Source organism: Mchenga conophoros, linkage group LG9 (genome assembly GCF_057382185.1).
Source record: "Mchenga conophoros isolate Kocher_MC1m ecotype Shallow Benthic linkage group LG9, M_conophoros_male_GT1.1, whole genome shotgun sequence".
In the NCBI taxonomy this organism is placed as follows: Eukaryota; Metazoa; Chordata; class Actinopteri; order Cichliformes; family Cichlidae; genus Mchenga; species Mchenga conophoros.
Window position 1 is genome coordinate 11,559,023 of NC_140534.1, and position 144,179 is coordinate 11,703,201.

The following is a 144,179-nucleotide window of genomic DNA, read 5'->3' on the forward strand; positions in this document are numbered from 1 at the left end:
GTCTAGCCTTATCAGATCCAAAAATAATTTTTTAAGTACTGTTTAAAGTTAGTCTTCAAGGACAATTTAAAGTGGGAACCCCAAGGTTAGGTGCAGTAAGAGCCTACTACATTTTACAATATTTAGACCCTTGTTACATTTGCCATTACTGGAAGTGGAAATTGGCAAATGTTACTAAAGAACATGATGCACTTAAATTCAAACTCATGACTGTTTCTAGAAGTAAGACGTGCTACATCTGAGCACTAACATTTGCACCAATTTCACTGTCACTTAGCGAGTAGTTTGCAAGTATTTACCCTCTGTGCCAACTACTGGTCACTATGACAACCCTACTATCATCCCTGTATATGACTGTTAGCATCCTCCAGCAGCCACTCACCATCTGATCATGAAATATAAATGTTATTATTTTTTCTGGTATGTTTTTCCAACATTTTTCCATGGTGAGGTTGCTAGCCCCACGCCCAATCCTCCTTTCTCATCCTGGACTTGGAACCAGGCAATGGCGGTATGGGAGTGTACATCAGTGAAAACATTCTAGATTAAAGGTATGGATGTCCTGTGTCCATTTTTTGGTAAACTGGATAAATATAATGTATAGATGTGCTGTCTGTACTTCACAGATTAAAAGGTAATTTGAAAGTTCTTAGATAATGGCAATGAAGTCACAGCCCCAACTTGCGTTGAAACATTAAGTCCACACACAGCGTGCAGTGTGTGCTATCCCATGCTTTGATTTTCACAGCCCTCCTCCACACCTTCTCTTTCTGTCTCTCTCTCACTCTCTCTTCTATCTCCATGTCCCTTTCACTGGGGTTTATGCTTTTATCAGTTTAGACTGCCAGGATTCAAAGCCAAAAAAATCATTGTCCTCCCAACTGACTCACTGCCAAATCTACTGACCACCCTACGACTAAATAGTTGATCTCATTCATAGATATCCATCAGGTTATGGTTTTTGAGTCAACTGGTGAAGCATGCTGCACACATGCACATATTTCATATGTCTTAATACAGATCGCTGGAGCCCTATCATTTCTTGGTGGTGTGAAGCTGACTGCATGACTACATTTATTATGCAAATATCCAGTCTGTTTTAGCGATGGCAATGTGTGGGCTGTAATCGGGTTATTTTTATACCAAGCTGACCCATTTCTACTGTTTGCCTGTGTCCAAAGTTTAAATAAGCCAGTGCCCAGCTCTGATGGAGCCACATGGCACGGATAGTAACATCACGGCTGGGTTAATGGAGATCAGCTGTCTGCCTTATGTCAAAACTTCCTAGAAGGAGGTGCAATCACATCATTGATGGGCTACGACTGGAGCCAAGGACCCAGATGTACTGCTTTCCTGTGTCATTTGCTCTTGAATGTCGATCTAGGCCATAATTTGCAATGGTAAAATTAGAGGTTTGGTGAGCATAATGTGCAATGTTCTGTGCAACTTCCTATGTAGGCATGCTGCCTACGTTTGTCTCACCAGAAATTTCTAACTGTATCTTTTTTTCACGGGGGTGGGGGAATTATTGCTCATAAAACTAAGCTTTCAAGTAAATTAAGGCTCTTTGTGGATTTTGAAATATCTATTTATCTATCTATCTATCTATCTATCTATCTATCTATCTATCTATCTATCTATCTATCTATCTATCTATCTATCTATCTATCTATCTATCTATCTATCTATATATATACACACACATATACACTAGGGGTGCAACGATACACAAAATTCACGGTTTGGTTCAGTTCGATACTTTGGTGTCACGGTTCAATATTTTTTCGATACAAAAAAATGTTCATGCCTTTTTAATTTGTCATTTATTAAAATTATAAATATATATATTGACTCAAAAGTACAGTTTTTAAATTTAATGTTGCTGAAACAAGAAAATAATGAAAAAAATAAATCTATCTGATCGAGAAATCACTCATCTCTGGAAAAGAGAGTTTAATTTCGTTTAGCGTTGAGGCAGTTGCCATGTTGCAACGAGCTCTCACTTGCGCTGCGCTTAGTGGATCTGCGCTCGACAGTGCAGCCTAGGCGGAGTAGTCGAACGCAGATCCACTGAGCGCTCAACACAGACAGCATCGTCAGAAGAAAAGTTGATCAAATAAATTTAAAATTTTGTATTGTTCGATATATATGCATACCGAACCGAAAACACTGTATCGAACGGTTCAATACCGATACGAGTATTGTTGCACCCCATATCTCTGCTAATTAATGCTAAGTAACAGCCTAATAAAATACAAGCCTTTCACTCAAAACTGAGTTTATAAAAAAATCACCATACACTTGTTATGCTTCATTGTGCTTAGGCCTCAGTCATGACATCAGAATCAGAATACTTTATTGATCCCTAGGGGAAATAATTTCAGTCAGGAACCCCCTGGAAACTTCCAGTCTCTAGGGAAAAATAAATGTTCCCGATGGAACTGGGTCGTGGTCGCTGGAATTTGTTGGCAGTCGCTGAATGCAATCAGTTGGTTGTGGGTGTTGCACCAAAAACCTGTTTATGATTGCTTTGGCCACTGGAAAATTGCAACATTTGACCATGGTTTACATGGAAGATGCTGATTTGTCTACGAACACTTTCTAGCTAATCACCAAGTACGAGCATCCTAGAATATTTCCTTTGATTGTTGGGTTTTCGCTGGGCTTTACATAAAGGTGACAAAACCAATGTACAGTTAACATGCATTTATTCACACACCTGCCACAACTATAAGGCAACACAGCAGCTTAGACAAAAACAGCAGCTGTATTTTATGGTTGTAATGTGAGATGCATGAGATACTCTAAGATTAAATGAAGTAATGCTGACATTTGTTTATGAGTCGGATCAGTTTTCATTCAAAAGAAAAGTAACTGTGAGAAACACCCCAAAATGATTCTGGGTTCAGACACTAGTAAATTGGTCCAACTGTGAAATAGACTGTTGTTGGAACACATGAGTTATTTCTCACTGGAGAAGTTTTCCTTCTACTTGGCTTCAGTACCATATGATAACATAGTAATCAATTTGAGAACTTGTTGAAGAGTCGAGTCCACGCTGTGCTAGGCTGACCCAGAGTTTCATCTGGAGAGGGGATAGGAGCCAGTGTGATCCCACCCAACATCAGGAAGCACATCACAAATTAAACATGTCATGAATCCCAACAAAGTGAGGGAAATACCTGTTTCAAATTACATTTTGCTGATGAACTGTGGTCTATTTAACGTCTTGGCCAATTATCCAATGTGGAAGTGTAATGGGATTACTTATCCCCAAAGGAGATTAGAAACTCTTTAATTACCAACTACTGCTCTCTCTTCATCATATCTCTTTAAAAATTATTATTATTGTTATTTTGTTCCTTGAAAAAGGGAGACAGACGGGCAGCTTTAAATTCATGCTGCCAGGAGATCCAGGAGGTCTGACTGGGAGCAGATGCAGCAGTTATGAGACATAGTCGTGTTTGCATAGGGAGGCTTTGAGGAGCCTGGCAGGGCTTTGCGCTGGTGGGAGGACCAGTTGGAAAGGGCCAGAACCTTTCAAATAGGGTATTCAGGATTATTGAGTGAGAGAGGAAGTCATTAAGGAGTGGAGAGGAAGAGAGACGTGAGTGCGAAAGAGTTAGCCAAAAGAGAGAGGAAGTGTGGATGAGCGAATGATTTCAACCATCCAACAAACTTCTAGATGAGCACAAGGAGGACAAAGAAAAGACTTCATATTTTTAACACGGTAAAAATCATTGTAAATTTGCATCGTTACAAAGTGAGCATGAAATGAGGAAGTTATTTAACTCCCACAAAGAATGAGTGACAGAGCAGTTCAGCAGGGTTGTGCTTGTGCAGTTTATTCAGCATCGACTATCACATGCAATAAAAATTACACGTCTTCACTGATTACACGAGTGGTTTTGAGTTGTGGAACATACAGTCAATATATTCTAGGAAAAACATGTATTCATACTGTTAGTAAATGACACCACAATGGCCAACGAGAGAAGTTGTTTTTGTGCTAATAACTGCACAGTGGATTTATGAATGGAAAATGTTCAAATTGAGTTCAGTTGAACTCATAATTTGCCATTCATCTTTAGCAATTTTGTCACAGCCCTGGATTTTCAAAAAGAGGTGGATCCTATATGAACAGAAAAAGATAAACACATGTCTGCTACCCAAGAAAGGACCCAGATACTGTGGAAAGTCACTGAGTTCAAGTTCCACTGTCTGTGCTCTAAAGATCGCTTGTATTAGTTTAAAGCCTCGGTAAAAGAAGCCTCGACTGGTTACTTTGCAGACATAATCTCTTCCTCAAAAATGAATCCCAAGAACGCCTTTGTTATTATCAACAACTGCATTTTGACACCTCTTTCTTCTTTACTGTATTTTTCTGTCAGAGGCAGTGATTACTGCCTTCATTACTAAATGAAGTTAAATGAAGTTAACCTCTAGCCCACTGAATGCAATACCATATTATACTATAACTATAACTATACGTATACTATAGTAGTAACTATGGTTTTTGGTGATGCCAGGGTGTGCTGTGATCTTATTCTAGAGAGGTTTTTACCAAACAACAAACTGAAAAAAAGAAAAAGAATATGGGAAGGAATAAAATAACGACACGTTTAAGTCAGAGTTTGGGAGGTCGTCTTCTGAGGGTTTGCAAGATAGATCATCACCTTAATTAATTTCATTGACTGAGGTTTCTTCTTTTGTTCTGTAGGGTTTTCATCAGATTCCTCTCCGCTGTCCTGTGGTGTCCAACAAGGCTCAGTTCTTGGGCCTTTGCTGTCCTGTATATGTCATGATAAAAAGAAGGCACATCTTCTGTCAGTTCTAAGGTTTCTAACATTGTTGTGGATTAATTTTTAGCCCACTCTACAGCTTTGGTTTGGTTTGCAGGACATTATTTTTGCACAGTTCTAACAAGGTCCTTCCACAGCATTTAAGTCAGAATGAGGTCTGGATTTTGACTGGGCCTTTGCAACAACTTCATCCTTTTTTTTTGGGTAATTCTGTTTTATCTTTGCTGATGATCATTTTCCAGTTGCACCTTCAAGTTTGGACAAAGCTTTAACTGTCAGATTTAGCTAGGATGTTGGCTCTACATTCGACTTTATAATACTGTGGTGAACAGAGGAGCCTCTGGAGTGAGAACGGGCTGTCTGAGGAGTTCATGGCTGACTCAATAACTGCAAGGTGCCTAGGTGGCCTTTTTCTGTTGCCTTTGAAGTACTCATTATCAAAAATTTAGATAGATATTTAGCTTTATTTTTCATCAAAGTCATTGCAGCTTATCTCCTATCTTGGCTTCTAGAATGCCTTAATTTTATGATTTACCATTTTTTATGGCCTACCGCTGAAAAGACGGAGGTTCAGATGAACATAACAAACCTCAGAAAACTGAGACTAGAGCTTTAAATGTGCAGCTAAAGATGCTCGTGTATGCCTTCATATTGTTGTTTATCAACAATCGTAGTATGCTTTTACTCTCTTAGGCAGTCTTGTGGGTTATTTTAAATACTTCCTCACGTTCAGGATCCAGTTTAATATTTTTATTCATGCACACAGAGCATTGTAGTATTGTCTTTTACCCTCAGACAAATATGCTAAATTTGCTGTTTGTCCCACACACCTGCTAAAAGACTTGGTTTCATGGATTCTTTTAAATGGAAGATAAAAACATATCTGTTTAGACATGGGACAGCCTGGTGGCATAGTGGTTGATACTGTTAGTACTGCCTTAAAGCGAGAAGGTTCTGGGTTAGAATCCACTCTGTCTTTTGTGTGGCGTTCTGGTGTCCTTCCACAGTCCAAACACATGAATTAAGTGGGGTTAGGTTAACTGCTGATTCTAAATTGGCCCTGAATGGTTGTTTGTCTCTCTGTGTTAGTCCTGTGACAGATTAGCGACCTATCCACTTTGTAACCCGCCTCTCACCCTGTGACAACTGGGCTACACTCCAGTCCCCTCATCACACTGAATTGGATAAATGGAAGAAAATGGATGGATGGATGTTTAGACACGTGTGGCAGATTTGTTTTTTTGGGGTTTTTTTTCCATGTATTTATGTACTTTGTGTACTGTTTTGAAATAAAATGTTACATTTAAGTGTTTTTCAATGCATATTTTTTCATCTCTGGATTGATTTTTATTACATTTTATGCTTTGTAATCACACTGTGACATCTGGCCAAATGTGCTCTACATAATTATGATTACATAAATATATTATGTTATCTTTATCTAAATAGGAGCTATACTTTTTATGATTTTATGCGACCTGTAGAGACTTTAAGTACTCTGAGTCAGCTCGTCTTTTTTTTAACATTCTCTTTTTTATTGCCACTAGCTAATTCTTCCTGGAATTTGTGAGTCACATTAGGCATCTACCATAACTGTGCATCTAATTTTATCTTTACCTGGTAATTTCACTGCTTTCCAGGAAGCTGCTTTTTTTTAAATTTCATAATATACATGCATGCTTTCATGATGTTTCTACAAGTTATTAAACAAGACGTCTGTCTGTAAATTAATAATCGTCATCTCTAAAGTTTGCAAATTAAAGCTTGTTACATTAATTTTAAAATACTCTACTGGGTGTCTACATTCTCATCACTGACGAGGCATCCTAACCACTTCAGAACAGAGCTGTGCAAAAGAAGAATCAATAATTCATGAGTCCGAGCTTCACCTTGTTAGACACACAATAAATTTTACCCTTTCCTATGAGCTGACACAGTGCTCCAAAGTGTTTGTCATTTCCTGTCCAGATACAATAAACTTACATCTGCAAACTATAATTAATACTTCCTCCATGAAGTGTAATAAGCAAGATGATGTTTTTTTTTAAGAGTTAGCGTGACATGATGCCCTGCAGAACTCACGTGGATCACACGGGGTTCAAGCCAAACTGTGCCTGTTCTGACGCTCCTAGTGTTTTTCAAAACTTTAAATGGAGTTTTATCCATTTAGTGTGAGAATTTGTCCCAGGATAAAGCTGGAGTGTGTGTGCAAAGTCAACTCTCATTAATAGCCTAATAGTGTGGCTCACCTACCTTTTGCTGTGGCACACATGCTGCTTGTTCCTCGTCCCCTGGTGTTAGTTTAAGTAGAAAATCATTGACCTGGGTCATTATGCCTGCCCCTTCTTTATTATACGAGGAGATTAAACAGAGGCTCTTTAATGTGACACTTTTTGTGTATTAGTGAGGACCCAAGTGCCATTGCAAAGGCAATATAACTCTGTTTACCAATAATAAATGACACAGATTTGTCACAGTCTTTTATTAATGCAAAGATGAGACTTTGATGAAAGGTTTCTTTGTAAAAGGAGCGCTCTTAAACCGTGAACACATCACTTTCTCTACGGTGACAACACTCCTGATGGCATCATTACCTTATACTGGAAGCCAAGTTGACACACAGGAGATATCGGAGTAGGATTACACACCCACACTGAGGGTGGTGGTTGAACACTGAGCCTGTCATCGCCCTCTATTGGCAAAGGAGGGTTTAAAACATGGATACAGAAATCCCATACGCATGGGCACAGGAGCACATTACATGTAGCTTGGCTGTGGCTGATAGAAATCATAAAAATAAGAATGTAAATCTAAATATACATAGCAGTATAGGGAGAAGGTATTAAAAACGATATAAAAACCATGTAAACATTTTATTATTTTTAAAATATATTTAACTTGCACTTTTATGCTACTCAGTTTAATATTTACATAATAAAAGCTTATGGGGCATTTATGAACAGTCACAATTTTCTACTCGTCTCAAGTTATGAAATAAAGTTGGTTATATTAGCACAATAATAAGCTGTCCCTGCTTGTTGCCATGTGAAAAATGCCATGGAGCCAAATACGGAAGCCTGCGTGTTTATTTACCCAAAGAGAAGAACAATAGCAGAATACGCTGAGTGGGAAAATAGCGCTTCTTACGTTTGTGTCAAACTGCACTGGCAGGATGAGGACTGTTATGTTTTTATCTGGGATTTTGATGAGGATGGGGATGGGAGGGGGCGCTCGTGCCAGTGTGCACATGCGCATTCGGTGGGAAACACGATTGAAAACGGGCAGCTATGCCGCGCGGTGCAGAAAACGGGCTGGACGCGTCCGCTTGGAACAACGGCCGGTGTACCGGAGGACTGACCCGGGGACTGTGGGACCAGGAGGCGCCTGAGAGGCGTTAACAGCGATTCTTTCCCCGGGGATAACCTCCTCCCGAAACCGCGGCGAAAGCAGCGGGTGCAAGGGCTCGACGAATCCGCTCCTTCGCCCATTTCACTCCCCCGTCCTCTGCTTTCGGCACCGCAAGAGAGACAGCGAGACATCAGCGATGTTGCTGCCAAATGTGTAGGATTTATTCCCGCTGCCCATTTCTCTGTGTCGCCTGTAAATAAAACTGAGCGCAGACAATAAGCTCCAACAGCGGGTGTCACTATGGTTTTATTGGCGCTCCGCAGTAGGAGATGTCTTAATAGCTGCTGTATGGGGACGTTATGCTTGCAGTTGTTGCTGTGGATTTTATGTGCCGTGAACGGAGAGGAGCAGTCTTTCAGTGTAGAGGTAAGAGGACTGATTTGTTGACATCCAAGAGATTTTCCCGCACAACAACAGCTTCACGGTTTTTGTTAAATTAAACTGTGTTATTTTTATCCTCATTTAAAAGAATGATAATAATAATAAAGTGTTAGAGTTGCCCTGTAACTCCAGTCCCTTGTGCTGATGTTTCACCGACCACAACAACAGAGCCTTTGTGAGATGCCCAGCTGGGTTGTAGTTCTACCCAGTTCGTTAGCCGCTTTTAGACAGTTTCCCAAGGAATGTGCATTTCTGAATGGAAGTGCAGGTATTGTTAGAGGGTTTCAAAGCTTTATTTCCCTCCCCAGCTTGTGCTTGTTTGTGTTCTCAGAGTGCTGAAACATTGAATTTTGGATTGAAACAAAATGTGGGCTACCTTAATGTAAAAAAACACAAAAAAAACCACACACAAACAAAATAACATTTCCACTCTTATCTAGGTATGTAAACAATGCATAACCCTATGATTTTAAAAACTGAGCCAGCATGAGCAACGATGTCAGAAGTCAATGGGCAGACATTCAGAGTGGGTATGTGCGAGATTATTGTGTTTTAGTGGTTTTACTGCATTCGCATACCCCGTGTCTGCAAAAACAAACAAAAAAACAAACAAACTCAGGTCTAAGGCTTCACTCTGCAGGAAGGAGATCTTATGGGGTCACAGAGAACAATGTGGGCAGCCAGATGAGAATTTAACAAAGCAGGGAAGGTTCCTTCACAAAGGCAGCTTGTATTCTGAAACGACCGCCCGGCTTAATGGGTAGTTGAACGTCTTCAGGCTACAAGTGTTGTGCCAATGAACTCTGAGACTCAGACTTTTAAAAAGAATCTCTCCAACTTCTGCTAGTGTTTCTTTCAAGATGGTGTGCAACTTAATCTGTGGCTTTTGCCGTGCACGTCTGCCCCTTTTACATCCAGAGAAGGCTGTGACACTGCGCTCAGCAGCCCCTTTCCTGTCTGTCTCTCTCACACATGCACACACATGCAAACAGGAGCCGCTGCACAGGATCATCCTGGCATGTGTACTGACAGTGACTCGAGTCCCACATCCACATTTCCACATGATTTGCAAGCTGGGCATGCCAGAGGCAGAGAGGCAGCACTGACCTGATCTCTGGTAAAAAAATAAAAATAATAATAATAACCCGTGCTGCTCGGTACCATTTAACCTGGTGAAAAACGCATTATTAGCGTTAACATCATCGTTCTCTCGCAGAGCGTTCCCTTCTCCCACGTCGTCCACCTCCACTTGAATCTTATTATCCACCTCCAGCCCTTGCATCTGTTGTTTCTTTGTGTCACTGAATTGTGAATGTGCTCAGCGGTCGTGGCTCTCTTTTTCTTTTTTGTCTTTTTTCAAAGTCTCTCAACTTTAATAAGTCATTCTCAGGAAGCCAAATGGTCTGGAGCTGATTAACTTTGACAACCTACAAATAAATGCAACAGCACCAGTGTGCATATTAATGCAAAGTACCTCAAGATGAGCCCCTGCTGTGCCTGTCAGGTAAAGATGCCAGCGAACTCACAAGCGTGCTTACAGTAGTTTGATATCTATGATTTCTGTGTTTTCATGCACGTGTGGAGGACTGAAAAAGCCTCCACACGTTCTCATTCATTTGCTAGTGAAAAGTGGGCTTTCTGCTGTAATGCGAGACATTTTCTGGTCCCTAATTTAGCTGTCGTCTTTGTCACAAATGAGACGAGAGAGGCGTCGAGGCTGCCGAAAGTTGCACTCTGCTATGCACAACAACAAGAAGTTTGATTTAAGCATCAGGTGGGCTTTAAACTGACAAGTTGCTTCAATTGGGAATGCCCGGCATGGGAGAAAAGAGCAATGAATGAGGCTTAAAGAAAAACCCCCAAAAGAAAGTGTTTAATTTGATCCTAAGGGGTATTCAAAGAAAAGCAAAGTCACAGTAAAGCACATGCTGTGCAGTCCCACTCCAGGCTGGTAGAATTTGGCTGCAGTTTCGCAATCTTTCTAAACAGTTTCTGTTTGGAGACTGTGCTGCTTTCACTGGAGCCACTCGCTCAGCTGTTAGGGCTGTGTTTACTCCTACACCAAGTGTTCTAGAGAGTAGACACAGATGAGTATTTCCTCTAATTAACAGGTGTGGTTTGAGGTGGGAGGTCATCCTGAGCCTGCCCTGTGATTACTGGTCAGACTGCGGTCTTTTAGAAAACCTCACCCTTTTGGATGGAGCCTTTGCTGCCGACCTTCCTGGATTTGTCTTCACAGACAAAGTGGCTGTAATGCTGTCATTCCCCCACTTGTTTCTCCTGTTTCCTCTTGCTTTGGATGACATTTTCACAGGAAGGACAGCCTGTCACTCGGTGATAAGAGTAATTAATAGGAACGTGTAACACACTTCAGCACTATACATGGCTACTGCAGAAAGATTTCTGAAAGCTCTTCAGCTTTCGTCCATTCGATTGTCTCCCCTGAAGTAATTCTCTCTGCAAATTGGACAGCGCCATTAACAATGGCTCAGGCTCGACTTAATTTTGTTTATCTCCTTGTGAGTATTATTTTCTGTTTCAGTCCAGATTGATTTTACATGGATGAGCCAACGTTTTTTGTGCGACAGCCAATAAAGTAAGTGCTTTCTCTGCGAGGCATCATGCTGTAGGTGGGCCTTGCAGGCAGTTGATTTATCTCAGGTTATTTTTATCATTAGCTCTTACATAATTCAGAGTAATTAAAACAGAGAGATTTCCCCCCTATCCCTGTTTGACAATATCAGACAGTTAGAGGGAGAAATGTAACTTAATATTTTATAAGCGTTTTCTCCACTTAGTGTCACAAATGCAGAGACATGCCGAGCTGTGCTCGGCCACGCTCCAAGTTTGTCTGAAGTAGAGATGCACAGATCGATGGGCCAGTCGGCTGTTTTCAGCTGATTGGCCATGATGGATGACTGGCTGATCAGCCTCTGGTGTGTCTGATTTCATGCTGATCTTCTAACACACATACCAAAATGTAACTACACTGGAGATACTCATTTCAAGGAAATGTATGATTCCATTTTACACTGTTATACTTCCAAGATCACCTCCTACCCTTAAACCCCCCTTAAATGACTATGTATAGTTGTGGTACTCTTGTCTTCTGCTAGCTGTACCTGACACAGTTTGGCCTTGAAATAATTTTCCTTCCTTTTCTTTCCTAAAGTTGAAAGTAGCTGTCTGTATAGTCTCACAGATGTTTCATCAATCTGTCACTTCGCAGTTAATCGTGTATTCTTCTTCTGTTCTGTTGTTTAATAGTGGTCGGTAAATAAAGCCTCTATATGCTTTACCACTACCTTTTAGTGGCAGTGCTTAGCATGCTACCAGGTAAAGTAAATGTATATCATTTAAACAAAAAATAGTTGCATAAAGTAGCTAGTTTTCTTACAACTCGATGCTTATTCAGATAATCAAAAATCATCTTAGCTAGGGATACACCAATACCGATACTGGTATCGGGTATCGGGGCCGATACTGTAAAATGTGTGTGTACTCATACTCGTAAAAGTTAACCGATACCATGAACCGATACTAACTTATTTCGTTAATCAGAGGGTGGCTTGTCATTTTTGTTGTAGTTTTTTAGATTGGCCACTAGGGGGACATCCTGCGTTAAACAGGCACAGGGTTAGACGAGTCAGACTGGCAGCTCCAGATAAAAAAAGAGAAACTGGAGGCTGCTGTAGCTAGGCTAAACAAAATGTCAGCAGTGTGGACTGGGAACAGCCAACTTTAACTCAGGTTTTGGAAAAGCGATGAAAAATGTCAAGAGAAAATCCACGGGCAGTTAAAATAACAGAGGCTCTGACTCATTTTATCGCTCTGGATGACCAGCCAATGCCAGTCGTGGAAAACATAGGATTCTTCTCAGCATACCCGAGCTGCGATATGAAATTCCCAGCCGCCCACACATCAGGGAGATAATGGTGCCAAAACTTTCTAAAGAGGTAAAGACAAGCAGTGTGTGCGCGATGTCAGTCCTCGGTTTAACGGCAGAGTGGACTGATGATCCACGGGCAGATGGGGAGTTCGTCAATGCCAAATACTTTCGTTATTTTGTTTGTTTGTTTACAATATGGACACTCTGCAACAACTTTAAAGTTTATTTTATTCTCAAACCTAATTTGTATTTATTTTATTCCAAACAGAAGTGTTTATTTATTATTCCGAAAGCTCGAGACAGTGCCAATAGTTCAGTGATATTTTGTTAAATTTCAATTTGGAGACTCTGCAATAATTTAACAGAAGTGCTTATTTGTCACTTGAAATTTTTTTGTGGTCATTTTTATTAATATATTATTTATCGGCAGAGAATAAAATAAAACCTGTCTTCCAATTCATTGCATTTGTGTGTGTGTGTGTGTGTGTGTGTGGTAGAAGTATCGGTTTTTGTACTCTGTATTGGCAAGTACTCAGATCCAAGTATCGGTATCGTATTGGTTTGAAAAAATTGGTATCGTTGCATCCCTAATGTTAGCAACATGGCATGCAAGCCCCTGAGCCAACTTTAACATGGTATGCTGGAAGATATATCCATGACACAAAGTGCAGTATCTAAAAGGACTTTGTCTGGGTTCCTTATAATGCTAATGCTAACGTTGAAGCCAGAAGTTTGCCAGTGTAGCATGTGTTGATTCCTAATTTTCTTTGCTAATCTACATATTTTTGTTATTTAACCACTGTGAGATTAATAATCTGTTTAGTTTCACAGTACATTTTCAGTTGAATTATACTGTACAATAAAGCTGTAATATGGAGCACTACAAATAGTCACTCATTTATTATGTACATAACATAAGTTTCCACTGGAGAAGCCTTACAAAGATGATTATGTGTCCTGTCAGTTACAGGAAGAAAAGCAGAATTTTGCCGAAACACTGGAACAACTTTAAGAGAAAAGTGTGTCTGAAACATTTCCTAAGTGTTTGTTTTTCCTCTGGAATTTGAATACTTTGAATATGTTTATATGAATATAAATATGTTATTATGTTATAAAAACATGACCATATACATTTCCATCTGTGTCCAAAGATGGCCGAATCACTCAAAATGTTAATTGTATTGCTTGCAGGTATTTCTGTGTTCTGTGATTTACATTTGAGATTCTCTTGGAGCACAACAACACCGATGTGCACCCACTAAAGCCTCGTGAGCGTCACGCTGCCTTGGTTACACTCAGTGTTTCACTGGGAGGCATCAGGTGCAGAGCTGCGCTCTGAGTGTTTGAAGTGTTTGAATCATGCCACTGTGCAACTAGAGACAAAGACAAGTTGCTTAGTCAAAGATAATCTACTGTAAAACAAAGACAGCGCAAAGTTGTACTCCCATCTGTTAACACATCCTTTCTCAGATGGATGAATGAATTAATAAAAGGTGGTTTGGCTAGACTCTGCTGACTGTCGGCTGTGATTATTAACTCCAACCAAGAGTTCTGTCAGCTCGCTCTGTTTGCTCACCTGTTAGTGAGGAATCGTGAAAGAGCCGATCATCATCAATCATAAGGCAGAACCGAACTTTGATCTTTTGTTGCACAGTAATGGACCGGCCATAAGTGTAAAACAGAAGCATACACTTTACATCTTTGTAACAAATATAAACGCTTGTTAGCTTAGCATAATTGAAAAATGAAGATGGCTTGCTTTGTTCTGTCCAAAACTATAAATGCATCAATCAGCATCAATAAACATCTGTATTTACATGTATATTAATTATCCTACAAACTTGAACTGGAATGTATTGTTATACCTAGAGCTGGGCGATATAAGATTTTTTCATATTACGATATGTTTTTTTCATTTCAGGCGATAACGATATCTATCACGATATGAGCCAAATAACTATATTTGTAAGATTTAAATGTGCCGTTGCTCACAAGTAAAATGTGAAATAATCAGCAGCTTGTTTTTATTTAAATATTTATTTCCCATAATAAGTTCAACAGGGTAGATGTACTTAAGGAACATGAGACTTTTTCAGATAAATAAAGGCAAATATTGCAAACTACACAAAAGGCAGCCGCTAAAGCGTTTAAGTTTCAAAATAGAACAAATGAAACAGACTAAATTGTCAATTCCACTTAGAAACAAAATATTAATTCTAAAAATAAATCTTAGTTCGTTTTACAGAAGAACAGACAAAATTGACTAACTTTTGTCAATATCAAATAAACTGAGAACTAAAAGGAAATTCTCAATCTCTCCTTGTTGTATAGCTGAGCTTTTCAAACAGTTTTAACAGTTACTTTAGTCTGACAAAAGCCGAATGACGAATTAGCGCTTCCAGTCAGAGACTGAGGCTACGTCCACACGTACACGGGTATTTTTGAAAACGGAGATTTTCCGTTTTAAAAAATAATCCCGTCCACACATAAAGGCAGAAATGAAGGAAAACGCTGCTATGAACATGCCAAAGCAGCAGGTGGCGCTAGATTCCTAACCGTGTAGAAATGTTGGCCAATCAGAAGTCTAGAAGCCTCGGTGGGAAAAAGTAAACAAAGCTGGGGCATAGAAGCAGAACCGAGTCGTATGTGTGGAGGGACAGTAACTGTGTGTATATGTAAGCATTTAAACACTGCAGAGAGTAGAATTAACAGTAACAGTATTGTAGAAATTCATTTCACTGAAACAATAACGTGGCGCACAGTGTGACGTCAAAAAATGCGCACACCTTTGACGCTGCGTTTTCTCCGTTTTTCTGGTCCACACGTAAATGCAAAAACTGAGTTTTCAAAAATCTTCGTTTTCAGTGACCAAAAACGCCGTTTACGTGTGGACGAAAGGTGCAAACGCATAGAAAAATCTGCGTTTTCAAAAATACCCGGGTACGTGTGGACGTAGCGCATGCACCAGTTTATTGTATTTCCAGACTTGCTTTCGGCACAATTTACAGTGCACGCTACTCTGTTTTTTGTCAGACTTGAAATAGCCGAAATACCTTCACACTACGGAACTTCTATGGCTCTTCCGTTCGACAATCTCTCCGGCGTTGGAACCATCATCTGTTTTCTCTTCGGTCACGCTCGGTTGATTTTTCTAGTCGGCGCACTCATTTCCTCCATTACCCGGGCGGTACGGTGCTTCCCAAACAAATACACATGTGCGGCTTGGCACTTGTGCTGTACGTAACAAGTCACGTGACGTGACGCTGCGGCTGTGATTGGTTCGGCTCTGCGCTACGTAATTTGGATTGGCTGTTCTTTTTTTTTTTTAAGTGGACAAGAGCGGCGAGGTCTATCGCGATAGTTTAATTTTTCTATGGAGAAAAAGTTATATCGCGATACATATCGTTATCGTTCTATCGCCCAGCTCTAGTTATACCTATGCAGTGATTAAATTTTTTTTAATACCAACTTGCTAGTTTAACATTTAACTACATGGCTGTTCTGAATCAGCTTCAAATTCAGGTCAGACTACATGAATTGAGCCTGATTATGACCTGCAACAAACAAAGTAGGGTGTTGCTTTGCATCAGGAATGAAAGTGCAACTTGATCATTTTGTATTTCATAGTGTGTCACAGCAACTGAAAGTCAGAGCTGCAATCAGAGGAAGTAGCTTCTTACAAGTTTTCAGAGTCTTCGATGGCAGTTCCTTCAAGTCTGTGACTGAACTGACCGATGTGGTGATTGGCATTGGTGTTGGAGCTGAAATTGAGCACATCCAGTGTCACTTTGTTTTCTGCAAATCTCTAGCTAGAGTCTCCTTCCTGATGACCATCGCACGTGTCCTCAAAGACAGCGCGCACAGAAGGTCACAGAAAGGAAAGATTTTCAGATACACATCCCCCCCCCCCTAATTATAAAGGGCAAAAATGTTGTGCAGTCTGGGCTAGGCATTATGCTAATCAAAGCTTATTGTCTTCTGTATTTAGCGTAATTTTTAAATGGTCACAAAACAAGAATGGGATGAGAAGTTCTCATCCAACTGTGGCAACAAAATCATGCTTGACAAACTATCCCTTGAGTAAGTTTACAATAATTAAATAAACTATTACTGTGTTATATTCTTTACATAGCTATGTAGGCAGTGTAGCTGCTTTCAGCACTGGGCTAAAGCCAAGCTCAAGTGCTGCCCAGTGCAAACTACTCAGTGCTGTTGTCACTGTGTGAGGAATGGGAGAGCTTCATCCCCACATCTCAGCTCATGTTACCAGTTGGCATGCTCAGCCCCTGAGTGGCATCTGAATAATGGAAAACAATTGATGCGAACGTGTGTGGATGACACACCATGTGCCTGTGTGTCCTGCAGGTCATAGAGAGAATTTATGTTTTAATATAACACCATACACTAGAAAACAGTGTTAACAGACCTCATTTGCTATTTTTGGTGATAATCGTTCACTGTGTGTTTTTTTTTTTTTTCTTTTTTTATTTCCCAGAAATTGCTTGGCACTCAAACAGTGCTTAGTACTTTGGTGTGTTTTTCCTTGAATTTACAGTTAATGAAGACTGAATGTTTCTATACTTTCCCTGCGCCACGGTGGTTATCAGCACTGATATTAACAACTTAACTACACAGTTCTCCAAAATAGCCCCCAATTGAAAATGCATCACGTCCTTTTGCGGCACAGGCTTCGTGTTCCATCAGTGACTGGGCTGGCTATTCCTTAACAATTTATCTTTAACAAAGTCAATATTAAATTGTTGCTTTTGTTTCCCTGCAGCCGTATTTTCCTCCTACATACAGTACACTTAGTGTGCATGAGCTCACCTCCTGTGTCTGAGTGCACGCAGGCATATTTATGAGTGTATTTATATTGGTGCGCTTCGCCCTCGTTTCTCACTGAGGAATCATATGGATTACACACACACACACACACACACACACACACACACACACACACACACACACACACACACACACACACACACACACACACACACACACACCATTTCTTGACGTCATTTGGCTTTGGTAAGAGAGCAGATTTGTGAGCCACTGGGGTGTCTGTGTCAGTCTGTTCACCCAATCCTGGAGAAATACAACAACACCTGCACAGACGTAAATGATTCATAATCATGCACACGTACACAAGCAGACACACACACACACGCACGCACACCTGACTTTCTCTGAGCAGCCACTTGTTATTATATTTTGTTCAGAATTTTTCCCTGCATGTCAGTCTCCTTCTTTCTAAGACACGTCTTTGGTCACAGCTTACTGAGCTGTTAAATCTTTAATGTCACTAACAACAGCAACATTAGATGATGCCAATGGGGCATCACGTGTAAGTCTGTCAATTAGGCTTTTGACAAACGCTCAGGGGTGTGTTGGGGTGTGTGTGTACATATAAACGTACGCATAGTTTTGTGAGTCATGACAACTGTTTCAATCTGTTCCTGCGTGCATGTAATCACATTTCACTGTGTTTAAATTAGCGATTGGGCTTCATCGCAGAAATTAATGTACTTTGAAACCTGAATATCAAACAGCCTCATGGAGGTTTTTGTCTTTTAGGATTGATGTCATACTGCAGCTCCTGTCACATGCCATAATCTTGATGTTTCTTGCTGTCATTTTTCATTATCTTAAGTCATTAAAATACTTTGACAAGCTCCCAAAAGATTATCCACTTAAAGCCCGCTGTTCTGATCAGTATGTATGATCAGACTCTGACATTTTTCCATGACATTTTTGTGACATTTCATCCTAATGGGGCCACTGAGAGGGTGGACATGGCATGCATAAAGCCATTGTGTGTTTGTGTGCGTGTGTGTGTAGGCACTAGGGGCTAAATGTGCTGCAGCGCCCTGCTAAGCCTCTGCAGTCATCGCATCGCATTGGGGTCATGAGGTGCAGACGATGGTTTTGGTTTCATTAAAAGTCAGGTTGATTCTTTTTTCCCTCGTTTAAATTTTACAGTATGAATTTCAGTACGGCACTTTGAATCATGTGGGTATGTGGTTATTTGTGTGGGCAGGAAAAGGCTGCGGTTGCCTTGACGACCCTGGCATACTCGCAGTGGTCCGGCATGTAACCGATGAATAATTCAGGGCGGTCAGAGGTGGCAGGCTTCCCCAGAAGGCTGGGATCTTGTTCCCACAAGTCACCTGTGCTGAGAGATGATCACTTCTAGCAGCTCTGCTCCAACTTGCAGCACAGATTGAGCCACTTCATACCATCATCACTGGGTATACTCACAGGACATTTTGATGTAATGTCTCTACTCTGCTAAATGTTTATTAATGAATCAAGTGGCTGGATGTGCTCAACAGTAATGCTTGGGCACAGGCTTTCTTAACAGTTGCAGCTGAAATCATTTTTAAAAAAGTACATTCATTCTCCTTTTTAAAGTGTAGAGTAATTGGTCAGCGTGTTATTTGTAGTGTAGAAAAGGCTCTGGGCAAGGTCTTCCAATACTGTTTTTCTGTCCTAGCAGGGAGCTAATTGTATTCTGTCAGCATGCCGGGGTGTAAATCATTCACATTAGACGAGCAGAATAGAAAATAGAAGGGCTTTCAGTGTCTGAGGCCACAACTGACAGGTGCTGCCCTTTAACAGGTTGTATTTCTGTCTCGGCAACAATTTAACTGACACACAGAGTTCCATTCTGCTAATGCAGCTACCTATTTGTGAAAAGGCGGGTTGGCCATTTCTTGACAGCTAGATCTCAGTTTGATCACAGTTTCGACATGTGGACCTCCTGAATAATTAAAGACTAGTTCAGCCACCAGAAAAATTGTTTAATTATAAAATCTAATTTAAAAATAGCACTACCACATTTTAAAAAGTATCTTCAAGCTGAGGCATACTCTGTGTCTATCCATGGGCCAGACAGAGGTGAAGGCTTTTAAGTTCTGTTCACACAGACTGGTTGGAGACTAGCTGACGACCACTGGTTGCAACAAGAGAAAAATGAATATTCTCTCACTAGTTGCAAATGGTTCATGGCAGCTGCTGTGAATTTGACTGCTAGAGCCTCGATTATGCAGGCCTAGAGATTGGTCAGCAATGCTATGGTAACCACCTGTCGCTAGGAAAAAAAAAGTGACTGATTGACAAGTGGTTGGTGAAGGTTGCTGCCAGCCGCTAGCAGGAAATTAGTGGCAAAGCGATATTGGGTGTAATACCTAAATTCTCCTTACAGTTTCTTTGACTGTTAGCAGGTGGCTACGATTGCCATTTCTTTGCATAGAAGACTGCAGACTGAAAACTATAACCCCAAACTGGAAACCGAGACCACTTGTCTTCAAAGTAAAAGTTGCACTTTTTGAAATGTGTTGATTGTGTTGATGTGTTGACCTCCAGAGTAAAGTTGTGCCTCAGAGATCTGAGGCACAACTTTACTCTGGAGGTAGATATTCTCCATTGGCAGGAGGGTGCAGACCGGTCTCTAGGCCTGTGTAATGAAGGCTAAACACATAATCAGAGAACAGTAGTTATATCCAGTAACAGCTGTTTTCCACGAGTAACTTTTAGTAACCATTTCTCTGCAACTCTCACTCCCATGTGGACACACTTGATGAGCACAATCACTCAGCTAAATTCTAATGCGCTTGTGCACTTTATTAATGCTTAATAACAACATTTTCACAGCTACTGATCATAAAATAAAATTACTAAATGTTTCTTCGTGGTATGTTCTAGATGGATGTCATGCTTGTATCACCAAATAGTAAAAGTAAGTGACCAAGGAAATGCGTTACTTAGCCTACAGAAAAAAAGATAAAATTAATATAAGTGATGTCCCACCGCATTGTAAGAAATGCTCAGCACTTTCTTGCTTCGATTAACATATTCTGGCTCTATCACTGTCTGTATATAATAGAATATCATTTCTTATAAATCTCCAGCAACAGCATGTGCACTCAGCCTGACAAAGCTCAATTAAAATATGATGAACAGTTGATCTCTTCTGTTCCATCATGCCTGTGAAATTTCTCACAAGCTTGTAAACAAACTCTCTGGCGTTCGCTGAGGGTCTGTTACAAGCCTGCTCCAAGTAGGAGTGTAATTCAGAGATTTGCAGACAGGCTGAGAAAATGTTGCTGTCCCTTTATCACAGGGACTAAGGTTGAGAAGCAGAAAAACCTACAGAAAGTTAGAATACCATGAAATCCACGTGGGCCATATCTGTAAATTGTTCATGAGACAAAATCAACAACAACAAAAACAATTGTATTGCACACTAACTGTAGCTATTCTACAGCCCTCATCCTCTGACTGAAGCTCACAGTGAACAGCTAATGCAAATGTGGTCTCCAACATAGGTCACATGCCGTCTCTGTAACCTGAGGGGACCAAGCCCCTATCAGTTGATCAGTCACAAATGCCAACATCAGCAGCTGCTGTGTGATGGCGGTGTGTTGCCATGACGACCGGGCTTCCTGAGCCACATCTCATCCATAATGGAGTGATCCCGTCGCCTTACAAGGTGGCCTTTTGATGGCACCCATCGGCTAATTAGCCCGCCTTCTGCTCGTTAAGTCACAGGCCAAGTCAGCTCGTTGGAAGGTGGTCTGATGAGACGAAGTTCACCTCAGTTCAGCACTCGTGTCGAACATCTGGATGTCTGAACCTCTCCTGAATGCTGCCCAAATTCACCTGAGATGGCTTTACTAATGATAATACAAGTTTTAGTCTCTGTTTGAGACAATTCTCTAACTGAAAAGTGTAGTTGAAAGTAGTTGAATGAGAGGCGTAGAGAAACAGGTAAAGGTGTAAAATGGGACAGAAGAGGCTTTTTAGGGCAACTTTGAGGATGGAAATTTGAAACCGTGAGATGTGTGTGTGTGTGTGTGTGGATTTCTTTTCCTCATAATGTGACAAGGGTGAAAAAGAAATGCACTTACCGTGAAGAAGTGTGCAGGCAGGTTAGGGGAGGCCAGGTTCTTCTCACATCTGAAGCATGAGAGAAATCTACTTCAAAGTAAAGTGAAATCAAGTGTGGAGAACCCAAAAATAGACACTGATGCATTTCAGAGATTTTAGCCTCTGTCAGGGCACTGCTGGTTGACTCCTTATCCTTCCACTTCAAGAGGGACTTGATTTGTGAAGAAGTTTAACCTCATTATAGCGCTTTTGCTGCCTTCTGCTTTCAGGGTGCGCTCAGTTAGAGCGGCACGATTAATCGTTAGAAAATCGCGATCTCAATTCATACTTATGTCCGATCTCATTTCCAAATGACAACGATTTAAAAAAAAGAAAGAAAAAAGACGATGACAATTGTACCACATTTTGATCTGGGACGTAATCTGCATGAAAACAAGCGCTCACAAATGACAAGGGCGGAGCCTTATACCACGTGATAAAGAAGCTGGCTGCTAAAATTGGCAGGGAAAAAAACAACGGAGAGCACGTCAGGGATGACGAGAAAGTGACAGGAGAAAATCCGTCCGGTCAACCACCCAAACATCAATAACGGGAACCGTATACAGCGCTTCCCTATGCACGTCGAACTTCCGCAGGCACAAAGAAATTACGGAGGCTATCACTTATCACCTGACTAAAGATATGGCTCCCATCAACACTGCAAAATGAAGGATTTAGGAAAATGATCAATACCCTAGACAAACGCTACACAGTGCCGTCCCGCAACTATTTTTCTATTGTTGCGCCACCTGCTCTATACACGCAGTGTCGAGCAACGATGGAGACGGAATTTCAAGCAGTTCAACATTTTGCGGCAACAACAAAATGTGAGACATTTGTTGTTTTTATGTTTATTTATTGTTTTTATGTTTAGTTTCAACTGTTACGAAGTTGATGTGCAGTTAATAAGTGCAATAAATATTTATACTGGAAAAGAAAATCGTGAGAGAATCGTGATCTCAATTCTAAGGCAAAAAATCGTGATTCTCATTTTATGCAAAATCGTGCAGCCCTACGCTCAGTACTTAAAGAACAATGCTTGGCTGGTTTGGAGTGAGTGCTCAAATTGATCGACCAGGTATGATGATTAATTCCAGTTAGTTTGTGGTGAAAACTGTGAAATTATCACCACAGTGCACCTCTTGAGCTTTGTAACTTGGAGCTGTCACAGCTGGGGCACGAGTGTACGATCGTGCCGGTTTTACATTGTACATACCGGTACATTGGCACCTTAAAGCTGCCAAATCAAACATGCCGAGCTAGCCGTGACGGTGTCCCCTTGTTAAGGGGAGCAGCCATAAGTGGCTTGTTTGCTAAAAGTATCATCTTTTGCCAGGATAAACTTGACTCTGATCAGTCACGAGGTCCAGTCCAATAACCTAAATTAGCTGATTAGCACAGAGTTGTAATAGAGGTGGTAATTAGCTGTACACACCACTTTAAACAGTTTAGTTTAAGACATTTTAACATAGGGATCTAATATGAGAATTGACTTTGTGTTTACGCCCCCTTTGCGCTGATTCTAAAACTGTTAGTTTGATCTCTCTCCAAACAATATTGACCGAACTAGCAGCAAAAGAAGATCCAAACTAAGCTTCACATAAACATTGTCATGGACTCCCTCTTACTTTTGCTGTTTTGCTTCCACCACAATAAAATCACACTTCATGCACAGCTCTCTCTCTCTTTCTCAGTGTACTTCAAGAACAGTTTCCCGTCTATCCCCGAAATATGTTTTCTGCATTATTCGCTTGCTTGTTACACACAAGACTACCGTTGTTTACAGCGCTGTCGGCCAATGTTTTTTTTTTCCTTTTACTTACTTCCGAAATGAAAACCTAATTTCTGCCGTTCAATAAACTTCTGAACAAATTTAAACTTTTTAAAATTATACAAAATGCAAAACGCTTAGCCGTGTCTCTAATAAAACCTCTGTAACTTCAGAGGTAATGTTCATAAGTTGATTAATGATTTTCTTTCGTTTTTGATGTACTGCAGAATATTTTTATAAAATTCCAGGCCAGGAAAATCACCATGTTTTTCTGTGATTTATCTTCAGCTACTTTGACACAAAGGCATCTGCTGTGATGCTCACACCTTTGATAAAGTCTCGAAAGTGTCAGCTTCCTTTTTGTAGATACAAAAATATGTAAATGTCCTGATCTGAATTATAATATTTCTGACTGTCTGAGGCAAAATTTCCCAGATTCAAATCGAATTGAATCAAATCGAATCGTGGATCGAATCGATTCAGGATCTCGTGAATCTGAATCGAATTGATTCTAGAAATCAGTGACGATACCCAGCCCTACTCCTGAGCTCAGAAGGTAGGGCATGTCAGCTCCTGATCGGAAAGTTGGTGGTCTGATTCCTGGCTCCCCAAGTCTGCATGCCTGGGAAGTTACTAACCCCAAGTTTCTAACCGATGCATCCATTGGATGTGAATGTGTGTGAATGGCAGATAGAAAGCACTTAAAGCATAGAAGAAAGTGCTTGTGTGAATGGGTGAGTGTGGCATGTTGGAGAGTAGGAAAGCTCTATATAAGAATCAATCCATTTACCATTTACTCTCTTTTGGAGACGGCAACAACAGACCTCTAGGGGAACTGGGCTCCTTTTCTTTTTATTAGCTATTTGGACATTTTTAGTCGTAAAAGATATCTTGCTTTGTGCAAAAAATAACAAAAAAATCCAAGTTGAAAGGTGTATTTATCACAATTCAGAACTGTTCCATCAGTGCTCCAAATATTTCTTTGGATTCTTTGTAGCTGCCCTTTCTTGAGCTCCCTTTGCAAACACTAAAAGCGTATGAAGTAAAAAGTGTTGATGCTTTGATCTGGGAGCTGAATTACTGATGTGTTCATGGTTTTACCATCTCCTGCTCATTTGTCCTGGGCTCTATTTCTATCTGCAATCCCTGTGACTACAGAAAGTACGGTTACTGTTCTGTGTCCCTGTTATTACACTGACAAGAAATCCAAATTGCAACTTTATTGAACCAAACCATCTACGTTCACAAGCTCCCTCGTTATCCATTTTGCAGAGAGCAGGACGGGGAAGAATTTCTGTCTTATTGAATAAAGGATGCTGTCGAAGTGGAGCCTCCTGCTCTCAGGAACCCTTGCATCGGCAGAACCCCGGGAACCATAGATCACAAAGGGAAAGAGTAAATCGATGAGGATGAGAAGTGGGCAGCAGCAGAGAGGGAGGATAATGAAAGAAAACAGAAAGAGATAAGGACAGATGGGAGAGTGAAATGTAGAAAAAGTAAAGTGCTCGGCACTGATTCAGCAGAACACGTCTTTAGATCTTCAGTTTTTTCTCTCTCTGACCATCGTGAAGGTTGTAAAAGTCAACTCTGAATGAACGAATGGACATAATACTCACGGTTTATTATAGCTTCAAATTCTGCAATATTGGAAATACTGGAAATAATTTATACTTGTGCTTCCTCCATCTTTAACCTCTCTCCCAACGGAGTCACATAAAGTTTGGCACGATGACGGAATTAAAGATCAAAGCCTTGGATTGAATCTTTGAACGTGTGCAGTTTTAATAAATGTGAGCCTTGAGCTCGTGCTTCTCTTTGATTCCTGCGTTGCAGTGTGTGGATTTTGGTCCTGAAACTGCAACTGTCGCAACTTTTTTTGTTTGACTGTGGAAGTTTCTGGTTTTCCGCGTGAACGACGACACGAGGAAATGCGAGCAAAAGCGGCGGTTTGAGGAAAAGCTTTGAAGTAATCTGAGCTTTTTTTTAAAAACTACAACAAACACAGTTTGGAGTGTTTTTAGCTTAATGAATGAGACTCTATGAAAACCATCCTGGTGATGTCAAAGCGACATATCAAGAGTATAAGTTCTAAAAAGAAGTGAGGCTGCGTTTTGAAGCGGATGTCCAGAGATTAGAGGAAGTGGACATGAACCAATAGCCCTTATTTTGGTTATTCTGCCAAACGTTGCAGTAGCAGAGACACAATGACCGAAATGACTCAGCTGACTGTTTTTGCTGTCAATGCGGAAATTTTCATTGCTGCTATATTCATCCTTTTGTGCTGTCGTGCTGTTTCCCCACGGTGGTGTACATAAAGAACCGGTATGACAGCTACACCCTCCACATCCTGCCACCATGTTTCATTCTCATATGGGACGTCGAACAACCCTTCACCCCTCCTGCGCGCTCGAACTGGCACCATCCAATATCCCCTCAATGTTTGAGTGGTAGACAGCGACAGCCGCAATAACTCAAAGCACAAACACATCACTTAGTTCTTGCATCCCAAAAAAAAAGCGAGTTTTCTTTGCAGCCTTTAATTTACATAATCGTCACGTAGCTCTGTAAACATCGATGACATCCGCACACCAAGTGTTGGTCACAAATTGACAGTTTCTTTAAGTTCATGAACATCTCAGTTTCAGAAGTAAATATTTCCTCTGGGAAAACGAATACACTGGCCTCCCTAGCCTCTTTTTATCTCAGGAGGAAATATATGCCCAAAATTTTTCAAAACCCATCCAGCCAATTGAAGCTGGCGTCGAATTAAAATATCTCTCTGCTGATGAAATCAGGTTTTACAGTAGTCTCTTAGAACTGCAGAAGAAAAAGAAAAAGCGTTCTGCTACAAATATGCAGTGCCACGTCTGAACTTGTGTGCTTTTCATCTGTATCGTCTATTTTTTCCCTTTCCTCTCTCCCTTTTCCCTCTGAAAGCACTAGGGCAGTGGTTATAGGACAGAGCCAAAGTTTGGTTACCAAAGGGAAAAAAAAAAAAGAGGAGATGAGAGGGAGGCATAGAGATGATTACAGGACAAGAAGAATTAAAGCAGACATTGGAAGGAAAAGAGAGTGCCATGAGGTGGAGAAGATGTGGGCATAGAAAGAGAAGAGAAGAGAAGATCTTACAGTGTTTGGTACTCGTGAAGTCTGCTGGGAAACGCAATGGAGTAACTGTAACAAGTGGCTTGATGTGTAGTCAGATTTGCAGATTTATTTATTCATTTATTTTAACTAAAGTTGAATCTAGTAAATCTGACACACATTGTAATGTTATCACCCACCCACTCACAGCGAGAGGGGGACGAGGAGAGTGCGGCTGCAGGATGGGCACGAAAAGCACCAAAGCGTGCAGTAAAGAAAGGGAAGAAAGAAAATACACAAAGAGAGGTTTGGGGTTTACAGGCAGGTACTTGGAAGTGTGAATCATGACACAGGTGTAACATTTTGGCATCTGCCAAAGTGATGAGAGTGGAGTTTGATACTGTAAGTCATTGATGCAGAGTTTGAGTCTCTTCATGAAGGTCTCAGTAGATGTGCCAGTCACAACACAAACTACAGAGAGAAAGTCTTGCTTATTCTAGAGTTAAGACTTCAATGAGAAGCCGCTTTTTTAAATGTTATTTATATTCCAATGTAATATAGACATATTAGTAACTGGGTTTGTCATTGGCACTGTTAATATTTTCCTTTCATCAAACAATTTCAGGGTAGAGAAAGTAGAAAGTTTAGAAATGCTGTTTTGCTGGCTAGTTCTGATCTTACTGAAAGAATGTGTCTTTATCTCAAGTGTAATAACAATGTATGAAGTTACTTTAATAATTAAATAGAAAACATAATTTCCACATATTTTGTCAATATAATTCTTAGCTTTATTCTCATAAATTACTAAAGGAAAAGTCTGGGATTCAGAATAACTGGCTGTGTGGAAAGAAAAGAAAGTTATTTTTCCAGGTCACCTTTTTATGAAAGAACTTAATCCTGTGTTGCGAGAAACAATATGGTATATATAGTAAGGCTGGTAATTAAGTTGGCAGCAGTTAGCTTAGCTTAGCATAAAGACTAGCAGGTTTAGAAGTCTGGCTTTGCCTGAAAGGATCAAGCTGCCTTAAAACAAAGCAGGTTATATATAAAATGTTAAAGAGTGAGCTTTAGGCAGGCTGGTGGACATGTATTGTTAAATACAGCAGGGCTCCAACCAGCTCATTAGAAATGAAAAAACAATAAAGAAATCACTTAAAAATTGGCTGAAAGTTCAGTACAGATCTCCTGTCTCCACAAACATATCAGAATCATAATCAGCATACTTTATTATTCTATAAGAAAATTATGTGGGTTAGAGTTGCTCATATATTAAAGAGATGTAGCTGCCCTGTTACACTGGCATGCACCACCCTTTAGCTTCGCCCTTGCTTTGGACTGGAGTGGGCATTAATTTTCCCAAAAGGTGGGACTGTTTGGAGGGCCACACTGATAAGCTAATATAAGTTAATTATTATTTATTGGTGCAGCCACTCACAGCAGTCCCAATTTCTCATGTGGCCCTTTGGGATAATTAATTGCCCACCCCTAGAGTCTGGACAAACATGGGCATTATCTGGATCTGAAGTCAAGCTAGGCTAATCACCCTTCAGTTGCACAATCACCTAATGGAGAAGCTTTATGTAGTTCTTTAAAAGAAATGTATTTCAATGATCTTGCTCGTTCTTCCTGCTCATAAGATGCTTTGTTAATTACCAGTAGGAATCCCCATGTTTGCATGAACTATTTATGAAATCACTCACATTCTCAGCTAGGATCTGCTTTGTGCAGTTGCCACCACACTTACCCACAATGCTCAGGCACCTGGGCATCCTCCCGGTGTCATGACTTTTTTATTTAGTGTCCTCATTTGCACATTAGCTGAGTGACATGTTCAGTTCTTCTCACCTTCTGAACAGTCATACATATCAGCTTGTTTGCACCGCTGCTACAAACAGCATATACAATAAGTTTCAAAAGAGCTCATTGTTACTGCTTGGATGTGGAGCGCAGTCACCGTAAACGAAGCTATAGACTCGCATTTCTTGCTTTTTATTGCATTCTCCTCTCGCTCTCGCACTCTGGGCTTTCCTCCCTGTTTAGTAAATTTCATTCTCAGTGTGTATGCTATCCTGAGCAGCGGGCCTGAAGCAGCTTGAAAACACTGTGCACGAGAACGGCGCTCAGGTTTCACAGCACAGAGTTGCTGAAAGAGAAATAAGAAGGTCTGAGGCAAACACGCGGCAGTTCTGAGTTCACTGGATATTTGAGATTCCGGGCCAACGTTGTGTTGTTTCACTTTCCCCGCTCTTCAAGCAAAACAATTTAACCCTCGTTTTGCTGTTGGCTTTGTGTTCCGATATGCAGCAGTTAGCTAATCCCACATTTGGCATTTTTACGATGAGGACTGAGTGTATACAGAGAGGCTGAGACTATCCAAATCCCTAAAGCCTCTTCTGTGGGGACGCCCGGCCGATTCCTGCTTCTCCTGCTTGGTCCAAAGATCTGAGCAATGATTCCCTCTGGCTGGATTTTATAGGGACACTCAAAGCTTTATTACACCAAAGCCCTTTCCAGACAAGTAAAATGACATGATAACGGATGACATTCTGCACTATAGACTGGTATGGAGATTTCTCTCTCTCTCTACTTATGCCCTTTTACAAATGTCTTTTCAGATGTGTCCTTAGACCGGTTACTAGCTGATCTTTGCTCTGTGTAGCTTAATGCGGAGTTTTATCTTGATGACATTTAAATGTTGTTCTAGGTCGTATGGAGTGTGCTTTCTGCTTAAAATGCTTCTCATGCACAGGAAAAAAAACAAACTACACCATAAATTTACTTGTAGGAACTCTGGACTCGCACTTCAGCACTAGCAGCTCTGCGCTGCTCAGCTGGACAGGGTGCGGGTGAAGTGTCTTGCCACAGCGGAGGCGGTTAATGAGCTTTATAGCTGTTGGAAGAGCCAAGCTGGATATTTCCCCACCTTTTCAAACTTTATACTCAAGCTAAGCTGCCTCCTGTCTTCAAATGTCTATTTATGATTTTGAGATCATGTTTAGCTCCTGTCCAAAAATCAGTCTTTGCAGATTATTCCTTGGAGTTTACAGTGATGTCTAACCTTTTTCCTCCTTGTTTCCTTGTTTATAGGCATGGCTCCAGAGGTATGGCTACCTCCCTCCTGCAGACCCCAGAATGTCAGTGCTGCGTTCTGCCCGAGTCATGCAGTCTGCTATCGCTGCCATGCAGCGCCGCTACGGCCTAAATGTCACAGGCACGCTGGACAGCAACACTATAGAGTGAGTCACACACACCTTTAAAAATACCCTTAAAGACACCACAGTATGAATTATGCACAAGGTTCACGATGGGTTTATTCCCAAAATAAGAAAACACGGGTAAGAATACAACAGGAAGCGGCTGAGTGTGAAATTACAGCTACAGAGAAACCGTGGTGTTTGCTTTGGTCATTTTTTGTATTCGCCTGAATACAAGTAATTACTTGGGATATGTTGAATTGCTCATGTGGCTTTTAAAAAGAGAGAGATGTGGATCTCAGATTGATTTTTATGATTTGATGAACAGTCTCAGACTAAAAATCTAAATTCGCTGAGGGCCTCGGGCATACTGTAGGTAGATGTTTTATTAATTTGAGGAGGGAAAACACACTGCGAACTGTGTTGCTTGTGTTTCTTTTTTGTAGGACTCACAGTTCAAGTGAACTAGACATTTTCAAAAATGGAGGTACAGGCTGTTTGTGTTTCTTTTCGCCCCGTCTTACATTTTTAAGGCGACCAGAGTCGTTTTGCCAGACGCAAAGTTGGCGTAACGTAGGTTAAGTGGGGCTTATTAATGTGATCAAAGAGGGTTTTTGCAAGAGTACACCTCCGATGTCAGATCAAAGACTTCACAATGTTTTAGTATTAATAGACAGTGGAAGAAACAGAAGAGCTGCGACTCTGGTTGGCTTTGTCCTCATTTGAACAGTCCAACCTCAGCCCAGCAGCTACAAGCAATCAAGCAGGTCATGTTGGTTTGGATTTTCTTTCTTTTTAATGGAAAGACTCATTGTTATATTATATTTTGTCTGCACACAGGAGTGTAGTGGAGTGAAAACCCACCTGGGGCTCTCATAAGTCTTTAAAGAGATGTTTTTAAATTATTCATCTGTATGAGAGCGGCAGTGGCACGAGGACACAGATCATCTGTGTTTTTAAAGCAGCCCTGGATTTACCCGGGTTTAACCTCGCCGCATTATACCTGCAAATCACTAAAACAGTGCTCGCTGACATTTGTGCGCACCAACAGCGAAATACCATCCATGCCACACGCAGCAAAAGAGCTCACATTGGTCACTGAACTGTGATGTGGCGATGTGGTGGCCAGCTATGTGAATGCAGACTAACAGCTATCCAACCGCTGGGCTGAAACAGAGTGAAATGTGATGAGCTAACAGTGCCTGTTTCTTTTTCCCCCCTTCTGCTTCTCTCGATTAATGTAGGGATAACACGATAAGGTGAGGCACCTTTTTTTTGTACATTTAAATACATGTAGTTTTACACTGTGTGGGTGTTACGATGAAGTACGTGTGTTCTGTTATCAACACGTTGTCATCTTTGCATTTCGTTTACATATAAATGTTCAAAAATTACATCATATTGAATTATTTTGCACATCTGTTCTGTGTGACACTGGCTCAGAGTTGGCTCCTGTGAGCCAGTGACATCACTGTGTCAGGGTGGGGGAGGTAATGTGCTGCTGCCGATATAACTTTTTTCCTCCCCGCCTCTCTCCACAGGTGGATGAAGAAGCCCCGATGCGGGGTTCCTGACCAAATAGGGGGTGTGTCCAGATTAAGTGTCAGGAAACGACGGTACGCCCTCACGGGACAGAAGTGGCAACACAAACATATCACATACAGGTGGGTGGATTCAGCTTTTCTTTTGTTTTCAAGGCATTTCAGTGCTACCTAGCACTACAGCATGTTCAGAAAACCCCAGAAACACACCCCAAACTGCGAGGAGACCCCAATCACCCGAGCAGCCATGTGGGAGACATAGAGATAGGAAGAAAGAATACTTTTTTCTTCAGTAGCTCCTTTATTTCCGAGTCGTTTGAGCTTTTGACCTGTCCCTGCCTGTAAGCTTTATAGCAGGGCTGTCAAACATAAGACCTGTGGGCCAGAATCATTCTAGCAAAGACTCCAATCCAGCCCATAAGATTTTCCCTCTGCTAAAGACTTCCCACATGCCCATTCATGGTACATCAATGTAATTAAGTGACAGATTATTAACTGACAGATGTTTTTTCACTAACTACCAAAGAAATTTCTGTGTTTTGGGTTTTTGTTTTGTTTTTCTTTTAGAAAAGCCTACAGAAAAAAAGGGGACATTTTCTTTGGATTAACCAAAATCTGTGTAATAATTACAGGACAGTCTGGGCAATGAGCTGCCAGATCCTTCTTACACATTCATTTCTTGCAGTTAAAGCCCAAAGAGTCACGCTGACAGATGTCTTACCCCTACTCTAGCAGCTTCTTTATCATGTGCAAAAACTGTTTCTTGTATTGAGACAGGCTGTATGTGGCCAACCAAGTAAAATCACTTTGACATCCCTGATTTCACTTCCTCATTTCCACTGAAAGAAGCACAATATTTGAACTTGCGTAATGGACGCGAACCTACAAAAGCAAAGGTCAAGTAAAGTTCCACGTCACTCAGAGCCTTAAACATCACATTAACAGCAGCACAGGCCGTGTCCATCAAACCTCTCACTGCCGGAGCCGTCTCGCTCCTGACAGAACATGTAGCACAAATGTACGCGCACTGGTGACCTCACCGATTTCATAATTCACCAGCGCCTTTTCTGACATCCCGCTACATGAGTAATAATGTACAGGACAGCTTTCTGTGGTTATATAATTTTTCTCTGCTAAGATGTAGTGAGTAGCCCAGATTCTGTAATATTTCATGTGTGTTATACTGTTGCTTGCCTCAGCTTCGTGTTTTATGGACAATCCTCAAGTGCTGTTCTTGTTTTTTCAGTTATTATTCTGGATTTTTAAAAATGTTTTGCATAAGCGGTAATTCCTGCTAAATATAATGTATGGCTCAGTGGCCTCGAATAACCTTTTCTTTTTTTGAGATTGAGTTGAAATTGAGCACGTGGTTCATTTGCAGCACCACTGATAAGAAACCAAACCAATGAGGCGGATCGATGCAGAGTGGAGGAGGAGAAGGGTGGAAATGAGGAGAGAGGAAAGAGAAGAGAACAGGAGAAGCAGATTCAGAGAGAAAGACATGAGCTGAGAGGAGGAGGAGGAAACCCTGGTGGAAGGCAGAGGGTACTCTCTGACAGATTAGGGTTATGTAAATGAATGGGAGCATTTTGAGTGTGTGTATTTGTGTGTGCATATATATTTATATATATGTGTGTGTGTGTGTGTGTGTGCGTGTGTGTGTGTGTGATGTGTACATAGATGTGGCCTCTAGTCAGTTGTCAGATGTGCCTTCAGCTGCTCCTTTTATGTCAGATTGCAATGGAGGTAGTTGGAGAATGCAATCGTCTAACGACTCTTTTAATCTGCTTAAATGTTCTTTATGTAGTGTTAGAACGGGTCACCTCATTTAAATCTGATTCAAGTATCAAAATCTTGTCAGTAATTTAAGAAATGCTGCTATGCATTCGTGTCAGAATAAGAAGCAACATCTTTCCTTCTCAGTTTGAAGAAAAAACGTTTTCAAGTATAACTGAGGTTCACCGATGGACGGTGGTAAACATAAAATTGTGCTAACTGCAAGGGAACTTGTAAGGTTAGGTGCTGAAAGCTATGAGTCACAGTGACGGTAACGGTTATCCAAAGCACCTTATGCCCATAAATTATTAGGATGCTGACTTTTAGGAATATTGTACCTCAGTCATAAAACATGTTCTCAGAGTTCTCAAGAGTCGCAGATCTTTAAAATTCAAATCAAAGTTGAAGTAAACACAAAAATTAGCCAGTAGACTTAAACTGTTTTTATGTTTCGTATGACGATGGTAAAGAAAGTAAAAGCATACATGAAAATGTGATTAGCATTAGCTAGCTAGAACACTTCTGAGTGTTTGATACAGAGGTTTTGTCTATATATATAAAATGCTGGAATAAACATTTCCCCACTTATAAAACATAATATAACATAATATGTTATAACCTCGAATCTTTTTGCGAATCTTTACCATTCTTCTCTGCACGCCTTCCAGAGCTTTGTCAAGTTGGGCCAGTATTCGCACAGTATTTATACTTCCTGAAATATTTGATAGGTTCAAGCCAGAGCTGTGACTTGGCCACTTTATGTTTATGTTAACCGTTGGCCCAAAGATATTATGCAGTGCCATCTGACTGTGGTAATGCCTGGAAGTGTTAAAGCTGAATATGAAATTGGGTCATCTAACAGCTGTCAAAGGCTGCACATGTGCCGTCATTGTTAATTACCCAATGATTTGTTGAGTAAAAAGAAATGTAAAATTAGACTGACTAACAAGGAAGTTAGTAAGAACATCCCTAGTCACTAAGCCCCTTAGTCAATGTCTTGACTGTGTGTTGAGGGTCATTGCCTTGATGGAAGAACTTTCTGCTCAGTCTAAGATCATGAGTGCTCAGGTGACATGACATAATGAATTTTAAAAACACACACCCAACAACATGATGCTGCCACCGCCGTGCTGCACTGCACGGATGGTACTGTGCAGAGGATGAGCGCTGGCTTAATTCATCATATATAATATCAAACTTAAAACTGCATCTAAACCATTCAATCCCAGATCAGGTGCTCTTGTTGCACACAGTCACTGGACTCCCAGGTGTCTTTTGCGAAAGGAACAGGCGCTACCTCAAAACAAACACTATCTCTACAGACACTACAGTTAAACTGTAGCAATCTAACTAAAAAGTGGATATCTTGTTCTTGTTTCTCCCCGAAGAACCTCTGCCTTTCTGTTACAGGCTTCAAGCATTTAAAATAGTCCTGAAAAAAATAACACTGACATTTGGAAAGTATAACAAATGCATGCAAGCCCCAGGTGTGTGCTGGTCTCGGTGTAGCCACATACAGTACTTTCTGTGGGGAGGCACTAATTAGCTTTGGCATCCCTACTGTTTTCCCTGCATGCAGGTACTATTACAGCACATGAGTTGCATTCGGAGTCATTATCACCTCGCAGTATGGAGTTTAATATGTGGTGTGGCCTCAGAGCAGGCAGGGATTATTTCCATTTGTTATTGTGCAGCTTCGCCCTGCATGTGTTACCCTCTTTATCTGGCTTGTCCTTAAAATAGGACACACATACAGAGGGTTGGGTCACAGGCTCGTATGAAAACCATCTTTTTTTTATTCCTTGAGTGGCCTCAGTTGTTGATAAGGCCTTTCAGAGAGAACAGGACAAGGGCATGTATTCACACAGAACCCTGGTGGTGCTACAGTGTTTATGTGTTACTTTTAATAACAGGGAAGACGTTTGTACCTTTGTGACTCTCTCTGGGTCAGCTGATATTGATTCAAAAGACGGACTGTTTCCCTGTCTTTATCACGTTTGTACTTCAGTCTGCTTTACATAAGCCCTTTAAAAGACAAAGTGGCTATTCATGATGCCACTTTAAGTGGTCTCAATTAGGTAGGAATAGTTAGCTAATGCCACTTCTAGATGATGTTCAAGATTATCTCTGGAATTTAAGGCTTTGTCAGCTCCCAGGTTAAGATAACAGCATTTAGTACCTGCACTTTAAACTGTAGAACAGTTCAAAATTTACACAGTTTTAAGCTCAACTTAATATTAGTATATACTCAATACTTGAAATGTGCAATTCACTTGTATTTTTATTTTTTATTCCTATTTATTCTATTTATCCCCTTTGTATATTTTATTTATATTTGTCTCTGTATTTATATATGTGTGTGTGTGTGTGTATATATATATATATATAACAGTTCTGTAACTGTAACTTCGGTCGTTGCTGTGCTTTTTTTGGAAGTCGAATTTCCCAGAGGAACCCACCCGAGGGATTAATAAAGTTCTATCTTATCTTATCTTATCTTATCTTATCTTATATCAGCTTCAAAGACATTATTGTATATCTTTGAAGCTCATATCATTAAGAAATGGGGGGGGAAAGAAATCCAGCAGAGGCCTGAGAGATGCATCAGTGAAGCCTCATCAGGAATGGTCTCAGTGGAACGTGGCTGTCAAGAAGCCATTCTTAAAGAAGATTACACAAGAACTGCACTGAAAATCAGTCGGGTTGTGATGCTGCCTCGCTTTTCGCTTTTTAGCCAAGATATTGAGCATAGGGGGAGAAAAGTGTATCGCGTTCCACAGTCAACTTTTTGACCAGTGTGACTGCATCGTCTGGACGCTTGTAGAGTTTTGTGGCTGTACTCGACAGTGTGAGACGCGACAGTTGATGTGAAAATAACAAACAGAATGGCGGTATTATCAGTTAAAGATATATTAGAGACTTGTATTTTGAAGAGCTACTGGGAAGCTGAAAGGAGGTTGAATGTTCTTTTTTTTCCTTTTTTAGGTGGACAAAAACACTGCTCTGGCTGCTGATTCTTCTCAGTCTCGGTTCAGTGCATGCACCAGCTGCTGTTTGCCTGACAGTGGAGGTCTAAATGTAGGCTAACAGGAAGGATGCTAGGATATCAAAAATAAGACATAGCTCTAAAAAAAAGAATTAAAAGCATCCCTGCTTCTTCGTCTTTTATCATGACGTATGTTCTGTTACTTTCTTACTTTCGCTCTGTGTGTGTGTGTGTGTGTGTGTGTGTGTGTGTGTGTGTCTGCAGGCCTCAGTTCTGAAATCATTATCAGAAAGAGAAAGTTTTACAAGACTTTTGAGAGTGCAATTAAAGCGAACACGTCTCTGGCAGAGTGGTGGTCGGCCGCCTGCGAGTCAGTCTTGAAGCGGCCGACAGAGAAAGAAAAGCAGATTGTGTTTTGCTATAAGTGATTAAGAGCAATTCAAAGGAATGTAGCAGGTGATTCAATAGCAGAGTATTTATAATTCACGACCAGCCTTTGTGCTTCCCTCTTCACCAAATGTGATTCAATAATGAATCGGAGCTTACGTGTGGTATCAATTTGCAGTGTATATAAATGTGCCTCGCAGTGGTAAAATGGTAAATGGTAAATGGCCTGCATTTGTATAGTGCTTTTCTAGTCCCTAAGGACCCCAAAGCGCTTCACACTACATTCAGTCATTCACCCATTCACACACACACTGGCGATGGCAGCTACATTGTAGCCACAGCTGCCCTGGGGCGCACTGACAGAGGCGAGGCTGCCGGACACTGGCGCCACCGGGCCCTCTGACCACCACCAGTAGGCAAACATGGGGTTAGTATCTTGCCCAAGGATATTTGGCATGCAGCCAGGAGGCAGCCTGGGATCGAACCACCGACCTTCTGATTAGTGGCTGACCTGCTCTGCCACCTAAGCTACAGCCACCCCATGGTAGACAAAGGCGTTCTGATAATATTTATTCCTATTATGGAAAACGACAGCGCTGACAGCCAAACACAGAAACTGTGAAGAACTCAAACAAAAACGGGAACAAAGGTGACGAGGTGATGGAGGGTACACAAATGAGACGGGGTGGATGCGAGGCGATAACAGGGAAGTTTCGAATAAACCTGAAGCAGTTGAACAAGAAAACAAAGAAACTGACGCGGAGCTGTTTTGACTCCCACTTTTTTTACGCACTTAAATTAAACATCATCGTTCCTCCCAAATCAGACACAGCAGCAGAAGAACACACAGAGCGGCTTGTGTTTACAAGTGTCTTAAGTTGACTGATGTAAGCTACACCTATCTGTCTATCCCTGGAGACGAACCAGATTTTAATAGAGCGTGACACTGAGATATTGTCAGACTAGAATAAAGCGGAGAGAGGTTTTTCCTGATTGCCCGAACCAGACTGTGGCTCTCAGCAGGCAGTGGACTGTTGATAATCCTTAATTAGAAAATAAATTCCAGAGGCAGGAAATTGTCCCATCCTCTCCACACCTGCACCGACTCAAAGCCGGCGGGGGAGGACTCAGCTGTTTTCTCTCACAAATCGCTCCATTTAGCTCTCTGTTGGCGAGCAGGACGAGCGTGAAATGGCAGCGTGCAGGGAAAAGCGGTGATAGTTGGGTTTTTTCCTCTTCTTGTTTGGCGTAGTGAGATCACATAGATTGACATGCAGCGATGTTTGCCTCTTTCAGCCGTTGTGCTTGAACTCACTGTCAGTTTCTGCCTTGCCATGTCTCAGATTCACAGGACTTTATTTTCGTCCCTGATTTGATTCTGTTCTTTAATTTTGTCTTTTTTCTTTTTCCTCTGAGTGGTCATCCAGCACAATAAGCCACTCTTCAGTGTGTTTATTTTACCCAGTGCTGTGAGCTCCTTATTAGACCAATTTACAGTGGATTTGCTCATCTTGACAGCTGAAAGAGAAATCCAGATTTGAGGCTTGATGATAAAAAGAAAATGATCTGGCCTGCGTGCATTTCTCCAGTCTAACTTCTTTACCCCCTGTCTTTTATCTCACATCTCTGCAGCATAAAGAACGTGACACCCAAAGTGGGTGCTGAGGAGACCCACGACGCCATTCGGCGAGCCTTCGACGTGTGGCAAAGCGTGACGCCACTGCGCTTTGAGGCTGTGCCCTACAGTGAGCTGGAGAGGAGCAAGAAAGACGTGGACATCACCATCATCTTTGCTTCAGGTTTCCACGGAGACAGCTCACCCTTCGATGGCGAGGGGGGCTTCCTGGCCCATGCCTACTTTCCAGGGCCGGGAATAGGAGGCGACACACACTTTGACTCAGACGAGCCTTGGACGCTGGGCAACCCCAACCACGATGGTAAGGATGGTAAATACACTGTTGACCTTCATGGTTTCATCAGCTTGTCGCAAAAATACAACAAAACCAGACGTCAGTCATAAAACAGTGGCTTTTATTGAGTATTTACAACAAAATAGTCCCAGCAGCTCGACCAGAAGCCAAACTGCTGACCTTACGCATAATAAGCTCCTGCTGCTAATTCGTTTTCTGCAGAGACATGGCAGCCAATAAGGTTTAAAACGAGTTTAATTCACACACAGAATGTCCATAAAACACAAACTCGTCACACTGTTAATTAGTCCTTGGCTGTGCGTTCATTTTTAGTTAACGTTAAACAATGTGTAATGCTCAGAAGTTGCTATCGATTTCAGGTAACCTGCAATGACGTTAAACACACATCCTTACTGTGGAGTATTCTGCCCTTTTTTTTTCACTCGCCTGTTTTATTTCACCAAAAGTGGACAGAAATGATCGACACAGGATATCGTGATCCCTGAGGTGCGACACAGGATTTCCCGCAGCCTCGCATCCAAAACAGTAAAACAGGAAATTGTTTTCCAACCTGTCAATGTGGCTTTACAGATATAGTTACAGGTTTAATACTTTTATCACATTTACTACATATTTACTGTGGTAATTGTAAAGGTAAAAGTGTATTTTATGTTCAGTACGTCTGCACGGAGCCATGCGTCGTGATGCTGTTGGTTTTGCGGGGTCAGGTCACTACTCATTCCTTGCTCTGCTGTGATTTACAACTGTGATTTGCTGAGGCTTGTTGCTTCATCTCGCTTTCTCAAAGCAAATACCACCCTCATTGAACAACAGTAATCATATCCCCTCTCACTCTGCGCCGATCTCAAGCCCGTGCCCTTGCTGAGTACCTGCCCTTGGAGCCTTGCAGCCCGCCTTTAGCGGGGTCTGCATGCCATGTGTTCTGCATGGTGCAGTCTGAGCAGGCGCGTTGCCGTCCAAGTCGTTGTGCTGATATGCAACAGGTCTCCACTTGTGTTTTTTGTGTATTAGTGGCAGACAGTCCTAGGTGAAACTCTGAACTCTGTGCACCCTTAAGCGAGAGTCAATGAAGAGGGAGAGAGGGTGGAAAGAAAGGTCTGCAAAGATGATCCAATCACAATAAGATTTGTCCGAGTTTGCAAAAGATGGACGTACCTCTGCTTGAATCCCTCATTAAATTCTAGGAGCTGATCCGCCCTGCTGTCAGCGAGTCATGAGCCAAAAAACAATAGCAGTGGTAACCGATGCAGCGCCAAGGATGAGGGACACAGGGACACTTAAGAATGAGGGACACAGATGAAAAAAAAATATAGATACATAAAAACAGATGAGATTCCTAGCGGGAAGGCAGCGGAGATAACAGCAAGCAAAAGAGAGGATAACAGAGAGAAACACAGTGTCATTAGACAAATATTGGAAGTTCAAGCGCTCATAAGAGAGACAGAAGGAGAGGGAAAGACTGAATGAGCAGCGTAGTGAGGAGTAAAGAAAACATTTGAAGAGGAAAGGCAAGAGAGGGAGACGAGTGGGAGCTGGTGAACACTACTTTGGAAATCAGAGTAAGTAACTTGCTGTTGAAGACAGAATTTTAAGTTGGAGCGGAGGGGCATTGGCAGGTTCAGACAGAACAGAGTGAACAGCTTTTCTTTAAGCTTTGATCGATCAGTGTGACTCTCTATTTAGGATAACGATAACCTCTAGTAACCGTCGACAATGCTGGTTGTTCATTCTGCTCCACTCTTTGACATGATACATATGTATTAACACGCACATGAGCACACGCGAAGGTAAAGACCCGCACGTTACCCACGCACTCACGCGCACGCTGACAAGCAGCTGTCACTGAAGGCCACGATTCTAGCAGACACGTTCTGTTCCTCCCCTCAGTGCAGTATTAATACAGCCCTGCTGTGGCCCACACTTCTGTGAAAACATCCCATAATGCAGGCACTTCTATTACGCTCTCTCCAGCTTTTTTTTTTCTTTTTCAAATGGGAGTGTTTACTGGCTGAGTCCTGACTGCTCGCCGTGGCGGGGGCTGCCCTTATTCCTGTATGACGGCTGGCGTTACATTTAGATGAGTTTTGAAGAAGCACACAGCTCAAAGCTTTTTTCTTTCTTATCCTGAAATGTAACAATCCCTATGCCAAAAACTATTGCAAATATCAGGCTCTGTATCGCTCTGCCAGATTGTTTTTCTCGTCTTGGCACGGTCGCGAGGCTTTGAGCCATAGTGTAGCTTTTGGCAGACGAACACTTAAAAACTGTAAGATAATAGTACCGCAAGCAATAACGCTACAACTTCAGTACTAATAATTAAACATAGTCCTGTTTCATTGCACCGCGTACTGTTGCAGCCAGTGTAGCTGTGATCAGATTAATGTATCATGACACAATCTCTGCAGTATTGCTTCAGTTAGTGGTGTTTTTATTTCATCTCGTAAACACATAAAGTCTGAACTCTTTTGTTCTGGCCATTTATTTGCTCAGCTTCCCAGAGATGAAAACAAAAAAAAAGAAAAAGTAAAAGAGAGCATGTACTGTATTTTAAGGCATTTACAGTTACTCCCGTGTTTTTGCATCCTTATACAGTAGATGGATGGTAATGGATTATAAAGTGTCACGTAAGTGCAAGGTCCTTGCTGTCAAATAAAGGCAAAGAAATGATAAAATGTGTTTGTGCTAACAGCTCAATGAGACTGAAAGCTCCTCAGATGCCAGAAAAACTGCACAGAGGTTCTAATAATGGAGACTAGAGAGACGAGGCTCTGTGGAGAGTTGTCATAATCTTGCTTTTACATGGATTTTATTGGCCAGTGCAGTACATTTCTGAGCTTTCTGCACTGGCACTGCTGCTGTGTCGATATTCCTCCTCAAACAATAGGCAGACAGGTGGTCTTACGCTGAAGTGATGCTTCCTAGATTATGACTAATGTGTAAAATGGAAACGATGCAATGCATTTACAAAGAAATATCTCCAGAAGCATTTTTTTTTCATGTCATGTCATCGTAAGTCAGCCTGTTGGCTGACTTACGATTTAAGATGCGAAACTCAGCTCGCTTTTGTTTATCTGGAATCGGCGGCAGTAAAATCACGCACGCAGATGTTCATTTTAATCTAGATGTTGTGGCAGCGGGGATGGATAATTCCATATATTTCCAGTGCATGCTATTTCAAGGATTTGTAATCCATCTCTGATTCATCCCACACTTTGTAAGAACAGCTGGGAATGATGTAATGTTTGCTCAGACCAGCACATGATTTTTAGCTTTTCAGTTCCTTTTTTCATCCTATTTTCTTTCTTTCAGTCTCCTCTCCCTCCTTCTTTGTTGTGTTTCAAAGTTACAATCCCACACAGGCACACAGCAGAGATGAGCTGCTGTCTGGTAAGCTGTCATACCTAATCCTCCCCCTGCACTGTTGTCGAGAGAAAAGAAAAATATCAGTCATCAGGGCGACTGTTGCCAGCGTCACACCGTCAGTGTTATTGTTGTTGTTTTGGACAATGGTGTCACAGATGCACGCTGAAGGATTAATCCCTGTTTGCGCTGAGACAAACACTTGCATACATGTGTGTTTAAGTACTCACATGTACAGTTCCACTCACACTCCAGCACAGGTGTTGATGGAAAAGTTTCATTCAGTGTGATTTTTAGCACATGTTGGAGAGTGATTTATTCAAGACTAGACACTGATTGGTTGCTGTCTGACAACCACTGGTTGCTAGGAAAAATTGGTATTCCCTACCCAGTAGGCGCGTGTTTGCTGGAGGTCACTTTCTGTTGCTACTGAGGTATGTGGTGCAACACCGAAAACCTCCTTGTGATTGCTTTGGTCTCAAGCACACTTGCCAACTTTTTGCTAAGTGGTAGAGAAACTGCAAAAAATGTGATGCAAACTGGAAACAGAGACCATTTGCTTTCAATGTAAAAGCTGTGCCTTTGAGGGATGTTGGTTAAATCATTAAGACACAACTTTAAAGGCGAACAACTGCATCCCTACCGCTCCGTGGTTATAGCAAGGGTTAGAGTTATCAGTCATAGCATATACATTTTATGTGCCGACTTGTCACTAAGTCTTTGTAAAGTATTTTGTGTTTGGACATTGGTTGTTGTTTTTGTGATCAAGAAATGTGTTCAAGTTTAGCTAGCGTTAGGCTACCATGACCAAGAGTTCTTACAATAATCTGATGATCAAATTTGTGTTATAAGTACTACACCATAAATGCTTTGGTCTATATATTAGTATATGGTCTATATGGTAGAGTGCCATAACAACAGTTCAGTGTAATCTTTGAGGGAGTCTTGATATACAGTAGCTAACATGCAGCTGTTATGTGTGTTTGATTTTGGTACATTTATCACAAAGGAGAGAAGGTGGCGACTCTAAATTAAAACACACTAGAAAAGCTACAACCACGGCAGTTGCGCTGCTTAAGAAAGGAGGAGCCAAACGGTGGAAATTACTGATGCAGTTACACGGTGGCAAAATGAGGGCTTTAAGCAGCTGGATAAAGAGCTCGAGACAACATACAACATCCCTGATTTGCTTACATTTATTAATGTTTCTGCCTGAAAGCTGCAATCCCTGCTAAATATTGTATTTTATTTTTCTACATCATCATAAATGTCAGTACCACAAATTTCCTTTGATGCTGGATCACCCATTCCTGCTTTATAGTATTAGCATGGCCGCAACATTTTTATAGTGTTATGTTTGTAACTTCACGCTGACCTGTGTCGACTGATGAAAGAGTTCTTGCAAGACTTAAATGAATTTGTTTCCCTTTTTAATTTTTCATCCTTATAAAGGTGCTATGTCACAACACATGAATTGTTAGCATACAGATATTTGGAAATTAGACTGTGTTTGCTTGTAGCGGGATTCATGTCATTGATTCAACTCTGGAGAAGTTACTCTCATCCGGCCGGTGTTATCGCTTTTTTGCTTCACCCTAAACCCTCTCCTCTTCCTTGCAGCGAGCAGACTCAGACACAGATCATATCGCACCTTTACGTGCAGGGTGTCGTGCCTTAAAAGAGCGCGTGAAGGTTGTTTGACACGGCGCTTTGGTGAGATCGCTTTCCTAGAAGCCTGTGTTTAAAGGGCGTGTCTGCCTCTTGTGCTGCTTTCAAACAAACATTGCTTGATTTCTTTAAACAACTCTGGTTAAAACACCTTAACAATCACCTCTAACAGGGACAAACGGTAAATTGGACATATGCAGCCTGATGATTTGTGTATGATTTGATTAGTGTATCCATCCTGGAGTGCGGCTAGCAATGCTGTTATGTAATTTTACCTTAAAGTGGGATACTGGAGATCTCTTTCTCTCAATTGGTGTTGTTACTATCTCTGCTCTGCTTTGCAAAAACCCCGTGGCCAAAAACAGAGAGAAGTGCTCCTGGAGTTCCTGCAGCTGCTGTACACTCCCCAAATGCCTGGCTTAAGAGCCCGATGGATGGATGAATGGCTGTAAGAGATCGATAGATGCAGGGATAGATGGAGGCATAAGAGAACGGGCTAAAGATGTCATAGGGTACAATCGAAAGGAGAGCGGAGGGTGGATGTGAAAATTATGCCGGGAGGATAAGAGGATTGCGTGAGACATCATGGAAAAATAAATAAATAAATAAATAAATAAAAAAAAGGGGGGGGGGGGGGGGGGAGTGCTGGAGGGCAAAGAGGAGAAGATTGGAGGGATTTGGTATGAACACATGATAAGGAGTAAAGAACTAGAACTGGAGATGGAGATGATTAGATTGTCTCTTCAGCAGATCTCAACATGCCGTGACCACATTTGCAAAAGTTGTTTTATTTACTTATTTATTTATTTTTTGACAGTTTTTCCATTTGTGCACCAGGAAAAAAGAAAGATGAGGCAAATAAGCATCAACACTCATCTGTGCTTTATCACGAGGTCATCGTCGTGGGCTGAGGCCGCTGTGTTTTCCTTTGTGGAAAAACCAAAAGCGATTGATGCAGGAACAGATAAGATGTATTCCATTTAGACTTTAAGTCGCAGAGAGGCTGACTGGATTTGAGGGGAAAAAACCAACAAAAAAACCAGCCTGGCACTAAAGAAACATTTCATCACCTTCACTGCATACCATGACTGTACACAAACACCCAGTTTCACCCGAGGGTGACTTATAAGGCCTGGTATGTCTTCAAGGACCTCCAGCCTTCGCTAATATCAGGGGAAACTATGTAACAACACAGCATGAAGGCTAGACCTACACACAGGAAATGAGAGATTCCAGCGCATTATTATGTTCTTCACCCTTACCCCCCAAAAATGAACCGGAGGTTAGAAAAACACACCCTGGCCAAGGAAAAATACACCAAGAATTTACATTTCCAGGTAGGAGGATTAGAAAATTTGGGGTGTTAGTGGGGCACTTGATAACTGAGTGAAGGTTGGTTGATGGAGTGGACGTCGGGATCGACACATTTGATTGATGGTCTTGGAAGAAAGCTCAGATCCCCGATGACATTCGCCAAAACAGTTTATCATCGACGTCTGGTCCTTGTTATCCAGTGGTGCATTCAAAGCAGATGCCATTTTGGGTTTTTTTTATTTGTTGTTGTTGTTGTTTTTACCAGCTGACGATGAAAGGCGATAGATTTTTAGGCGTCTCCACGGCAGGCAGAGCTGGCATTGTTATGTGCAGCAGCCCCTGTTGAGTCAGGGTACCGTAACGAATGAGAAAACAGAAGAATACACACACACACATAGAAAAAAAAAAGAGATGTTAGAGCAGGTAGAGTACAAGAGAGAGAAAAGGAAGAGTAGTTTAGGAACTGAAGAACATATGGTGTCCTTGCAGGTTTATTTTTAGGCTACTCCTACTGGGTGATGAGGAGGAAGCGGTGCGCTCTGTCTTTTCCACCCCGTTTCTCTTGTTCTCCTGTTCCTCGCTTTCATTCTTGCACTGGCTCTGTCCATTAGGTTCAGTGGGTTTGGCTGGCGTAGCACTTGATGTGTTTCCAAAGCACTGTTATAAAGCTGTTAAAATAGTAATGGCTACAATACAAATCAATCCAACAACAAAAATAAAAAGCAGTTATGATTCAGATATATGGGTGATTGCGTATCCCGAAGCCAGAACCCGAGGAACCCAGTTTATTTGCTTGATTGACTCGCTGATATTTCCTTCTGGCTGTGGCGGCAGAAACATGCTTAATGGGCAGCACTTGCCGGGATTGAAGAGTCATTTTGCCTCGTTGTCCAGACATTAAAATGACAATATATATTTTTCCAAATGGGGAAGTTCTCTGCATGTTGTTTGGACAACGTTTTGGGAAGGTTGGCCTGTCTGCTGTCAGGCTACGGTCTTTCAGTCTGTACGCTCCTATGGTCTTATTTTAGATTTCTTATCGGGTTTTTATTTATTTATTCTTTTTAAGTCTCCTGCAGCATGTTTGGATTTGTCATTCCACTCCAGCAAGTGATGTATTTCTATTTTTCTTCCCTCGTAATTTGGTCTAATTTCCAAAGTGGCGTCTCCTCTGTGTTTTGTGGCTGGCTCAGGTTTGTGATGTCAGGAGCTGGCTCGGGGATTCCTTTGCCTGTTTACTTCAGAGCAGGAAAGGGCGTAAAGTCATTCATTTGATAAATAACTTTGTTAGTTAAAAGTGACATGTAGTGGCTTTCTTCCCTAAAAGCGAAGTGTGAGTTTGACACTCGAAAAAATATTTAAGTCCGAAATGCTGACTTTATGTCCTTAAAACATGCAATAATTTCCAGAATATTTCAGCAAAAATTCCAAAAAACTATTTGAGAATGGAGTGTTTATTGAACCTTTTGTCAAAAAAGAAACAAAATGAAATAGTAATTTGCACATATGAGTTTTAATTTGGTATGTGTGGTAAAGTATTGTGCAGATTATTCAGATTGTTTTAGAGGAGGGTGAAAAATGATGCTGTAGAAGTCTCAGAAAGTCACAAAAACACAAACACTACCGTATCCCATATGATACATTTGGTCTTATAGGGTCAAGGTTTTAACTTTTTTTCCATGTAATTTTGTCATATAAGTACAATCTAAAAAATTACAGCCGTCAGATTAAGGAATCTGATCAAATGAAATGTACATAATTGGTTTACATTCATTTTACACCGAGCATCTTTTCCATAATTATTGATAAATCAAAAAGTTGATTGACCAAATACCCAACACTTAAAATGCTAGGCCTAAAGCAAGTAAACCAGTTCTGACCAACTAATTGATTGAATATCAAATCACTTGACCAATCATTAACACTTAGTGCTGTAGGCCCCACCCCCCAAGGTTGCTTAACTCTGGTTCCTGATGGATCTTCTGCGGAGGCGGGGTAAGCCTGCACAGATTTCCAGCATTTTCTCAGCTGTTTTATTTCTTCTAAATCTGAAATGAAATGAGGTATGATCTGAAACCTGTTCTTCATTTTCTCTCCCTTGAGCAGCTGCTTTTTTTTTTTAAAGGGTCAAATTATTTACCTGGATCTTATTTTACCTCCCGTTCCTGGTTCCAGGCCAAACTCACCGGGTTCCTCCAGAGGTTCCTCGTCCTCCAGAGACGAAACATTGATTAAGCCTTTGGATGCTTTGATTTGTGTCCCACTGACTTCACCGGATAGACTAGAGGCTCGTTGCTGACTAAAACACGGAGCACTGTACGCCGAAGCAAAGGACAGTGGCTTTCACGGTCCATTTCCAGCATGAATCAGAGTCTGTTCTCGTTGGGCTCTGGTGCTCTGCAGTGCATTGTTCAAGTAAACGAGTAAATTAATTGGCAGCATACTCCTGTACTGGAACCAGACGCAGCTCTGAAAGTCTCAGGAAAAAAAAAAGTGTTGTTTCCTCAGGATCGCTAATAATGTGAAATACTGTGAAAGCCATTAACTCGCAAGTGCAATTTGAATTAGCGTTGAAGCCCTAATGGTGTAAAATGACCATTTTAGCCTTTCTCAGCAATATTTAGTTAAATGAAAATTCATCAGTTTATTTTTTTCCTTCTGTATTGTTTTGTTTTGTTAATAGGGGCTGTTTCTTTTTAATTATACAACTTATGTCTGATATTTACAGGATAGTCCAGAAAAGTTCTTTCAAGGTTGTCCCACTCACAAAACTGCACTTCATCATCTGCCAGTTTCTATAAAGAATTGTAATCTTTCCTGTGCCCTTCAGTCTCTGTCTTTGTCCTATCTCCCCTGCTCTCCTGCTGCCGCTCTCTATTTCCCAGATGGAGAAAATAAATGGGGAGATTCAGATGTGGGTTCTTTTTTTCTTACCCGAGGAATAGATCTTTATCTTTTTACTGGAAACACGTGTACTCGTGAATCTCGAGGACATCAAACAGGGCTGTTTGGGCAGGTGGTAGGAACTGTATCGATGGCTGGGTTGCTAGGTTTGTGGGAGGACACATGCTGTAAAACAGAAGAACAGAAATGTCCACACACATATACAAACCCAGTGCAGTGGTGCTACATATGAGGCAGTTTGTCTCTTACATCGTGGACGGAATGATTTGACAGTATGGTTTGAAACAGTTGCCTGGGAGCACGATGAATAATATATAACCGAATACATGCATATACACAACACTGTGCGAGGCATATCTGTGAAATGTGATGTAATACATACAGATGAGTATGTTAAAAGAAAAAAGTAAGAGGTTAATGGGGTTTTATGCCCCCGGCTTTGGCTCTCAGGCAACAATAAAGCTGGAAGGAAGTTGGCACTGGGTGAATGTGGCACACAGGAGCTAATAATGCAGCGAAATCTCAAGTTAATTGTCTTGTTTTACAAAAGCGTGTCACTTATATAAGCGGAGTTAAGTGCAGAAAATAACGTTTGCAAATTAAAGCATTTGTCTTCATTTTGTCCAGCCCACTTCTGAATTTAAAGTCAGGCCACCGGAGACATCAATATGACAGAAAGGACTGGGATCCTGTATCTGTTTTAGTCTGACAGATTAATGTACAGCAAGTAATTAAAGAATGCCATGAAAGCTGCACTGCACTGTTACAACCATGGGCTGTAATACAGGCGTTAGATTATGTAGCCACCTCGTCTCTGGATCTTCTTTTTACTAGTTCTTGAATTTGCCAGGTGCAGTATCTTTAGCACACCGAATATTATGTATCTGTTTGAAGAGGAAAAAAAGCATTCACCGAATAGTTTTTCTACTTTTTCCCAAAGAAAATGAAATAGAAAGACAAAGACAGCAGAGAGATCACCATGTGTTCCTGCCCACTATGGCTGCCACTAGAAATAGACGGCTGCCTACTGACAGCAGGATAAACTTCTACGTGGGTGGCTGTGCTCTCTTCTGCCCCCACACATGAATACGCTCACGCACACACTTAACACTCTCAGAGGCAAACAAATCGCACACCTCGGGAGGCTCGCCCTCCCACAAGTCAGTCAGATGCTGTCATAACCTCATACCCATAATCCTCGGTAAACAAAAAGTGTAAACAAACCTGGCCGGGGTTCGTTTTGTTCTGAAGACACTCTTGAAACAGTACCTCTTGCGTCTGCTCTGATGTGCTGTGCACATTTTCTTTGTATTTTAAGGATGGGAGTAGCCGTGTCGCCATCAGGGTTTCTCAGGGGAGGTTTTTTTGTAATGTGTGGGTATGGCTCGTGCATCAGTGCATCTCAGGCTTTGTTACCAAACTTTTGAAGAAGGTAAAATGCTGCAGCAGGTGAACTGAAAGTGCTGAAGTGTTAGGCCTGACTGAGTTGGAAGGGAGGTGCCAAGCTGAAGTGTAAGGCATTAAATAAATGATGGGGATTTCAGTGTTTGCCACAGAGTTAGTCCTTGTTTGTGGTAATAGTCAGCTGGGTGTACCTTTGCTTTCACAATTGAATTAATCATTTATTATAAACTACATGACAACTTCCTCTCCAGCCAGTTCCTGGTCCTGTGGACGGGCTCCACCGTCTTGACGTGCAACTGTTGATTTAAGACCTTGTTCTGGTCTGCAGCCTCGGTGAGCTCAGCGCTGTGGCACCGGCTCTCCATCTGCCTCAGGTTCTGGATGGAGTGGCCCTCAGCTCGCAGCAGACCTCCAGAGCAGAGCAAGGACTAGTCTCCAGCTGCAGTCCAAGATGGTGGTGCTGGAGTCTGTCCAGCTGCTGGACGACAGATACAAAACAGCTAGATGACACTGAGGACCACCACAACAGCTACTTGGAAAAAAAAGTTAGAAAATGCACTCGGGCATGTGTAAAAGTGTGTAAAATAAGACAAAGAAGAGCGTCAGGTGAATATGCAGAGGGATGGCAAAAGCGACTATTGTGCCTTCTTCTTCTTTAATCAGGAATTGTGATTACCTGCAAGGCTACAAGAAGGGCATGTTTAAAACACTGTAGGCATGCTGATGCAGCCAGTATTTTTCTAGTGTTTTTTAGCTTTATTTCAAATTGCAAAGCGAGGTCTGAAACTTGTTTGCACCATTTTCATGGCTGTTTGCCGCCTGCAGTGTCTATAGGAACAGACCGCCAAAGGATGTGCAAACACACACATGCATACACCATCGCTGCACTTACCATGGCAAATGCATTATTAATGATTAATGATCACAATGAAAATACACACGCATCCCCGTCTCACTCACAGGTGCTGCACAGAGATAAACATGACACGAATAAAAGATGTTTTTCTTTGGCAGCGTTTTTGTTTTTTTCTTCCTCCTTTCAGCTGGTTTATTTATCTTGAGTCCACTGGAACGGCCAATTTTTTGGATCCCTGGCAATGTTCCCAACACCGAATTTCAGTCTGTAGCAGTCTGTAAATAAATAATTACTCTAGTGTACATATGTTGCTCACGTCAGCTGGGCTTTGTTCTCTGACACGCTTGTGAGAATTAAGGGTAATAGATTCAAAAGCACAAGTGTTGCTCAGCCAGGGTGTCTACAACCTAGAGAGAGAGGACAGACAAAGAGAAAGGCTAGACTATAGGAGTGTTTGAATAACTCAACAACACTAACATAGAGGTTAATCAGTTTCCACTGATCTTTGCAGTGTTTTTTAAATATGAAAGCAGCTCATCTCATCATTACGAACAGTATTCAGATTGTGTTGTGGCTACTTTGGCTACTAAACAGTCTCTTTCTGTTATATAATTGAGTACTGGAAGAGTGGTGTTACATTTTATTTGTAAATTGTACCCACAAGAAACCAGCATGGGGCAAAAGTTTCAGTCTGACGCTTTGAAATCTTGTTTTCAAGTGTTTGTATTTGCAATACTTGTGAGCTGATTTGGTGAAATGCACAGAGTGGCGCACAGCGTGTTTCTGTATTGTCCTGCGAGGGTGTGTTGGAAGTATTGAGGGTGTGAATGTGAAGTGAGCAGAATGCAGCTATTGTATTTTGGCTGCATTCTTCACAATGGTCACTCTGTCAAATCAGGCGCACAGCTCTGGCTTGACAGCCAGCAGAGGTCTGCGTGCCCCAGGCCCTCTGAGCCAGGCACTGAATCACTGGGCTGAGATCCTCTGGCAGCTTGTCAGCACAGCATAGTACTCCTGGACAGCCAGTGCTCTCATTGACTCACACTCGGTTTTACTTTCTCTGCTGCCTCTGTGGACTCGCATATCTCCAGCTTGGTTCCCTGTCAGGGCTTCTCTTGTTTCCAGTGACGTACTGAGTTGGACAAACAGCATCCTGTGTCGGTATCGTGAACTTCACCCCAGCTGGAGGACTACAGCTGATTTCTGTTTTTTTTCCTCCTTTCAGACAGTAAACTGTACCTGTTCTAGTCAAGCACTTTTTAAAAGGCTAAGGTTTTTTAATAAACCTTATTAGGTTAGCATCTTTAAGGGTCTGCATGACTAGTATTTTGACACAAACGCAATTTTGTTAGTACAGCTACTTGACAATGCGATTGTATCCTCTCTCTACCTTACATGTTCATGAAGGCTGATGACACAGTACACCCTGCATCAGTACCTCATTGGGTCTCCATTGCAGTTGTTGAAAGTATATGTAGCTCTGTTTGAGTCTTTATGGATGGGAGAAATGATTAAATGGTTAAAGTCTTGTCTGATAATGTCACCTTACACATGAAACATGTAGTAACCACTACATCACATAGCTACTGGTTTTATTGTAAGAAATTGATAAATAAATAGTTCTAACAATTCTTAGTTAAAGTATAAAGTCATAAACTTATGGGTTAAAATTTAATGGAGAAACATAAAAATGATGGATAAACAATTGAAATAGTCAACTAAAGGTCACGTAACAGCTAGTTGATGGAAATGCATAAATCGTTAAAACACCTAAAGGTGATGCTTAAACTGTTGAATACTAATATATAGTTAAAATTAGCAAATAATTAGCTAAGAATTAATGACTAACGAGCTGAATAAACACATAAACGCATAAACAACAGAAGTAATGAACTGCAACAGCACTGAATAAACAGTTGACACGTTTTGCTAAAATAATGCACAGACAGTTAAAATAATAATAAGTTAAAGTCATGCACAAATAGCTGAACTATTAAAATAGCTAATAATTAACTAACAGTACAGTAGTGCTTAAGGAACTGAAGTAGTTAGCTAAAAGTCATAGCTAAACACTGATGAATAGTTTGACTGTAATGTAAAAACAGTTAAAGTCAGTAGAAAAAAGCAAAGGAACCAGAAGGGATTATGCAGCCAAGAGATGGCAGCTAGGATGAGCTAACGTACGCTTAGCTTCTTTTGTTTAAAACAGTGTTTTTCTTACTTCATAATTGCGCAGGTTCAGTGTCACACTTCCTTGGTTAACTTCTTAGACCTGGACCTACAATTTAGGCTTAGACAAGGCTTTAAAAAAACTGGTGAGGGCTGCTTTAGGTTCTGCTGAGACTTCCGTATGAAACCAAGGAACCAGTGTCCTTGCTCTTGTTTCTTGTGCTCTGTCAATCCACCAGAGACGCTCCTGAGGTGGCAATTAACATCCTTTTGCATTTACTTTACTGTGCAGTGCTGCTTCTTCGAACACCACTCTTGAAATCATAGTGTCAGCCATTCAGGGCGCTGTGGGAGCTGAACAATAGGAAACATTTGTGATCCCCTGAGACAAAGAGAGTGCTTATGCTTGCTTACACTCGGACGGCACAATAACAGCTGTGTTTTCTAAAGAAAGGGTGGGGGAGTTAGAATTTTGTTCATCTCTGCTGGGTGCCCTCTTCACTGTAATAAAACAAGTGAGAGTTGTAATTGCTTTGTTTGACACCTTTCACTAGCTTGATGTTGATGTGTAGTTAGGAGTCACAGGGGATGCTGTGTTTTTGAAAACTTGGTCCTTTGGTGGCGTTTGGGATTTGTACAGTAAAAAAGAAGCACAAGAATGTGATAACGTGAGAGCTGGGAGGGATAAAGAACAAGGTACACTTACAAGTGGGCTGACTGCTGGTCACCCAGGCTTGTAGCTTACATCAGATGTCATGTATTGAGTGAACCACGGGCACTTAGTTAAGCAGTAAGCAGGCAGGAAGGGTTATGGGCCCCTGGAGGCTTTTGCTGACAACCTGAGCTATTACTGCAATTGAACAGTGGTGACCATAGTGTGTGTTCATCTCCAACCCTACGCAGTCTCTCTGCACTCCTCGCGGTAAGTTCAGGGAGAGCAGGTAGAGGTTTCTGCGTTTTAATCAAAGCCCCTGCTTACTGCACATCCTGTGGGCAAAGATTGTAAATCTCCACTTTCATTCCAATTTCAATTTTTTAAATTTCATTTTTCTTTTCTTTCTCCTCGACCCTCATTAGCAGCAACCTTGACCCTATCCTGAGCAGTGTGGGCAACACTGCAGCTGCCGCTTGATCGTTGCCCACTTAACAGGACAAAAAACCAAAAAACCTGCTGAATCATTTAACACAAGCAGATTTTTATTACTTAAAACTCATTCATGTGCTAAATAAATACTTGTCTTTTTTTGTGCTGAAATCTTGCTCAAATACGCAAACGGCACACATCATAACGATGACTCACCGCACAATGAAAATACAGGACTCAAATCCCCCCAATCCAAAAACTGTGACCCTCTGTGGATTATCGCACAAACCCTGCACAGATTTGTAATGCATTTCATCTCCTGGCATTGTTTTCTTCAACTGCATCCTCTATTTTCTGCGTTATTATTTTGTGTTTGGGGTTGCGATTGGGCCACTGACAGTAGAGCGATGTTATAAATGCCAAGGTCAGAGGTTGGAGTCGTGTAATTCATCATTTTCGTCTTCTGTGATTGAACGAATACTGGAGCACTCTTACACGATAGTACACTGTCCCGAACCTTATCGTTTTCCTCGCCTCAGGTTTTTTCTATTTCTTTTTATCATCCTTCTCCCCCAGTTTCCCTCATGTAGCTATCACTCCAAACGCCCTTTCTCCTTGGTTTACTTCACCTTTTTTATCTCTCTATGTATCCACTATATCAAATCTTTGTCTCCCCCCCTCTGTTTCCCCATTCTATAACTTTTTCTCTCACCTTCATCTCGCTTGGTTTCCCTCCTTGTGCACTGCTCTTTGTTTCTTTCATCTGGCTCCATCCTCTTCATCTACCCACGTCTGTCTAGGCGTCACCATTTTCTCTCTGGGCTCTCTGTAACTTCCAGCTGATAATTAGCCAGGCGGTACAAACTGCCTTAGCTTTGTTTGTGGCCCCGGGGTCGACAGGACATCCCCATCTAACACAACGTGACTTACATAAGCAGCCGAGTCAAAGCGACGACACTGACCTCAGAGGGACCCGGGAGGCAGGAAGGCTGACTCAAGATTGAGCGATGGAACGAGATGGAGACGGAAAACGACAGAGACAGTTCTTCACTTAAGTCGTGCAACTGATGACCTGAGCATCTGTAGTGTCAGAACTCGTTGTGCAATAGCTCTCATATACTGTATTTCTCAATTTCAAGTCTTTTTTGGTAAGAAAAGAAAAAGAGGTCAGTGAGTCAGTGAGTGCTGATGCGGTCAGTGAGTTATTAATATGATTTATGAAGTCATAAATGATGCCAGTTAGTGTGGGTAAATCAAGCAAGCACGTGTACAGCTACACTAAGATCAAAATCTCTTCACAGACCACCATCACATTTGTGTGCTGTAACTCTACCGGCTATTTTCATAGAATTAATTTGATTTTTTCTTTTTTTTTTAGACTTAATTGTTCACTCTTACCCTTCTGCTTCCGCTGCTATCCCAGGAAACAACTCGGGCGGGGGGTGGAAGATCTTCAGCTGCAGAGCTGGCTCGCCCGATTTCCTCCTCAAATAATTCCTGAATCACTTAGCTGTATCTCTCTCCTCTTTATCTCCTTTCTTTCTCTCTGCCTCTCTTTATTTGCTATAAACCACATCTTCAGACACTTGTTCAATATTACAAGCTTGCATAAATTTTGCCTCAATTTCTACACTTCTCTAACTTTTACAAGCCATCTATTTTCATTGGACGACTTGGACTGAAACCCGAAGCTGTTTCAGCGAAAACCTGGGTATTAACGCAAGAGCTTTCCATCATGCCTATAAAGACCTGCTGACATTTATACAGTCAAATATCATTCATGAGGTCCCAATTAACCCGTTTCTCTGTTGTAGCCTTGTCCGTAAATTCCTAAGTATCGCACTGTACCTGCGATGAAGAGATCTAAATCTCAGTCTCTGTATCTGCTGAAGCGTTATTCATGTGACAGATTTGCAGCAGATAAGTGCCTCACTTTCGTAGGAACACCAATGAATAAGTGATGCTTATCCCCACTGAGTCTTGTTGCGATAAGGGGGGAGAAGAAAAAAAAAAGCAAAGGTAAAACTGAAGAGAGATGGCAGCTTGGAGAGTGCAAAAGAAACCCCCCTCAAAACACATTAAATCCTTTTTGTTTTTTTCTTCCAGCCATTTTCTTCCACTAATCCAGGTTAGCATCGCAGGACGAGAGGCAGGGCACACCCTGGCCAGTCTGTCGCAGGGTTAACACAGACAGACAAGCTCAATTTAGAGTCACGAGTTGGCCTAACCCCATCTTTGTCTTTGGACTGTGGGAAGAAGCCAGAGTATCCAGAGCATACCCTTTTTGCTGCGAGGTGATGGTCCTCACCCCATATTTTTTTGTTTTTGACCAGTTTGACTCTAAACTCCAGCCGACCTTTGTCTAACTGCTATTACATTTTCATGCATAACGGTAAACCATAACTTTTTGTGTCTGACAGCTAGGAAAAAAAGCTTTCCTTTGAAGTTCAGCAATAACATATTGCAGCGTAAGACGTCTCATTGGAATCAGGTTAATAGTTTCCCACAGACAGCCCGTGTATAGCCACAAATAATAGAAGACGTAGCAGTCTAACCCTAATTGTATGATGATGAGCTTCTTTATGGGTCAGATTCAAAACGCTGGCAGAACATCAGAGAGGAGGATGAGGAGGACTGGTTTTTGTTGTTGTTTTGGTTGCCAGTGACGTAAGTTGAGGAATAGGAGGCTTTCAATCCCAAATATCTCAGCTTTAATACAGCTAGGGTTGGGCTGGGGTTTGGCTGTTAGCCACAGAGAGTTTCTGAGTCGAGAGGTCAAGAACCCAGTGTAGTCTTCAGCTTACCGCAGCTAGAGACTAATTACAGTTCGCAGGGTTGCCTGTGCTCTTTGAAGTGCACTTGTATTTATTACACGTGTATGTGTACGAGCCTGTGTTTCTGTCTGAAGATGGACTGATTAGGAGCGCAGATGGTGGATTATCTGTGCTCATGCATAGACCCTTATATATGTATGGATGCATATTGTAAGACACAGTCAGCTTTTCCCCTGTAGGGCTGCTGCTTATTTAAACACGACTGTACAAACTTTCAAAACTTGGCCTTATTTTGAGGGAACCTCTCTGGCACTAGAACAGGTGGACCATGACAAGCCACAATAACCCGGGGCTGACAACGTTTTCTCTTTTCTTTTTCTTTCCGAATTCGCTTGTTTTCGTTTACGTCCAACAGCACTGACAGAGCTGCTCTCTCCTTCACTCTCTCTTCGTGTTTCTAGGTAACGATTTGTTCCTGGTAGCCGTCCATGAGCTTGGTCACGCACTGGGCCTCGAACACTCCAACGACCCCACAGCTATCATGGCTCCTTTCTATCAGTACATGGACACGGATGACTTCAAACTACCAATGGATGACCTGCTAGGCATCCAGAAAATTTATGGTAAGCCTTCTTTTTTTCTTTTTTTTATTTAAATTCAGCAATTTGTTAAGCAAACGCAGGACACAGCCAAGTATTAGAGTTTATCAGTGTGGTCTGAGGAGTTAGTCTTCAGGCTTTAGCTGTCATACAAGCAAGCCAATAACATACTAAGCATTCATAGTCATCTTCCTGTGACATATCAAGTCAGTAGACCATGTAAGAGCTCAACTATAAGTACACTGCCCAACACACCTAACCATATGAAGCTGGCATAGCTAAAGTAAGTCATCTTCCTTCACCTGGAGCTCTTGTTTTCTGCGTTATTGTAACAAACTTTCACAGTTACAGAAATAAGATTAAGACCAAGATTCAAATTAAGGCTCAAATACTTAAATTGAATTCAATTAAGACCTACATTTCCGATCATACTTCATCATCAGAGCGCCTACAGCACGCATCCCTCATCGACACACATTTGGAGTTGACAGACGCTGATTGCACAGTGCTTTGTCTTCTCATAAAGCTGATATAGCTCTGGGGCGGCAGTGTGAAATTCAATTTGACGGCAAAGGATTTATGGAAGCACCCACAGAGTTTGCTTCTTCGGTTTTTTCACTCGTAGTTGAATTAGTAGATTGCAGTGACAAAAATCAGTTATCAGTCTGGATACTTGTAATGATAATTCAGACGAGGCTGGCTTGTGGAGGCGGAAGCCTTAATGTTTAAATGTGTTATCGGGAGTGCCGATGCTGTCGTCTCAACCTCAGCTTGACATCTAAGTTCGGAAACGACTCGTTGGCGAATGACAGCATCGTTCCTTACTGCTGTCGACACTGTACACCAGTCACACTCTGCTGAATGGCTGCATGCGCGCACACACATAGAACCTGCCATCTGCTTACATGGTCAGGGCACGTCCCTCTGGGAGTGACAGACCTGGGCAAGCGATCAAATCTCTCTTCATCCCTCTCGTGTTTTATTCCTCTGCATTGCCCCTCCCTCTCCTCTGTGTCGTACCAAGAGTTGAAGGGCAGGACGACTGATGACAGCTCTGCTCTCAGCTTCGTACCCCCCACCCCCCTCGCAGTAATTGGCCTCCATTTTTTTTCCACATGCCAGTGCCGGTGCTAGATGTGGTACTAAACAGGAGAAGAGGTGGGAGGTACACAGCTTACATCGAGTACAAGGTGATGCACTTAAGGTTGAGTAGGAAAAAAGTGCGACTTGGTTCTGTGTGAAGGTGAAGCGGTATAAGGAGATGTGAAGGAAATGCGAGTGAATTGGCGTTCATTTACAGCTGTTGGCTTGCAGTCTGGGAGAGTCGGGCACAATCATACGAGGAACTGTGGGAAGCTAAGAGCTGCTGAGGATCAGTTGACCTCTAGAGTTTTTGGACGTTTTGGCTTTGCTGCTTCTGTTTATTCCTTCAACTCTTTGAACCGTAGTCACAAAAAACACTGTAAAGTGCATTCGATATGTATTGACTTATGTGAATAAAAAGTTTGGCAGCTTGAAACTGTAAAGAATGAAGTACAGATCACATTCAAACCTATAGATGTGGCATTTCTGTCATGTAATCTTTTTTTCTTCCTGGACAAATCCAAATGTTCCCACTGGGCTTTGAACTTAATGACTTCCTGCGTTCTCAGAGCCCACTTCCTTTTTACAGAAGCAGCAGAGCTCAGGCACCATGATGTCGATGACTGGGATGACAGAAACAAAAATCATTAATGTTATTCAGGCCATAATTGTATTGAAATTCAGCTGAAGCCCTCAAACAGTAAACATGATTTAAAAGTTGGGCTGGAGTTTATATTTTTAGGACCTTTTAAAGAAAACAAAATGAGCTAAATCTAATTTTACATAAATAACTAAAGGGTAAATCTGCCTTAAACTTCTAAATGGCCGGATGCCCAACAAGAGCTGCATTAAATTTTAAAAGTCTCACATGTCTTATCTTTTAGGCCTCGTTAAATCTTTGTTTGATATTTTTCCTTTAAACCATGACCATTAGCCTGTGTCATAATTCCATTATGAACAATAAAACACTCCAATATTGATATTCTCATTTTCTGTATATGTTCACTCTTTGCACATTTATATCTTTAACCACACTAGCATGCTAAAAACAGGCGTCAGCATATCCACATTGCTAGTTGGTATGTCCACATAGATTGGCTAACATATCAGTAGTGACCCTGGAGTCAGCTACAGCAATAACACTATCCTTTACTACTCCACCATGACTGTCACGTAATACTTCTGAAGTTTCTCTGTCACACAGGCCTCCTGTTTCTGCACTTACATCTCTTCACATCCTGCTAATGGCTTTAGTAGTAGGGATGAGAGGTCAGCAGCAGCTGAGGTAGTGGTCAGGGAATTGCAACATGAGAAGGTGAAACCATGATGCAAATCGAGCCAAATATCAATAGTATCGATACTCATGCTGGTATCAGTATCGGATCGATACTAGTGTGATAGGATTGATTTTTTTTTCTTTCTGTGCTCTAAATTCAGTATGTAGCCCACTAAAAATAAAATAAGTACCTCAAACATGCACTATGAAAAATGTCTGAACTTTTTGTGTTGAGTGTTTTACATAATACACAGTATTTATTTAAATCCAAACAGATCAGCAATATGAACGTGAACTACGAGTGGTTCATGAATGAATTCTGTGGTTATAAAGGCTCTCCAGCTCCTTTGTTCTTAGGCTGCATTGCTGGTTTTCATCTGTGTTCCACTAATATCTGTAAGTGTGGGAAGTTTGTCTCCCACTCCCACCCACAGAGTTCGCTGATTAGATTCCTGTTTCAAGTGCACAGATCGGTGGAATTAGCTGATTGGTCCAGCCAGTCACCACAGTACTGGTGTAACACGTGGGCCACCTGGACATCTCCAGTAAATTAACAACAGCCAGATGCTGAAATTACAGGGTGACCAAAAGAGCCAAAATCTGCCCCCAAAAAAAGCTGTGTTTATCTTTTCTTGTCGTCGGTTTACCACAATGTAGCTGCAAGTACACATTTGCCTGTTTGTTTACACGTCCATCTGACTGTGAATCTCCCCCATGCTTACATAACTTCAGAGTACTTTGGCTCCACTAATCTGGGATGTATTTCAGGGGATTAACTTCAGTCAGTGAATGGAATCACTCTCGTGTAGACCCGCTGATCAGTTTTGTGGACTGGGTGATGGCTTAATCCTGCGATTGTCTGGTTTGTCAACTACAGATGGATGACACATTAAAGGAAGAGCCAACGTAAAATGTCTAAGTAGCCACTATATGTTGCCAGGACAGCTTCAGTGGGCCTTGGCATTGATTCTGCAAGTCTGTGAACGTCTGCTGAAAGAATGGAAGGCCATTAAAATCATACATTTTATCTGATTAAGGTGAGGTCTTTCTGTCACGTTATGGGCTGAATATTGGTCTCTGTTGGCAGACTGTAGGGATGTACGGATCGAAACGTCTACCTGCAGAAAGCGTCTGCTGCCAGATAGAGGCTAGCGTGCCAAGTATGTGGTGTTATTGTTGGTCCAATCAGTCAGCAAAATTATAAGCACAAAGAGCTGACGTGAAATGAGCGTCTGTACTTTTAAGACTGCAATTTTCTATCTTTGGAAGTCTGCACGGGATCTCTTTAGCACAGGTTGAAAACAACTCTAGAAAGCTCTGCGCAGGCAAATACCTGCGCAAACGTGACACAGGCGCAGTACCATGGAACAAGCGTTAGTCTTGTCACAGTCTTGTCTTCCTCAGTCTGTCTGCACCTCATCCCCTTACAGTCACAGAGTGCGTTAATCATGCAGCGTCATGCGTTATTCATAGGCAACGCCCATTTGTTATTAGCCACTGCCTCAGTGTGCATAACTCCTTTCCCTTTATCACGTACAGTAATTCATGAATTTGGCATGAAATCACATGATCTACATTTATTAAACCTAATTCTGCTCTGATGTTTTTTTGTGTCTTTATAGCGTATGATATTATGCTTTGCTAAGCTGAATCTCTAAACTTGGCAGCGTTAACATCTACCCACTGATTTCTACCCACTGACCTCATCTTGTTTATCCGTGGACTCCTTTCTCTCTCATATCTTTGTTGAGTCCTCGTTGGCAGCCTTCATCACTTCTTACCTTTGTTTGTTTGTTGTTGTTTTTCCAAGTGGCACCACCAAACTTGGCTTGAACATTCGTTTCTCCTGCAAGATCAGAGTGCTGGTTAGCTTCAACTGGTGAAGTAATGAAAAAGCAAAACAACATGTTGCGGAGACGTATAAGATGTATTTCTCTGACTCCCTGCAGGGCCGCCCGATAAACTCCCCCAGCCCACCAAGCCTTTGCCAACGGCGCCCTCTCCTCGCTCCCATCCTCCTTCGGACCCTCGTAAACAAGACAGGCAGACGCAACTCCCAATGCTGCCTACGCGACCGTCGCAGCCCAATGCTAAACCCAACATCTGCGATGGAGGCTTCAACACCCTGGCCATACTGAGAAGGGAGATGTTCGTCTTCAAGGTAAAACAACAGCATGTGATATCACAACAAAGCTAGGGGCTCTTCACGTTTGGTTTGTTTCCAGCAATCTCAAGTTTTTAACCCAAGAGCTGTTTTTTTCTTTTACCAATAGCCTGGATCTCTTAGCTGTGTGGGAGCACAGAAATCATTGTTCCCAGTCCAAATCACCACTGAGCTAGAAGAGACTTCATCCCTGCACCATACGTCTGGGTGTAATACATAACTTGACTAGCTGATAACACCAACACAAGAACAACCTGGCCCTACAGTCCATCTCTGTTAGTCTTAATTAAGACCAACAGAGAAAAATTGTGATAAATATTTTATTAAATATATGAAAACACAATTAATAATAAATACATGAAAATACACTGGGAATCCTACTAACAAGAGGGCTCAATTTCAGACTGATAGCAGCCCGGCTCGGTCTTATGGTAGGATTCATGACAGGTCATAAGGTCAGTGTTAGCATGCTCAACAATCTCATTTTGCAGCACGAAATAACTGAAGTAGAAAACTTTATCTAATCGGATTAAACAGATATTGACAAAGTTTAGCTTTGAGGATATAATCTCCATTTGAAACAACAATATTGTAAATATGTATTATAAATCTGTGTAATATAAAATGTGTAATCGTTTAATACACAATAGTACATATAATAGGATCTAATATATACATGATTTTAAATTGATTGCATCCTGCTTGTTATCATCAGCTACTTTTTTGGTTTTGTTTTTTAAAGTTGGGTTGTAGTTACATGCAGAATAAATTGCTGTAAGTTTGGAGGATTATCTAAATATTATTACCTAAATAAGAGCTTTTTCTGTTATTCTGCTTCATGTTTGGCATGTGCATAGTGTGGAAAAACTTCACTTGATGGTAATATAAGTTATTTCACAGTTTCACAGTGCGGTTCTAGCTTGTGGAAATACTGTGGAACCTGTTCTGTTCTCTTGAAGCTGTTGCCTCTGTATTTTATCCCATTATTAAAGAGGCTATTATGTCTGAAGGAAGACTTCCTAGTTAACTTGGGGTCTATTGAACTAGAATTTACAAAGAAGGAAAGGCATGCAGTGCACAGTAGAATACAGTTTCTCCTTCTCTAGAGAAGCTCAGCTTGGTTTTCATTCCAGTACAAGAGAAAAAACACACATCTTTATCCTTGGTCTTAGCTTGTGAGAGCGAGACCTTGGCAACATGCAGTAAGGAACAGAGAAAAACCCTGGGGCTGCACAAAGCTGTCCTGTGTTCTCCACAGAAAGGAGAAAGAGTGCCTCTAATGCTTTATGTGAGTGTGACTGTATTTTCTGTGGATATAAGTAGACAGTATTCATTGGTTAAATAAGAGACTTGTGGAGCCAGAGTAAAACCAGTTTTCGTCCTCTCTGCACCCCTCGCTGCAACTTTCTTCTTGTTGACTCAAAAAATAAATTAAAAAAAAAAGGACTCGTGGAGCTGAAGCTGCTGCCTGTAAGGATATTTACCCAAAATTAGACTGGAAGCCCACACTGAGCCTGGTTTGGCTGTGGAAACAATACCTGCTTGTCACAGTAGTCTAGTCCAGCCTCTCTCTTTCACATGGTGCCTGCAGCAGCAGCTACTGTCAGCCTTCATTACTCCCAGGGCAACAGCCTGTCCTGATGGAGTGATGAGGATCATGGGATGTCTACAGAGCTCAGAGGTAGTGCTGAGATAAAAAAGATGTTCAGCAATCAGCCAAATGTTTTATGACTTTAGGAAGTGAAGGAGAAAGGCTCTAAATATCTGTCCCAGTGATCCCAGCGTCTGAAATTAAAATGTGGTTCACTGCTGCAGAAGTTTCCTGGTCTTAATTTATCACATTGGTCGTCTCAAGCATGACTTTGATATTGTTTATATCTAATCTGTTTATATATCCAAGCATTGTTTTTTCTCAGTTGTTAAGGTTCAAAATTGGGGATGGAAACAAGAGAAAAAACCACAATAACAACACTGGTCCGGTCGGGTTGAGTCAAACGATGATTTTAATGAACACACGCTAATCTACATAATAATTCACAATCTTTAATTCGGGGTATAACATGGCATAAAATAACACTACAATCCAACACAGTCTACATGAATATTTCGTTATTTTTTTTTAATTTATGGCTACCTATATATTTACCTTTGCCAAAGAGGTTATGTGATTGGTTTAGTTTGTTTGCAGGATTCAGGATTATTGAAAAATTATTATTCAGAAACAACAGTTTTGCAGAGGTGGGGCTTGACCCACAGACTATATTTATTTATTACAATTAAATATCAATTAAAATGGGAAAAAAACAGTGAGGTGAGAAATCATCCTTATATTCACAAGAAGGTTTCAGACACAAACCTGGATTCTTCTGGATCAAGAGACTCTATTGATGCTCGGTGTTGAGTGAATTTTCAGCCTTGGTGGAAGGATGCTGTGTATGTGCTCCGCTGCTTTACTGTGAGGACCTAAAACAAGGGATGTCATGATTTTATTGTTATGAGCCAACCATTTCATATAACTCACACCTTACAATTGTAGGATATTGTTGATCTCAGCACTGTGCTGAAGATGTGTAAAGCACAAAAGAATCTGCTTCTAGAGGCTCTTTAAAATTAGACACTAGTATGTTTAAAAGGCAGGGGTCAGTGTAAATATTGGAAAGATGTATTTCTGTAAAAGGGGTAAACGTCCTTGGCAGTTGTGATGAGGACACACGATAGCTCCGAACATTGTGAATGAATTCTGCTAGAACTTTGTAGGGGTGTAGAGGGGGTCATGCTAAAATTTGGCTTCCATCCACCGACATCTTCAAGCTCATCCTCACGATTTATTGGTGGAAAACTGACAAAAAGGCTCGTAACTTAGAAAGTACGATTCTTAGTGTGGTGTATATTGTCAGCATATAGTAAGTACTGTTGACAGATTTAAAATAGCATGTCACATTTGACCTCTGACATCTCCTTTAAAGCCAATAGATTAATCTGAAGGTCAAAGTGATAATAATGCTATTTGGAACTATTGAAACCTGCCATTGTTTGCATTGACAACATACAGGTGATGATCTATGCTGATTCTAAATGCCATGTCACCTTGGACCTCTGACCTCTTCTTCAAGGTCAAATAAGGTCAAACTTTTGTAAAAATGGCTTTTATCTTTAAATGAGGCTAAAATTTTACTGCCTTTGTTTATGCTGGCAACATTTAGGAAATGATATTGTCGATGCCTTCTGCTAAGGTGATCCCAAAATGTGTTATATCTTTAAAGTATCGTCAAGAGAAGGAGAATGAGCTTCCTAGTTATATAGATAATAATAACAATAAGCTGAAGTTAATAATGTCCAGTTATTTATGAATGAATACCTGTTATAAAAGGCTGTAAGTGTAATAAGCTAAAGTTTTAGCCTAAACCCTTTGCTCAGTAATTTTTTGTATTGATTTCATTTTTGTGTATTGCTAGGATTTATTTACTTATATTTACACTTTCAAAATAAAAGAATCATTTTTATTATTGTATGTTCCAATAGTTCTCCAGGATGCAATGGACCTGCAGAGATGTGATGGTTTGTGGGGAGAGAGCCCATTTTAGCAAACAGATATTAAAACGATAAGGAGCATTTTGATGAAGTCATATTTCAGCTGTTTCTTTTGTGTCGCACTTGCTGCTCATCTGTACACTGCAGCCTTGTTTTGTTACGCATCATTTGGCTTAGTCCCGTCACTTTTCTATTAAGCACTGTATTATCAATTGTTTCATAATTCACAAACTCTGTAACGTAAAGCTGTGATGTATGATAGCTTATGTGCACAGTGCTTGAAAAACAACCCGTATGCAAAAGACATCATGTTTGCAATTTGTCTTAGTTAATGATAGTGTGATAAATAAGCAGGGGAACCTGTAATTGCTCGGCTTAAGTGGGCATCCACTTATGTTAAATTGGCATGGTGCTTCCATTATTTTGTTGGCTTTCAGCGTTTCGCTGGCACCGCCTCACATTTTCCTAAACATCCCGGGGAGCGAAGGGGAAAGATTTGCAGAACACATGTAAGCGTAGCTGTAAATCCACTGTGTTCACATCGTTAAGACCACCAGCAATATCAGAGTCATGATGATTTGTTCTCCCCTTAGAGTAATCTGCGTCTCAGCCCGTGAATCAAGTGTGTTTAGTGAAGTGAAATGAATAAGGGAGCACGGGTTTGACTTGGATTCCATCTCCAAGTGTGCTTTTCTGGAGGAGCAGGTGGTCCTAATATTTCTTGATTCTCAGTGAGTATTTTGCCAACTTTCTGCGAGCAGACTGACGTATCGTGTTAACGCCTCTTTCCTCCTGGTAGATGAAGCTGCCCAACTGTAAAACAGTTTATCTGGAATCATAATTAGAGATGTTTGGATTACTCCGGACTCTGATAAATTCCCTTCAGAACCAGCCAATGTACACGCACGAGTTTACAGACTGGCTGCAGCGATGGCTCGCTGAGTTTTCAGGGGGTTTTTAACTTCACAAGGCTGATTTGTTCTTTACTTGATTGTTCGATTGATTCCTTGCTTGGTTACTTTGCTCTGCGGGTCCATTTGGCCCCACATAACTGGGTTGTATTCACCATCCCAGCTTGATTGTTTTGGAAAACCAAAGGCCAGTCGATGCCAAGTCATTATAGCAGAGATCTCAGCGGTCCCGCCGCCCCTGACAGGTGGTCCAGCAATGTAAAGTAGGGAGCTTTAAAGTGAAGGTGATCTGGTGAAATTCACTGGGAGCAGTGGGGTTTTCAGTGCAATTTCATTGTTGATATGCATCATAGTAGGCTTTTGCAGCTCATTGTTAGAGCAATTCAGAGCTTGGATTTCTTTTCACATGGACCCGCTGCTCTGCAAAAGGAAAAATAGGCTGCAGGAAAAAGTATTGTTGTATTTAAAATGATCATTCAGGGCAGAACTCTGATGAGGATGTATGTCGAAACTTTGGATATCGCAAGTATTCTGTTTTAAAACATATAGGAGGCTACAGGTTTGTATACGGAACATCTCTTATCAAACCAGGATATTTGGATGATTGCTGTCGGATACTCATCAAATATTTTTGCTGTTCTAGACCTTCAGATGCTCACAGAACAGGTATTCTTAACGAGTGGCACTAAAACAGCAGCAGAAAACAGTGAATCAAGAGCGACAACGTTGCCGTGCAGAGACAGAGGTTTCTGTTTTTAGAAAATATTCACATGTTCCACCTGTGAATTTAAAATGGAGAGCAGATTATCAAAGACTCGCTGGGAAAAATGTTCCACTTTCACGTAACGTTACAGATTCAGGATCGATGAGTAACATTCAGGGCTGAGACGCCCTGATTGTGGCTCTTTATGACGCAGAAGTCCTTGTTATAAAGAATGCTGGGATAGACTAGTCTTTCAAGCAGTGCTGAAAGATGTCTGATTTATACGGGTTAACATTAATCTACACAGCCAGGCCGGGAGTCATGCTTGTTAAAGGTGGTTTTTTTACGGTGGCTCATTTTTCTTTCCTAGTGAGGTGACACGGGGTCACCCGGGGTTCACCGATGACTTCACAGATCCAGTGTCAACGGTAAATGCCCCGTAAAGCTACAAAGTTACTGTTGTTTTATGGTCGCAGCCACTTCAGGTTCAACTTTCTGTGAACCCGCAGGCCATATGCTCTCCCACCGGAGCTGGAAGCAGCACACACATTCATGTATATGCATGCGTACACTGGTGAAGAGTGCTTTCTCGGGCTTTAATTGCAACCAGTTTTTTCCCGCTGTACCGCAAACGTGCCCGCGTGTGACGCTTATGCTGTCTGACAACAAGCAGACCAAAAAAAAGTTTCCAGGAGTTCATTCAATTCCCATCAGGCTTGGATTGTAGTAAAATATGGATGGAGTCTCAGACATCATAATTAAAGTTTGGATTTGGGTTTATGGCTCACTGCTGTCTTGTCAGTTTTTAGAGGCAGAAAATCCAAACAGGGATTTGAGGATTTTAACTAAACATTCCCTACAACATGCTTTTCTTATAGCTGCAGTATTGCCTTTATGGAGCAAGAATTCAAAACAAGGATGCAAGGATTACAAAAAGGGAAATTACTGTGCTCATGCTTTTCTTTGTGCTATAAGGTTTCTTTTTTTCCCAAAGTAGTTTTTATCCCTAAAGCTAATTTTTTTAATTAAAGCTCACTGTTCAGTAAAACCTCTCTGTGAAAGCGGTGCTATAGAAATTGTTGTAGCTCTTGTTAGGTGATAGTTTAAATCTCCAAATTCATTTCACCCACTATGTCTCTGCTGTCGTTTAACAGTGACTCATTATGTTCGGACACTTGTAGCTGCATTACACGGACAGGATTAGAGCCTTTTGTTGTGCCCACATGCAGGTATACGTTTTTTCCCCTACAGGTCTATATATAAGCTTCCACCCAACACTCGACACACTAATGCTTTCATCTACTCTAGCTTCCATTATTGGTGCGTTGCCCGTTATATAGACATATAATAAATGGAAACTACCACCCCTCTCGCCCACTCACTGAGGGACACTTCCTTCCTTCGTGTGGACAGATATAGAGCAGGGGATTCTGCCGCGGGGCGCCTCGCTGTTCAGGATTGCCGATGCCGGAGCCACGCTCCTTGACTATGACATCCATTAATGAGAAAGCAGTTGCCAAATGGGCAGTAAGCTGTCGTGTCTTCTTAATATCTTTTTGAGCAGTGGAATGAAAAGCAAGAGAGAGAGAGAGAGTCCAAAAATAGCGCGCGTCTGGAGTGGATTTTTAATGCCACCAATTCAGTTTTTGGACAATTGTAAGACTTCTTTTTCAGGTGTCCTGAGAATTCAAAGAGAAAGAGAGATGAAAAGCTGAACACCACTCTCGTGTCTAATTTTAATCTAAAGCCTCTGGGTGATTAGCTTAGCTTAGTTTAACTGAGCAGAAAGATGAGAAGCAGGGGGGAAGCAGCCAGCTTGGGCATGCTCAAAGGTAACAAACCCCCTACCAGCACCTCTGAATTTCACTTAATAATGTGTTATGTGTTATCATTTGTTTTAATCTGTACCCACATTCCAGTTTGAAATGTGCCGGCCGCTTGCCCATTTTCTAATCTTTATGTTAAGCTAAGCTAACTCTCTGATCCTTTTCTCTTACCATATGTTTAATGTCCTCCTGTGAGATTGGTACCTAAGTGCTTCAGAGCAGGAATGTCAAACTTATTTTATATCAAGGGGCCACGTACAGCCCACTTTGATCTCAGGTTAGACAAGAGGAGTGAAACTTGACTTTCTGTCAACCTACAGACATTTAACTACTAATTTAATCCCTGTGATATCTTAATATAAGATGAAGAAGTGTAATTTTAACAGCACATCTCAGCTTTTTTGCATAAAATTATAGAAAAAGTTCTGCTCACTAAGCAGAAAGTCATTCTGTGGTTTATCTATTCTATCTTTGGTGTAGCAAATACAGGTACAAATTTATGCCATCCATCGTATTTTCCATTATAGCCATTGCTCGGCCAATTCTAGTCCCTGGGCCTTATGTTTGACACCCCTGCTTTTTAGCCTTTTTAGCAGCGGCAAATTTCCCCATGATAACATAGTTTTTCCCGAAACATAAACACACCTAGTTAAAATAAACAGTTGCAATTGTTGTTTCCCATGAAATCACTTTTTGTTCTCTAAAAAATACGACTGAAGTTTATTTCAGAGTATAAAATTGCAGAAACTGATAACACAGCCAGTCATTTTGGCAGTTTGATGCCGGAGCTGCTAAACACCGTTCTGCACTCTTGACTTTGGGGATGGAGGCTTACATCGTGCACAGAGCGCCACGCTGACATTTATTGGATTGGAAAATGTCCCCACAAAGATGAACTGTAAAGCTGGCGTATTAGAATTAAAATCTAACGGAAAGAAAGAGCTGCAGGTTGAGAAGTGAAAGCTGCCGTGTTTTGTTGCGCTGATGAAGGTCGCGCTTCATTATTTACAGCAGTTACAGTTACGTCCCTGCAGTCTTGCTTCTTGGCATGAAACAGCTTTTATTTGTCACTAGCAGGTTGCCCTGCAGCGAGATGGAAACCTCCCCATTTCCATTTCCATGTAGAAGGCGTACAAAATGCATCAGCGCACATGTATTTAAGAAAAATCTTCTAGAGTTCAGTTCCTCATCCGTCTGAAATATTTGCACCCGTGCTCTGCTGACGACTCAAGCCGAGTGCGTGCGTCATGTTAGACGAGTGAGAGGTCAACGCGGCTGTCATCCAGATATCACTGCCTGTCATATTCTCACCTCTTCTCTCAGCACATAAACACAAAAGGCGGCAGCAGATGCTTACCCGGGGCTGACGTGGGTGTCGAGGTTTTTAGGTTTAACCTCATTTTTACACAACAAATTCAAAAAAGCGTTGATCTCTCGGAATAGCTTCATTGTCTCCACTTGTTGTTCTTTGCTAATAACAGGGCGGTCTACTTGCTCTTTTGTCCTTTGCAGAAAGATTTCACGCCGGTTCTTTTCATTTTCATTGATTGATAAGTATTTATGCAGTGTTCAACGATTTGAGTCACTTCTTAAATGTGCCGTGTTCTTGTTTTTCATTCCTGTGTTGGCGCTTTACGTCGGGGCAAAGTCTGTAAGTCATCAGCCTCGAACTTTCTAAGAGTCTGATTGAGTCATGTACCCAGCATGCCGCTGTGAAGGGTCGGCGTGTGAACGCGTAGTGTAATTCACACCAGTGTGTTTCAGCTCGGCTCACAAAGATTAGTGATGCTGAGTTGTTTTGAATCTCTGTAATCGTTTTTTTGCCCCTCGCTTTCTAATCGTCTCGTGTCACTTGGTTACCATTTTATGTTGTGATTTTATGGTCGTTTGCATCGCTGGTCTTATTATGATTTTCTGGATCTCTGTACACGTCTGACGCCACTTTGCTGTTGTTGTTGTTGTTGTTGTGTTCTCTTTGTGGTCATTTTGTGTCACTTGGTTGTCATTTTATGGCTGTTTTGCATCTTTTTGTGTAACTTTGTTCACTTGCACGCTTTACTAATCATTTTGCCTACATATGCAATTGTCTTGGATTTCTGTACATGTTATTGCATTTTTTTGTTCTTTTGCATTTCTTTCTCATTTTTTGGTGTCACTTTTATGATTTTTTTGCATCTCTTTGTAGTCATTTCGAGTTTTTTTGGCTGTCTGGGCACATTTGGCTTCACTCTGTTGTTGTTTCGCCTCTTTGTAGTCATTCAGTGTAATGTTATGGCTGATTTGCGCCTCATTTTAGTATTTTGCGCCACTGTAAATCTCAAGTGATACTTGAGGCTGTTTTGTTTGTTGAATCTATCAGTCATCAATAATCTTCCCCACCCCTACTAGTAGCAGACACCAAAAGATATTCCCACAGGTCAGGTGTCAATGCTGCGGTGGTTCAGAGCTGTTAAGGTGGAACGAGGAGGATCCGAGCATTAATTAGGCACACGGTTTTAGTCGGGATTGCTGATTGGTGTCTCTGTGTAATGATTATTTGCCAGTCATCTTGCGGCAGAATCCTCATGAATTAATGCGCTAAACAGATACCTGTTCATTTCAGAATTAATGAAGTGCAAAGTGCTCTCCATCGTGTGTGTGTGTGTGTGTGTGTGTGTGTTTTGTTGATTTGTCAGCTCAGCAGGTCAGGTACTTCATGCAGTACACCAGTGTGTTGTGCAGTATTGATTTTGCCAACAAAACACTCGGTTCAGCTGTCGGCGAGGCGGTTTGGGATCCGCTTCGCAAACTTTCCTCAGCACAAAAACTCATCGGTAGAACCAGATTTTTTTTATTTATCCAGGAGGGCAGAATTTATATTCCTGTAGAAACCAGATTTGAATTCAGCCTCATCGCTCTGAATGCATCGTCATGTGCCACGAGACTGTATACTTGATAAACTCCGTACCGCCCTTTTCCTCAAAGCGGAGAGCGGTGTGATATTTCCATCTTTCGCTAAGACTGAACTCGCTCTGATTATTCTGAACGTTCCTGTAATTGAGAAGCGCCTGCTGAAATTTTCTACAAGTCGCCCGAGCTTTGTTTTCAGAGTGGGAGTGGGAAGTTGGGGCAGGCGGGAGAAAGAACATTTTCCCTTTTTATAAAGTCAAAAGGACTCAAATGGCTCGGATTTCACAGTTTTGATCTGTTTTCAATTACTCGGCCGGGCCGCGTACAGAAGAAAATGCTGAACAACTGAAATCTATGGAGGCAGTAGGTGTGGAGCGAGAGTGGGAGAGGAGAGGAAAAAGCAGAGGAACTGGAATGAGAGACAAGGGGAAAATGAAAAGAAAGAGGAGGACGAGTCCAGGGAGAGTGCAGAGTCCCAGAGAAACAATTGGATTAGACAAAGAGAGAGAAAGAGAGCTGTGCAGAGAGTCTTTGATAAATTGGCTGTTTATTTAGCTTTCGCTGTGAATGAGGCAGGGTGCGATGATGTGCTGTCTCCCCTGCATCCCTCGCTACGAGGTCGGGCTTTTTTGGCCCGAGCGCCCAGCGTGTTAAGGAGGTGCAATTGGCCATTCATTGCCAAAGGGTGGGACATCTTTCTGAGTCCTAATGGCTTTTGCAGCTGTGTCTCTCCCCGGCTCCCTCTGTTATCAAGTTTCATCCAACATCAAAAAGACACACCTTCCACTTGTCCCCCCCGCCCCCAAAAAAAAGAAGTCAGCCCCTTGGGTCCTCATAAAGCTCCTGACTATCACTTTTGCCCCTGTTACTTGATGGTTTTCCCAGCATGTTCTTCAGGCTCTGCATGTGTAGCGACAGTCGCCGAGGCTTTCCAGACAACCTGAGAAAGCACATGTGTGTCTTAAAAGCATCACGGCTGTCACCAGCAGGCTTTGTTGCATGAGCAGCAAAGCAAGGCGCTGGCCTGAATTCAGCGTATCAGATAGATTCACTGCCAGCTGTGTCACTATATGCAGAAATTCCTTATAGCTGTAGTTTGTTTCTGTTCTTAGATCAGGGCAGCGTGTTGTTTGGGATCTTAGAAACATTCATGTGCATTTTTTCCTACTTGATCTTCTGATGATGTTTTTCACACATGCGTGCGTCTTATTCTCTAGAACACACTGGATTCTTCCTGTGATTGCTGCTGCACTGAAAGAGGAAAGCTAAATCTTCGCTAAGCGGGCTTTTTGTTGGGTTTTTTGTTGGGGTTTTTTGCCAAAAAGGCCTTTATAGGATGACGGCAGACATCATGCTTTCAACTTCTAAGGGTATATTCTACCTCTGACAATCTGTGTGTCAGACCTTTAAAGGTTCTCATTTATTCCTAACATAGTCCTCTGTTCCCTTTCAGGACCACTGGTTTTGGCGGGTGAAAGATAACTCTGTAATGCAGGGATACCCCATGCCCATCCGAATGTTCTGGAGAGGCCTGCCGCCCAAGATAGACGCAGTCTATGAGAACAGCGAGGGCAAGTTTGTCTTCTTCAAAGGTGAGTCCTTTACACTCCACCACCATCACTGTTTAGTAAAGCTGTTTTTCATTACAGGCAAAGCATCATAAAGCTTTTTATCTGATCCTGCAGTGCTGTAGCCCAGTTGCCTCCGTGCAGTCCCGGCTTACAGTAGCTCCATGTCTGCTCTGTTATCCCTACAAGTCATCATCTTATATAAGCTGGACGCTCATTCCTCCTATATTCAATTTCCATGTGTGTATGTTGAAAATAGAGGGATTTTTTTATGTTATCATGCTCCCTCTGAGCACTGCAGAGTTTAGTGCAAGTCTGGGGAAGATTAAAGCAGTTGTTTTGCTTTGGTAGGAAAGTTTACCACAAACAGTTTTGCCTTTTAATAATGCATGTGTTGCATTTTTCTGCTCCAGTGATATATTTTCATATAAAATCGTCCACTGCAGTTAAACACAATCTGTATGCACAGGTCTAGGAAATCACTGGAACAGCATGTGCAAGGAGAGCCTCGCCGCTTGATGAGACGTGATTTTAATTGTTCTTCTTTCTTTTTTTTTTGCTTTGCTGAAAGATTTGTCTTCACATTCAAATCTAGACTGAGCCCCCAAAACACAGCTTTACGACTAATTATGTCTGAAGCTGCAAAGCCACTTAAAAGAAGCAGCAAACAAACACGGCCCTCGTATTTGCATACACACAGAGAGGACGGGAGGCAGGGAAAGGCGGGGAAGGAAGGGTGTTGATGAAAGGAGACGTAGGTAACAACGAAACTCTGCTGGGATGATAAAAAAAAAACTACAAATCTTCTCTCAAACTCGTTTCTATTTCCAACACCAAACAATTCCTGGAAATGCAGACTGCTGGTCCCGGGTGTGCCACGAGCTCTGCAAGTTTGATTTCGCTGCCTTCTCCTCCACCCTGCTCTTTACTGGGCAGCGGTGGAGTTAGAAAATTCATACTAACAGAATGCCTTTTTTCATTTGAACACATGCAGCTGATTTCCCAGAAGGCCTTGTTCTGACTGTCACCATTTGGAAGAAAAATTAGGAAGAAAGTCGGTCAGAAAGCAGAAGGCGGCACGTTAACTCCTCGTCTAACCAGGCGTTTTGAATATACTCTGAACAGCTCTCGTCTGATGAATTCTCTTAAAATACATCCACAGATGGGGACGTTGGAGTCTGCTTTGGCTGTCATGGCTGAGACACTGATTAGCTTAGTGCTTTTTGGGCAGGTCTGGAAACAGACACAGTATACATTAAGAGTGTGCTCTTCGTTCCTACGCCAATGTCAGTGTATTAGTTGTTTCCCTCGCTGAATTCTTCAGAGACGCAAGAAGTTCATGAATTTTAAACGCATCAGTCGAACCGGGCCTGCTGTGTGGATTGCTAATCAGGCTATATGCCCTTACAGAATTACCATTCACAGTTTGGCAACACCATGCAGGCAGATTTAGAAGAAGAGTGTTTTACATGGAGAAATGTTGATTAATAAGAAGCTGTGTTGTGAATTGAAATTAAATTAATCAGATTAGCATGGGCTTTTGCAGCTTTACTCGGAGGCGCCCTGCATATGCACAGCACACATATAGGGGTATGTATCTTCCTCCTGGGAGGCAGGATCCAATCAGAGCTTGATTGAGGCTTTTGTGTCAGAGGACAGACAAAGCTACTCCCTACATCTAAATTATGCAGACATGGCTTATATTGTTTTATTTCAGATTAAGAGCAGAACAATACGCAGGCTCGGCTAATGTGGTAGGTTAAACTTGCATTTTTTCTAATGACCAGCAGGGGGCAACTTTTATCGTTGCAGAAAGAATAAAGGTTTGTAGAAATCTATGGGAAAATTATGACTTTGATTGATAGTTTCAAGTCTTTCTAAATATAACCTGATTTTCATTTGGCAACCCTATGGTCCCCTCCAGAGTCATAAAAGATCAGTGACACTCACCACTCGCTCATCACGTCCAATTTTAATCACTTAGAGATGATCAAAACTCTCACATTGAACTCGAGCTGTAGGCTGGACCAGTATTGGCGTGTACATTGAATTTTAAATTAAAAATGTCATTGAATTCACTCCCAACCAGTTTTGCCTGGTTCTGCTTTGTTCTTGTTTCTTCCTGTTAAAAGGGAGTTTTTTCCTCCCACTGTTTCCAAATGCTTGCTCAGAGGTTTTCTCCGTATTCTTGTAGGGTCTTATTTCAAGTTTGAGGTCATGGTGCTGGTTACAGTTATACACAGCCACAGGTATTTGGTATCCTGCTTATGTCTGGCTCTCTTCCTGTGTGGTATATTGTGTCAGTGCAGATATTCACGGTGGCCATGAGAGGTCAAATGCTCTCCAATTTAAGAAAACACCGGCAAATATAAACATGCTGCAAAAACACTCAAAACTTAACAGAAGTTTAATAAAGCAAAACAAAAGTAGAAAAAGTGTTTTTTTTATATAATACTCTACAGTAACGTATGTTTTCTATTAGCCACTTACTGTTAGCCACTTACTGTTAGCCACTTACTGTTAGCTTGTCACTTCTGCATCAGAGCTAGCTACCAAGTGTTGCAGCTAATGTTAACTCCATGAATTATATAAAGTTTTTATTAACATTTTTACTGTTTTTGGCTGTTCTTTGTAAAACTGTTGCCCCATGAAGAGGTTTTTGTATGTACTCGATAGCTAAATGCAGGATAAAATGTCTCAAACAAAGATATTTTCAGCAGCAGATTCTAATCTGAAACATTAAGTAGAGAAGAGGGGGCGGTATAATGAATTTAGGTATGAATGCTCATTGCCTCAGACGAAATAAAACATTTAGGACAGAGCATCTAATTTTAGCCAAAACATTAATACCCTGGCATTTTGGCTCTGAAAGGGTGAATGCTCGGGTCCTGAGCAGGAACTCTTCTAACACAGTGTAACCTTTTAGTACATTTACTGTTCCCTACCTTATAACACAGGGTTACAGATGGAGGTATCATGCAAAATAGCAGTCAGTTTACACTTCTGTTTTTTGTGAGAAATGGGGGTTATGTTTGGTTTATGTTCAGTAGTATCAGTCAGCACGGTTCGTGCTCCATCGGCGCAGTTGTAGCAGTTTTTAGTTTTATGGGAGAATATCTGACAAACTTAGAATCTCCATAGGCTGTTTGTTGTACGTGGAAAAGCCTGCGATGATTTTTGCTTAAACGCCGTGTCGAAGAATACATTTCCAGATCTGAACGCGATGATTTCAAGCAGACATTAAAGCCACGGGGTCACACTGGATGTGCGTATGCATAATAAGTTAAGTACTCACAGGCGCATGTGTGGTTCCTGGTTTTCCCGTTTTTGTGTGTGGCCTGTGTAAAGAGGAGGCGTCTCCTTTTTGGAACAAATCTTCATCCTATATAACACTTTTCATACACTGTTGAGGCAGGCGGGGGGGGATTAGTCGCTGCAGTGCAGCAGATGCCAGAGCCACCACTACATCAAAGCAGCCCTCACAGCTCTGAAGATGAAGCTCGACTTTTATGTGGAGGCCGATGCAAGTCGACTCCAATTTAAAAAAGAAAGCGAGAACGGAGAATCCCATTCTATGTGGGATTGGGGGGAAAAAAGAGTGAGAGAAGGGAAAGTTTGGGAGTTTTTTTATGAATCAATTTGAACTCATTCTTTCTGGGGACGGGTCACTATTAACCTCAGGGTGTGGCGTGTTAGCGTGGCGTATCAAGGCCGGGAGGAAGCGTGACCCACGGTGAGCGGAGCGCAGAGACAGAATGACTTGAAATGACAGGAATTTCCTTTTGAGAAAAAAAGAGGCCGTTGCAGGTCTCGCCTTCCCATTTAACATTCAGCCAACACCCTGTCCTACTGTTCCTTCCACCTTTCAATCTCTAAGGTATCCGTATTGTTTAAATACTTTAGGGTGAAATGTCAGACATGGGGAATTTGTGAAGAAAATGAATGAGGCCAGATATTGCTGGGATTTTGCCTCCCTTATTTGACATCCATTTCCTGCATTTGTTAAAAAAAAGAAAGAAAGAAGTTGTGTGGTCATCTGTAAAGCTGACCCTGCAGAAATTCCATGTAGTGTTTCAGGCTGATTGGTGTTTAGTTAGACACCAGGGAGACGCGAGGATCCGGCTCTTTAAACACAGCGAGTTAATCGGATTCTGCAAACACGGTTTGAATCTTTGATTCTCTGTTTTTGTCTTAAAAACAAGCTTTAAAAAACTTCAATTTACTTATATTCAATGTCTTGAATGTTACAGAGTTTCAGAGGCGACTGAAGCGTACTGTGTGTGTGTCTGACATCTGCACATGTCACACACTCCTCCTTGTCAGCCCTTTTTTATGTTTTCCTCCAAACCCTGATTTATTTTTGTCAGCGCCGCGATTATTGAAAGAAATACTGTAAGTATTTTGCAGATATTAAACCGATGATTGCTCTTTTCCCGCTCATAAAACAGCAAACATTCATAGCCTCAGGCTCCGTTTCATTTGATTTAATCATAAAAAGGGAATAATAAAAACGCCATCTGCTCTGCCTTTGTCATTCCTACTCCTTCTTTCCCTTTTTCTTTTCTGCCACGTACCTCCCCCCACACACCCCAACACACATTTCCTCTTAACCCACCCTACGCCTCCACCATTGATGAAGAAATGCACTTCCTGGGGTCACGCGGTGTCAGAAATGTGCTGTTTAACCTAATTACTCCACAGGAAGGAGGCTGTAGAGAGGAAAAAATGGAGGCGAGGAACAAAGCAGAAAAAGATATATGGTTTTTAATATTTCAGCAACAATATCACAACCCAAGTATTTTCTTGGCTTCATGGATCCAGGAAACTTTTAAAAAATAAAGGTTTTAATTTGACTGTTTGGTTGCCAGTTTTCCCACAAGCTTTGCAGCTTTTTTCCTTTTATCACAGCTGAGCAGTTACCAGCTCAGTTTGCCAGCGCCAAAAAGTTCCCAGAGCACCTCTAAGCAAGGGCAAGGGGAGCTTGTCACCATTTCTGTTCCCTCTTTCAACAGTATCAGCATCAAATACAGTAATACAACGCAACAGGTTATTGCCTGCCGTGTGTTCAGTGCGTTTTGGGGTCTTTTGCCCCCCTGTATGGTAATCCCCACGGTTACTCGTCCTCCTTCTAATTTGTTTTCTCACTCTCTTTCTCGATATGCAGGAAAGCAGTTCTGGGTGTTTAAGGACACGGTGTTGCAGTCCGGATACCCCAAGGACATCTCCCAGTTTGCCCATGGCATGCCCTCACAGAGCATCGACACCGCCCTGTGGTGGGAGGATGTGGCCAAAACCTACTTCTTTAAAGGGGACAGGTGGGTACGAGTGGAGGTCTTAGATCAGTTCTGGACTTTCTTCCTTGAAAGCCGTGTGCAAATTTAGCCTGCAAAGGTCTCTTAAAAGCGAAGCGTATGATCTTAAATTGGTGGATATTTAGTATAACTAAACAAGAACGGGAAGAATGTTTTAAAGTAGCGTTTCTGATCTGACACAGAGTCGCTCTCAACCTGATTTCATTTGACACTTGTGCTAAAGAACCATCTGTAATATGTTGCTACAAAATCAGGTCAGCGACTCCTCTTAGAGGACGGTTCATTAGTTTTCTTTGTTTGTCTGCTGTCCCACATCATCAGGGTGAAAAAGGTTCAGGGAAAATGTGGGATAGAGTTAGATTTTCCCCATGCCTCTCACACCTGCTATGATAGGTATTATTTGAATTAACTCACTAGAGGAAGCTGACAGTGTGATAGTAAGATACTAGGTATACACATAAAATACCATCTGTTTCCATTTTCAGCCCTGTGTTCCTCTAGCCTTATAGTACCTGCTTTGTCTTCCCGTGGCTCATCGTTTGTTCCTGTTTAGGTACTGGCGCTACAATGAGGAAATGAGAATCATGGACCTTGGCTATCCTAAGCCTATCACAGTGTGGAGAGGTGTGCCTGAATCGCCACAGGGGGCCTTCGTGGACAAAGCCAATGGTACGATTTGTCCTGCACAATACTCTGGTTTGGCAAGCAAGTTGCAGTTCGTTTGCCAGGCTGCATTGATTTCAGATGGTCACTGGCAGGGTAGCATTGATTGAAATTTGCCCCACTTATTAAACTGAGTCTCAGTGTGTGGCACGCTTCCATACATGCAATACAGAGGGAAATGTTTTTTGCGTATTCCAAACAAAAAGCAGGTCAGATCATCCAGAAATACATTTTGTCCCTGTTTTTTATGAATTGTTTCACAAGAAAATATTGCGTAATCGGTCCATCCTGCTCTGAATGCCATAAGACCCAGTCGGAGCCGGACTATGGAAAGCAGAAAGGACAAGACCACCGCTGGGTGCTCATTCCGGTTTTAAGCCAACTGACTCTCTTCAGGCTTGGGTAGGCGGGATTAAAATCTCGCCGGGAGCTCAACGATAGGCCGCTCAGATGGCAAGGCTACAAAAATAATCTTTTCCCATTGGATGCACCGTGCCAGGTGGGTTTGGGGTCTGGTCTTGGCTGCAAGTCGTTTGGAAAAAACAGAGCAGGTGGTGTTGAAAGCTCGTGCCATCTGTGCCGAAGATCCCCCGCCAGACCTGTAGCTGGGCATTTCTGCCGGTGAGGCCAGGTGGAGCGGGCATCAATCAGAGCATGAAGGATGGACTGATATCCAAGCGGATGATGGCTGTTTGTGTATGTTTCTGCACGTAAATGTGTCGGCCTTCGTTTATTGAGAGAGCCGGCTGTTTGCCGAGACAGCGTGCCAAGTGGACCGCTCATAACACTGACCCAGATCGCCAGGCGTAATTGAGCACGCCACTGTAGCCCACGACAGTGTGTATGAGGCGGCACGTTTCGGAGCGGGGAGCCCAGGGCGACGTTGACCTGGTTCTAACCCACACAAGCTCAGCCTGTCTGACCTCTCATCTGCTCTCCCCCTCTGTGTCTCTCAGTGAATAGTTCTACTTGTTATGGAGCTGTATAGTTAGTCTTCATGTGGATCTTTCTATTTCTAACAAAAAACCCTTTTTCGTTTAATTTGGGTTAAATGTAGGAGAAAAGTGTGACAGAACCTGCCGCCAGATCAGAAAGAGGAGCATCCCAACAGTGGCTGTAATTCATCAGCTAATCACAATACTCAGCTGAGCTCTAAATACTAATTCAAAGAGCATTGTGTGGTTTGGCCTGTCTCACTATACGCAGCCAGATTGTGAAGACAGAGCTCTGCCCGACAAGGTGATCAAGTCTCCCACTCGGCCAGGCCGGCCCCTCTTTCATCTAAAATCCCACCTTACGCTGTTTCATTTCCTCGCTCATACCATCTCCAACCGACACGTTGTTTAAAAAGCGCTGGCCTTCCTCGCCTGGAAACTTAGAACATTTCTTTCCTCATCTTCTCAGAGAGGAGTGCGCATAAATAACAAATGGGGAAACACAAAGTGTGAAAGGAGGCCAACGAGGGAGAGGAGAGCTCGAGGATTCAGCCAGGCTGTCCGGACCAGTTTTACACGGCACATTTCCCCAGTGAGCATTTGAGCGACGGTGGAGGCAAAGTTTGAAATGAACATATTGTGGGCATGGAACAACAAAAAAATAGTTTCTTTGTGTTTCATGATTTTTTTTTTTCCATCGCTGGAGCCGTTGTGGAGAGGAGGGGTAAATTCTCACCTGAATGCACGGCGGCCGACTGCATTAGCGGATCTGTGCATCTTTGGGGGACGCTGGGACAGTCGCCCTCACGTCCCGTCACAAAATCGACCGTCGCTCTCGTGGCTTAGAAAGCGCCTTGTTTGGCAGTGACATTTGCTGCGCTTTTGTGTGAGCGTAGCTACGGGGCCTGACTCCCGCTCGGGTGTGTTTTCTCTTTCATGACCGGTATAATTAGTCCTGAGGGACAGGCACAGATATCCCAGCAGAACAACTGAACTGAAACCGAAACTGTGGCTCAGCATCAGAGCAGCACACACACTACTGGCTGGTTATCTTCATTTTGACTTCGCTTGAATAATTTTTTTCCTTTAAGATAAAAGGTGATTTCTTTTTTAAAGATTCAATTAGTAATAAATTCTTTGAACAGTTCGTGACTTTATTAAATACATGAAAGAGCTTCCTCCAAAGCAACAGTTGTGCCCGGTTACTTCAGTATATGTTAGCAGTAAAAATGATGCCTGACGTGTATCGATGAGGATCTAACAGCAAATGGCTTATAAGCTAGTAATGTGACGTATTCCTCACGTTTTAGCACTCGCCCTAGCTGGTGACCTTTCCGTCAGCTGAATGAAATTGTTATCATTATATCCAGTTTGATGGCTTTTCGGTGACAGCTTAATGCACATTTTGACAGTACTGACAGAGCTGAGCATTAGCTGAAAACGTGCTAAATCACTCTTTAACAACTTTTGTGTGCGTGTGTCCTTGCTTCAGGTTTCACCTACTTCTACAAGGGGAAGGAGTACTGGAAGTTTAGCAACCAGTTCCTCAGAGTGGAACCGGGCTACCCGCGCTCCATCCTCAAGGACTTCATGGGCTGCGAGCTGACGCCCATCGACCCCGGCCGCCCACCGGCCGACGACGGCAACTCAGACGTGGTGATCGAGCTGGACAACGAGGCCAACACGGTGAAGGCCATCGCCATAGTGATCCCCTGCGTGCTCGCGCTGTGCCTGCTGGTGCTGGTCTACACCGTGGTGCAGTTCAAGAGGAAGGGCACGCCTCGCCACATACTGTACTGCAAACGCTCCATGCAGGAATGGGTTTGAATTTTTTTGGAGGGGGGTGGGGTTAAGAGACGAGAGGGCAGAGCTAGGGTGGGAGTTAAGAGGATTGTGGAAAAACAGTACAACAGCCCCCCACTTTTCACAGAGAGGAGGACGGTGGACACTGGACAGCTTTATGGGAAAAACAACAAGCCACGCCTCCTCCTCTTCGGCGATCGAAACTTTCGTGCAGACCTGCAGAACCAGCCGAGAAGTCTGACGGTGATCCCGCGTTTAAAAAAAGGCGACTCCCAGGACTTTAAGCTGACTTTCTCCAGCCCCCAGCCTTTTTAACAAACGGGGCCCAGAGGGACAGTTTGTGGAGGGGGATCTTTGTCGGATGTGACCTTCGATCCCGGTCCAAAAATAATGAGAAAAAAAAAAATCAACAAGAGGGTCAGCATCACTTTGTATCTCAGAAACTCGACTTCCTATCCCCGTCCTCTTTGTTTCTTTGCCCGACTGCTTTTCAGACGGAGGACTTTCAGGGGAACAAACTCTTCCCACAGGGCACTGCATTGTCAACTGTGTCATATCAGGTTGTTGATAAACAGCTTTCTATTTTCTGATCCGCGTGCCCCTCCCCTCCTCCAGCTTCAGACTGGGCTCAGAAAAATAAAAAATAAAAAAATAAGTCTCAGATAAACACAACTTTATTACGTAACCAATCATTCATCTGTTTTTTTGTTTGTTTTTTCTTTTTTTCTTCTTTTTTTTATTGGAATTCATGTGAGAAAAGAGGTCCTCACTGTTCCCTTTAAGACATCCCTGAAGAAGAGACCAAACAAAACCAAATAAAATCCATCTCTCTCCAAAGAGGATCACATTTTTCTTTCTTTCTTTCTTTAGTTCCTTCTTTCCCTTCTCTGGATCCTTGCAGCGATTACGAGTTGGGGGGAGCTCTGACTGTTGTGGCAGTCTGTTTGAGACACAGGGGCCAAATTATTCTGCAATATTTTAACTCGCCTTAATTATACATCATACTACTTGTGCTTGGTTTTGCTGTTCTTGGTGTTTTTCTTTTTTTTTTTTTTATTTTAATTTGTATACCGCTATTATTTCTTTTTGTTTCTTCTTCCTTTTTTTAAAGAAGCTGCTTAATTGCTTCTTGTGGTTGGTATTTTATGAATTTTATTACGTTACTCAGAATCCTCAGCACTGGCTTGCTGAGCCATTCTGGACAGATTAATACAGTAGGTCCAGCCTGTACTGAAAGTAATGTATTGTATACTAAAAAAAAAAGATGTTGGAAGGTTCTGGAGTAAAGCCACTATTTTTGTGTGTTAAGGTATTTGTTACTGTTAGTTTTGATATTTCCATAAGACAGGCTGACAGGAGTCTTGTTTCTGGATTTGTCCTTGGCCCATATTCCTCTGTTTTTGTTTGTTTGGGTTTTTTTATTTCTTTTTTGTGAATGGACTTAATTAAAAATAATGATAATAATAAAATCCTGTTGACTGCCTTGTTTGAGAGAGCTCACAGTTCCCAGAATGCTCTTGTCTGAAGACTGAAGTGAGACAGCAAGTCAAGATCAGTGCCTGTGTCAACGTGCATGCAAGCATTTACTGTACGACCCTATCGGTTCTGCTCAACATGGCTTTGACCCCCTTCCCTCCCATCGAGCCGAGGAGGAAGTTTTCTCTTAAAAATACTGTTTATGTTCACTTTTGTATCTTTTAAGTGTACCCCGGTCCCACCGCCTGCCTTCCTCCAGCTACAATTAAATCCGAGACAAACAAACTGTAAAAGATTTAAGTGGTACATTTGGGTGATTGGCCTGAACCAAACACGTAGTGTCATGGAGACATGACGGGTAGTCTTTGAATGTGTGTTTGTTTTCATGATCACATACTGTGTTTTTTTTTTTTCTTTCCTGTTTTCTGGTCAAAACAACTTGGACATGTCACGATGACTTGTTTGTGTAAGACTTTGGGACAAGAGAAAAACATGTCCCGATTGAATGAATAAACTGATCAATATACATTGAAGAACCGCCTTCAAACTTTCTACTCGTTTTTTTAAACTCAGCAGGTAGACTGCATTTTGAAACCGTGTTAATTTTCATTCAGGCATCTAAATCCTTTTAGCTTTAGTGTTTTTTTTTTATAGGGTTAAATATCATAAGATTATTGCAGACTCAATCTAAAGTGTGAAAGCTTCTTATGTTTTCTTGGTGAGCAAACGTAAAATATACAGTTTCAAAGTTTAATTAAATGTTTTGAAGGTTCAAGTTACACAGCGCTGTGGACCTGTCAAACACCCGCCCACACTATTGAATGAACTTCTTATTGTATCACACAAATAAGATGTGTGTATGGTTGGTTAAAAAGTTGGAAAGGAGATGCAGTTTGTAGGGAAACTTGGCTTTCCCAATTTGGCACTTGGTCTGGTAGCTGGTTCATCTTACATCTTAACACCAGTCGGGCATCTTCTCCCTGTGAAGAGAAACAAAACTCCATCGTACCCACACACACCTCAGACTCTATGCCCTGTCCTTTGTGTCCAGGAATTTTCCACTACAGCCTTGTGATGTATGGGTGTGGCGTTTTCCTTCAACACTCTATATTATCCTGCAAAACATAAATGTGTGATAAAAGATTTTTAAAAAGGTAAATTGCCATCTTTAATGAAAGTTTCAGTACATTTAATCATAGTTTTTGTCCTCATGCATTCGCTTTTATTTTTATTTTCACCCTGCTTGAAACATTAAGTAAAAGGTATAGTGAGCATCGATTCTTGACACATACTGTTAATGAGGACATTTTTATTTATTTATTCGATATCCATCACAACAGAACGTCCTCTGTTTAAACCAGATATTAACGGCTTTCTGTTGCAATGTGATGAGTTAGTTTTTCATTACATTCATAGATCATTCACTTTGCCTCTGTACACCACTACAGTGGATTGTAAATCAGTCAGGTGTAGAAACAAAAGTTTTGTGATAAATGTTTAGTTTGTCATATTCATACCCTTTCTCATATCTTCCCAACCTCAAACGTAACGGGACCCTTGGCTCCCAAGCAGTCCTGTTCCATCATCAAAATTATATATCAGTGCAAAATCCTAGCAGAAAAACCTAGGCTAACTCAACACTTGGGTTTATTCTTAAAAAGAACGATGCACTAGCAAACACAGCAGCACCAAAAGGCCTGAAAGGCCAGAGAAGACAACTAAAAGTGCATGATGACAGAATTATTTCCACGGTTAGGAAAAGCAACTTCACAACATCTTACCAACTCAGCAAAGCACTCAAAGAGGCAGGCTTCATTAATTTAAATACACAGAGTTTAAAACAAGCAGCAAAATGGTATTTGTGTTCAAGATTAATTTTAAAAAGTCTTCAGGTAAGAGAGCATGTTATAGCATGCATGGCTACCAGTGGAAACAGGTTACTAGTGTTTAACGATGAGACTGCTGATAGAAGTAGGAGGCTGGATATATGAAGTGAAGGGCTATACTCTGCTCAGATTCAGCTAAATGCTGCAAAACTGATCGGACAAGTCACAGTGCAGGTGAATGGTCCAAAGCATGCTACAAAAACAAATTCTTCAATGGCCAACAGAGCAGGCTTTTCTTCCACTTAATCGGTCAGTCTTACAATTCAGGGTCACAAAAATGGTAAATGGACTTGTTCTTGTACAGTGCTTTTCTACTCTACATGACCACTCAAAGTGCTTTATGCAACATAAAGCACTTTGATATTTGGTATGCAGACTGGAGCAGCCAGGAATCAAACCACAAAACCTCCGACCTGCCCCAGGCTGGAGCCTATCCCAGCTGCCATAGAGCAAGAGGCAGGGTCAGCCCAGGACAGGTTGCCACTTTGTTGCAGAACATAAAGAACAGTCACAGTCCCAACTATGGGTAATCTACTAACCTAATGTCTTTGGACTGTGGAAGAAAGGCGGAGTAACCGAGGGGAACATGCAAACTCCACACCAAACGACTCAAACTCACGACCTTCGGTGCATATCGCCGAGCTGCTTTTCAGTTGCTAAATAGAAAACTATTAATTAAGTGCAGACCCACATGCAAGAAGCAACATAAGGTGGCAGAACATCTAAGGATGGAAACACAGGACTATGGGTCCTAGACCTTAGGCCATCATTGCCTGCAGAGGATTTTAATCCAAGTATTATGAATAATGCTTATATTTAAACTAATGTTAGTTTGTCTGATTATTTTTAAGCCTCTCAAAATGGTAAACAATGCATATAAAGGGTTGTAATTCCTAAACAGTCCAATTCAGTCTCTGCTTCAGAGTGTTACACCCTTGGACTTGTGTAACAAGCCACAGGGTGAAATTATCAGTTATGGTTTTACACTTCCTCTACACTTAAGTTTTTTATGGATTAAACAGGAAGATACAACTTATCTGCTGAGCTCTAAAAGTGCTTGGTTTTCTTAACGTTGGAGCACATAGTTGCCATCCCCAGTGTGTGTATCCTAAGCTAAACTAATCAGCTGCTGGTTAGAGCGGCATGATTGCGGACGCGAGGGCGATATCGAGCTCATCAAACTGACATGAAATATGACTGGGAGCGTTCACTGTGCCCTCCCACACGGTGCAGTCAGAGGGCTGACATACAGTAAATACAGGTATTGGCTCAGCCCACGGTGCACTCTACACTCCAGAGATTAAACTTAGCCATCGGCAGGAAAGATATACAAAAAGAAATAAAAAATAACACGCTCAGAGAAATGTGTGTGCGTGCTGATCTGGGCTCAGCAGGCCTCTGGTATTGTGCGCTGCTGTATTTTTATGTGGCATGATTAAAATCGGCTCTTTGGATGTGCAGTCCCAGAGGTGCAGCATTGGCATTTATTGCGGACTGAATGTGAAACAGGAGCCGCGTATGCCTCGATACTGTTTATTCTAGCTTCGCTGGGACACATTTGACATATAGTTACTGACAACAAAGTGGGTGAGGTCACGCCAGTTTACTGACTGTGGTCACGACTCCGAGTGTGGGTGTGTTTGATGAAATTACACTCTTAGGGAAAACCCTTCATCGGTTCTCGTCATAGGCCTGTGCAATGGTGAAATTGCCTCTGCTGTTAGACAAAGGCATTATATGCTCAGCTATGTTTAGATCGGTGCTGTTTTTCTTTTCCGGAGGCTTTTAGTCATTGTCTCTGTAAATACAGACTTAGAGTGTGTGTCCACGTCCCTGTTTGTGTTCTCCCTCAGATGTCCTGGGGTGTATTTAGTGTATGTACTTTCCTCTAGCAGCAATATAAGCTGTTCAGTCAGTCAGAAAGTCTGTATGTGCAACACTACACACAGAGAAAAGTGCTTCGTGTGCATTAAACATGTTGCATCTGTGCCTAGATCCCTCTCTGGTCTCCATGCTTGGTGTACAATGCAAGAGAGAGTGAATATGTGTTTGAGGGCATTTAGTCTCACAACTGGAGCCTGGACGAAACCCCATGGGCTCACCAGGCTCCACTGCTCCTGCCAGGCTGAAACACGGGTGCTAAACTGACCTACGCTGGACCCAGCGTTTTTTTCAACAGTTCCATTTTTGGCAGCACTGCTTCTCCTCCTGCTGTCGGATTATTATAATGGGAACTGAATTCATGCTTTAACCCAAGTGCTTGTAATTCACCTCTTGATGGTTCATTCTAGGTTAAGGACCATATTTCCTAGTATTAGTGCAGAACAGGCAGCAGCTGAACGGAGCTTCTTGAAGGTCAGTCAGGATCAAGCTGTTGCTTTTAACTGGATGAAAAAGGTTAAAACACATAACTGCACACATGCACACGCAGATCAATGGCTGTTTACTTGTACTGTCTTGCAGCAGAAAGGCCAGCGCATCATCTATATTGAGAGAAAGCAAAAAACAAACATTGTGTGACTCTCCCTGTTTTCTGTTACGTGCTCGTTGGGTCTTTATGGGAGTTTGATGACATTTCCTCTATTTGTGTCTGTGAGACTTGTCAGCACCACCACTTCCTCCTCGACTCTCAGCTCACTCATTGTCAAAACCCACCGTTTGTTGAACCTCCCCCAAAATAAATGTACCAAACAGGCTTGTCAAGCATTGCAGTTTTATGTGTGTGGAGCCACTCCAGATAATTTGACGCCCTTTATTGAAAACCTTTTCGAGACCAGAAACACAGAAACAGCGAACGTATAAACAGTGTTTATCAGGCCTAGTGGAAGCTGTCATCATTAGCACGCGTATATAATTAGCTCGGTTATGAGGAGTTACTACCAGAGACAGGCATTCATATTTAGGGTTATAGATTACATACAAAAACAAACAAACTTGACTTCTACTGCCACACATACACAAACACACGTAAAACGCTTGATCGTGGGTGGATGATTGGCCGTAAGGATGCTACCTGACACGATGTAGTGTTAATTCTGTTTTTTAAGCAAAAGATAAATACAGTGATGTGAAAGTATTTGCCTCTTCCTGAGTTTTGTGTATATTTGTCACACTTTTGAACACATTTTAAGTAGACAATAACCAGAGTAAATGCAAAATGCAGATGAGAATTTTATTTATTATGGGTAAAAAAGTGATCCAAATCTCCCTTGCCCTTCAAACTCCAAACCAATAACTGCCGATAACCGGCAACGAGTCTTTCACATCACTGGGGACGAATTGTGACCCACTCTTCTTTGCAGCCTTCTTAGAGAGTTTTGAGGGTTTTGCTTTGGCATCACCTTAAATAAGACGATGAATGACCTGTTTAAGGTCATGCCAAAGCATCTCAGTTGGATTCCAATGTGGAATTTGACTAGATCTTTCCAACGCCTCATTATTTTATTATTTTATTTTGTTGTTTGTTTGTTTAGTCATTCAGTGTTGGACTTGCTTGTGTGTGCAAGTGCACTTGAGCTTCAGGACACGAACTGATGGCCGAGCCTTCTTAGAGAGTCAACCAGGTCCCGAAGTAGCAAAGCAGCCCCGACTCCACACACTATCACCACTGTGTTTGACTGTTGCTGTGCTGTTCTTTCTGTGAACTGCTGTGTTAGTTTGAGATCAGCAGCAATGGGAATTTTCATCTCATCAGTCCACAGAGTATTTTCCCAAAAGTCTCGGGATCATCAAGATGTGTTTTGGCAAATGTGAGACGAGGCTTTGTGTTTGTTGTGGTCAGCAGGGGTTTTCTTCTTGCGACTCTCCCATGGATGCCATTTTTGCCCCGTCTCTTTCTTATTGTTGAATTCTGACCTTAACTGAGACACGTGAGGCCTGGAGGTCTTTAGATGATTCTGAGTTGTTTTGTAACCTCCTCTTGTGCTCTTGGAGTAATTTTAGCAGGTCGGCTACTGTTCCAGGTTTTCTCCATTAGTGGATAATGGCTCTCACTGTGGTTCATGAGTTACAAAGCCTTAGAACTGGCTTTTTTGGACCTTTTTCTCTACTGGTTCTTTGGACTGTGGCATGATCTGACTTTGTTATTTGGGTTACTGTTATTACCTTATCTAATCTAAGTCACTCTACATGGACAGCAACTAAAGGCACAAGTGCCATAAATCAGTTGCTCAGTAGGAATGAGAAGCCTGCTTTGGTCTACCAATGTGTAAAATCAGGCACTTGCTGTTTCAAATGTTATCACGAATATAAAGTGGTGATTCTGCTGCTGCAAGGACTGTAAGGTTGATACAGGAACAGGGAGCTTAACAGGCAAACACAGGAAGAAAGGTGATTTCTTAACAAACCATAAACTGTCCGTCGCTTCATCATCTTTGAGGAGGCCCTGTGATAGCAACCATTAAAAAAAACCCTGTAGGCTCTTGTAATGAACCGCTGATCTGTACCATAAGTCATCCTTGCGGGGGTTGTCGGAACTGTATGCGCAGTCGCACTAAGGACAGATGTGCTCAGAGGCATGCCCCGTAACGCGTATAGAGCAGTCTGTCGCGGCAGGAATAAGTTGTACAAAGTCCATGTAAGTTACGATAATACTTTGATAAGTATGATAAGTGTGTTTCTAATGTAAGGTATGTTGCTGCGTTTGTATTGTGAGCTATCTGAAAACCCTTTTATTCTTTATTTACGTTACTTACATCCATGTGCTATTTTTTAGCTAGACATGTGTGTCATGCAAGCTAGCAGCACCCCATGAGAAACGGGCCGAAGTGTTTAAGTGTTTACCGGAGTTTTGCACCCTTGGCAAGCGGACTGAGGTATGTGATGAGAGATGATCTGTTGTTATATTTTATTTAACTGAACTGTGTAATCCCTTGATGCTGTTTGAAGTAACCCCTTTTGTTTTATTTAATCTGTGACTGTATATCTCAGAATTACTTGTTTGAACTTGCCTGAATTAACTTAAGCTCATTGTTATAGTTCAAAGGGTACTGTACGGGTATCAATTTTTTCTTATTTTATAGTTTTCACGGTGCTCAACGTCCAGAGAATGAGCCGTGTGTGGTGAGGAAATAAATGGCTGCACCCGTTAGAGACTCTTCTGTCGTTCTTGATGCCAAGGGCTGCTACAGCTCTTTTATGAACTCCCCCCCCCCCAGCGCCTGTCTCTCTGAACATCTTTCTTCCTCTTTCCTCTGTTCTTGCCCGTCTTTCAACGCAGTGCTCTGTCGATCAATAAATACATTTGTTCAGACGTTTACATGCATCCCTGTCTTGTTGGTGCCTGTGTTCATCCATGCGTAGTCCTCGCCCGCCACCATTCCTTGCAGTATTAAAGTCGCGCTCGCGCAGTCGTGACACTACAGGTTGACGCTGGGAAAATTTTAAAGATGATCAAGGAACTTTTTTTTTTTAAACTTTAATCTATCTGCATTTGACTATGAATCAGACATACCTGTGAGATCTATAATGCATCCTTTTTGGCAATTTCACCCCCTCCAGTGCTGCATATGGAGTTTGATCATATGCCTGCCTTTCATGCCATTCCTCCCACATCCATTTAGAGATCCTTCATCACTCCTTCAGAGTGATGAACGGAGCCATTTTCACTTCTCTCTTTGTAAAGAAATAGAATAGTTACTGTCAGCATGTGGAGTGTGACAGATGAAAACCATCTTCCAATCTCCCTCAGGTCTATTCAGGGGGCATAGAGCCTTTCTCCTCATACCACAGAATAGACCATCTTCATATTTCTGCAGCTATAAACCACCTCGGAAAGGACAGGAGAATTTCAAACACAGCACCATGTAGAATGAGATTGAATGAACCAATCAGCGGCACCTCTCGGCCGCAGCACGCTCAGCTCTGCATCTGCACAGAAGTGCCCATTTGGTGTCGGCTAGCTGTGCACGGACTGCTCAGACCAGACGGGCTCGTAATCTGTTTTCAATTTCTATCATTTCCATCATTGGTTCCAAATGGGATTTTTTTCCTCCATGGTGTACCTTCTCACTGAAATCTGCTTAGAATAACACCTACATGCATATGAAAACATACCCACGGCATAGTGTACATTCCAGACACTCAAATGAGACACATTAGGCCTTTGTTGAAAGTATTTCAGCACTGTTGTAACAGTATTAGATTTTTTTTTCTAATTGCTGACATTCTGTTTAGCCTTCCCACCATGTTATGACTGAAAGCTTTTGAGTTTGCGCTTCCCCGACTGTCTCCCGCATTGCTCTTATACGTGCCGTGTTCACATCAGTAGCTTCAATGGTATGGGGCTGATGGATCGAAACAAAAAGGAAAGTAGGTTTAATACAGAGCAGGCCTAAATGAAGTGAAGAAAAAGTTCTATGCTGTGCTTTCACTTGCTTCCTGTTGGGTCCATTTGCGATCCCTCCTACTGGAGTTTGCATTTAGTTTAATGGTACTGCAAACACAAGATGGCACAACCTACAATTAGGTATTAATGGAGCAGCAGACATTATCTTACTATGCAGATTAAGGTCATATAGAACTTAAAGGCCATCTGCTTATCAATTAAACCCTGATCCTGCTTTCAGCTATGAAACCTCTGCTACTTTGAGGTCTCCATTACTGTCTAACTTTGCAAGCAAAAACCTTCCACTAATATTGCTATGGCTAATTATAAAGACAGCAACTAAGATGCATTTCAGCATAAGAACAGGCCTACAGTGTTTCTCTTCTCCGTCACCTTTTCTAACCGCGCTGCAGTTAATGTTTTTGGGGCGTTGAGTGTCCACCAAGTAAGTTAGCAACAGTTGTCAATCAGGAAATACACATGGGAAGAAATGGCTGGTTGCTTGTGGATATTCCAAGATTACCTAGGTAAACCTCTTGCGTATTTATTGCTAAGTTATATGTCAACCCTCTGTTCTCACTGGTAGCTGCTAACGTCACTCCCCTGTATTTGAAATGAACTTTTATCGCTTTATCATCACTTGTTGTCAGCAACAGTTGTTTCAGCCGTAGTTGCTGAAAGTTCCTGAATGTCCTTGACTTTGTGGGGTGTGTAGTCATCACTGCTGTGAATTGCTTCGAGTGTGCGTGTGGCTTTAGCCTGCGAGGCCCAGCTGGGAGCAACTCGAAGAAGCGTCATGGAGCTGTTCTCTTGTAGACTCACCACCTGCAGGAGGCGCTATAGTCGGCGTTCATGGGCATAATTCTCAGGTCTCACTTTGAATTTATAATGTTTTTTTTAATTTTTCCTGATGTCCCCAGTGTTTCTCTATCTTGTCTATTTATGTGTGCCATCATATGACAGAGTATTAGGGCCACATTAAAAAAAAAAATGTAATCTACCATTATGAGAAATTAGTCAAAATTGTATTTTGAGAAAAACTCGAAACGTGGAGATTAACGTTGTTGTTTCAAGACAAACAAGACTTTGCTATACCCTCTGAGTTTATACCCTCTTTTCAGGGTCGTCGGAGCCTATCCCAGCTGTGGGCAAGAGGCAGGGTACACCGTGGACAGGTTGCCAGTCTGTCACAGGGCTAACACACAGAGACAGACAACTATTCACACTTTAGAGTGAATGGGCACTTTAGAGTTTCCAGTTAAACTAACAGCATGTCTTTGGGAGGAATACATGCAAACACGGGGAGAACATGCAAACTCCACACAGAAAGAGCCCAGCCTGATGATGACATTGAACGCAAGACCTTCTTGCTGTGAGGCAACCACTGTGCCACAGTTTGTGAACTTGTACTTCAGAACTGGTTTTAGTTACAAGGAAGGAAATGATTTGTTTGAGCACATAAACACAGTGTGGTGTTAAGTGTGAGGACGTAGTAAAGAAGGTGTAGACAGCTGCATCTGGTCAGACGGAAGAACACACAATCTTGGACGATTGAAATGGCTTGTAATGAACAGATTTAAGGTTATCAATGGTTATATTGTGCAAGAAAGAGGATGTATATTGTATCACAAGTCGGCTGATGAATTTGTTTCAGTTTTTCATCTAAGTCATTGTGTAGAGGCTACAGCAGCCGCGGCAGTCTGTCTTGAGACAACAACGGTATTCTCCACATTTCAGCTTTTCTCTCAAAAATAGTATTTCGACTTTTTGTACCCTTGTCTTTCTGCTTTGCGCTTCCTGTCCAGTCACTTGTGTGCTTTCCGTGCTTTTACTTCCTGTCTTCTAGTACTTCTACATCTTTTTACACGTGCTTCATTGTCGTCACAAGTGTCTGTTTGACGTTTTAATGCTTCATGCGACTGTTGTGGATTTCTGTTTAGTCTTTCTACATGAGGAGACATTGTCAGTCGTTTTTATAGGGAGCGCTTGTTTGGTGTAAAGTTTTTCATGGTCATTAACATAATAAATGGAGTTCTTTGAAACACAATGAAATAAAACCCAAACAATTTGCATGGCAATAAAGACAAAAGAGGTTCCACACTGCTGATGAAGGGACACAGCACTCTTCAGTAGTTGATGGAGAGAGCTCACCTAACTCATATATACTGTGGTGTGAGCCTCTGTGGGCCACTTTTTTCTCTTCTCCTTCACAGGTCATAAGTTCGGACATTGTTGCAGTCATCCTGTTGAAACTGCCCCCACCAGCTTCCATGTTTTCAGTTGCATTCTGCACTGCAGCAGCTGGCCGTGGCTGAAGCTCACAGGGAAGGCCATTGCACATATGACCCTGTCAAACTCAGCATTAAGGTCAACTCTTACTTACTGCTGTTGATGTTGGATGAAAAATTCCAAAATGTCAGCTTTGCAGGGGCTCAGGAAAACTAAACGTAGCACTCGCACTATATGTTGACCTTATCTTAACCACAGTGCATTTTGTGTTTTTAGAGCCACTCCACAAACTCGAGTGTCTGCCAAGTGAGTTAGCTACAGTGGTCAGTTCATTCAGGAAATACAAATAGGATCACCCAAGTTCATTATTTCCAATTGTGCATTTTGCTGCTGTAATCAGGAATTGCTTTAATACCGTACGAGAATGGAAAGCTCAACGGGCAGCAACATTTGCCACGGGGAGGGGGTTGGGGATTTTAATTCTGTTCATGTTAATCTTTTCTGAGGCAAAAATTCCAGACTAATGAAATATTGTTACAAGACAGGTATGCAGGGTAACATTTGAGTCAGCACATTGTCAGTGGTGGAAGGTCACGACTCTGTAAGCTGTGGTGATGCTTTCAGCGACTGCTGCAGATATCATCTCTGTGCGGCGGGCCGCAGTCCCAGAGGACATGTCGTCCGTGGCTTTTACCCTCCACTGTCCTCTGCGTCTCTGCGGGGCTCTCATTAGAGAAGCAAACACATTATCCACACTGGCTTCCATATAGACAGGAGGAAGGAGGAGATGGAGAGCAGGAAGTAATGATCCACAGTGTCCAGGTAAAATTAGCTCCATTAATCACACCATTGATTTGGTCAGCTGCAGTAAGCAATGACCCTTCCTTTTTCTCCTTCACAAGGAGCACTTATGAACTTCTAAGAGACTGGCGTGGGTCTCTGGTTAACTATAAATGATATGTTTTGATCGTGAAGAAATAGTTTTTATTGAATTGTCTGATGTTTATCTGGAGGTTGTTTTCTTCTGCTGTTTGCGTTTCTTTAGTCTGAGGGAACAGTCGATACCTGTCTACGTGTAGATTAAGAAGAATTGGGCTTAAAAACTTTTTCCATCCCCTGCTCATTCAGAGAAGAGAGACTCATAACTTACTTGAAAACTTTTAAATCTTACTCTTCTATTGCCACCTTAGTCCTTCCTCCTACCAATAGATTACCTGTTGTCTTCTAACCCAGACATGCGCTGTGAGATTTAAGAGGGAGATAAAAAAAATATTCACTTTGATTGATGCTCACCTTACCGAAGTGTGTCACATATAAACCGAATGTCTTTCCTTCAGTCACTCTGATGCTTTCTCCACAGAGGTTTCACTGTGTCTACTTGTGTTCGTGACAGTTTTCATAGTTCACAATGTGACCCAAAACCTAGAGGCTTTGTTTTGGCAGTCATGGCCCCCACAAACATGAAGCCATCATTGTTTCAATGATACTTCATCTACAAGATAGAAGCTGTATCTGAATACATTATCTGCATTTAAAAACACATTTAAATGCATGCATTGTGCGTAATAGTTGTGATCATCCGCATCACATTTGGAAGTGGTCAGGCTTGGAAATCACAACCAGTGTAACTCTTCTTATTCCTTCACTTACTGCTGCTAGCAGAAAAGTGAGATTTAGTCATGTCAAAGGTGTGCGCTGTTTTTGACGTCACGCGCCACGTTATTGCTTACATGAGATTAATTTCAACAAAATACTGTTGCTGTTGATCCTGCTATCTGCAGTTTTTACACGCTCACATATACACACACAGTTACCGGCCCTCCATTAAGAAAGACAGAGGTGTCAGAGTGAACTTAGGACGTGGCTTCTACATTCAACACAGATGCTCTCACAAACAAATCCCGACGCCAACATCGTCGTCGGTTTTGAATATATATATTTTTTCATTTATGTATGCTGTATGCATTTTGTTCATTCCTAAATTGTGAGTCTACACCAGCCAAAATACTGTTTTTAGTAATTAACATTTGAAATGATGAAGCCACTTGAACAATAACACAAAATTAGCTGCCTTCCCATAAAAACACAAAAACTTTTCAGAAGTACTTAAGGTTTTGTCCGGGCCCAAAACCCTGTTTACTTTTTCCCTCGCAGGCTTCTAGACTCCTGATTGGCCAACATTTCTATACGGTTAGGATTTGGCATGTTCTTGACAGCGTTTGACTTCGATTTTTTAAAAACTGCACATGTGGACAATGTAAAAAAACAACGAAAACGTAAAATCTTCTTGTGTACGTGTGGACATCGTCTAAGTCACAACAATAGTCACCTCAAGGTGCTTTGTATTGTAATGTAAAGAGCCTATAACAATACAGAGAAAACTCTGGGGGCAATCAGGAGCCCCCTGTGAGCAAAAAATTAGTGACAGTGGGAAGGAGAAAAATCCCTGTTAACAGGAAGAAACCGCCAGTAGAACCAGGCTCAAGTAGGGGCAGCAATCAGAGGTTGTCACTTTGCAAGCCGTCGTGCTGCCATCTTTATTTTTTTTAGAGAGAAGAATCTTTCCGCTGGCAGGACTTCCGAACAAATCAAATCTATTCTATATGTTTTCCTAATTGTTCTGTCAGGAACATTTAACATCCTAACTGAGTTCTAAAGTTAGCTCTTAGGTTTTTTGCAGTTTCTCCGAGCATCTGCGTTGCACAGTCTGCCTGTGTGGTGAATGTCTTGCGATTTTCACTCCAAGGAAAATTGCAGCATAGTGTTAACACGCACCTGAATTCACACCAGAAAACTGCCACAACTTCTGTGTTTATAGAGGTGCTCACACTTGCTGATGATCAAGTTATGAAGTGCACTTCATTAGCAGCACCTGGCTCTTACTTACCCTCTGTGCCTACAGTAAGTGGAAACTTTCTTTTTCACATGACTTTGTATGGTATTAAAATGCATCACAAAGCCCAAGCAAAGCAAATTCAGTGAAGAGCCTGTGTTGTATTATTATGGACATGGATGATATGGAGCATTTTTGTACTTCATATCTGTTTCACTTGAGCATTTTTAGAGCAGTAATATCATTTTATGTCTTATCCATAAAGTCTGGGGTTATTTCTATTGCTCTACAATGGTAGAAATGTTAGTGTGATTATTAAGGTGTTATGAACGGCTGTGTGCAGGCAGGAATAGGACCCAAGGTGCAGACAATCGGAGGCAAAACTTGAACTCAAAACAGCTTTAATGCTAAACTCAAATGTAACATAACTGGATATATCAAAATAAACTTACACCGGAAGACTGACAGAACGCACAGCAAGATAAGGGTAGATCATGACACAGACACAGAAACACAGGGCTTAAATACACAGAGGGAGCAATCAGGGAATAGGTAACAGGAGGGAAACACAGCTGGGGCAAATCAGGCCTAACGAGACAAGGGGAAGCAAAACCAGATACATTAATAGAATAGAATAGAATAGAATAGAATACTTTTATTTGTCAATTTCTTCAAATGTACTTGCCATACAAAGGAATTGAAATTACGTTTCACACTGTCCCATGCGTAGACATTGACAACAATAAGGTGCAGATGCACAACAAAAACAGCCCTAACAATAAGGTAATAAATAGTAATATAGTAATATAAATAGTGCTAAAAGAAATACTAAAAATATATATATAGCAGCAGGTGTGTGCAATTGCAATGCAAGTCAGGAATGTTTTCAGTTCTTGGTTCAGAGAGTGTTTCCTTGTTGGAGAGTGTGCGTGGGGGGGGGGGGGGGGGGGGGGGGAGTAGAGTCCAATCTGTCTTCCTACACTTCTGCCAATCTGGTGATTCTGCTGGCTGGGAGCCGGGAGGGAAGAGAGTTCAGCAGTCTCACAGCCTGGTGGATGAAGCTGTTGGTGAGCCTGGTAGTGCGGGAGCGGAGACTTCTGTATCTCTTTCCAGAGGGCGGGAGGCTGAACAGACAGTGCGCGGGGTGGGTTGCATCGTTGACAATTGTGATGGCTTTGCGGGTGAGGCGAGTGGTGTAAATGTCTTGCAGGGAGGGGAGTGGTACACCAACTATCCTCTCAGCTGTTCTCACAATGCGTTGTAGAGCTTTTCTGTTATAGTCAGTGCAGCTACCGCCCCACACAGTGATGCAGCTGGAGAGGATACTTTCAATAGTTCCTCTGTAGAATGTAGTCAGGATGGGTGGTGGAGCACTTGCCCGCTTGAGTTTGCGCAGGAAGTAGAGGCGCTGTTGTGCTTTCTTGGCCAGTGATGCTGTGTTGGTGGTCTAAGAGAGGTCCTCACTGATGTGCACCCCCAGGAACTTGGTGCTGCTCACTCTCTCCACCGCAGCGCCGTCGATGGTCAATGGGGGGTGACAGGTGTGGCCTCTCTGGAAGTTGACAATAATCTCCTTGGTCTTACTGACATTTAGCAGGAGCTTGTTGTCTCTGCACCACGTGGTCAGGAGCTCAACCTCTTTCCTGTAACATCAGACATGGACCTTCAAAATAAAACAGGAAACATAATGCAGACTGAACTAAAGACACAGACTCATATGCAGGCACTGCAACAGAGGGAACAAAGACATGGGACCAGGGCAGACAGACACTGACTGGACACGGGGATATAGCAACTAAGGATTACACAGAGACATAAACCATAAGACATAAATCTAACGAAGAAACCAAAGAATAGAAATGATAAATAATACAATAAACTCAAAACCCTGGATCAACCACCCAGGCATCCTAATATAAGGCGGTTAATACATTAAAACAAAATCTTAATAGAACCCAACAGTTGTTCTCAGTCGTCTCCACTCATATGACAATGAATAAATTGCTGATATTTAAAGAGAAGCTTTCATAAATCTGTTTTCTTTGGCATGAAACAAATGCTCAGAGTTATTTTAATATTTATTGGAAACAAAACTCACTGATCCTGTGCATCAAATGCACTTTATAAATAAAGTATCCTGGTACTCTTACATGTAATGCAGTTCAAAAATCTCTTTGTAACTCTGCCATTTGCACTTTGCATTTGAACCCCTCGAAACCTGCCTTTTTGATAAATATCTTTCAGCAGCCATACCCCAGTCTGATACAAAGCTTTTAGCTTTTAGGGCCCAAACCTTGATGATATCAGCAGGGCTATTTTATTTCTTCGATGATGGAGTGCTCCCTTACAGAGCTGTAGTTGACATTATGTAACTGTTTTCATGGAGCAATTAGCACTGGTCATACTGAGCTCCGTGTTTAAAATAACCGCAGCAGCCTTTCATAAAAGTTGCCACGGTGGCTTTGAGTGCTACGAGTCCGCATTTTGACCCTTACGCGAGTGGATACAAGAGCGTGAGAACATCCCGAGAGCAAAAATGTCTGTTTATTTTTTCCTGCGCTGATTTCACAGCTTCCTTTGACAGTGATAAAGTTTTATCAGCAGGAGACATGGGATGCAATCTTTTCATGTTCAATGCTCCCATTTTTGAGGGCCTCAGCAACAAATCTGCTAAATCAACACACACCCCAGACATCCACCCCACCCCCGTCTCTGGCAATTATTTTCTGTGAGGGGAACCTCAGGCTCAGGAAGTTTTACGTATTTCAAGCAGCCCGCAGAGGCTGGCTGCACGGCTACTCGCTGGCAATTCATATTATTTGCTTTCTCCTGCTTTGTCTCAAACCTCCATGTGACGACGATATGACCGCTCTGGACTTTTTGGTACCAGCGGGATTATGGACCCTGGTTTGTTTCCAGAGATCGGTAGATCAGCATTTTTATTTTTTATTTTTTTGCTCAAATCTCAGGCAGTTGGGATAAGATCTGCAAAATTTTGCAAGCCTAAATCAACCACATCTATATCTTAATATCTAGCAAAAACGTTTTAGTCTTGTTAGGAAGCAGGCTTCGACTACACAGAGTCTCTGAGGAATATGTAAAGGAAAGGAAGTGAAGGTTAAAATAAGATGACAGCAGGGTGCATGAGATAAATGACTGTGGGAAAGAGAGGAGCTCCACGAAGCAGTCAACCTGATGTAAATGGCTCTTCACAAAGGAAATGCGGGGCTTTGCCCTTGTAACACAAAGTGCATGTTATGTATGCTGTACTGTGTGATCACACAGGAGCTGACAAGGAGCACTGAAGAGTACTGCCGCATGGTGCTCTACTTACAGGAGGCATGTATGGTCAGTGGCCTGAATAGTGTGAAATGTGTGTGTGTGCACTGTGTACACCAATCTGTGTTATGCCTGAGCACGGGTGTGAGTTCAGCATGAGTCATGGGCATACTGATGTGTTGGTTTCACACGCTAGAGCATCCAGTTACTGGGTCATACAATGCAGCCTTCACCTTTAGGGTGCATACAGTATATGCATGCTAGATCCAGCCCAAATTGGCAACTCACATTCAAACCCCAAGGTGCAATGGTAAATATTTGTAAAGGTTTGCACAAATTTACATTCTGACACCTGCGACCCTGAGCAAATAAGAAAACTGGTGGATACTCAGATACATGCACAAAGTGCTTTCTTTCTACATTTTCCTGGCTTATTTTTCTGAAAATAGGAAAAGTAGGTTCAGCTATAATATTTTATTTCTGAACCAAATTCCTGAAAAGTCAAATCTAAGAAATAATTAGAGCAAATTATAGACAGAGGAGCCTTTCCCTAATTGGATGTAGGGGCGGTTTTGCTGATGGTTTTAACTAGGATTGAGTCGCTAAGGAAAATGTAAAGGATGCTAATCTCCTTTAGAGAAAAATATTGTGACTGTGTGAGCCGTGCTGGGCACAATTTGTGATAATTTGCCCGATTAATGAAATCTTATATATGATTTATAATATAAATAAACACTTTTTCCTGTTTCTTGTAATGAATGCCTGATAAATAAATAGGACTTTTAGCTAACAGTGCTAAAAACTTTTTCCTGTTCTGTTAAAGAATATCTGTGAAGCTGGTTATCCATGAGCAGTGTTGAGGTGGTTACTCAAATAAAGAATCTTATAGAACGTTACTCATTACTTTTCTTTAAAGTAATGCAGTGTGTTACTTAACTACTTGCCAGAGAAAGTAATTTGTTACACGTCCTGTTACATTACTTTCTCGTTACTCCATAAAGATGACCTGGAGCGCACTGTCACATAATTATCAGGCTACAGAGTCAGCAAACGCTCAGGTTTGTCATCACTCTGGGTTCTTGGGTAGCTTTGTGTTAGCATGCTATCTGTGCAGACACATGCGTATATATATATAATACATTTGATTCTGTCCTGAATGCAGTTTTACCTTTACCACAGCGCTCTTGAGCAATAACAATTAGTGTCCATATCTCCACTCCTGCTCCACAATTTTCCTCCATGTCCACAGAAACGCGTTACATTACTGCGTCACTGAAAACTATAATGTGTTGCACCCAGCACTATGCACAAAGAAGCTCTTTCATTTGTTGCATAAGTCACTTAAAGAAAACTTTATATATATATATATATGAAATGTACATTTGTCACTCACCTCTTTTCACTCTCTGCATGTTTATACACCACTTTGCATTTAACCATTAGTGATTATTAATCTCTGGCTCTTTTCAGCAGTGTCTGCTACTTGAAGTTTCTTCCTGTTAAAAGGGAGTTTTTCTGCCCCACTGTCGCTAAGTGCTTACTCACAGGAGAGCTGATTATTAGGAATTTCTCTGTTACTGCAAGGACTTTACCGAACGATTTAAAGCACCTTGAGGTGACTGTTGTTGTTATTTTCTACCTATATTAAATAAACTGAATTGAATGAAATAGTAGCAGTAGCAAGTAGCTCACATTTCTCTAAACAGATGCCAAATGGTGTGATTTTAACATAACACAGGCAAGTGTGCGCATAGAACAAACTGTTTTTTGGCACAACGTGAGCAGCATTCAGAATAGTTTTTTTTATAACGCTATGATGAAACAAACTTACTGGAGTGGTGTCTGATGTAAATCATATGCTATAACCTCGCTAATCACTACATTTCAAATCAGGGAGATTGGGGTCAGCAGTGTTAGGAGGCGCCTCCGCCACCATCACCAAAGCACCGAATGAGGGGACATTGTTTGAAAGAAAGATGTTTAGTCCGTACAGTTACAGGGGATTGCCAAATCAATGCAAATTTGCATATAAGCTCTGAAAAGTTTCTGCAGCGGTTAAGCTCATTTTCTTGTTTTGTCTCATTATAGCAGTGTGGCTGGTTGGCCTGAATTTGTTTTGCTCTGCACAGAGAACACGTGCCAGTTAAAGGATGAGAAAGGGTTTGCTTCTACATACATATTCTTTTCTGGTAATTGGGAAGTCAATACGATATTGCTTTTGCCCCATTCAAGGTGATGAGGTTGTTGCAACCACATTTTCTCCTCATACTTTATATTCTGTGAAGCATAAGAAAATATTTCAGTTCACTGCCTGCTCTATAATTCTTTATCTAATAGAAATTGCTTAGCTACAGTCTTTTGATTGAAGGTGCTGTCACACTCATTGGCAATCTAATTTAGCTTTTTGTTTGTTTTCATAAACCCTCTTGTAGATGATAGTTTGACAGAAACTGCACAACAGTTTTGTTGTAGTTTCAGATCAAATATAAATATAAGAAAGGAAAATAAATAATATCTCTAAGATATCAAGTTTAAAGGGTTTTAAACCGTTTTCTGCCAGAACACCACAGCTGTAGCACCAGATATTAGGACCCACTAAAAATGTTATCATCTGACATTTAGATATAAGACTTCTCACATTACTGTATTCAACTAATGTTGTCTTTTATTTTTGTGGTTTTTTAATAACATAAAGCAACTTTCTTCTTTTTCTCACCCTAAGCTTGTGCAGTCATGTAGGTCTCTTCAGAGCCGCTATCACGCTAAATGCTTTCAGGTATTTTCATCCTTAGCCATTCACACTCCAGGCTATAAAATATACGTCTTATCCAAAAGCTACTTGAGGTAAGGTGTTCTAGTTAAGGAGATAAAACTGTCTTTGGGTTGTAGAAACACTTTTCCATAGAGACTCTAAACCACTAAGGAAAGGTGTATTCTTCAACTAGTTATTAGTGGTTGTGGGAGGTTGCTCACTGATGCAAGGTGAAATAAATAACAAAGTAGGGTGCAACATCAAAAATTTCTTGTGATGCACTGGTTGTAAGCAGATTTCTGTGGTTGCTCTGGCTTGCATGGACAATTTCTACTCTTGGAGATGTGTGAGATTTAGAAGTGTAGAATAAAAGATGGAAACAGAAAACATTCATGGTCAAAATTAAAGTTGTGCCTTACTTTTTCCTAACAACTGGCAGATGCTGATGGGTTACTGACTGTTCTCTTGGCCTGAATGAAGGGGCTTTAGTAGTTGATTAGCTAGCGACAGCCAGCAGGCACTTCCAACAACAATTGTGATCTGTGGTTGCCAGATTGTAACTAAACAGTGTCTAAGTCTCTGTGAATAAGGCATAAGAAGACTGGTCAGCATGAAACATACCAACCATCACAACCCTCACATGACTGTAGTAGAACCTTTATAAAGACCTGGAGGTTAATCAATTTAGAAAGAGAATGTTGTTTGTAAACTGTAGAAATCAACCAATGTTGGCTTTTATTCACTGACACGTGCAGAAATAATTACAACCTCTTTACATGAAGGAAATCACTCTTCAAGGTAGCGTGTGTAAAATCTCACCACTAGATGTCAGTAGATTGTGGTCAGAGGAATTCTGATTTCTTAACCCTCCCAATTCAAGTGCATAATCCTATCTACGGTGGCAGCTGTAAGACAAACAACTCTGTATCTACTCTGGAAGAGGCTGTAAATCTTCAAGAAAGGAGTCACATATATCTGGGTGACAACAGCGACACTAAGGTGAATTGTTAGCTGCTGTTAGCCAGCATTAGTCAAACTTTCTTCGATGTAGATCTATCAGAGACAAACAGTGATTTGTATAGGAAACCTTACTTTATAACCAGGTGTTGCTTAACCCACTCGTTGTCACCTGTTCAGAGATGGGACGGATACACGTCTAATCTGCTAACAATAGGTAATTGTGATAATATCAGGATTAAATACATGAGCCCAGGTATGTTTTCATGTTAGACTCGTGACTTAAGCTAAGGAGAAAGACATTTTATTAAGATGCCAGTGGGGTTGTCTCTTGAAGAGGGACCTATGATAAAACCTATGTTTTATATTTTGTGTCTGAAAGTGCAGACTTGCATTAAAATTTGCCTCCAAAGCAAACCTCTCCTCTGCCTTTGGCGTAATATGTATTTGTCTGTAGCCACATATATAATACATGATTGGGCGAAACAGTGATTTCCATCTCAGATACTGGGTTCAAGAGTGTGTGTGAACATGGTGATTTTCATATGATGTATTTTTAAAGGGTTAATTTAATAGAAAGTTTTGGAGAATTTTGTTGGAATTACACACAAATCAGTGCAACTAACTGTACCTTAAAAAAATACAGTGTAGGGTATTACAGGTTTGCTAAAGGCATTTAGATGTTCCATAATACTTCAGGTACAGTGTTCAGTGCACAGATAAATAAGTAAGTAAAACTTTATTTATTTTTTCTAGATCACAAAGTGCTTCACACAAGGATAACAAAGTATAAAACAAAACAGACAACAGTCAACAGATGTGACAAAAGTGAAAACAATTTGGCAAAATACATTTGCAAACATAATTTAACTGCACACCAAAACGCACAAACACACACAAAAAACCATAACAGCTATGGAAAATTATGGAAAGACTCGTGGTTTGTTGCTGCTTTACTACCCAAGGGCTGGATGCTTTGCAAACCTGGACCTGGATTCTATCAAGAACACTTCCAGGTGGATGCCAGAATAGCAGGTAGGTTTGGCGATGCAGCAATGACCCAAGACTAAAAACAAATTAACATGAGAAACAACAAGTTTTTTGGAATAAGCTAGTCAGAGAGATGCGATGGGAGTAGCACAACCTGAAAAAGATCAAGACGTAGCAGAGATATTGACTAACTGAAACAGTTTAATAGCAGGAATAATCAAAAATTGACCTCATTATTGTGTACAAGGCTCATAAGCAGCTGCAGGAAGCCTCTGACTGTGGTTCTAAGAGTTTACCTACTTTTTCCAGCCTGCAGTTCAACAAAGACATTAAAAATGCAGCTGTTTGTGTGCAATGAGTGTCTTCAGATTTGGCCACATTTTATGAGTAAAATCCAACTGTTCACATTTTTTCTCTTGAAACTGTAATGAATCACTTCATGTAATTTTGCCTTAGATAAAAACCATTCATGTAACTGCACTCATTAGAGCTCGTTCATGCATCTTGTCAGAATGGACACAAATGGCTTCATCTGCACCAACACCGTGGATTCTTTAAAAAAATGAATCTTTCTTCCTTATCAAACTCTAAACCTTGGCACTACTTGGCACCACTTTATGAATCGATTTAAGACTTCATAATGGAATTTTCATTATTAATGATTCAGTGGCAGGCATGATAAAACGGTGGCTATGCACCACAGATGGCCCTTTGTAGGGGTATCTAAAAACAGTCATTCACTGAGCCTCTGCTGTAAGCTGGCTGTGACTCAAAGTTTTCACCTTTACAGTGAGGACACTGAAAAATGTCTATTTACAGTGTCGAGCAGAGCTGTGAAATGTGCTACTCAGCAGACAGTGTGTATTTTTAGTAAGTGGCTGTGTTAGTGGTGAGTAGCTGTAGCTCTCTGACAGAGTTACTTAGCAAACCCCCGTGGCCTCAGACTATCTATCCCTTTTACAGAGAAGTCATTATAGAAGTGGATTATACACGACAGCAGAATCTCATTTCCAAACCTCTCAGGAGCGCAGGCTGAAATGTTTGGATTAAAATACTCGGGAAAGCTTATTCCAAATATGAAACATAAATTTGCACTCAATTTAAAATGTTCTGTATGGTTTAATTTTTAACTCTGAGGCTTGTATCTATCAATAAGTAAGATGTAGCCCATTTTTCAGTGGACACACTCGACTATATGAATTCACTCTGGACTGTCAGCTCAGGCCTTGTGTTTGATAACTGAGGACGTCTCCGATTCTGATCAGATTTAATCTCCCCACTAATCCAAGGGAGCACAGACTAATGTACTTCATAAATTTATGAGATGGTTACCCAACAAGCCGTTTCTTTTTTCTTGTGTACTTGGGAATTAAAGCTTCCTCAGTGTCAAGAAACCAGATTTCAGCACATTTAAATAGGTTTCTGTCATTATCGTGTTAGTGGTGGGATTATTATTCCATCTGTAGTCATTTATATTTGACAGTACAGCTCTCTCCTCCAAGAACCTAAAGGCAGGGAGAGTAACTGCAAGGCCATGTTATCGAACACAGGGAGCTTTCATTCAGAAATAGCATGAATACAATGAAATGAAGGGGCTGCGGTGAAGGTGGGTTGCAAATGGGTTTGCAGATGTATTTTGTCTATAGGATGCATAAAGCTCTATTAGCTTAGTCATCGGCTGATGCTGGCCGGGTCTGAGATCGTCTGATTTACCTGGATCATCGGCTAAGCACAACTGTGTGTCCTGCCAGAGAAGATGTTTATGTTACTTTGAGTGAAAACATGAGATTTTTTATTTTAATTCTGATATAAACAGTACAAGTAATGAAAATAAATAAATAATGAGAAGGAATTCAGCATCTGAGTTTGATTACAGTATATATATTTTTTTGTGTTCTTGTGTTGAGAAAATAGTCAAAGATTCAAGGTAAAGGCCACCTGAAAGTGCACCAAAAGGTCATTTCTAAAACGTTCATATTAATTGCCAGTATTTTAACAGCTATTATTAATGCAAGCTTGCAGCTCTTGAACATGTGGTAAAGTTAGGATTTTTAGAAAAGCTCTTATGAGCCCAAATTAAACTGAACAATGAGAAAGATGAATAACATGTGGGATATTGATGTGGTCGGTTAAGTAGCAGAGGGGGCTGTTAATCTGATTCAGCTGCTTTGGCATGAAGGGAATTAACAGGTGGAGTAGAGGAGCAACAATGGGAAATTCTGTTAAACAGCAATGGTTTCACAGGTGGAGGCTTCTGACATTTTCCTCCTCTTTTCTCTGGCTAGGGTCAGTTCCATGAGTGATGCCTGGACCCAACAGAGGTTGCGCAGGTAGTCCAACTCCTCCAGGATGGCACATCAATACAGCACAGTCTCAAGAGCATGGAAGAAATTCAGGAGGTTACTCTAGGAGAGCTGGACAGGGCCGTAGAAGGTGCTTAACCCATCAGCGGGGCTAGTATCAGCTGCTTTGTGCAGGATGAGCAATGCCCAAAGCTCCAAAATGACCTCCAGCAGGACACCGCTGATGGGAATGTCTCTGACCAAACAATCAGAAACAGACTTCATGAGTGTGGCTTGAGTGTGCATATGCCCAACAGCACACGTTAATAGCAATTACTATTGTTATATTACATCAAGTTGGTAAAATGGAGTTGCTGTTTTTTGGTGTGAATATGAGACCAGCTGCTGTGGAACATTCCTCCACTAGTTTGCTCAGTCTTTGTGAGGTTAAATGGAATTTACATTTCTGATAATTTTTCTAGAAATTAACATTTTAATTCTTTTCATACTATCAAATAACTACACGGTGGGCCCACACATTAAAAACCATTTATTGCAAAGTAATTTCCAGTACCAGTAGTACTGAAATGAAGGGTTCTGTCTGCCATGTTGCCATGTTGGAGGTCAAGACTGTCAAACAAGAAGTTGCAGATTTAAAACATTTTTATAGTAGAGGTGAATCTGAAGATTATCTTTTAAAAAAAAATCTGTCCTTTTTTTTCAAATACTGTTTGAAACATTATAAACAAACGTGTGTATTTGTATTTCTGTAGGACGCCTTGGATATGGTGAACAGACCGTTTTCTTGTTGTTTTTATGTAAAAATGTCTATTTTGAGAGTTAACTGATGAATGCTCACATGGTAACACAACCACATGTGGGACATGCAAACAACAGAGTACCATTTCAAATTGCTGCAATGACATTGTTTCTAAATCTGTAGGTTGATCACTTTTCATTTCCATTAAACAGCAGGGCATCCTTTCACTCCTAACACATTATGGGCGACCGTGGCTCAGGGGATTGGGAAGCACATCTGTAACCGGAAAGTTGCCGGTTCGATACCTGTTGTGTCCTTGGGCAAGGACCACTGTACCCTACTGCATACTGGTATTGGCCAGTATATGGCAGCCTTGCTTCTGTCAGTCTGCCCCAGGGCAGCTGCGACTGTAGCTGCCTCCACCAGTGTGTGAGTGAATGAATAGTGGAATTGTAAAGTGCTATATAAATGCAATCCATTATTATTACCCAGTACATATCAGCAGAGATGGGCAGTCACTGTGAGCCAATTACTTTTTTCAAGTAATGAGTAAAGTGAGGGATTACTATTGCAAAAAAGTAATTACATTACTGTTACTGTTACTACCGTGATTTTGTTTGTGAGAGTTTCTCATGACAGTGACTTAAGCGCGTGTAACGTCTGTGGCAGCAACAGACGTGTGTAGATCAACAACGGATAATACTCTCATGGACAGAGTGCGAAGTACTTCCTTTACTTTGAGTTTGATTCTGTAAAAAGTGACAAAAACACTAGCGTCTGTTGTACACTCTACGTGGGAAGAAACTTCTTTCTACAGCAAATAATTAAACTTCAAATCTGAGCAAGCACCTAGCACGCTGGCAAAACTCCACCAGCCCCACTCCTGCTAAACAGGTGAAAACTTAGTGCTGCTGAATCTTTGATTCTATTTCCTTTTTGCTGTGTTTTGCTTGCATCTATTTGAAAGAGTGAGTGTAAACACATCAAGCATCGCTTGATGCAATGTGCATGAAGTTAAAAGATTAAAATGAATAAAACGAAGTTTTAAAAAGAGACTTTTTTAATTGATTCAATTTTATATGATGGATTATGCAGAAAAAATAGAATTTTATTATGTATTCAGGTCATGAATACGTAATAAAATTAGTTACTAATAAAGTAACGAATTACTTTTGAAAATAATTAATCAGTGAAGTAATGGGATTACTTTCTTGGAGAAGTACTCAGTAATTAGTAACAAATTACTCTTTTCAAGTAACTTGACCAAAAGTGCATATCAGTATAGGCAGTGTAGGAACTAACGCGTTATTAGGTAACGCGTTACAGTAACTACGTTATTATTGTGGTAACGAGCACGGTAACTAGTTATTATGCCAAAATCAGGAACGCGTTACTCGTTACTTCGTGTGGTGGTTATCGCAGAGCTTCCACAGATTCAGTAACATTAACAAGTGGTGGAGGCCAGCAGGTGGATGAGGGAAAGGGGAGGCAGGAGGAGGAGAGACCCGAGGCGGCCGCCGGTCCGAGTGTCAGGTGACTGAACTTCAGGTAAGAAGTTATGACCTGCAGTCTATCTGGGTCAGATATAAACCAAGTTTAGGTGGAGTTTATTTTCGTTATGCTGACTTTTTCCTACTGCGTGCTAGCTAGCATGACGGAGTTTCTATACAGCTGGGTGGTGCTATGATGAACTTTATTTTGTTCATAAGGTTAATTATTAGAGTTGCCAAACGTCCCGTAAAAAACAGAATCGTCTCGTATTCAGAGAAATTATTACGCGTTTTGTATTGAGGTGAAAAGGAATACAGTTTGTCCCGGACTTCAGCTACAATGAAAAAGACACAAAGCTGGAGTTATTCTGTGTTTACGCTGCACAGCTGCCTCTTCTTCTCTCATTCTACTTCAATCATGAAACTGATCAATGATCAGCTGATCGGCTTTTCTCTCTTGTTTGTTTATCGCCCACTTTGCGCCAGAAAGAGGAAACCAGCGGAGGTCGCATTAAACAACAGCAGCACGTTTAAGCTTGATCAGCTGTTGTTAGAATTTATTTAATCTTACTTTCTACTATCAGTTCAATTCAATTCAATTCAATTTTATTTATATAGCGCCAAATCACAACAAAAGTCGCCTCAAGGCGCTTCATAGATACAGAGAAAAACCCAACAACCATATGACCCCCTATGAGCAGCACTTTGGCGACAGTGGGAAGGAAAAACTCCCTTTTAACAGGAAGAAACCTCCGGCAGAACCAGGCTCAGGGAGGGGCGGGGCCATCTGCTGCGACCGGTTGGGGTGAGAGAAGGAAGACAGGATAAAAGACATGCTGTGGAAGAGAGACAGAGGTTAATAACAGATATGATTCAATGCAGAGAGGTCTGTTAACTCATACTGAGTGAGAAAGGAGACTGGAAAGGAAAAACTCAATGCATCATGGGAATCCCCGGCTGCCTACGTCTATTGCAGCATAACTAAGGGAGGATTCAGGATCACCTGGTCCAGCCCTAACTATATGCTTTAGCAAAAAGGAAAGTTTTAAGCCTAATCTTGAAAGTAGAGATAGTGTCTGTCTCCCGAATCCAAACTGGAAGCTGGTTTTGTCACGGTCTGCGGATGCAGACCGTGCGGAAATGTGTGTGGTGGACCCAGGAGCGAACACAAGCGAGGATGCAGGAGTGGAGTTAAACAAAAGCGAGCCTTTTATTCTGGCTGATGAAAGGAACAAAACAGAGTGAGGGCAGCATAAGAGTAATAGTTCAAACAGAAACCTAAACTGGACATAAACTAAGGAAAAGCTATGGCTGGAGATACAGAACACAGGGGGTGGTAACACAGACGACGCGACACAGACTACATGAAACACAGAGACTAAATACACAAGAGGGATGATCAGGGGAAGTGGCCACACATGGGAACACAGCTGACACAGATAAACATAACAAGACATGGCAGGAGTAAACAACACTGACGGGAGACTGTCAAAGTAAAACAGGAAGTACACAGGTGCAAACAGGAGGAGAGAGAGAGCACGGGCATAGTGGGCTGGGGAAACATGGAATGAAACACAAGGAGGGGAGATGAGGGCTCACAGATACATAGAGGGGCACACAGGGGATAAAAGTCACAAGGGGAAGTCAAATAAGGAACAACACAACAGGACAACTCAGGAAACATGGCCTAAATAAGGAACGAAATACAAAAATACAAGAAACTAAGAATACTGGGCCCACATGGCCCAGGACCATGACAGGTTCAACAGAAGAGGGGCCTGAAAACTGAAGGCTCTGCCTCCCATTCTACTTTTAAATACTCTAGGAACAACAAGTAAGCCTGCAGTGTGAGAGCGAAGTGCTCTAATAGGGTGATATGGGACTACAAGGTCATTAAGATAAGATGGGGCCTGATTATTTAAGACCTTGTATGTGAGGAGCAGGATTTTGAATTCAATTCTGGATTTAACAGGAGAAATATGCTCTCTCTTTCTAGTCCCTGTCAGGACTCTTGCTGCAGCATTTTGGATTAGCTGAAGGCTTTCAGTGAGTTTTTTGGACATCCTGATAATAATGAATTACAGTCGTCCAGCCTGGAAGTAATAAATGCATGAACTAGTTTTTCAGCGTCACTCTGAGACAGGATATTTCTAATTTTAGAGATGTTGCGCAAATGGAAGAAAGCAGTCTTACATATTTCGGCTGATGTTTGTTGGAGCCACAGCTGTAAAAGCTGCTGGTCATGATGTCGGTTTGGTTATCTGGTGAGAGGGAAACATGAAGATGAAACCAGGAGATGTCCTTACTGAATCATAAGAGCTGTGATGGAGAAACAGGTTTACCTTTTAGGTGACATGAATGAGTTGAAGGGAAGTTATGAACTGTTTCTGAGAGACAAATAACACCAGGATCCTTTTTTAGGTAGCTGACAGCTGGTAACTGTGCAGGGGCGGGTCTAGCAAAGTTTTGCCAGGGGGGCCAGGTAGGGCATTAACAGGGAGAGGGGGGCACAAAGAAATACTTTTCTTTCTTATTCTCATTTAAAATATCTCGCTTTTAAAAAATAATTATCTGAGTCTTACACCAAACAATTGATAGATTGATACATACCATCAAAACAGTGTACATCACTGTCACAACAGTGTTTGTTTTCATTCAAAGGCTTTATGATTTTTGGCAATCTGGCTGGGTATCCAGTTACGGAAGCAACACATTAACAAGAGAATTCTGAGTAAAACCAAAGTTACTTTCCCTAATAACTAGTTACTCTGAAAGTAACGAGTAACTTGAAGTAACTGAGTTACTTTTGATAGAAGTAACTAGTAATGTAACTAAGTTACTAATTTAAAGTAACTTACCCAACACTGAGTATAGGTATTCAGCATCATTTCAAAGTGTTCCTTTTCCAGCAGTGTAATTGCTTTAGCATGACTCCTTCCTTTCACACTATTGCAGGACATTTGAGCATCATGTTAGAGGCAATGCGTTCATATGAATCAGGTCATACATTCGGTTGAGTGCTGCCTGAAGCTGAGCACTCTCAGTGGTCGGGAAAACTCTCTGTGTGTCTTTCTTGGTGCCTCCATGAAAATTACTTCCATAAAAGAGGCTAATTAAAAATTGTACTAACTCTAAAACTGACTATGGATCTTATCTTTGATCATCTGTGCACTGTGTCAAAAGCAATTAAGGAAACTGGATGGGCTAAGTTGGCTTTTGTTCCCCAGTCAGTTTAATTAGTGCGATGAATAGTGTTAAAAAAAAAACAGGATCTAAATGCCATTCAGCACAGAAAGGCCGTTACTTTCTTTTTTTGTGGAGTCAGAGCAAAAATCTTTGTCTTTGTCCTTTATTTCCATTTTAATTTTAATTTTCCGAGGTGCAGCCGCGGTTTAAAAGCTGAAAAGTCAACGTGCCGTGATTGAACACGGGCTGTCTTAAAAATAAACATACTAACTTTAATTCATTTATAAACACCATTAAATGTAATTGGGAAGATTGTCTCATTCATAACATACAACACAATCTGCCAGCGGTAATAACACTGTCACTTTGTGGTGTTTAGAGAATATATACAGCTCATCCGTGTACCTTTAATCCTCAAACAGGATGTTCACTCTCACAGTCCCATCACCTCACAGCCTGAATAATTTAAGCTCACTGATTCGTGATCTTGTGGCCACTGTGGCCCTGAAGTGGATTCACAGCCACTATTATTCATGCTGTTGTGTCATAGCTTTTATAACTACAATTCTAGCACAATGGGCCTTCGCACTAAATGTGTTTATGTGTGCTTCAGTGCATTCCATGTGTGTTTGTGTTTCAGTGAGATATTGCAAGAGGAAGACGTCTCATTTTCTATTTTCTTTAGAAATATCGATCCAAACTGGGCACAGGAGGGGTTTCCATATTACACGAGTCGTTCTGTGGAATCTTGCTTTCCTGGCGTCATGTTTCTGTGATTCCCCTCAGTGATATTTGAACTCTCAAAGCTACAGCGTAAACACGGTGTCTCCCACCAATGAGTCAAAAATCTCTATAGATATTTAACATGAAGCTGATTGGCTGTGATAAGGCTTCTTTTTTTTACACTGAAGCTGTAAGATGCCATAAACACCCCCAAAAAACAGATTTTATATTTCAGTATGTTTCCTAGGGCGACGTGGTGGTGCAGTTGTTAGTATTGTTGCCTCACAGTAGAAAGAATCGCTCTCATGTTCTCCCTGCGCCTCTCTGGTTTTCTTCCTACCCTCCAAAGTCATGCTTGTTAAGTTAATTGGTTATTCTAAATCGACCCTAGGTGTAAATTTGAGAGTGTGGGGTTGTCGGTCTCTCTCTTTGTTTTAGGTCTGAGTTGGACTTGCGATCTGTCCAGGGTGTACTCTGCCTTTTGCCCAATTACAGCTGGGATAGCTTCCAGCTCCCTCTGCAACCCTATTTTGGATAAGCAGCTAAGAAACCAGATGGATGCAAGCTCTGGGTGCCCATACTGATACTGTACTTTGGGTCCATGCATGGGTTTGTTGAGCTTTCTTCACAGTTCCATCTTCTCAGATTTGGTTCTTATTTGTACAAGTCAGAATTATTTTCCGGGGGGGGGGGGGGTGTTTGTTTCTTTGCTGCATTGTTGCTGTTTTTAAGTTGGTAAGATAAATGTATACAACCCACAGAGCAGATCCGAGCTGTGTAATCTGCTGCAGAGATCTCAGTATAAATATACCTGGTGATTTTTGTTTTTATCTGTTTATGTACTCTGGATCACCTTAAATACTCCTTTCCAGGACAAAAAAACCCACACTGTCAGTATTTATCTTTAGTTTTAGTGAAACTTTGTGGTTCATTTAGGGCACAACTCTCATGTCCTTTCAAATCATTGTGAAACGCACCATATTGCTGCATTATTACTAATTCATATGCATCTTTATGTGTTAGGCTCTGATTTTAGATATGTGTGAAGTCGTCCCTAACAAGGAAAAAGAGGGACAAACTTGCACCACGTTTGACATTTTCTGCCAATCAGGTTGCAAATCATCCTGAAATTCCAGTGGTTTCTGCAGCTCCCACATGAGTCAAGTCCTTGGAAAGTCAATAAAATAGTAAAGAGGTGCAAAACAGAAGAATCATTGAATAGCCGTCAAAAAAAAAAAAAAAGAAAAGAAAAGAAAAGTCATTGCATATAAGCCTTTATAGTGTTAGAGCTCATTAATGCAGCACATGACTGCACGTCATGTCTTGGTCTTCAGCAATTTGAATCCACACTGTTTAAATTGTACTTCCTAAATTGAATAGAGTAGTTTATATCACGCTGACTCACTTCTACGCTCAGCTCTGTTTCCTTATGTGCTGAATAGCTGGTGCATAGATAGCTCATGTCGATTTCACTTCTGAGGTCCTTAAAGTGCTTCAGTGAAAGGATGCAGAACTCGAACAACTGAAGCTGATGTGTTCTGATATCCTTGAAAGCTTGAGCTTTTTAAGACTTTATTCATTTCTGCAGGAATTTTCCTCCATATTCACTCATTCTTTCGACTACATGGTGTCTATATTATATTACTATTATATACTACTACTATATACTATTATATGTAATATGTATACTATATACTACAACTACTACTACTACTATATGACTTTAATTTGGGACATAACTTGAAATGAAATGAAAATAAACATTGTGTTCTCTTAGGAAAATAAATAAATAATCAGAGGACTCGCCCCCTGCTGGCCAGCAGAAAGAACGCAAGTATAAGATAACTTCACGTGAGCAGTTAGACACAATCTATCTTTGAAGTGTGGCCGTGTCAGAAATCACCCACTTGACCTGTGTCAGGGTGATGCTGAAAACTTAGTACATGTGTTTGTTACTCTGTTGGGAGGAAGACAGGACAAAACACTCACTGTGGGAGACAGCCAGTGATTTATAATAATAAAAAATGATTAAATGCAGAGTGGCATGCAAACATGCAGAGAAAGAAAATGGCAGCTCTATTAGGGTGATGGTACTTTGGAGTCTTTAATATAAGAAGGGGTCTGGTTATTCACGACTTTGTATGTGAGGAGAAGGATCTTCAGCTTGATTTTGGATTTAACGATGAAGAGAAGCCAATATGGCCTTCTCTTCCTTCCAGTTTAGACCTGGGAGACCTACACCCTCTCTACTTTTAATATTAGACGTACAGCTTTCCTTTTGAGAAGGCTTATAGGATCCATGTCTTAGAGGCAGTATGCTGTTCCAGGCTTAGGCTGCTGGAGGACTTCCCATGATGCAATCAGCACTTCTTCTCCATGTCTTTCTTTTTAATCCTCGTGTGTTTATACACCACTACTGCATGCCATTAAACTGTGTCTGCTCTCTCTCTCCAACAGTTTGTATTTTATCTCTCATTTTCCTCTTTGTTTTCATTTGTCTTCTCTTCTGCCCCTCCCTGAGCCAGGGTTTCCTTCCTGCTGTCACAAGGTGCTAATCAATTAAATTCATTCAGATCATAGTATATAGCACTAAATCACAACAGCAGTTGCCTCAAGGCACTTCAGATTGTAAGGTAAATACAATATGACACAGAAAACGGCAACAATCACTGAGCATTTGGCGACAGTGGGAAGGAAAAACTCCATTTTCACAGGAAGAAACCTCTGACAGAACCAGACTTATGGGGATTGTCAGATTGTTAAGGTTTTCCATCTTACATTTGTATTATCTTTATCTTTACAGTATGAAGGGCCTCACGTTGACTTTTGTTTGGACTTCTTTCTCTAGAAAAAAAAACCCAAACTGAATTGAATTGACCACTCCATGGCTTTCTGCTCCTTACATAATGGTGACTCAGTTTATTCAGTAAAAAGGAGTATTTTGAATTCAGCTTTTGGAATCTTATTTATCATAATTTTGTGCAATTATTGACAGCTTAAATGCAGCGTGGCATTTAAGCTGTCAAAAGAGACAATCGATTCAGCCCGATGCACTGCCTCATTGTTAGAGGAAACGTGTTTTTGTTCCATTATGGAATTTTTGTTGGCAATATTTTGTGGAGAAAGAAATGAAATAAAATAGCAGAGGAGATGGTGAATGGTGTGCACTGTATGACAAACAGGGAGTGATTAGGACTCAGTGTGTGTGGGGTACTTGTCTAATCACTAACACACATATGCAAAAAATGGCTGCAGAGCTGGCCGAGGAAGATAAAAGGCACAGATATCCTTTTATTATGAAAACACCAAGACGAGCTTCCACAAACACATGCATACAGACATTCAGTGATGGCTAGATGGCAGCTGCGTTAGAGCTGCATGCTATCCTCCCGCAACACATTTCGGTCCATGAAACCTCACCCAGAGGGTCAACAACAATCTAAATTTCAATTAAAGTGGAAAACGCCGCTGATAGAGACTGAATGAATGTCGATGCCACTTCGTCTGAGGGGGTTCAGGTTTCAGCGACTGCTTGGGTAAAAAGCGTTTGGGGCAATTATTTCATTATCTCAAATCCGCTCACAGCAGGTTAGGGTCACAGCTCTGGCCGAGATTAGCCGGAACCACAATTATTATTACAATTAGAAAGCAGACAGCACTACCCTAAGTGCTTGGCCCTGGGAAAAACCGAATGTCAACTTAAGACTGTTATTAGAGAGCTGAAGGTGAAGAGAAAATTGAGGGATGCAGATGGGGATGGAGCAGGTTTGGGAGGTGTTTCTATTAATTGTCTGTTTTCCATGTTGTTCACGTGCAATTTGGGCTTCACTGCAAAGTCCGAAACTTTCACTCTGAAGGCTTCAAAGAAAAATGAGGGAAAAGTCAAACATTTCTCCATATATGGGACAGAAACTACATTTGTGTGCTCTGGTAGAGGACTGCAGATTGATCGCAGCTCGGATTACCTGGTGATATTACAAGCTGTGACACAGTGATACTCTGAATGTTAAACTGAACTGGTGAACTTTGACCCACCGAACTGGCTTTGATTTCATAAATAAGTCATGCTGGATCGCTTTAACTCATTAACTATTTGGAGAAGAATAAGAGGAGACATCTTTGATGCCAAGAATGAGACATGCACGCTGCTCCTGAGGAAATGAAATTTGCATTTGTATTGCAAATAGAGTCCAGCTGCATTTTGCTTATATCATGCTTCTCCTATTAACAAAATGAGAGCACTTTGAGCCAAGCAGGCTTCAGAGTGAGATCAAAGAGGAAAAAGAACACGATGCAGAGAAAGTAGAGGCAAGGAGGTGAAGAGACACACAAGACACACTTTGCAATCATATATCAGAAACCATAAAATACAGTCTTAACCACTGTAGTACGTTACAGAGCATAAAGCTTGCAGTTTTATCTGTCTGCAGCTTAATGTTTTGAAACTATACCTTTTCCTTCCCACTCTCGAAAATAGGGAGCGCTTTGATTGTTGGGGTTTTTACTAATCTTTTAGGGTGTCTACCTTACAATATAAAGCGCCTAAGGATGACTGTTGTTGTGAATTTGTACTATATGAATAAAACTGAATTGAGATGAATGAATGGTGACAACACACCTTCATGTCTTCTTGCAGCCAGAGCAGTCGCCTCTCACTGGCCATTCAAACAAAATGCATGATTAAGATGCTACTTTTACAGGTAAGTTGCAAAGTGGGAAAACCTATTCAGGGTTCCGGGGTGGAAGTAAAAGTCCACTTCATTTATCCCACAGGAAAAGTCACACAACTCACATTTGCAGCACTGCTCTGGCTTGGCTCGGTGGAAAAACACAATGCCAGCTAAAACACAGACCAATAATCCCAGCTGTGCACAGAAACAGCCGAGCTATGATGTAATAAAGACCTGCTGGACTAGTGTTTGTTATCCCAACTTCACTGTTTGCCGATATCTCTCAAAACTAGGTTTACTGAACACTTCCTGATGCATAAACTGCAAAGAGACGTTGATTACAGTGAGTGAAATCAGCTCCCTTAGCGATGCTGGAGACTGGAGACCTCTGTGGACTCTCATTGTTTGATGTTTCTTTATAAAGCTAGTGGAGTCTTTTTCATTTATTTTTATTTTAAGAAAATCCCAAAAAGCTGATTCTGTTAATCTGGACGTAGCGTTTTCAGTGGGACAAACGGTTTGTCACTCATTCCAGGGACTTCTTCAGAGTCCACTGCCTGCAGGTTTCCCAACCTTAAGGTTGAAAACGTTACGTCCGGATGAGCTGAATCCACTTCTTGGGATTTCCTTACCCAGATGATTGAGCATGCATCAAGATTTTTCAATGGAAGTTTAACCATTTACAAACATGCTACAGGTCAACATTTATCTATCTGCACTGTTACTAAACCACAGTAATTCAAAGACAGGGCACAGTTTGACACGTCCAAGTTAAAAGTTAATAGAAAATAGACAGAGATAAATGAAACCTGTTGAAAGTCTGGTCCCTTTTCCGGATGTTTCGAATACAGAATATAAGAAAACTGTGTATTTGTTACTTCTCTGTTATTATCCAGTCTGCTGCAGCAGGAGTCGATTTCACTGTGGTAACATTGTCTTTGGCTTGTAACACTGAAAGCTGTCAAGAGAATGGAACACAATCTGTGAAAACCAGTTTTTATCTCAGTGTGTATGCTGGGATGCATGTCCACAAAGAGCAGCTGAAGAGTTTTAAAGCAACATGCAACAGAGCTGTGCAAAAGTCTTGAGTCATAATAGTTCTCCAGCTTTCTAAAAGTCTTTCTTGATACACTCTCTGCATTTTTACTCATTCTCAATCCAGTTCTTGTACCTGAGCATTTTCAGGGGGATTCTTTTCTGAACCACTTAAAACTGACCTATGAATCATTCGAAAATAAAAAACTTGAAGGATGTCTTTACAACGCTGGCAACACACTTAATAGTCAACTTAGCAAAGAAATTGTGTAAGGTCAAGGTCAAGTTTATTTTTATTCCATATTTCCAACACCTCATGCTGCACAAAGTGCTTAACAATGTCAAATGCAACTAAAATAAGTAAAATGCACAACAATGATGCAATAAAATATAAAAGAGAAGGAATAATACAACAACTTTCCAGCCTGTAGCAAAAAACATATAATTAGTTTCCATGTCTTTAATTTTTGAAAAATACCAAAGATTACACAATTTGTCAGCACAAAACAGTATTTTTACACCAACAAGGTTATTCTCAAAGTGCTATTAGGTGAGAACTTGCCATATCTCAGCATGACATGTAGTGTGTGTATTTCCATTGTTTTTCCACCATTCTACCTGTCTCCAACCTGTCTTCCCAGTGTGATGTTTGTGCAATGTATGTATGGTCGGAAGGGATCAAATTTTCACTGCAGGTGACATGTGTGTGTAACAATGAATGTGACAAATAAAGGATTATTGACTTGACTTGTGTCCTTAAGAAATTGAGGAAACTAGGTAAGTGGACATTTTCGGTTTGAATCATCCTCAATACATACAGAGGAGATCAGGCGAGAGGTACAACAGCGAGTGTCCACAGCCACCTGTGAAACACGGTGGAGGCGCTGTCGTGGTTTGAGGCAGTGATGATGGAGATCTTGTTAAAAATTATCAAATAATGAACGCAGAAAAATATTCTCAGATTTTAATCCACCATTCAGTACCATCCGGAAAGCATCTGATTGGCAACAACTTTGTTTTTCACCATGATAATGATCCCAAACACACTGCCTATCAGCCTAGAAAAACGCACAATGGAGCCCAATGCACTACATTATTGAAGCTTTGTGGGATCAGACAGAGCTTTGAATTTCCTTCAAGAAGCTTGGAAAACTATTCCTGAAGACTATGTAAAGAAATTACATGAAAGCTGCCTACGAGAGTTCAGGCCGTGTTGAAGAATAAAGATGGTCATACCATCTGTATTTGTCTCATAAGCTGTGTTTCCATGTATGTTTCTATATGTTTCAGTAAACTGCTGCACCTATTTTCCCAACAAAATATAAAGAAAGGACGGGTGACTCGAAACTTTTGAGCAACACTGTGCATACACGCGCATTTATGCTCTTTCATAAATGTGAATTAGCTCTACTGAGTAGCCGACCAAAGATGCTATTAGAGCAGACTAGCATCAACCAGAGAGTTTTTAGTCGGGGGTAATAATTGTAGATCTGAAGAGGTCGTCCTCCGCACTAATTGACTTCAGCTCAGAAGTGGGCCCCAGTCGACAGTTTCTCAGCCGGCTTCTATCGATAGTTGATATTAATGTCGTGGCGAGGTAGCGGCGATGGCGTTCACGGACGGCAGCATAACTAGTTTTTGATTTGTTTCACGGCAGGAAGGGAAATGGAATGAAGTCTCCCGTGCTGGTGTGTGTGTTTCCAGAACCAGGAACACATAATGATAATCATAGTCATAACATTAGCGTCTAGCCGTGATAATGTTTGGAGCAGCGGAGTTAGCGAGAGCTAATGGGAACATAATGACAGTGGGTCTGTTTGCTAGGAGGTGGGATGGGACTGGTAGGGCTGCTCGATTATGGCAAAAATGATAATCACGATTATTTTCACTGAAATTGAGATCACGATTATTTGACGATATTTATTTAACCCTTTAAGACCTACTATAGAACCAAGTCCACCAGAGCTTATATTATTTTTTTTACATGCTGTAGTGCCATTTGTGGGAGCATTTCAAGTTGCTATACATCAATACAACTGTTATAGCCCATATTTTAATAATATGTATGCATTAAGTCCATAGTAATTACATAAATTGCAAAAAAGTGCAATAAACTACAAAAAAAAATTGAAAATTGCTTTTGTTTTGTTTACATATATTTCTACTTGGAGAAGTTTAAGAGGTTTATCCCTCAAAACTTTAAATACAATAAAGTTGCAAAAAATAGTTTCCCACCACAGGAAATTTATTTTGAGTGTCTTCATAGTTTTATTTTGGAGATACAGCAATTTTTATACACTGCAGGAAAAACAAAAAACAATCCTATGATGCAAATTTGCAAAGAAAACAGCATGTGCATCATTTCACTGTGGGAAGTGTTACGAACAGCTGACAGGAACGGCGAAGCGTGTTTCTGGAATATTATGTTTTTGTTCCTGCAAGCGCTTTTTATGCAATTTTTGCAAAGCTATATGTGGAACGAAACCGTGACCGAGGACAAGCTGATGGCATAAGATGTAAGTACAACTCCTCCGGTTTCATATGCAAAACAAATTATTGCGCTAGCTTACACGGTTCAGGTTCTACAGGGATTTAAAAATAGTTACGCAAAACGGAGCGTGCTGCTCTGACCGGCTTTAAAGGGTTAACAATAACTTTAAAAAAATAATATAAAATAGTGTGCAACACCACTGAAGTTTTTTTTTTTTTTTTAAAACTCTCTTTTCAACCAACGGCAGTCACTCTCCAAATAACTTCTGCTTAGCTTTCCGAGCTTCCCTCGGGTCCTCTTAATCAGCGGTCTCCAACCTTTTTTGCGCCACGGACCGGTTTATGCCCGACAATATTTTCACGGACCGGCCTTTAAGGTGTCGCGGATAAATGAGGGAGGGGCTAATTGTTATATTCTGGTCTCATTCACGACAGACTCCAGAATATCTATTTCCTACCCAACGGGGTAGTAAGTTTTATTAACAAGTCATGCGACTCAGATTGGTCCTCTGCCATGTACAATAGCAACATACAGCCTAACAATCCTTACTTGTGTGACACTCTAAAACGTCCGTGCAGCAACACAATCTATTGTGGAACAAAACATCTTGCAAACAATAATTCACATTATTACACTAATAATTGGCTCAGTCATTTTTAATGATCGTTGAAAGCCCAGATCATAATCGTGATTAAAATTCGATTAATTGAGCAGCCCTAGGGACTGGTGTACTGAAGAAGGCCTTTTATAAGGGCAGTGCAGCCTATTGGGAGATAAGAACCGCGCTCAGTGTACACGTTTATTCAGAAAAACCATTTGCACCATATCTGTGATAACATAGCTCATGATTTCCTTTCGGGACTGAGTAACTGTTTCCTAAAGGAAATTAAAAAATTCAGAATATCAGATTTGATATAATACTATGCTATATGTTATAATACTATCCAGAAATACATGTTTGAAGTAATTTCATTTTATTTGGCCATTCGGTCCGATCCCACAGCTTCTTCTCACATTGATTCTGAAAGTCAATCCTTCCTTACATCCTTTCCCTCTTAATTAGCACTCACTGTCATCAGTAGCGATCTCGGACGACATGCGGCGTTGCCACACTGCCGGAAATCAGCGCTGAGATAATCAAGCTCGGAGGAAGTGGGTGTCGCAGGTCGGTGGGTGATCAGCGCCTGATTAGGAAGCTCTCTGACTGAGTCGACCTCAGCAAACGAAGTCATTACCAGACTTTGGAAATTAGTTGTCCTTACTTGTGGGTAGGAGACGGACTGTTGAGCAAATTGCACCGCTGGAAATGATCGACTGTAAATGCATCTGGGAATAGCTCAAGTGCACTTGGGCAAATGCACGCGAAGAGAAAAGAAATCTAATGATTTAGCTAAAATTAGTTAAAAGTAGTGTATCATCTAATGACGGTGCGGTGAAAATGGAAAGGAAAAGCAGGATTGGAAACACTCTTCAGATGTCTTTCTCCTCCCGTCTGCAGCCTTAGAAAGCTGTTCCAGAAATTTCCGTTCAGTGATTTTGGTCTGGCAGTGTTTTAGCTGCAGTGCATTTTTAGATACTGATATTGCTTTGATTAGGTTTAAGGGTGCAAACCAACTTTGGGCGAATGAAAAGAAAACCCCGGCGCTCCCTGTCTCCTGCTGATTTGTCCAGCGTTACGTGAAGGGCAGAAACCTGTCAGCTGATTGTTGACTGCGTCTTTTTTTAATGATCAGCACACAACAGCTGATCAGCTGTGAAATCAAACATGATATTGTTTATAATGTTTGCCTTCACAGCTCACCACCAACATGTGGAGACCGAACTCTTCATCAAGTCAACGACCCTCATCTAAACGAATCACCTTTGTGTTGATTTTTCAGCGGCAGCATGTCTGGTTCCCCGTAGTGCTGTACTGCTAATTATAGGTCCTCAGCAATATGGATGTGAAGTGCTAATGACATGGCACCCCCTGCTTACCCCCTCTCCCCCTGGCCCCCTCCCATCAGCAGCAGACTTACTGAAGCTTATAAAAGTGTGCCATTGGCTCACACGTGCCATGGGCTCAGCTGCCAACGAGCCTGCAGTCATCGATTAAATGTGCCTGTGAAGTAGACTTTTTTTCTCAGTACCTCATAATAAATTCACCAGGGTAATGATAGGTGTCGGATCGGGCTGTAGTCACAGAACATGACTGCTTGTTCTTAATAGCCAGCAGTTTGCCCATATGAGTGCACACTGCTCAGTATAAACTAACATTACTCTTGGTGTGCCCATCTCTCCCCACCATTACTCTGCTGAGCATCGCTCCATCCTTAAATCTCTATCTTTTCCTTTCAGTAATCCATTCCTCTAGTTTTTCCTCTCCATCTGTCTTGCCCTCACTTCGTTTCCCGTGCGCTGCCTCCTTCCTTCTTTTTCTCCAAATGGTGCCATCAGTCCTTATTGAGGCTACTGCCCAAGCTCATCACGCAAAGTGCTGCTGGCTGCAGCTGAACGCATCTCTATGGGCTAACAGTGAGAGCCAGGGGACAGGCCGGAGGATACATCTGCCGTGACACTAATGCACTGACTCGACGCTCAGTGCTCAACACCGTGCGCCTGGACAGGCTCCTGAGGGGTCTGGACATACATGCAAACATGCACGCCCCCACAGGAAATCAGTCTGCAGACAGACAGAGAACCGTGCATACACATAAACAAGCGCAGAAAGAAAAGTTTGTTTGGATAGGCGTCCAGGGATTCCTATTTGCTGAAGAGTATAGAGTAGTCGTGTGCTGGGACGCCCCTGCTGTCTCCTCTTGTGCTCACATAGAAACCCAGATGACAGCCCATTTTCCAGCAAGCATCTGGAATGCAAAAAACACCATCGACCCTCCGGCCACCCATTCTCCACCAAAATAAAATGTTTCCATCAGAGTTGCGTTTGCCTCTGTTTGCCTCGGCTTTATCTTCCTCGCGTCATTGTAAATTGGCTCCATTGTAAAATATACAGTGTAAGATGGAGGGATTTGCAGAAACAGAGACACACTTGGGGGATTTTGCGGGGATACTGGGAGTGCTCCAGCTGTCGTTCTAACAATGATAAATGGTAAAGAGACAGGTTGGATGCTTTTGTCTCTGTTTGCGTCGCCATCAATTGGCCCCCTGAGCAGAATGATGATAATGCCTTTAATGGCTCAATCTCCATCAACTTCATGGGCAGAGCATGCAGAGGCATGTGTGCCGAGCACACGCACACAGTTACTGCCTCCTTCCCACGCTCCCTCCTTCTTCCTCCACCTGACTCTCAGCAGGCATTTATTCCTCAGTTCGCCTCCGCTGTTCCCTCTTCTCTTTCTTCTTCTTCACTTTTTGTTCCATTCTGCCGTTTGATGTCAAGGCCACCTTAATGAATGTCTCTCCCTTTGTGCATCCTGCTTTCCAAAAGCAACGTGGAAGGAAAGATGTCATACAGTAGCCCGAGGGAGAGAGCGCACTGTAAGAAATGTTAATTTGGGTTTTGATTTAAAATTTTTATCTCTTAACCCTTTTAAATTTGAATTGTACAAAGGAATTGTGTAAAAGGACAGGGTTGCAGTCACAACATCGTTTGATTTTGACAATTTAGCCGTCTTGATTTAGCTCAAACCCAAACATGGATGAGTATTATCAGCTAACACTAGCAATGAATGGGTTGAGTTGGGTTCGCAGGCTGCATCTGTAAATCAAAGTGATTTAAAGTGACATAACTTTGGCGAGCAAAAACAGCGAGTCAAAGACAAAATGTAATAAAACTGAAAACACTTTAATATAAAAAGACAAAAATGTAATAATGTAAAACTAAATGGCTGAGTAAGATCAGATCTCACTCACCGGTTAGAAGCCAGGAAGGGTTATTTCTTTATTTTCCAGACTTGGACAGCATAGACAGTATAAAAGATGGATGATGACACCATGAGCTCAGTTACTGACGTTGGACTCCACATTGTGAAGGTTTATCGTTAATGTTTTGGCCGTCGCTACGTTGGGTATTTTGGAGTTACTGTAGATGAAAGGTGGAGTGCTCATTTATCTGTTAATGCTGGCTAATTTAGTCATTCTTAAAGTGTACATGAGCAACATGCAGATACACATATCAGAAAAACTAGAATTTCACTCACCAAAATGGAAGAACATACTGCTGGTACAGTGTGGACTACACAACAAGCCATAATATTTCTTAGGTAATCCATTAAAATTGCTTTGAAAGGAACCAACAGTGCACGCACAGACACACACACACACTATGTGGTGAAAAGGTCCAGTTTAATAAATCAAAGCAGTGGATGAGGCCTAACAGACGCCAACGGAGTCCAGCTGCCTGTGTCAGACATCTGTCAATCAACACAGCTAAGCCCCTAACTCAATTATCCAGGTGGATGAGTTATAGAAAAATCAGCCCACTCTGAGTTATTATGAAGGGGGAAACTATCCGCAGAGCTCAAATATCGTCTACGTGGCTGCTTTTTAACGCTGGGAGACTAACTCGCTTTTGGAAGCAGCCTCTAGTGGTGCCTAGAGGAACTGCAGTTTTTGTTACCTTTGTGTTGTCTGTGAAGGTTCAGCCATCCAGGTCATTGTAGTTTGGAATAAAAGCTTCTGGACCTTCACCTCTCATCCGAGAAGCTTCTTCAGTTCTAAGAGCAATTGGTGGAGAGCCCCAGATTTTAAGCCCTATGGGAGTGTCCTAAATAGGGCCACGGACCCCCTATTGATCCTCTACCTAATCACATGAGCGAAGGTGTGAAAACAGGTGTGCATTGCAATCACCCAAGGTTTCGGGTGAACCCACTGTGAAGCCTAGCCCCACCCTATTTTGATTTACTGAGGTCAAATGGCCTTGTCCACCCATCGCTCTTAGAACTGAAGAAGCTTCTCGGATGAGAAGTGAAACGTCTTTAAAGAAACTTAAAGAGGTCCAGACGCTTTTCTTTCCAAGCTCCATAGACTACTTTTGTGTTGGTTTCATTCTTCGGCTCTGGAGATTTCCCCTATAATTTAACAAGGGGAAATGAGTCTACAGGGACTGGCCTGATTTTGAAGCCAGCCTTAAGTGGACATTGAAGGAACTGCACTTTTTATCGACACCTCACTGGCTTCATTTCAGCCCAAAGGTTGGAATTGGTTCATGCGTTTTTAAAGCTGCCAAGAACTGAAGAATTAATCACATTTTTATTCAGTATATATCTAATCTGCTTCATTTGTACGAAAACAAATCGCTTCCTCTTCAATTAGGCAGTCTTGCTAGAAACTTACAAGTGTGACAATGTTCAGCTATGTTTTATTTTATTACTTACATTACCATTGAGTAATGTTCAGAAGATGTTTATTTTTCCAGGCGTGGTCTCGGAAAGTGAAATTTGTCCTGTTTCTGTCAGCTCAGGTTTCAGCTTTTAAATTCAACATTTCTAGACTGTTGTCCTTGTGTGTCCTGTGGTTCTCATAACCATTGTTGCTGTTTCTCCTGCCCAGTGAATAGTCATAACTAAGCCACTGAAACAATCTGTGTGAATGTGGGAAAGCACCCTTGACATCAGGTTACTGATGAGAAAATGCAGCTGCCTCACAGTTACAAGTGGTTGTATTTTTTTTGCATTTGGTGACCGACTGCAAGTATCTGTGGTGATCAGTTGGTTGCCCAGAGGTAAAGAGTGTAACACCCTCAGCCTCTGGGTGACCACATTGGACTGCAATGCTTATCCCTGTCTGCACACAGTCACAGTCTGACTTGGACTGACTGCAGTCACTCTCAGACAAATTGGCCAAGGTTTGCAAAAAATGTCGTTCTAATTCAACGCAGGCATTTTCCACCACAGTGAAATCAACTCGTCTACGATGCATCTCTTCGCAGTCAAGGCCTTGACTCATCTGGTCACCAGCTGGTCATATTCTGCTTGTACTGCTACATGCAAGCGATGCTATCTGTGTCATTTTGCAGTTAAATTGCCATCCTGCAGCAACGACGTCCCTAATTTTGGCAAAATCTCAAGATTTTTCTTTCAAATCTGTAAGGTTCTGACTGGACTACGAATTTATGTAAATTTCTGTGTAAAATATGTCGACAGCAACAGATCTGCAGTTTTGGATTATCACAGTTAATTGCCACAGATTGCAAATAATTGCCAACACGACTCTATTTAGTTGCAGACTGATAGCAGACTGACTTCTTCCTATTACTGTTTTATCGTTGTCTTGACGCACCAAAGTTGCTTTGAGGACAAGTGACTGCGAGTGGTTGGTGTGAATGTAGCATTAGCTTGTCACTCAGTGCGCTGCACAGTATGAATTCAAACATCTTGTCACATACTCCCTCAAACTCGGCTGTTTTGAAATCGTGATAGCTGTTGTCAAAACAGCACATAAAAACTAAGGTGGATACTTTTTGCAGTGCGACAGACACAGAGAGAATAAAGAAGGGGAGGAGGAGGAAATGTTCCCAGCTGACCTCTCACTCGAAGCCGAAGAGACAGTAAAAACTCATCTGTGTTTGTGTGCTTGGCAGCAGGCAGACCTTGTGTACACATAGCCATGGAGGCTTAATAATATTTTCCAAAGGAGATGAATCTGTTTTTCTTTTTGTGTCTGCTCAGATGGACCTGAAACCTTTTTTTTTTCTTTTTTGCTGAACTAGTGGAACAGATGGGATGTGTGTTGTTAGCGCTGGCTCCCAGCAGCAGGTTTTCACTTAGTTCCTAGTCATTTTCACAGGAAAGTGATGTTAGTTGGCCTCGGCACTGATGTAGGGATAGGTGCACAGACAGCTGAACAAAGGGCTCAAATAACTTCACTGTGCAGAGAACATGATCTAAAACTGTTAAACCTCCAATGGGAACTTTTTCCTCTGTTGGAAAAACAGCCAGTGCTGCAGTCTCAGTGGTGGGAATAAGTTTTAAAATGCAAAACAAAGTTGTTTTAAAGAGCTGTCTGTGTTTTCAACTCGCACCACCCACCAAAACATTGTTACAGACCATAGACTGTATAAAAAAGATGGACGGTGCCACTGTGACGTCAGCAACTGTCAGCAAGTCCGGCTTTTAAAACCTTCACCTTTATGTTTCCTGCTGTCTTTGCTTTTTGAAACCAGACGTTACAACCAGACCGATGTTACACACTGAAACAGCAGCCATGGAGTAATATACACACCCTAAAGCATGCCCCCCTTTATGATCCTTCTGGACAATAATGGTCATAATAATGTATAGTATAACAGTATAGTATATCCACTGATCAGTGAAAACAGAATGTCTTTAAGGCACATCATGTGGACTGAATCTACATCACACAGAAACCTTTAGAGTTCTAAATTAAACTTAGCTAAAAAAAACAATGTGCAGCTTTTCAAATTCAAATTTCCGTCAGACTCTGTAATTATATCATTTGGCTCCCAGGTGCTGTAAATAGAATCAATTGCATTCAATGTTGACTAATTATTGCAATTATTCGTTCAGCAAATTCACCCGTTGCCACAGAGTGTGACAGCGCTAGAGATTCAGATGGCTTCAAAATGATTTCAGCCAGTCGATGCTCTCTGACGAGAAAAAGTTTCCACGGAGAACGAGGCAGGCAAATTTACCACAGAAACACCAGCGTCCTGTCATCAGAGCGCCACGGAGGGGATGAGATGGTTTTTTGCCCGCGGGCCTTCAGACCATAATGCATCAGCTGCAAAGGCCTAGTTACCCTTACCCAGCCCTGTAATGAGTCAGCGGTTGGTGGCTGGTGGGGCAACAGGGGAACTCAGAGGAAGGTGATTGAAAGTCAATGGAACAGAATGAGTCCTATTGATCCCTGTCAGAGATACACAGCGGGAGAGTAGGCACGGGCTGCCAAATGACCCCATTTAACTATAATGTGTAAAGCCCCAGTTATTGAATAGCCCTTACACGTGCGAGTCAGTATCCCAGCCCGTTCTACAAATCAACTTGTGCCTGACAGCGAGCTTTAGTGTAAAGATGGCGGAGGCTGTTTGGAAGCTCATCGTCTCTAGGCCAGAAAAGGCAGCTCGCATTAATCCTCTGGAGTGCACAGTCAGAGAAGGCTTCATTACTTTCATGGCGACTTATTGCTGTTGGGCAGCAGGAAAAAATATGGTAGCATTATTATTACATTTCCCTCAACAACAAATTACTATTTAGATTTCTGTCTCGGTTCAGTAGTTTTAGCAGCTTAATTTAAACCGTGTGCAGCTGTAATCAACCCCTCTAAATACTGCACAGAAGTAAAGTTTACCCAGAAACCATCATTTTCTTTATCCCAATTTGTTTTCATTAGGATCAGTAGTCTCCGCCATTGGTTTAGGTGCTCTCAGCTTGCCTATCGACTCTCATGGTGTGCGTTGTATGACAGAGATGATAAAACTGCAAAGATTTTCTGGCAGATGCCAAAGCTGTCAGGTTTTACAGATAAGCCACATGTGAATATACCTCCACATATATAATATTACAGTGTTTATAAAGCCTCCAGATATCACAGAGAGAAGGAGTGACTTTATAATCTGTATTAGTGTCTCTGTATTTGAGCAGTCTGTTCAAACACAAGCTCCAGAGATACGCGCTTTTCTACATCTTTGAAGCCGGAATTACAAATGCGTGTGTGACAAGGTATTGTTTCTGCTGCTGGCAATACAGCTTTTCTTCATTCCATCTAAAAGAGAAGCTCTACACATTTACATCCAGAAATACTCTATAGGCCAGCGGTCCCCAACCCCCGGGCCACGGACCGGTACTGGTCCATGAATCGTTTGGTACCGGGCCGCGAGAGTTGAGGCTTAGCGGTGATAGTTTTCAAGGTTTTTATCGCTAACTCTGTGTTCCTGGGTCTTTTTCCGTGTTGTAGTTGTGTGTCTTATTTTGAAAGAAATATTTACACGTTACCATAGCGACCAGAGAACGTTAAGGGGCAGAGAGGAGGATGTTACGCTCAATGTTGTTGCCGCATTTCAGGAGGACGCTGCTAATAAAGTTACACAATTACACAGTTAATCCGCATTTATTATTATATTTACAAAACACCACAGTTTTTGTCTTGGTCGTGTCATTTTATTTTGTTATTTATCCGTGACACCTTAAAGGCCGGTCAGTGAAAATATCGTCTGACATTAAACCGGTCCGTGGCGCAAAAAAAGGTTGGGGACCGCTGCTATAGGCACTTTATATGATCACTGTTTAATTCCATACTGCACAGAGAAAGTCAAACACTGCTAACCTGTGACTGGTGAGAAAATATAATGTACTGAGTGGTATTTTCTCCAAACCAGTGGAAAGATCTGACAAAAATGTGTACAGTAACCAAAGGGTAAGTTTGGAACAGCAGGAGGAAGCCACCAGTCACTGTGAGAAGCTTGACAAAATACATTTTCAGGGTTTTTAACATTTTCAATCCACACATGGGAAAATGTTTCATTTCAAAATCAAATGTAATTCACCAAGAAAGCGAAGACTGAAACAGAAAAGGGAGAAGAAGTCCTCTCAGGTTCCCAGACTGAGAATGAAACTTCCTCTCAACAGGATTATAATAAGAGCATAAAAACAGGTGGCGGAGTGCGTTCTCATGCAGAGATTTGGTGGTTGTTTGTCAGACCCTCCCAGCCTGTCTTGCCTGCCTGTAGGTCACGGTTGGATGACTTCAATGACACATCCGTCTCTCTGAAAGGCTGGCCCTTCAGTCCAAAGAGCCAGCTCTGGTTACCTGAGGGGCCTCCCCCTCTACTCTAAGCCCATATCAAAGAAAAGAAGGGAGGGGGAGGGCACATTTCAGATGTCCTGGGGGAAGAGAAAGGCGAGCTGCTGAGAGACTGTTTTTCTTCTCTTTACTTTGGATACATCTCAATAGCCAGAGGAAGTGTTCTTTCCATGAATTCATTTCTTTTGCTTTTGTCACGTGCAAAAGATGTACTGAGAATAAGAAAGAAGAACACGAGAAGTGCCGACCTTGCTCCGTGGAGCTCCAGCCGGCAAACCAATATGACTTAATAAATGACTTTTCTGAAGACTCTAATGGTTTTCAGTGACCAGGTGTTGACAGTCCTCTTTCAATCTGAAGTCGAAACCCCAATAAAAGGGAGAAAACAAGGACGATGCACAGCAGAGGATCTTATGAAACATATATGTGCACAGTGGTAGCTTTGATGGGTGCTTTATTTCCAGTTGGTATACATGAGCACTTTTTAAAATAGTAGGTTCTATAACAGTAGTCGTGGTTTCATGTTTTGTTTGTTTGTTTTTTGTTTATTATTAATCTTGATTTATTTTTCAATTCAATACAATTTTGAAAATCACAACAAGGCATTTTATATTCTACAATATTATAGACAAAACCCCATGAAAACAATCAGACAGCTCCCTATGAGCAAGCACTTGGCAACAGTGGGAAGAAGAAACTCCCTTTTAACAGGAAGAGACCTCCAGCAGAGCCACGCTCAGGGAGGGGCGGCCAACTGCTGCCACCAATTGGGGGTGAGAGGAGGGAGATGGGACAAAAGACAGTCTGTGGAAGAGAGCCAGAGATGAATAATAACTAATAATTAAATACAGAGAGGTGTATGTGGAGACGGAGTCTGTCTCCTGAATCCAAACTGGAAGCTGATTCCACAGAGGAGGGGTCTGAAAGCTGAAGGCTCTGCCTCCCATTCTACTTTTAAATACTCATAGTATTTATTTTGTTTTTTAGAGACCTACATCACCCAAAGTAGTCATACTTATCGGCAAAAGGGGTGAAGGTCATGGGCAAAAATTGCATTGGTCTAGCAGTAAAGTGGTCCTATATGCTACAAAGTATTACTGTAGTTTTTACCTGTTGTTATGGCATGACTTTCACTAAAATACTACTACAGAGTCTTTTTTAGTGGCCCGAGATGTAAACTATCGTAAATTACACTCTGCTGGGGACCTTTAACATTTGAAACAACAGCAAAGTAGCAGTACGAGCACCTGGAACCCAGTGATACCTTTTCTGTGCTTTATGTTCTGTTGCAAAACTCAGCTTGTTAATCAGGGAGAACATTACACCTATTAAACACGACCATGTATGTGCTCACATCACTGTGTGAGCAAGCGATGCTGGCACTGTTCTGAGTACAACTTCACAGACCAATACCAAGTACTCTGTGTGTACTATTGTAACTATTGTGTATTGTAAAACACAAACATAACACAAAATTCTCTACGCTTTTTTTCATTTGTTCCTGCCGTAGGACTTGCATTGCTCGCACACCTTGCAGAAAGTATTTATCTGAAAGATATCAGGAATTTAAAAAACACAGGATCTGACTGCGGGTTTACTTTCCTAAATTTGAGACTACCATCGGATGAATGAGGAGCCAGCTGTGAGCTTATACTTTGAGGATGAGGAACATCCCGAGGGCAAAACAAACCTCATCCCTGCAGCCACAACAACCCTCAGCAGGTGGATCATTTAGTGTGAAAGCAAAACACTTTCCCCGGTTGCTCATTTTGTGTCATCTCTTCTGCTCACATCTCCTATATTGCTTTCCTCGTTCACATGCTCCCTCTCATTTCCTCTAATTCCTCATTAGACTTTTCTCTTTGCCTCTTTTCCCCTCTTCCCTTCTCCCTGCTGCTCCATGAGTCTCAGATTGTCTGAGGAGGGTCATCAGGAGACGCTCAAATATCCAGATGCCTTCCATTAAACCAAGTGTTTCAGAAGAATTGGCTTTCAAATCGACCATGCAAGACGGGGGCTGAGTCAAATGCTGTTGGGTGCTTTTTTAACATCGGCACCAGAACACCAGTTGGTGTGGGTTTAATAGCCCATTTGGTCCCCAGTTGCACCTCAGCTCTCAGTCCTGTGAGGGTTCATGACATGATGGAGAGGCGGGTAACAAAGACTAAACCCTTGAGTACATACCAAGACACCAAGACACCTGAAGGCACTAACTGCAGTTAACAGGAGGTTAAATAATCCCCAAGACATGGCAGTTGTTGCTGAAAGTCTGTCTGCTGTGTGCCAGGATTTCCACTGCTTTGGAAAATAACAGAAACTTCAGCAAATAAACATTTTTCACAATACAGACCTAAATGTCTGGAAATTGCTATGTAGGAGTTTACAGATGACCTCATTTGCATCGTAAAAATGACGAGCGATGTCCTACAACAATTCGCAGCGTGGCCTTGCACGGATTTATTTTCCTCTTTCCTGTCGCCGTGCCGAAACGGGACCGCTTTTCTCTCAGGATGGAGGCATCCTGCAAACAGCAGTGTAATGTCGTGGAACAAACTCCTTCTAGGCTCAGAGCTGCAGCCCATTTTGTCTGCTCAATCTACCAGTCAAAGACTGACAACGAGATTTATGAGTGAAATAAAGGCAGCCATCAGCTCCAAGTAAACAAAGGAAGTCAAAGGAAGAGGAATATATCTTTTTATTTCATTATTTATTTATTTTTTTACGGGACGAAGAACGGCACAGAAAAGCAGCCGGTGAGGACTGAAAATGTTTGCATGTAGATGGATGTAGAAGGCTATCCAAGAAAAAGAACAGTCTTTGACGAGGCAGTGAGTAATGCTGCAAAAAGCAGAAAAGGAACAGTTGGAAATAAAATGTGAAGTGTAATTGGTAGGGCTGAACGATTATGGAAAATAATCTAATTGCGATTTTTTGCCCCAATATTGCGATTGCGATGCGATATGCGATTATTTTTTAAGGTCTTTGTCTTCTGTATTATTAAACAAAGACAAGCAATACATCATATAGTATGGCCAATACTATATTACATTAATTTTAAACTGTTCTTTCCTGGAAGACAGACCTCTGTTATGATGACATGAGGTGATGCATGAACAAACAAAACACTGAAAAAAACCCAACAATAACATTTTTAGGTTGTCTAAGTGACTTATATATTACGTTTAACCCGAGCAGCGAAACTCCGCGGTGATCTGAAAATGATGTGCCGGGAGTTGTGCCGTTCTCGGCCGCATCAGTAACCCTCGAGGTCCCGGCTAGCTGTCGAGCTGGTGGGTAGCAGACGCCTCTGAAAACGTCGAAGCACTTTTGCAAATATGGGATATCTTGATAAACCGAGCAGATATTTGATGTTTACACAACTACTTTCTCGCCTGAAAATATGTTAAAAGTTTATTTTGTGACCCAGAAAGATTAGTATGAGTAATTTTAAAACTTAGTAGCGGCCGCCATTGCTGGAAACTGGAGTTTGGCTGGGCCGCGCTATGAATTCTGGGATATGGTAGTAATTTGGACAGCCTTCGGCACGTCGCTGTGACGTAATCGGTCTACAAATGCGGCCTCAGGAGGATGCAGCCCATGAATTTGGACATGTCCAGAGTATAATCGCAGCCTTTGCGGTTAGAAAATTGCACTTGATCATGTCGCGATATTATCGCAAATGCGATATATCGTTCAGCCCTAGTAATTGGGGACTATTTAATAGCTCGCCATTTAGACTGACCGGATAACGTGTAAAAAGGGAAAATTCTAGGAACCAGCTCATAGATGCTTAATTTTTCACCAGATGTGAAAAGTTTGTTGGCTGTAAGACCAACGCAGCTAGGATGCACATATACACATAACGTGTAGGCCTTCACGGAGGCCAAAGATGATCTCAGGGAAAAAGAGCAGTTGTTGGTGGAAAATAAGAAACTGTAGGATTGGGCCTTTAAAACCCCCAAGGTGGATCTGAAACAGGTGGCTCAAGTTTTTGCACTAAACTTCCAAAATCACACTGTCTTCCTTCTCTTCCTGCCCGGCCCTCCGCTGGGATTTTCTTTACTTTGTAATAATCTAAAACAGTGAGCTCTATCCTGTTTCAATTCCCCTATCCCCTCCAGTCATTATTCACCTAATTACCATCATCCAATTCACCAAATCCCGTACTCTTCCTAGTATGTAACTAGGCATCACACTACTGTACAGTGTTAGTGCTCGCTGACAGCACAGTTAGGACTGCAGGAAATACTTGAATACCTGCATTTTATTACTGCATTTGGAGCTCAACAGTTCTCTCGGGGCATTTAAAATCTAATTATACTGTAATGATTGAGCTGAAATGTTGGCTCGGTTTACATTTCCATGACCCATATCCTTTTTGTTATTGGTCAGCTGCCTGGGACTGACTGGAGCAGGGGATCAATGTGGCTTACAGGATAGACTCAAATTGGGTGTAGCCACTTAAAGCTCAATGACAAGCATCGGACGCCACCCATGGAGAAATTTCAAACTCGTGCAAATGTTTACACAAGAGTCAGATTAACTTTCCAAAATGTGAAATACCTCATTGTGAACTTTAGCATCGTATTGTTGATGTACGACAAAGAAAATGGTTTAGGAAAGAGGAAGGGCTAAAAAGGCGGAAAAGTCCCCCTGCTCACCGTTGAGGTTTTAGCATTCTGTAATGTAATGTGCAAAGATACAAAAAAAAGTAGTTTGTTATGTTTATACCAGAAAAAATGCTATGTGGAAAGGGTCTATGTGAATGTGGTATTCCAATTATGTCGAGTCCATGGGATCATCCAGATTGGTGTTGAGGCATATACTGTTTAAAGTTCAACGTTCATGAAGTTGTGGTGAAGGTGCTACTTTACTAATCTGAGGCCATGTCCACACTAATGTGTTTTCGTTTGAAAACGCATCTTTTTCTCTCCGTTCTGGCCTTCCGTCCACACTGAGACGGCGTTTTTGGTCAAGGAAAACAAAGCTTTTTGAAAACGCTCTCCAAAGTGGATACATTTGAAATCGCATCGCAGTTTGGACAATGAAAACCGAGGCTTTCAAAAAGCATTTTAGTCATATGATACAGTCATGTGACCAATTCAACTGAGAGGGCGGACGGCATTGTACAGCACTTGTTTTGTTTGCTCTCAATGTTGACAGCCCTACTAAAGATTAATATCAGTTTGTACATGCTCCAGATAGCTCCGGATAAACTCAGAACTTTTCCTTGAAATTTTGCCGTGACTTTTCAAAGAGACGGAAAGTAAATAAACGGCAGATGGAAAGACGCAGCTCAATCATCTTACTTTTCACGCATGCGCAGTATATCTAAATCATACGGCAGTCTCATCAGAGCTGTGTTGTCCTTGGACCGTTTTCAGTGTGGATGAAAATGATTCAAAATGATAGTGTGGATGTGGAGCATTTTCAGACAAAAACGCTGTTTTCCAATTTATCCGGATTAGTGTAGACGTAGCCTCTGACTAGCTGTATGCTAAAGTCAAAATTCTCTTTGAGAAAGTTTTCACGGTGCATTCAAAGTAGTGCTGTCAGCTTTAATCGCTTTTAAATGATGCCATAACCGCATTAACGAGGCAAATCTCCGTTCGCGAGTTAACGCGAGATTGCCCCGTGCGTGGGGTTGCATGGCGCCAACACGTCAGTGCGGTTAGCTCATTAACACGCTAGCGTTCAAAGGTAAAGTTCTTATGCATGTTTATCTGAAATGCAAAGAAACAGAAAATGTTTTAGAAATGGGGAAAAAAGTCTTCTCTGATTGGTGATTCTTCAATTAAAATAAATAACCCTGATCTGACCACTGTTCTCGGCCTAGACTTGGATCTTAGTCAGTGTGTGCAGAGGTGTCTGCACTGTATTACAGGAAATGTAGGGTTCAGCCCTGTTGCAACTATTTCAAAATTCACTGCTTTAACATTGACAGTCTTTTTAAAAAAAAAAAAAATCTGCATCCTGTCTTGACCAATTAGTCGAATCACTAATTTAAAGTTGGGCACACTAGTTGGATTGATTCACTGAACTTAGCTGATATCCAAATCCATATTGGCAAAGACAGGAATGGATTAGACCTTCTTCAATTTAAGGAGACTATCAGCATAAAAGATGGAAGGAGCAAAACTGAAACTTGGCCAAACAATCATGGAAATGCGCACTAAGAGGGCCACTATTCATTTTTGGGGTACATTGAGAGAAGTCTCCAGGGTTGGTCAAGAGGGATGTTAGGCGTACCTTGATGGCTGTCGAGACATGAGGGGAGGGGGCTTTAAAACACCCTCTGTGAACCCTGAAGATCCATTCTAAATCATATGGCAGTCTCATCAGAGCAGTGTTGTCCTTGGACCAAAGATTAGATAGAGTGGTTAGCTCCTTAGCAGAGAGGTAATGGAGTACTCTGTAGTGCAGTCTGATAGAAGGCTTGTACGGTGGACAGAAGAAAGCAGGCGTTTGTTAGGGTCTCCAAAGCAAAAGCAAAACATACATGTGATAAATGTAGGTTTGAAGCTTTTAGCTATATTCACACGATCAAAGGAAAGTAAGCAGAACTGTAGCGAGTCATCCTGTAGCAGTCATCAGCCTCTTTAGCAGCTCTAATTATGCCATATATTCCTGTTTTTTAACTGGACCTGGCTGGCAGGAGGATCAAACATCCAAATTTTCCCGTTTCTTAGTGGTTGAGATGGTTTCGCTCACAGGAGAGCAGAAATGGGTCAGGGATATTATTTGGATGCCATGCCCATTATTTGATGAAGTGCTTGAAGTTTCCCCTAGGTTCAAGTTAAGATTCTCTAATATGATTTCCCTGCTGGAAAATTACATCTTGAATAATTTGTAGCCACTCCACCACTCTGGCTATCACATCTGGAGCAGAAATTGATGGAGAACAGTGCGCGTGAGTGTGTGTGTGTGGGGCCAAGATCCATCTTAGTGACAGAAGCATGTATAGAGATGACAAGGTAACTGATGTAATGTCAGAGCAGCAGGCTAAAAGGAGCCATAAAAATGGGGCATTCACTAGGCTGCAGATGATAATCAGACAAGATAATGCATAGCTTTCTTATAAAATCGTTATGAGTGTGAAGCTATGCTGGAGCTCACTGTGCACACCTTTCAGTCTGCCAATAAAATGCAAATTGTTTGTTTGAGCTCTTTAGTTTTACACTGTGACCAAAGCTAGTACTTTAATAAGGCACAGGCTTTAGCCTGCTAAGTTAGGGTAGGAGGGTAATTGGGAAATACTTAGTCCAGAGATTAGACCAGTGGACTAGAAAGCCCCGTCTTGGGCCATTTATGTGGACAAAAAGTACTGGGCCTCCAAACACTGTACCCACAGGAGCTGCTTGACTATTGAAACTAATGCCACAAAGCTCCTAGTGCACATTTTTGCCTGTGTTTTAGTTCAAAAAACTATTATGTTCACCCTAAAGTAAATTCTGATATCAAGGTTGAAAAATGAGCCGATGTTAGTGTGGATCATGTAATCTATTTTTAAAACCAGGAATGGAGAAAAGAAGCTGTTTAATCAGCATAATCATTGAAGTTATCATTTAACCTTGATTGAATTTTCCTCGAGAATCCTACAAATGTGAATTTTAAGGTGGTTATTCAGCCATAACCTGACAGGAAGAGCAACAGATAAAAGCAACCAAAGATATATATATATATATATAAAAAAAATGGATGAACTGGTATTCAAAGAAATGGGGGCCAAGATGATGAGTATGAAAAATAAGAAATGCATTTACCCTTTAGCTAATTTGTTAGCTTATCATTTCAGCTCCCTGTGTCTTTGCTGCTTCCTGGCTGAGGTAATGACAGGAATTCTGAATAAATTTTGCAGGGGTGTAGTGTGGGGTCATGTTAACAATCCATTAAAATTTAGCTTAAATGGACCGAGGTCTTCAAGGTGAACTTAATGAGCTATGGCACGAAAATTGACAAAAATCCTTGGAACTTCAAAACTATGATTTCTACAAGTGTGGTTTATTTTGTTAACATAAAGAAAGTATCTTATAAAGATTTAAAATATGGTGTTGCACATGACCTCTGACCTTTCCTTCAAGATCTACAGACTGATAGTAAAGAGAGAAAGAGCTCTTTAAAAGTATGATTCTTGTTCCTATTGTTTGTATTGATAATATATATACATAAAGCAAATGATATGTGGGGATTTTAAATATCATGTAACTATTGACCTCTGACCTCTTCTTTCTGGTCAAATGAGGTCAAACTTTTATTAAATGTCTTTTTTTTCTCTAAAACTCTTGTTCTTTAGCACTTTCCACTCTCATTCCCAACCGGTTACCACAGATGCTCGCCACTCCCTAAGCTTGGTTCTGATGGAAGTTTCTTCCTGTTAAAAGGGAGTTTTTCCTTCCCACGGTCACCAAGTGTTTGCTCATAGGAGGTCATCTGAGCGTCGGGGTTTTCTCTATACTTTGGTAAGGTCTCTACCTTACAATAAAAAGGCGCTATATAAATAAAATTGAATTGAGCTAAACTGAATTTGACCTCTAACCTCACTTTTACATTTCCCATCTGTCTTTATGTCAAGTAGATCCTAAAATGTCTTATATCTTTCAAGAAAGTATTGTAAGGAAACAGAATGAGCTGCCTAATTAGTTATAACTATGCTGCAGTATAATACTACACAATGAGCTCAAGTTTATATAATCAAAGCAAACAGCTGCCATGAATCTCCTATCTGATTTTTACTGCACTAAAAAACTTACATTACAAACTACTTTTGACTACAAAGTACATTAAAAACAGAAAACAAAATGAAGTTATACAAAATACAAAACTCTTCCCTTAAAAGTAAATACTGCCCAGAGAGCGAGGTGCCTCGGTGACACGGTTGCTTCTTGTTCATAATCGTGCTAGCGTCTCATTAACCTGCCCTCTCTGGGTGCCTGTAATACCTGCTTAGAAATCAAAACAAACACAAACGGATGGACCACTGGATTTATGAAATGTGTGCACTAGAAAATTTTGCTCTTGCTATCGTGTGTTATTGAACTCGACTGTCCCCTTCCCACATTAAATTGTACATCCCATCCTGTGACAAATGCTGTTGTAACAAGAAAATCTATGTTATCGACTTTGCCTGTCAGTTTTTTAACGTCGATTTTGCTCATCACTGTGTGGTTAAATTGTCTTTTGAAAGAAATGTTTCTTACATTTTTAGAAAGGATCAATACTCCACCGCTGGACCATGGGAGCTACCTGGACCCGAGCAGCTACTTTATATTCACAAAGGAATACTGGCATTGTTAAAAATGAGACTAGATGATAATGCCTAGCTGCGACAAATGAGTTTGTTTGTTTTCACCAATGAATGATTCACTTGGCTCATCAGTCAGAAAGAAGCAGCTGTGAGGAGTAACAGGGAGGAGCTGAGTTTGGGAGGCGAGCCGAGCTGTGTGAGGCAGATCCGCCATCGTCCCTTTGGGTGTTTTTGATGCCTTCGCTGACACAGTGTAATTTGTTTCCTTTCTGTTGTTTCATTTTGTCATCCATCTAATCGAGTCGCTGCGCCCGCGTGTTTTCTTCCCCACACCGACATGTAATTGGTTTGCGAGGTGGCTTTTTGTTTGTGACAGCTGTGCAGCATATGGCGGAGATTAATGGAAACTGTCCTAAAAATCCTTTTAAAAACTGTTGCAGTGTGATGCCATTAAATGTTTGTCTCGTCCTAAGAGTTGAATAAGACAGAAAGAAGCTTTGGGTTTCTATTTGGATTTTTGCTACCGCTTATCAGCTTATCATCCTTTGTGTCTTCTGAATGAGGCCACATGTGTGGAAAAAACATTAACTAAGCTAATAATGCAGGGTGTGTCTATGATATCATAAAAGCCATTGTTCACGTTGCTAGTTTTGAAGTTGCAACTATCAGGTTCCAATTTTCTCTAAATTCATATATAATACTTTTTGCAGATGCATGTTTGAAAAGCTAATGTAAGATTTTAGAGGTTTTGCAAGACATAAAGGTGCCTAAAGGCCCTATTATACCTGCTGCACTGCTCACTTTGTACACAGCTGGTGACATCCTCACACAACCAATTATACTCAGTGTTACAGTGCTGGACCCGCTGCAGCATTCCCTTGAACTATAGGTGTTGCCAGCCAGACAAAACCTCCACATCAGAGCTGTTACAGGAAGAGAAGTTCTCAAAACAGGAAGCAAAGAAACTGCATTTTTTTTTGTTCTTATATATCATTAAAATGGTGCTAAAAACCAACAGGACTACAGAATATTCGTCTACAATAATAGTACAAAAACCATCTGACAGCACTGGATGATGGGGGTCCTGTGTTTGGGTTCTCTTCCTGGTAACCATTGAAAAGTTGCCTTATGAGTCCAACAATCATCTAAAACAGCTGGAACGCACAAATCATTTCTGCTGAGATGTGTTTTTATTATTTATTATTTTATTATCCTTTTTGTGTCTTTTTTTCATTTGAATCTGTTTTTACGTATTTATTCATCTGTACTGCACTTTGGGCCATTGTTATGGTATCTTAAATGCCAGAAACTGCAGTTCCACTAATGGCCACTTGAGGCTCCAAGCAATGGTAAACTCCTGCAGACTCGCATGTTATCTTGCTTGGCTGATTTACTTATTTACTTACTCTGGTAAGGCTGGAATCTGGGCTGTTGCCTCTGTGATTCACAGGACTGCCAGCACAGGGAGTTGTAGCTGTTTGCTAGGACTTAACTACTCTGAGTCACTGAAATTTGTCCTGTTGTTGAGAGTTTTTAGTGGAATTGGAAGTGAATGAAATTATCTGACAAACTATACAACCTGCTGTGAGCACCTTGAACTCCAGGTTTGCTGAGTCAAATTGTATTATTTTCTTACGTTTTGTGGATTAACACTCATCAGCAGATAAATAAAATATTTAATCATGAAAGTAGCTTGGTGATAGCGCTTGTTAGCTTTAGGTAAAGCCACAAACCTAACATCATTTATATACAGCTTGTGTAAATGACCAATAGTTGTATCCTTAAAACAAATTATTCCACCCTTTGTAAAGTGGTTGCACTTGCACTATTGGTTACGTGGACATTTGAAAAAGACTTACGACATGACAGCATGCTCTCTTATCTTGCAGTAAAAGTCCCATAGTTGTAGGGATTAGACACCAAGATAATATATTAACACAGCCCACTCTTATTTTTTCGTACGTATGTTTGCGTGCCTTTGAGCATCCCATATCTTTATCCATTCCTCCGATTGTTTGCTTTAGTGACAGCAGAAGTAGATAAATTGACACAGAGGGCTGAGAGCCTCAAAGTTTGAGGATGAGGCGTGGAAAAGGAGAGGGTGATCTAGCAGAAGACAACTGACAGAGCCTCAGGAGAGCAGGCGGGCCATTGAGAAAATGAGTAGGAATGTCACACTTGTGAGCAGTGGCGTGGAGAAGGGAGGAGAAGGGAGCTGCAGGAGACGAAAGCTGAAGAGTGACAGCGTGGGGATGAGAGGAAGGGTTGTAACGGGGAGGAAATAAATACAAGTGAATATAGAGCTCTAGAAGAAAGAAAGGGATTGTGTGGTGCTGGTAGTAAATGTCTATCACTCAAGGTATTTCAGCCCGAGCAGAACTTTGCTTTTATCCTCTAAATGGTTTATATTTGTGTCAGTTTCCATCAGCAAAGATGCAATTGTTCCATCTTTCTACCAATATGAGTAATTCTGCTGTAAACTTTCAGTGGTTTCATGTTAGCGGCTAAAAAGCATCCTTGGACTTGATTCATGTGGCTACATTTCTACTCTTGAAGGTATTATGATTGATAATTGAGTTTGGCACTCAGTTTTATTTATTCTCTTTTTGGCAGAATTTCCAGTGAATTACCGAACAGTGAATCAAACTGGTCCACATTTGCTGGAACACCAGAGATCAAAATTGAATTATAAGAGTTCGTAATTCTTCCTAACGTAGTAATGTTTGCTGGCACATTGAGCCAGACCTCATCACTGGATCGGTGTATGCGGACGTGTCTATTTCTCTTAACAAACACATTCATAGTGTTGTATAATTTCAGGGTTTTATGGGTTTTTGTTGATCCCACAGGAAGCATGCACAAAGTCAAAACTGCTTCAACCCCCGTTAGTTTACAGCACAGTATGCACCAGGTAATTGTCAACAACAACCGTCAATTTGGACAGACAGTTTGCCCAGGAAGTCAGTGCACTTGCAATCACTTTCAGTAATTAACTAGCTTGATTCTCTTCCGCTGACGCAAATATAACTTCGCATTTAGCCTACCTTCACATAACCCAACGAAGCAATGTGTTACACGATGCAGTGACATCATAGCTTCAGCGCCAGAGACTGAAATATTGCCATCAAAAAGTTTGTAACAAGAAACGTGAAAATGTCAGAGAGGAGAAACCTAACCATCCCACCCAACTGGGTCATTTTCGTACATTTATCTCTCTATTTCAGAGGCTGAGTTAGTAATCTTACTGTCCTGTTAGCGTCTGTGCAGCTTGCTTAGTGCAAATACTCCAGGTAAATTTCTTCCTGCTGTGACTGACATTGCTCGGTTTTAACATCTTAACTGTCAATGAGAAGCTTGCAGTGTCAATTTGAGCTGGCAAAGTAGCTTACTGGAGCTCAGCTGCCTCATTTATACTGATAATATTCTCTCCAAAGTGTTAACAGTTTGCTATTTTAGTTTACGCTCACCACAGCAACAGCATTTTAAAAAAAAGACAGAAATGGGAGGGGGGGGTGCTTCAGACAGCGGCTCAGAGCCAGCTCTTTTTCCTCAGCTCTTTTATTCACACTAACACACATCTTTGGAAAACCATCAGATAGCAACCACAGTGATTATTAACCTCTGCCACAAACCGTAGACCAGAAAGTTGGCAGCTGGTCTAAAGAGCCAGTGTGCTTTTGATGAGGTTTCAGAGTCCCTGGTTTCCTCCACTAAGGACGTCCCTCAATCCTAAGACAGCTACATCACGGCGTAGCAGTTTCACTGTATTTGGTTTCCTGTTTGCATTTCCAATTATTGCGTGACTGTTGCATTTTCCATAATAGTCTCCTTCCATGAGCAGTCATTAGTGAAAGATTAAATAAACAGTGCAGACAGAGGAAAAAACAATCTGTTAATGTTGTTACTTGTTACCCACTAAAGATATTTTATTACTGCACATATACAGTGTTATAGACGTCCTTTGTTACGTGTATTGTATCTATGTCACTTTAATAATGTCCAGAACATGTCAGATGGATATGAATACTCTGGACTTACACTGGAAACAGTTTCAGTTATATTTAAGGTTCAAAAATTATCTCTTCCATTTGTGTTTCCATTGAGAAGTCTTTCTTTTTGTATTTAGCTATTTAAATCCCTATTCTTCACAATTTTCTTACAAATAAAAAGAGAAAAACGTAATCTCAGTCACCCCTAGGTGAACACCGAAGCCCCAAATTCATTATTATTTGCCTTCATTCTACTGAAAACCAAAGAGGCACTGAAGCATTTGACTTCTGTCTGGAGGAAGCCACTGAACCAAATGACACTATTTGTGGGTTTGGATGATCGAGGCAGATTGTGTTTGCTACCATATGGTTTGATTTTTCAGCTGAGCCAATAGCCTGAAGGCTGCACCAGTTTTATCATTATTTTCTGAGTGTGCCCTTAGCTCTGAATTTAGAAGCAGCCCTAATAAAACCCAGATCTTTTTTTTCTTTTTTACTTGAATGTCATTTTATGTGTTTGAGGTAGTTTTATATTTAGAGGTTTAAGTCACTCGAGTGTAGTAGCAGATCAGTGGGTTTATTTGCCACAAGAAAATAGTAAATTTAGTTTTAAAGTCTCAGAGGCTGCTCTTTACTGGTCCCAATGTTAGATACGGGCCAGTGGTAAGGTTCCAGTATGCCATCTTAATATAGCCAACTGCTGCCTGTAGCTTAGCATACAGCCTTATAATGGCGTCATGTAATACGCTCTACAGTATTTTCAAATTGTGTGTCTGTAGGGAAAGCCGATGTGGAAATGCTTTAAACTTGCACTGTAATTTATGGCCAGCAGGGGCTTTGCACAAAAAGCTCTGGATGTGTGTGTAAAACGGATGATCTGATATCATCGTGTTGGTGTTGTTCCTGGATCCACATTGCAAGTGACCAATCACATTCTTGTGACGTTATTCTTTGGCGCGCCAAGACATTCGTGCATTTATGAAATTCCAGTGTTGCAAGGACAATA

General features: G+C 41.4%; 1 protein-coding gene across 2 annotated transcripts; it reads left to right on the top strand.

Annotated features, from left to right (window-relative positions):
- The first annotated feature begins 8,047 nt into the window (after window positions 1–8,047).
- mmp16a (matrix metallopeptidase 16a (membrane-inserted)) lies at window positions 8,048–82,889 on the top strand. Of its 2 annotated transcripts, XM_085286471.1 has the most exons (11): window positions 8,048–8,576; window positions 29,354–29,502; window positions 30,705–30,719; window positions 31,002–31,124; window positions 37,783–38,087; window positions 56,076–56,237; window positions 60,522–60,733; window positions 72,050–72,188; window positions 77,329–77,479; window positions 78,030–78,145; window positions 80,567–82,889. In XM_085286471.1, exons 1-11 carry the CDS (start codon window positions 8,451–8,453, stop codon window positions 80,899–80,901), a joined length of 1,833 nt encoding a protein of 610 aa, XP_085142597.1. In that variant the 5' UTR covers window positions 8,048–8,450; the 3' UTR covers window positions 80,902–82,889. The 2 variants fall into 2 exon arrangements, with proteins under 2 accessions (XP_085142597.1, XP_085142598.1); XM_085286472.1 differs by lacking the exon at window positions 30,705–30,719 and having other exon boundaries at window positions 8,049–8,576.
- The last annotated feature ends 61,290 nt before the right edge of the window (window positions 82,890–144,179 follow it).

Bases quoted from the DNA above. Each gene is read 5' to 3' on its own strand.
- mmp16a (XM_085286471.1), top strand. From the start codon at position 8,451: ATGGTTTTATTGGCGCTCCGCAGTAGGAGATGTCTTAATAGCTGCTGT. The intron at 38,088-56,075 runs GTAAGGATGGTA...TCGTGTTTCTAG, and splicing joins GGGCAACCCCAACCACGATG to GTAACGATTTGTTCCTGGTA. The intron at 78,146-80,566 runs GTACGATTTGTC...TCCTTGCTTCAG, and splicing joins CTTCGTGGACAAAGCCAATG to GTTTCACCTACTTCTACAAG.